Below are 142,906 nucleotides of genomic sequence, written 5' to 3'. Positions count from 1 at the left end.
TACAGAGAGCATTTGATTCTATGAGAGGGAATAGCAAAGGATTTGAACTTGACTGGGGGTCAGAGAAGGCTTCCCTGAAGAAGTGATGTTTGAATTGGGTGCTAACGAATGAGGATTAGTTAACTGGGTAAAGGGGCATGGGGTTGGAGAAGAGATAATTGGTGGAGGGAACAGTATGTGCAAAAGTCCTGAGGTAGGAAAGAACTTGGAGCATTTGGGGAACTGGAAGCAGGCTGGATTTGAACCATTATCTATCTGATGACCAAAGAAAGGGTCAGTGGAGCAGAGAGTAAGGAGGACCCAAGTTCACAAGGGACTGGAGAGTAAGGCAAAAGCCATAACAGGTAGGGCTTTGAAGGTCATGCTAAGGACTTAGGTCTTTATCCTATGAGCACTGACATTGTTTAAGCAGGAGGTTATATCATCTGACTTGTGTTTTGAAAAGACTGCTCTGTGTGCTATGTGGCAAATAGATTGAAAGATGTCACCAGTTGGGAGCAAGATGATGGTGGTAGTGGTGGAGAGATGTAGAGAAATGGACAGAAGTGAGAGATATTTAGGAGGTAAAATGGTCAGGAACTTGGCAGTAAATTGGGTCTTAGAGATAAGGGAGAAGGAGATATCAAGCATGACTCCAAGGTTGCATAACTGAATAAATGATTGTGGCAGCCAGGCAGGTACTCAGATCTCTCTTCAAGAGAATCTTCTACAAAGAACATAGTTAGCTGACAGCCTCCAGCCACTGCACCTTCAGATCCGCTGCAGTGTTCACACAAGGCCACGCGCTCTCTGGCTGCTCCCAGCTAAAGAATGAGCACAGTGGGGATACCAGAGCCAGGCCATTTCTGCCCAAGGCGGGACTCCTCTAATAGGGCTTCCCAGGTGTGGCCAACACTTTCTCAGACTGCTCTGAAGTCTGAGGCTCTTCCTACCTAATCCTCCTTCATTCCCTTTCCCCTTTCACAGGGGACAGACCTGCATCGTGGTCTGAGTCTCTCTCTGCCCACTCCTGCTCTCTCTCCTCTTTACCCTTCATGGGCATTTTCCCCAGTAAACTCTCACACGTTTAATTCCATCTTGGCGTCGGCTCTAGGAGGACCACACTGACATAATGATGCCCTTCACTGAGCTGGGGAATCTTGGGAAAGGACAAAATTTTGGAGGGCTTCCATTCTGCACATGTTGGGTGAGGTGTCAGGTGGGCAGGAAACCTCCATATCCACTTTCCCACTCATAAGATATGTCTGTGCTTTGCTACTAAACTGTCAACTGTGTCCTCTGTGTGACCTAGTGTCTGGTTCTGGTTTTCTTTGTAAAAAGGTGCTCGTTGCGTGGATAATCTCCTAACCTCAGTTTAGAACTCAATACTATAACTGTTTGCCTCTAGAAAAATATGACCTACCAATAACAAAAATATCCTTTAACTTTCTTGAGGAGGAAGCAAAGTCAAAAAATAGAAAGAGAGTGAGCAATTGTTCTTGAACAATCAAAGGTAAATAATTTTGCTGTAGGGGGCCCTGGTTCTCTGGGAAAAGGGAGTAGTCTTTTAAAGTGTTCCTGAAGGAAAAGACTTACATATTTGGCAACACAAATGGAAATCTCTGTGGGAAAAAGAAGCTAGCACTCCAAAAGGCACTCTCGCTCTGACGTCTGTCTCCCTGAGCAAGGTGCCCTTGGACAGCTGGGTGGCATGGGATGACCCGGTCATGGAGACTGCAGTGACCAGCAGCCTGAGTGAATCACCCGTGAGATGGCAGAGCTGTTCACCCTACTGCAGCAGGCTTGAAGACACATCATGACTCCTACGTGAGTATTTGAACACTGAGCTCTCTTCTAGGTTGAACATTTCCTTCACTAATCACAGATCCCAGACAGCCCGTACCCATCTCACAGTCAAGTATGGAGGCTGAAAGCAGGGGAGTTCACATGCTTTGTTACCAGGTCTTCAGAAAGCCCAGATACCGTTAGTGTGCTTGGACTGAAAGAGAAAGAAGTAGGTGTGGGCATCATGAAGTGTGTCTTCCTTGGGGCTCTGTCTCTCATTAAGAAATGAATGAGTAAAACTATTTGTTAAATTAAAAAAAAAAACTATCAAATGTAAAGTGAATGTACTACTTAAGTACCTTAGGGAGAGAAGACCTGTCTTTTCCCCCAAAGGTAGTCATAATTTCCCTCATGGAACCAACTGGAATGCGATAAGGACTAATTATTTGTAGAGTCAATAATGACATTAGGGAAGTCAAGAGGAATACCAATATTATTATTCTCAACACGAATTTGGTACTGCTAAGCACTTTATATGCATGATCTAATTTAATGCTTATAAAAACCCAGAGAGATGGTTCATCTGTTTTACAGATGAGGAAACTGAGTCTTAGAAAGGTTGAGTGATTTGCTCAAAGTTATAGAGCCAGTAAGTGGAGAAGCCTACTTTTGGACTACATAATCTATCTGTTCTGGGTCTGGGCACTTAGCCAATAAGTTGTAGTGCCTCCCAGGAAGAGGATGTGCTTGAGGCGAACCTTGAACATGGGTAGAATTGGGATAATCAGAGGGGTGATCATTGGGATAATCTTGATGAAGGAGGACAATGTATGGATGGAGGCAGGAGTGTCAAGGAGAAATATAAAACTGGAAGTATGTCATATAGGGAGTTGAAATGCATTAAAAATATGTGAAAGTATGGGAGGGGGTTGAAGGAGTTTAAAAAATACTGCAAAGTACACAGAAGAAAGTATTTCATCCTTGTTCTCATCTTGCGTATTTACGTTCAGTTTTATTTTTTAACTAAAAACCACTTCAAAATCTATACATGCTCATTATATGGAATACGAGCAGTATAAAAAGCACAACAATGAATGCTTTAAAAGTTCCCCCAAATCTTACCATCCAAAAATTATTACTATTAATACAAGGAAAATATTATTAGATACATTTTTCTCCTTGCATTTATAAAGAAAGATGGATGGATAAATAGGTGAAAAATGATATCTTGATGTAGTTTTCATTTGTATCTCTCTCTCTTCTACTTTTTGTGAGGAAGATTGGCCTTGAGCCAACATCTGCCAATACTCCTCTTTTTTTGCTGAGGAAGACTGGCCCTGGGCTAACATCCACGCCTATCTTCCTCTACTTTATATGGGAGGCCACCACAGCATGGCTTGACAAGCGGTGCATCAGTGCACGCCTGGGATCTGAACCAGCGAACCCTGGGCCGCTGCAGTGGCGCGCGCGCACTTAACCACTTGCGCCACCTGGCCGGCCCCTGTATCTCTCTTATTAGGAGTGAGGTACAGAATCTTCTCATATGTTTAAAAGTCATCTGTACTTCAATTTCTGTGTATTGTTTATATCTCTTGCTCAATTTTCTATTGAGGTTGTTGACTTTTTCTTATTTATTTGTAGATCTTTTTCTATTAGGTAAATTAGCTCTTCATTATATGAGTTGCAAATTGATTTATTAATTGGCTGGATTTTAATTTTAAATAGTTTCTTTCAAAAAGGATTCATAGGTACCTTATTGCTTGACTTTAATATTTAAGAATGTTTATTGCCATTATACTTGAACAATTCTTTTTAAAAATTAATTATTGTGGTAAAATATACATAACAAAATTTACCATTTTAACCATTTCTAGGTGTACAATTCAGAGCCATTAAGTACATTCAAATTGTTGTGCAGTCAACACCACCATCCGTCTATACAAAACTTTTTCATCATCTCAAACTGAAACTCTGTACCCATTAAACAATAACTCCCATTACCTCTTCCCCCCAGCCTGTGGTAATCATTATTCTGTTTTCTGTCTCTATTAATTTTATTATTCTAGGTACCTCATATAAATGAAATCACACAATATTTGTACTTTTGTGTCTGTCTCATTTCACTTAGCATAATGTTTTCAAGGTTAATAATGTTTTCATCCATGTTGTGGCATGTATCAGTTTCATTCCTTTTTAAGGCCTAGTAGTATTCCATTGTGTGTATATGCCACAGTTTGTTTATCCACTCATCCATTGATGGACAGTTGGGTTGTTTCCACCTTTTGACTATTGTAAATAATGTTGCTGTGAACATAGGTGTACAAATATCTGTTCTAGTTCCTGCTTTCAATTCATTTGAATATATACCTAGAAGTGGAATTGCTGAATCATATGGTAATTCTATGTTTAGAATTTTTTGAAGAACGACTACACTGTTTTCCACAGCAGCTGCATCATTACATTCCCACTAGCAATGCACAAGAGTTCTAATTTCTTCAGATCTTTGCCAATACCGGTTATATTCTGTTTTTATTTTTAATAACAGCCATTCTAATTGGTGTGAAGTGGTATCTTCTTGTGGTTTTGATTTGCATTTCCCTAATGATTAGTGATGTTAAGCATCTTTTCATGTGCTTATTGGCCATTTGTATATCTCCTTTGGAAAAATGTCTACTCAAGTCCTTTGCCCATTAAAAAAATTTCTTTTTAGTTGTTGAGCTGTAGGAGTTCTTTATATAGTTTGGATATTAACCCCTTATTAGATATATGATTTGCAAATATTTTCTTCCATTCTGTAGGTTGCCTTTTCACAAAGGATAGTGTCCTTTGATGCACAAAAGTTGTAATTTTCCCCCCAGTTTTATTGAGATATAATTGGCAGATAACAAAAGTTTTACATCTTGATGAAGACCAATTTATCTGGTTTTTTTCCTTTTGTTGCCTGTGTTTTTGGTGTCATATCCAAGAAATCATTGCTAAATCCAATGTCATGAAGCTTTCCTCCTATGTTTTCTTCTAAAAATTCTTAGGGTTTTAGCTCTTATGTTTAGATCTTTGATATATTTTGAGTTAATTTTTGCATATGGTCTAAGGTAAGGGTCCAACTTCATTCTTTTGCATGTAGATATCCAGTTTTCCAAGCACCATTGATGAAAAGACTATTCTTTCCCCCTTGAATGGTCTTGGCATCTTTTTTGAAATCATTTGACCATATGTGTGAAGGTTTATTTCTGGGCTCTCTATTCCATTTCATTGTTGTGTATGTCTGTCTTTCTGCCAGTACCACCTGTTTTGATTACTGTAGCTTTACTTCTTCCTTATCAACTTGGATACTGTTTATTTCTTTTTCTTGCCTAATTGCTACGGCTAGAACTTCCAGTACAATGTTGAATAGAAGTGGTGAGATGAATATCCTTGTTCTGTTACTGATCTTAGGGGGTGAGCTCTTAGTTTCATCACTGAGTATAATGCTAGCTGTGGGGTTTCATAGGGGCCATTTATCATGTTGAGGAAGTTCTATTTCTAGTTCGTTGAGTGTTTTGTCATGAAAGAGTGTTGGATATTGTCAAACAATTTTCTGCAACAATTGATATGATCATTTTTTAAAACCTTCATTCTATTAATGTGCTGCATTACATTCATTAATGTATGTACATTGAGCTACCCTTGTATTCTTAGGATAAATCTTACTTGGTCATGATATATAATCCTTTTAGTATGCTGCTGGATTTGGTTTGCTACTATTTTGTTGAGTATTTTGCATCTATATTCATAAGGGATATTGATCTATAGTTTCCTTTTTTTTTGATGTCTGTGTCTGGCTTATGCTGACATAGGGTAATGCTGGCCTCATAGAATGAGTTAGGAAGTATTTTCTCCTTTTTGGGGAAGAATTTGAGAAGGATTGTTAATTCTTTAAATTTCTGGTAGAATTCACCTTTTGGGTTTCTTTTCTTTGGGAGCTTTTTGATTATTAATGTAATCTCTTTATGAGTTATAAGTCTGTTCAGATTTTCTATTTCTTCTTGAGCAGCAGCAGAGAAGTCTTTTTCCTTAATCAGAATTGTCCCTCCACCTCCTTTGCTTTGTCCTTCATATTTCTTTGGGTCTCCTGGTTTCTAATTCTTATGGATATTAACTGAGTACTTCATCACTCACCAAATGTCCGTGTTATGCACACTTGTATGACTACAGGTTATGCACACTTTTCTCCCTAAGAGGAAATCCCTGGTCAGGATAACTTGGTCAGTCTTTCCAAAGTCATAGCTCTGATGGAAACAAGCCATATAAGTCTAGCAGGGCAGAGGGCTTGGAGTTTCAGATACTTAGCTCAGCCCCAGGAGCATTGACTTGGGCTATTGCCCCACCACAGGAAGAGCTCTAGGCATTCAGGTAATTATGATTTTTGCTTCCAGAAGGCCAGAAATGACTGGAATCAGTGGCATTGAGAATAAGAGAGAAAACGCAGAAACTGTTCATTCATGCAACAAGAGAAAAAGGGCAGGTAGGACCGTAATTCATATTCTGGAAACACTGTGAAGTCAGTTAATCAGGAACCCAGCACAGAACCAGGTTTGAGGAGAGTGGAGAAGCCAACGGTGTTAAAGAAGATGAGTTTCCTTCCTTCCCACCCGAGTTTGATGCTGCTTGTATTGTTATGCAACATGCCTTTTGAGTTATTTATCCACCACTGGAGCTTTTTACCTAGGTCTAGCCATACGTCCTAGCTCAAACTGCCTTGTGATACATTTCATATATATATATATAGATATAGACAGATATAGATTAGATATATATATATGTATACATATGTCTTGTGCACCATGTCCAATGCCCAATCCACTCAACCCCACCGCTTACTCCAGCCACTGTTGCTGTGACCAGTTCACACAGGCTTTGACCAGCTTCACTGAAGTGCAGGCTGACAGTGCTTCAGCTCGATCCTACAATGTATTACCTCTTGCTTCCCACCCAAGGAACAGAACCTGTTTGGAACACGTGCATGTGCAACCTGGAAATGTGGGGAGCTGACAATTGGGGGACTGCCTTTGATGAATGGGGAATGGGAGCCAATAGATAAATGTCTCCCCCTTTTCTCCATGGTGCAGATAGTTTTGAGATACATTTCATAACGCTCCTCAGAAGTTCTGGCTGAATGGAGCAGTGCCCTTGGCACTAGCCAACCTGATAATGCATCCTTGTATTGGGTATCCCTCCTTCCCTATTTCCTTCTTGTATCCTTTACTCCTGCTCTCTGGAATGTTTTTCCCAAAGAAACTACCTAACTGCACAGAAGCGCTGGTCTCAGGCTCTGCTTTCAAGGGAACCCAGGCTATGATACTTGTGCAAGAAGCCTGGCTCAGTCCACAGTCAATTAATAGTGAAGTTTCTAGCACACATGGATTAGATCTTAGCCTTAGAGACTAATCACAAACCACTGCTAGCATTAGCCCAAGCTGACGGTGAAAAGTCGGTGATGGTGTGGCATGGCTAACCAAATTGTAGAAATAAAGGTTGTGGGCAGTTGCTATTATTTAAAAAAATCATTTTATTTATTAAAACATCTTCATTTCCCAAGGCACTTCAGTAGCTTTCACAAAAATATGTTTTTTTAACCAGGTGAAACAAATGCTTTAGAAGTACCGTGGTAACATGATCAGAAAAGAGAAGACAATTACACTGAACACAAATTATCTCCCAACATTACACGACTGAAGTGAGCAACTCTGAAAGACTGTGAACACAATTTAACTTTCTTCTTTGTAATTTTTTACCATGATTAGGTATCACAAAGGAACACACACAATGACATCATTTTTGGCACCCAGAGAAGTGCTAGTGGCTAAGGCCAGTAAGGCCTTGCACAAGTGGCAACTGCAGACCATTGCCAGAGTGATTCTGGGTTGGGGGAAAAAAAAAAGACACAAACTAGGAGGCAAAGGAACCAGTCTTTCCTAAGTGTATTCTGAAGGGCAAATAAATTAAGGAGAAAAAGACAAAACAAACAAACAAAATCTATATTATAATTTTAAGAGAAGAGACAAGTTTTTTTGTCTCTCTTTCTCACTGATATACTTCCTTCAAACCATACAGCAGAAACCATAGTAGCTAGGAGGTTTGATTTACACAGCAGTGGAAAACAAGAATAGTAGATTCCATGATGCCTCTCTTATGGGCCTGGACAAGCCCAATGCTTTGAATAGATGTAAACAAGTCTACCCAGTAGTCATACTGAGTGTTTAAGAGCTCACATATCAATGCACTTGCCAGTGTTCTGTATCTGCTCAGTCTCCTCCCTATTAATGACCTTGAGAGGTTTCCCCAGACCTATGCTCTCCTGCCCTGGGGAAGCAACAATCCCAGCTAATATCCTCTGTAACTGAGAAAGTGTGAGAAATCGTACTCCCTGTGAAATTATTTCTTTTCCTCTAAAGTGCACCATTAGAGGGAAACCGGGAAAAGATTTAGGGAGGAGGGGATTAAATCTAGTTTTATCAGGGGACTCTTCGGGCAGTCTGAAATTAAAATGTAAATTTAGCAGATGCCTCTCATATTCTTCCAAATCCCAGTGGTTCTAGTGAACCACTAGGGATTCTAGTGAATAGAATCTAGTGAATAGTTAACTTCTTAGGAAGTGCCAAGTCCATCACTGTAATAGTTAGGACTTATACAAAGTTGTCTGTCGGTAGCCACAGTGGTTCTAGTGAATAGTTAACTTCTTAGGAAGTGCCAAGTCCATCACTGTAATAGTTAGGACTTATCCAAAGTTGTCTGTCGGTAGCCACAGTGTCCCTGGAGGGAAGGTGGTGTTCTAGGACGATATGCAGCCTCTGAGTCTGGGTGTCCATCCACGAGCAAGTCAAAGGGTCAAAAGAATGAACAGCAAAGACCTTTGCTCCTGCAGGACTCGGTGTCTGCCCAAGCCATTTCCGACAAGACAGTCTTTCCTCTTCACTTTCTCACTTACTGGAGGTTCTATTAGAAGGCTGTGCTTTTAAGGATTGCGGGGCTTTCTTCGTCATCTTTTAACATCCTTGTGTGGCTTGGGGTTTGCCTATATTTCATTCTATAAAAACAAGAAAAACAAATGTTAGTAACAAATCATAAAAAAGATGTCTACAAGTCTCAAAACAGACAAACAAAACCCAGAACTAAGGATATTTCACTAAGGGGAAAAAAAATCATAGGGCAGATTCTGCAAGATTTCTCCTAGTCTCTGCACTATCCTAGAGCTGCTGTTGCTATGGAGATGTGTATGGTGACATGGTGGTCTGGGTCAGACCAGAGAGGATCAACGGTAAGCACCTTGCCATTTCTAACCCTCTGATGGATAAACTAGTCCATGGTGTTTGAGACTTTGTGGGGAACTCTCTGCCAGGCCCAGACCCAGTGCGTCAACATTGTGGAGCAGGAGGCCTCCTTACCCTTTGACCCTTAGCATCTGGTCAATGGTGTCTGGGAGGGGGGTGCCGAAGCTCTCTGGGAGGAACAAGGTGAGAATGGCTGTCAGGATGGTCAGACTTCCCATGAGAATGTAGGGCAGGAAGCGGTCGTAGGCACCTAGGGCAAAGCACACAGAGTCCCAAGCCAGGGGTGCAGTTAGACTTGGTCTCCCTTCCTCCCTTTGTGCTCCAGGACTCTAAATGGGATCACCTGCCTTCTCAGCCTCAGCATCTCCCACAGACTAAGCTGTCAGATTGGAATCTGGCACCTAGACCGGTCTCAGAACCCAAAATTGGCACAGACATGCCCAGAGGTCCAGGAGTGCCTCCCGGTGCAGGGGAGGGGTACTGACGGGGAGGAGGGGCCGAGCCATGATTACTCTTCCTATTTCCCAATGTTGGATTTCCAAGGAACTTGAAGTAGCCCTCCAGGGACAGGAATAACTCCTCTGCCTCTCCAGATGTGTCACAATCCGCTCGATTTGCCTGCTTGAAGGCCAGATAAAAAGTTGTTTCTGCTTGTCAGATGTATGTAGCATGTTCACAAGCACTCTGGGTACTCTCAAGGTGGGTGCCACCCCTCCCCAAAGATGTGCTGGCCAGAAATGTGCAGGGGAACAGCAGCTGCCATGAGGAAATAATTTTGGGAAGAGAAAATTTGTGCCCTGTTACATAAAAGGGCACAAGGCAGATCCTTACACAGTACAAAACCACTGTGTAAAGGTCTCCAAGTTACAATCATTCTTAGATCCTCAGACCTCTTGAATGGACATCTTTCCCTTCATGTTTCTTTTAAACTCGGATTCCAAGGAGAAACTTCCCCAATTAAGTACATTGGCTCCCTAAACCACTCTGCAGTTTATCAGGATAAGGGAATTGATTTCTCTAATGGAAAGCCTGGGATGGCTAAAACAGAAATCTGTCTACTCTTCTCATCAACTTCTCGCTAGCATATAGGTCATTTTCCATTTACAAGTGAGTGCCTCCCCAACAGTGCACCTGGACCAGAACCTTCTCCAGGCATAGATCCAGTACTGGATGATCCCATTTGCTATGTGTGCTTGTTTTCCTGTTAACAAGCCATCCCCAGCACACATTAAAGCCAGTTAGTGCCTCCACCCATCTCTCCTGCGTGCCCTCGGCCCATGGGACTTACCGAGGTAAACGAAGTAGGGAGACAGGATGCTGCCCAGGCGGGAGGCTGTGGAGCTGACTCCCACGCCCATGTTTCTGACCACTGTGGGGTACAGCTCAGCTGTGTAGACGTAGACCATGGAAAAGGCAGCAGTGACTCCAAACTTGCCCACCATCACCAGGATTGTAGCCAAATAATACAAGTCTGGAGAGGCAAAGGGAAGAAACTAGGAGAAGGCACCAACCCAAAGTACACTGCTAATGAGAGTTCTGTTTCTTTTTTGCCTGAAACAAATATACTCTCTCCCCTTTTTTGGGGGGGCGGGGGGGGAGTCAGTTTCTATAACTTTCTGCTGTGAGATAAGGGGCTATAGCCAAGATGTCCCTCCAAGTTGATTACTGAGAAGAGCCGGGGACCTGCAGCTGTGTGAGGACATGCTCTTCTCCTCAGCCTAAAGACCACCAGAGTGAGCCCCTCAATAGCCCAAATAAACCTGCTTTCAAGTCTAGAAGTCGTTAATGACATGTCTGTCAAGGGGTCAGCTGGCACCCTAGAACCTCATGTTGTAGGCACTATGGAATTGACTAATGACTCATGGATGAATGGGGAGTTCAATTCTAACTCATTCATGCCTTCATTCTACTCAGACCTCCACAATTCACAGACAGCAGACCCTCAGAACTATCCTCTGATCTGTTCTGCTGCTGTGCCCGTGAGGAGACGCTGTGAGTGACCTGTGGGTTATCCTGAGCACTGGTGTGAACTTCTGCATACATTCCTGGGCTCCTCTGCCTGGCTACAGTGGGGGCTGTTCCTGTGCAGAGTGTGGCCAGCCTCAGGGGCCCACAAATGATCACCAGAGGCCCCCAAATCCATGGGTACACGGACAACTCTGGGTACCATGATGGTCATATGAAGATCCATAAACTGTTCTATGAATTGTCCAAAAGGGCTGCCTTCTACCCATGTGTGGGATACCAAGACAATTTTAAAGATAAAATCCTGTTAACGGCCTGTGAGACCTACTCTGTGACCTGGCCCCTCCCTTCTCCCTCTCTTCATCTCTTACCAGCTCTCTCTTTCTCCTCAAACATGCCAGGCTCATTCCCTCCTTAGGGTCTTTGCCTTTGCTGTTTCTTTGGCCTGAAATGCTCTTCTCCTAGACTTTTTCATGGCCTTCTCTATCATTTCATCTACATTTCTGCTCAACTGCCCCCTCTTCAGGGACACTGTCCATGACCACTATCTATAAACTAGCTCTCCACTGTCCTTTATCGTCATTATAAAAGGTAACACCATCTGTACTATATTAAGCATCTTATTTACTTGTTTGTCTTCTGTCTTCTCAATTAGCGTGTGAGCTCCAGGAGGGCCTGGGTCTGCCAGATTCGTTTACTTCTGCATCATTAGCCCCAAGCACAGTGCCGAGCCCACAGCAGGCACTCCATAGCTACTTGTTGAATAAATAAATGACTAAGACAGGGCCAGATTAAAAAGTAATAGGGCTGGCTCTCTTTCCTCCCCTTTATAGATGTTCTCCCCACTCCCCCAAAGCCCCAGGCCATGATCTGGTCCCAGGAGACAGTTGCTTTTGATTTTTTTGGCCAAGAATGCAGATATGCAGGTGAGCTGTGATGCTGTGATAGTATTCTCTTTCTTAACTGGGGGAGAGAGCCTGGTAGAGACTGAGTGACTCAACGAAGACCCCAGGCCGCAGATGCACATGGTCCCTACCTGGGGGCACCAGCTGCACGAAGAGAAGAACGCCACCGCCCAGGAAGAGGGCAGTGGCCATGGAATAGCGCCGGGGCAGATACCGTAGCAGCAGCCAGGCCAACACGTATGCTGGGACTTCAACCACTGCCGAAAGGAAGCAGTTCACATAGACGTCCCCATGCAAGTTAGGAGTATCAAGGGAAAGCCCGAAATAGCCCACGGATATGGTCAGCCTGAAAGAGAGTGCAGGGGAAAGCTGGAGAAGCAGCATCCACGTGCCTCCCAACCTGGACAACTTTTACAATACAATTATTGCAGAAAATCCAGAACCATCCTCACCAGGAGGGCAGCAGATTGAACCCTGAGTCTTACTTCTCAGAACAAACGATAACCTCCCCCAGCCCACGGTGAACTGTGGGCTGGAGCACTTTCAAAGCATTCCAGACATAAAGAGTCTCAGCAAAAAGGCTTATATAATTCAGATAGATTCACTTTGTTGGGGGGTGGGGGGGACTCCAACCTGCCTTTCAGCTTTAAAAATCCTAAGCTGAAGCACTCACAAAAGCCTACTTCCCTCCTCTCTGAACCTCCCCAAATCCAGCAATTGCAAAAGGAGCTGGGAAATGTGTAAGGAAGCAGGTATCAAGTGGGCTGTGATAGGATTGGAGGGATAAGATAAAATAAGGAACAATCATTAGGTCAAGCATTTGGAGAAAGCCCCTAGCAGACCCCCTGTGGCAACCAGCCAGGAAAAGGCTGGCCAGAGGCAGCTGACCCCAACCCCACTGTGCTCAGGGAGAGGAGAGGGAGCTCCTAATGGCGGGGACACATCGCCTCTCATCTGCATGCCCCCCAGTGTCCCTGGCCTGGACCCTGTCACCAGCAGGCATTCTCTCTATTGATGATCAACTCTCTTTGGCAAAATGGACCTTTATGGATTAGACTGTTTTTGACTCATCTGCGGGGGAAACCCAGGCTGGTACAATCAGGGGAAAAGGCATGTGCAGGAGTCCCTGGGAAATCCAGAGCAGGAGGTGCACCTGGGTGAACCACAGAATGGGTGACTCATCACAGGCTGGCAAGTCTGTGGTGCAGGCTGCACACTGGTCCTGTGTGAGGCCGACTCAGGGACAGTGCACTGCCCTGAGGGATCCTGGGCCATTCCTTGGAAATGGGTGATTCATAGTACCCCCCCCTGCCCCCCCCCCAGCAAAATGGTTGTCTGCCCCAAGGCTGGTTGACTCTAGTAGTAAGTACTCCAGGATGAAGTCTGCCTTCCTCACCCAGCAGCCTCAGGCAGTCACCTTAATCCCAAGGCTCTGGCAACTGAGCAAACACTATCCAGGCATTCAGATGTGTTCCCTCTCTGGTAACTCACAAATCCCTTCCTGATACACCTGCTGACATGCCTCGTTAGAAGGAACCTGACGAGAACAACTAGGTCACGGCCCTGCTTCCAGGACAGTGTCTGAACATCCCAGAGGGAGAAGGTCCTGCTTCCACATTTCCAGAAAGTACTTAGCAGACTCTGTAACCGAAAGGACATGGTATCTTCACTTAGATTCTTCTTAAAGGCCTCACTTGTCCTCCTCAGTCACTGGCTGAGGCACAGGGGACAGGAACAACTAAACTAGGACCCAAAGTGAGCAAGGATTGACCTCAGGACCTGGAGGGATCCCCAAAGATCCCATATGTCTTAAAAAAGCCCCCATGACAATTTTCATTCTCCTTTTCTAAGATTCCATTAAGTTAAGAATTGTGATATGGGGCCGGCCCCGTGGCGCAAGTGGTTAAGTGCACGCACTCTGCTGCAGGGGTCCAGGGTTTGCTGGCCCGGATCCCAGATGTGCACCGACGCACCACTTGGCAAGCCATGCTGTGGCGGCGTCCCATATAAAGTGGAGGAAGATGGGCCTGGATGTTAGCCCAGGGCCAGTCTTCCTCAGCAAAAAGAGGAGGATTGGCAGATGTTAGCTCAGGGTCGATCTTCCTCACCAAAAAAAAAAAAAAAAAGAATTGTGATGTACCCATTTCTTTCATTACAAGGCACATACTTTGCACTTTCGGATGACATAGGCTTTCACTTTTGGTCTGAGACATGTCTGCAAACGAGAGGGCTGACAGCCACTGCCAGAAGCTTTTTCTGGAAGCCTCAGATAGGTCTTGCTTACGCACCACAGAATTATAGACATGACGGTGACTATTCGGATATTCCGGGTTCGGAGCAGATCCAGAATGCTGTGGGACTGCTGCTTCTTGGCACTCAGGTCTTCTAGCTGCAGGAACGATATGACAAGGGTATGGGAGGGAGAGAAGATCAGAGAGTCAGAGATCCAATAACATACCCGAAACCCTAGCATCTTAACTTTCTGCATTTCCCAGTTGGGGAGTGCTTTGTGTTTGTTTCTTGAAAAGAAAAGTAAGTACAGTGACTGTATCTTGGGCTGCAGAAGGCTTCCCCAGGCCTTGTCCATAATAAATTATTGAACAAGAATGAGGAGGAAAAGTAGGTGACCAGTCCCTCAGGGGATGTAGCCAAGGCAGAGGTGCAAGCTGTCAACTCCCTCACGGCACCACTTTCAGCCTCTGTCAGTGGCCACATTCCAGGGAGGCCTCTGAGCATCCCTTCCCAAGGCTGGCTCCCTGCCCTCTGGGTCAGAGAGAGAAACTGGCTATGTAATTTACTGATGTGATATTTTAAAAGAATTAATGTTTTGAGTCCTCATACCATGTAGTTACTGGTCTACTTCCAAGGAAAAAAATTTCAGATAGAAAAACAGGAAAATTGACCTCAACTTCACCCAGAGTAACTTCCCATGAAATTCAGCACAGCCAAGGACATTAATAAACCACATGTCTAAACACACTGATGTTGCTTTCTTAAGCAGACCCAGCTTTGGAGTTTGTTTTTCCTGAGTTAATGGTTCAACAAAAGGTCAACTTTTGACTTAATGGATCCCCTGAAATAGCCTCATTTCCTCAAAGGTGCCAGTAGGGCTTATGGGTTCCCTCAGATTGACCCCTCCCTGAAAAGCCACCAAAGCTACCTCACTTAAAAGCCCTCCCAGCCATCTACTCCTGCCCTGACCCCTTCCAGTACGTGCTGGATGGGAGTTGTTGCTGGGCCACCACTTAACTGTGAGGCAGGCAGGGCCGGCAGTGGCCAGCGGCTTCTTTGCCTAGAGTGAGTAGTCTCTCTTTCCCAAGCCCAAGTCCGCATCTTGAGTCTCGAGCCTCTCTAACATGCCCTCCGCAAATACTTCAGCAGGACTGCTGGTGGCTGTTCTCACAGCCAGTCCCTTGTCTTCCTGTCAGATCAGAGACACAGTCCAGAACCCCAACAGCCAGCAATTACAACTTTTACCCTCTTCTCGTAGTCATGAGACTGAGGAAAACTGCCTGCTGCAGAGGCTGGAAGGAGAGGGAACAGGAAGGAGAAACAAGACCTAGGAATCAGGCAGAGCCAAGAAATTACTCATGGCTGTGAGAACAGGGTTTGAAGGGAGTGGTGGGCTAGGGGGAAGGGCAGATATCCAAAAGGACCTGGCTCCAAGATAATGCGCAACAACTAACCATCCGTGGGCAGAAGGAGAATGAACATTTCTAACTCCAAATCTATTTTTGCTTCATATTTTATGTAATGCATTATTTTTTTGAGAAACTACCTAAGATATAAGAAACAGTGATGCTCCAAAATGCCAACTTAATAAAAGGCCTGTTACTCATAAAGAGTGTTTATTATTAAAAGTAATGGTTAAACTATATAATTGCCTAGAAAAGAAGTATATGAAGTATGAAAACCTAAAATCCATGGGAAAGGTGAAGAGATTTAGGCAGCTGGCACCTTCTCCTCAACTTCTGAATTTTAGAATTTTTTTTATTGAGAGGAAGATCAGCACTGAGCTAACATCCATGTCAATCTTCCTCTGTTTGCTGAGGAAGACTGGCCCTGGGCTAACATCCAGGCCCATCTTCCTCCACTTTATGTGGGACGCCGCCACATCATGGCCTGACAAGCGGTGTGTCGGTGCGCGCCCAGGATCCGAACCCAGGCGCCAGCAGTGGAGTGCACGCACTTAACCCCTACATCATAGGGCCGCCGGCCCCTGAACTTCTGCATTACAACAGAGCCTGCCTTGGGGGCAGCTGCAGCTCAGGCAGCGAGAGGGCCGGGCCCCTGTGTGAAGGGAGGGCTTCAGGGCTGTGTGGTACTGCCCTAAAATCATGGTCACCAAGACCCTCCCACCAGCTTCCACGTAGTGTTTACCTCACTTGGGTCAAAGATGGTTGACGGTGCAACAATCCCATTGATTTTGGCAGCCCTGCGGATGATCACCTCTGCCTCTTCAAATCGTCCCTGAGAGATAAGCCATCGGGGGGACTCAGGGATGAACCTGGAAGTACAAGGAGCAATCTCACTGAGGCTTTCCTGCCCAATAGCTGCCCAGCAGACCACATGTAGCAAAGGTGGATATGGATTATGGGGTTTCAGACAAGAGCTAGGTTTGGGGAATGTTTGGTGTTTCTAAGCCAGAAGCAAAGAGATGGTCCATAGCACACCCAGGAATCATCTGAAGTGTGAGCTTTTGAGTACAATGAAGTATACAAAATTTGGAGGGGCCTGCCCACCACAATGGGATTCATCCACTGGCTGGCCGCCTCCAATTCTGAAGAGCAAGAGCGGTAGTGCCACCTGCTGGACGCCAAGGAGACAGGCACAAGATGGGCTCCTGAAGCCTGGCTTCTGCGGTGGGCTCCGCCCAGCCCAGACCCTGGCCCTGCTGTACTCTTCTGCCTGTCCTTGACATCCATAGAAGCTTCTGCACTGGCCTCTTGGCCTCTACTTTTTCCTAACTCCTCCACCCCTGATTCATCCAATTGACTTGTCAAACTCTCTACCTGTGTTTATCAAGGCACCTAGGTACTTTCAGACTTTGTGGATCTTACTTTCTACCTTACCAGGTAGCCCTTGCCCTTCAGTCATGACCAGGACCCATGATGTGCTCTGTATGCTCTCCAACTATGCTCTGAAATGCCCTCAGCTCCACGTGGGCCAGTGATCTCACCATTCCCACCTGCAAGAAGCGATTCCCCGTCTCAGCCCCTCTGCTGTGTTCCCTCTCTTGGTATGGAATGGCCTCCTCTGTGCCTTCCAACTCCTCTATCTTGGAGGCTGAGATGGATCCTGGCTTCCTCCATGCAGCCACCCTGAGGACTCTTACTTCCAGTGCTCTCCCTCTTCTCCCAGTGACCGCAGCACAAGGCCTAGGCAACACAGAGCCAGAACCAGGGGCTAAGCTGTCTTGTCCTGCGGTCTGATGACTTCCTGGAGGTCATGCTAGAGCCTATCATCCCACAGCTACTGCTTCTTCCTTTTCCTACACTCCAATCAACCCAGCACAGGGCTGAGAACAAGTCTGTTGATGTCTTGGGATTCTGTTATGTTTTGTTTTGTTTTTGGATTTTCGGAGTGTGGAGAAAAGATTCTGAAACAACTTGTAAATAATTTATACTTTCTGTCTCTGGGAGCCCAAATAGGGATTTGTGGGTTGCTGCTTCCCCCTAGTGAATGCCAGACAGAAGACATCCTGCCAGTGGGCTCCACTGGGCACAGGGCCACACTCACCACCAGAGTATGGCGCACAGCACCCCTGGCACCGTCAGCGCCAGCAGCAGCATCCGCCAGTCTCTGATGAAGTAAGCAAACAGTGGCAGCACCATGTAGCCAAATGCATAAAATATGCACACTCCTAACGTGGAGAATATAATACGAACTGACTTGCCAAGAATTTCTGTTCCTGTTCAAAACAAGGGAGGATTCATGTTAGCATTTTAATTTAGGTTCGTTGCTTGTTAATCTTCTATTGTATGATTTTCAATACCCAGACAAGAAAACAACCAGAATTATCTTTAAGTTTCCAAACCCAAGGGAGGGACAGGATTCTGAACCCAGTCCAGTCTGACCATCTGCTGGGGGTGCCTCATGGTGGCCTCTCAGGCCCCTCAGCCACAGTTCTCGCATGACAATTTCATCACTTCCTGATCACAAGCCAAAGATGCCACATTAGGCCCCCAAATTTAATCCTCACGTGAGGAAGAATTCATTAAAGGGGAAGCCATTACTGAGGCCGCACATGCTATTATCCTTTAAGGAAAAAATATTCTATTAGAAGTAAAAAGAAAGAAATAATTCTTTCAACAATACAACCCAAGGAACCCAAACACCAATAAGCTAAATTTAGATTCCTCCAAACAGTGAGACTGGCAACTTTTCAGTGAGAACAGGCCAAACCCCTGCAGTGTGTACTTTGAATTAAAACCCTGAAGGTCACGTGACTAAAGCCCATTCCTCTCAATTCATTCCTGCCAGTCAATTTCATTAGCCACAGTGTTTTGCAGAAGCAGCAGTTTTCTTCCTTGGTGAGCCTGCCAATCATGGCCCCAGCTCTTCATGTCATGCCTCTCTTTCTCCTTAGCTACCTCAGCCCTGGGCAGTGGCAGGCCCTTTTTTTAATGGATAATCTTCGGTGAGTTCTAGTAAAATGGCCATCAAGTACTAACGAGACCACGGTGCCACACCTCAGAGGCCAGAAAAGAACTGGAATTCAGCAATCAGGCTACTGTGCTGCTGGGGATCCAAGGCCGGGTACTTGGCGGGCTCAGTTTCCCTGCCTGCAAATTGAGTTCACTGAGAAGCCCTGGTAGGTGTTGCTAGAGACCACGTCCTCCTGAGGGACATCACAGCTGTTTCCAGAAGGTGGGTGGTGGGATGGTGGTGAAACACAGGATCAAGTACTCAACTCCAACTTGAAGGCCATACCCAGGACAAATGCTGCCACATAGTTGGAGATCTGGCCCATGCCTACAAGGACAAACAGCACGGTAAACATCTCGAAGTTCTTTGAGAAGACCTGCAGGAAGCTGAAGCCTGTCTGCATGCCCATGGTCACAAATAGCACGTTCTTCCGACCAAACCTGGGAAGGAAAGGAGAGTGACAGAGAACCAGCTGGGAGAAGGCGGCAGGAATGGGCTCCACCAAGAGGGACTTCCCACAGCCATTTAGGGAGGGGTCGAGGATCGTGCTGCCAGGGCACCCGGGGCAGGGACAGTCCCAGTCTCCCAGTCCCTATGTGGTTATTCCCCCTTCCCACTACCCAAGAGCAATATGCAGCCTGGGCACCAGGGTTGCCCAAAAGGCAGTACCAGAATTATGATAATAATTGCAAGGGATTGAAACACATTCATTATGCTTAAATCTATACATTCATAAAGTATCTTTAAAAAGAAACAGTTTACTTTGGAGGATGATGGAGAAATAATTCATTATAAATGAAAACTGGTAAATAAGGGTAAGAAACATTTATCTTGACTTTCCTATGTAAACTATGTGAACAGTAACCAATAATAGATGAGGGGAAGTTATCATTTTATAAAAGTATTCCAATTATTAAGTGGAAAAGAAATGATAAAATTGGAACATCACCATTTTACAACTGCTAGTGAATGAACAGATATGGGCATTATGTTTCAATGACTGCTAACGTCACAAGAAGAGACAATTGAACGTTGCGTGACTGCTGCAGTCTTGACAAAGGGTCTGAACCTGAATCTGATCACGTCTCTAGATCCAGCTGCCAATCTGCAAGAATGCAGAGAAAAGAGGAATGTGCTGAACTGCACCCTGAGTGTGCAATCAGCAAAGTCCAGACTGGGAAATTCTACAGGTGGAACAGCCCAGGGTTCTTCAAAAGATAAACTGTAAGGCAAAGAAAGGGATGGAGGGAGAATCCCTTACATTAAAGTAGACTAAAAGACATCTCCAATTTTCAAGTGGGCAAGACTAAAGTTTTGTTTAAGGATGCATATTTCAATGATAAAACTACAAAAAACCTACAAAGAAGTGATTATTATAAAAGTCAGGCTAGTGGTCACTTACGGGGGAGAGAGGCTTGGGATGGGACACACAGATGGGGCTTCCTGGTGGCCAGCAAAGTTCTATTTTTTTACTTGGTGGTAGTCACAAGGTTATTTCCCTGGAATAATTCATAAAGCCACACATTTGTTCCATGTTTTGTGTATCTGTGTTCATTTAAAAATTTTTTTAAATGTTGGTTTTTTTTTTTGGTTTTAAAGACAGTGCCACAAACAGGGAGGAACAAGTCAACCTAGTTCATTCGACCTAACAGATTCAGCTTGAGTCAGGGCTGGCTAACCCCTGTTTTCATTCAATGAATGTTTATTTGAACATCTATTATATACTATGCATCAGGGATATATCTGAATAAGAAAAGATGCTGTTTCTGCCCTTAAGGAGCTTATGGTCTATAGTTGGTGAGACAGATGGCAAACACATTTAATCAAATAACCACACTACTGAATGTATAGTTACACACTGCAACAATCACTGAGGGATCAGCACCCAGGTCCACAAGGGACACAACAAAGGAACATACCCTGGGCTGCGGGTAGGGATTAGGGACGTGGGCATTCAGGGAAGGACTCCCTAATGATGGGACACTGAGATGAGACCCAAAGGAAAAGTAGTTGTTGACAAGGGGGAGGAAGGGATAGGAGACCAACTTTAATCATATGATAACACCTCTTATTTAACAATTTCTGATTGGTGCTATCAAGGAAAGGGACAAGGAACCAGGTAATGTAAACCAGGGACTCTGACTTAGCCTGTATGGTCAAGGAAGGCCACGGGGGTGGGGTGGGGTGGGGTGGGGTGAAGAATGCTCCAGACTGTGAGAAGAGCACACACAACTGTGGCTGTAGGGGGCATGATGAGCATGAGGAGCCAGGTGGCTGGCATCAGCTGTTCAACAGAAGACTGCAGAGGTGGGCAGGAGCCAAACTCACAAGTCCTTGCAGCCATATTAGAGTCTGGTGCTTCTCCTCCCTGCCACAGGCTTTGTTTTTTGGTGCTACTGGCATCTAGTTGGTAGAGGCCAGAGATGTTCTAAGCATCCTAAAATACCCAAGATAGGCCCCTACAACAAATAATTCTCTGGCTCAAAATGTCAATAGTGGCAAGGTTGAGAAACCCTGGTCTAGAAGGAGACTCTGACGCCCCCTGCGTGGTTCTGTAACAAGAGCACCCTACATGCCAAGCAACGGCCAGTCCCTTACTACAGGCAGACAGGTGTGACCTCTACCCCGGCTTTCCCTTCTCAAGGGCTCCCTGGGATGGCAGGGAAGAGAAAGACCCAGAAACTCTTACATAGCACCAGTCCTTGGCAGTCCGGGGTCGGGGGCCAGAAACGCTCACTTTTCAACACTCACTTTTGTCAACAAAACATCAAACACACACATGCCTACAAAAACAGGAAATATCAGTCTACTTCTTCCCAGGGTTGTGCCTCTCTTGTAATTCACGCACATAAAAGTAACTCAATAATGACAGATAAAATGCTTTGATAATCCAGGATTATATTAATTGCTCTTGAATTTCAGGCTTATTCATACGCCAGAAAGAAGGCTAATAAACCTCTGTTCTATATAAAAAATGACTGTTAATATCCTAGGCAAGTTGAGGGCATGAATTTATTGCTCTTAGGTCATTTGTTTGGCTTAGGTTTTTGAACTGGCTTACTTGGAAGTAGTAATGAGATCAGAAACTCCATCCCACAGAGCCCTGGGCCTCCCATGGGGGTGCAGACAAGCTTGAGGGGTGGCGTTGGGAGCTGAAGGCAGGGGCTACAGTCAGAACAGCCACACTTTGAGCTATTTCATTTACTGGACTTAAACGATCCTACCTAAAAGAAATCTGCTGACAACATTTTTTTCAAAAGTTTGAAAAACACTGTACGTGCCCTTCTGAAGACTCAGGTAGTCCTCAACATATTCATTAATTTTGTTTTTTCTGCTTCCTTACAAGCAGATCTTTTGGAACTTAAACACTTTCCTCAGGTAATCATGGAGTTACATGGTAATCAGGTTCTTAGGCTAGCCCACAAAGATCTACGTAACCCATGACACAGTTGACCCAGAAAAATGCATTGAGTTTCAACTCTAAACTTGGTGTACCTCCGCCTTGTTCTTCACATCAAGGTAACTGCTCTGAGTCTCAGCTGCCACTCAACCCTGTGAGAGGAGATTTCCCACCATACCACTTGCAGGGCCTCTAAGCTCAGTCCTGGGCACTGCTTCTTCTCACTCTACACTCTCCCTAGGCAGTCTCATCCACATTCGGGGCTTTCATAAGGGTTCTATGAGCTGACAATTTCCAAACGTGTTTCTCCAACCCAAGTCTCTCATGGAGCACCATATCCATATATCCAACTCCATACTCAATTTCTCCACTTAGGAATCTCATAGTCTCCCCAAATTCAGAATGTTCAAATTGAACTCAACATCTTCTCCTACAAACACGGTCCTCTTCCAGAGTTCTTTGTCTTAGAGAAGGGTGTTGTCCTCTACCTGGTTGTGGAGGCCAGAAATCTTCCCCGGCTTACTTCCAACTTCAAACCCACAGCCAAGACTTGTTGGTTTTACCTCCTACTACTCCCCCCCATTTCTACCATCCTCAGCCTAGTCCAAGCCACCATCATTTGTGATAACCTCTAAATTGGTCTCTCCGCAGCCCCTCTTGCTTTCTTTCAATCCTTTCTCTACAAAGTTATCAAATAATCTCTTAAAAAATGCAAATCTGATTATGTCACACTCTTGCTTTAAAAAGCTCACAATAGCTCCCCACTGCTCTGTGACTAAAGCCCAAACGCCTAACTGTCATCTGCTAAGCCCGGCCTGCTCTTCTGCTCGGGCCTCTGCCTGCCTCACCACTTCATCTCTATACCTCTCTCCACACCTCCACCACAGAGGCCTTTTTTCCAGTTCCTGAAGTGTGCTATGCCTCTTCTTGAGTCTAGGCTTAAGTACATGCTGCTCTCTCTGCCCAGAATGCTCTTTCCTCTCTCCACTCCATTAGCTGGCTAATTTTTACTCATCTTTCAACTTCTCAGGGCAGCCTCGCCTGGCCCCCTCTGTCAAACTCTCTCTCAGCATCCTGTACTTCTCCTCTGTATCACATATCACCACAAAAGATAACAAGTACTTCCCTCAATTAGTTGTTTAATACATCTGCCTTGTTAGAAGGGAAGTTCTAGAAGAGCAGGGCCCTAGAACAATAGTCCACACAAAACAGAGGGTCAAGACTCTCTGGGCCCAATTCCTAGCTCTGCCACTTGCCAGCTGTGTGACTCTGGGCAAGTCATTTAACTCCTCCAGGTTTCATTTTCCCCATCTGTAAAATGAGAATAATACTTACTACTTCACAGGGTTATGAAGATTAAATTGTTATTATTATTATTATTTTTTAAAATTTGTACAGTGCTTATAAGAGTGTCTGGCACATATTAGGTTCTATGTGTTTGTTAAATAAATACAAGTAATCAACTGATGCCTTCAGCTAGATTAAGGATCTGGGGAAGCAAAGGCCTTTTCCCCAAGGGGCAAGTGTCTTAGGCTCATGTAGCATCGTCAATCAGTGGTCATGGCCTACTTAACTCTCTAATGCTCACTGGTGACTGTGTAGGAATTTATACTTTTTTTAAATCACTAGATGACGCTCAGGAAAAGAGAAATCTAGTGAGAAATGCATGTATTTCTCATGAGGAAAGACTTGTCAGGTAAAGACAATAATCCATAGATGCAAACATGCCAAAATATCACCCTGAGTTTGTGCCACAGGATGAAATGGCTTTGTTCTTAACGTAGGATGACATTCTCATCCTGAACTTCTCTCTTAGAGATCCCAACCAGCTGGGAGGATGGTGGGCCTTCTCTCCACTGGGTGACCCAGTGTGGCCAAGGCCACTCTTCTCCCCACGGGCTTCTCCATAGACCCTGAAGCTCAAGGAGATACAATATAATGGACTGCTCTGAGAACATCACGGAAACTATGGACCTTTCTCTAGAAAAATGCTCACATACAATCTGTAAAACTTTGCATATAATTTCCATCAAGAGTAGACGAACTTGAGATGACTTGAGTCAAAAGCCTTGGAATTACACAAATAACCTGCTTATGGGTCAAAACAACAAACTTCCTGCTTGTTGTGAAGTAAGCACCATAACCATAGACTTCTTAGCTAAGGGTTATCAGCCCTGTGGATACAGGAGTTCTGTCCATCATGCCACTACTGGCTAGTGAGATCTCCTCACCTTGCCAAGAGGGTGATGGTTTTGGTAATAGAGTGGCAGCCATCCATGGCACCGCCTAAAGATGTAGTGTGCTATGTACGTATACAGTTTACGTACGTGTGTGGTGTCTACCTCTTCCACACTCAGGGACATGAAAGAGTCACACTCACCCAGGAAAGCCAGCCAGGCTGGTGCAGGAGTGAATCCTGGCTATTTCCTGGTCAACTGGATCATGGATATACTCAGCTCAGGGTGTTGTGCTCAGCAAGAATTAGGGAGAGGAGGTTGTTGGCTCTCTTTACTTGGTATGGAGTCTATATTATAGATGTGGCTTCCCCTTCTTTTAAAACACAAGACCCTGGGCTGAGAGAACACTGCCATCTGAAGTCAAAGACCAGGAACGTACATGCTCCTAGCTCAGTGCTGGGGTGCCCTGAAGCTGCAGGAGATAAACACCCACCTTACCTGTCTGAAAGCTGTCCTGAAATGAAGGAGCCCACCAGCACACCCACGAAAAACAAGGAGATCGTGAGTGGGGCCTTCCAGTCATCCTCACACACCAGGTTCCACTGTAAGAGAAACAAAGGGATGTATCACTCACTTCTTTTTTTAAATGTTTTATATTTAGGCTTCTTGGAAAATGAAATCAGAACATCCTGCAACCCTGCAAGCTGTTACCTTACCGCATGGGTGTGTGAGCTCATTTAGGTAGACACCAGCTCATCTGGGCAGCAAGGCAGAGAGCAGGTTCCCCTCACAAGGAGAGTGGGCTCCTTCCCCATTCTGTTTTTCATAGCTCTCAGCTCTATTGTTTTGCTACTAATTTGAGAAGGGGAGACAGGCAGGTAGCAAGTACTCTGCCCATGTGCCAACCCAGAAGGCGAGGCCTCTCGTGGCCGCTTCTGAGAATTTGGGCAAAGCCCAGGGCTGTGGACGGGCAAGGCGCCCTTTCAGTGGGGTTCAGGCCACTGGCAGGAATGGCAGAGGAGTGGTTCTGAAGCAGAGCTCTGGGGCTCTAAGGGTTAAGGCATCCAGCAAGGGACTGTGGCCAGAGGGCCTGGGATGCACCATCTGGATCTGTTCCTTCAGCTCTGCTCAAGCCCCCACCGTGGGGCAATGACCCTTGGGTCCCTCTGGTGACATTTAGAGCTGGGATCCCTGATGCTGTGCCAACAATACTAGGCCCAATTATAGATAAGAGCTCTGATCTGGGAGTCAAGAAACTGGATTTTAGCTTCTAACTCTACTGTTAACCGGTTATCCAACCTCAGACAAGATTTTTCCCTGTCATTATGCCTTAATTTCCCCATTTGTAAAACAGTGGTTTGGGTAGGGAACAGGCTGCACTGCTTGAGTTTCCCAACACCCAGTGTGTAGTTCCATCTATAGTTACCGTGAAAAGAGTTCTGCGGGCATGGGGAAGCAGCTGAACACTCAGACATGAGGTTGCCCCAGCCTAACAAGGAGCCAAAAGAAGGAAGAAAAGCCAAAACAGGAAGTTTGATGGTTCCCAGAAAAACGTTTCCCAGAACAGAGAGATGGTGCTCAGTAGTAACCAAGAAGGCCACCCTCCAGGGAATTTAGACCCTTGCTTGCCTGGTACCAGGCTGCTGGCCTGCCCTCCATGGCATGAGGCTGCTGGCCTGCCCTGCTGGCTCCCCAGTAACAAACAGAGGCAGGGGGAGTATGAACAAAGCATCTCTTCCAGGCCAGTGACACAGGGAAAAACAAGTCTGCCTCTCTGCCCTTCTGGGCAGTGTGTGCACACAGCCTCCAGGCACCTCAGAGGGGTCAGAGGGCAGCCCTCAGGGTGGACATGAAGAACACCCCTGTCCTCCTGCCCCCGCAGCTGATAAGGATCACTCAGCCGCACAGGTGGCTCTCCACTCTGGAATAAGCCCGCACCTTGGATGGGCTGAGAACAGGGTGGTGATCCCCACTCCAAGGAAGAGTTGGGGGTCTCTAACTCCTAAGTCTAGAAGAAGTCCAGATTAGCAGGAGGCAAGAATATGGGAGAAACTGAGCTCAGGCTACAGCAGCCTTCCTACCTTCACAGCTTCAGTGGTGCCAGCACCCAGATACCATCTCTCTTTTAGGAGGGTGAGTGCTCCTAGGGTAGCCCTCATGGCTCCTAAAGTCAGCATGGGAGCAGCAGGGGAGTCAGAGCTGAGGGACTCAGTGATGGCATTCCGGCTTCTGGGCGTTAGGGTAGGGTGTTAGGCAGAGCTTCAGGGCTCTATAATATAGCTCTATAATGGCTATTGCTGCTCTTGAATACGATGGGATCTATTCCCAGCTAGCATGCATTACTTTCGTAACAACAGAGATGAAAAAAATGAATAAAGAGTTAGCAGCTGTATCTCAACAGGTCTCTCATGAGGGTTGGGCACTGACATAGCTGGGCTAGACCAGAAATCCATGGGGGGTCTACAGTGAGTTCTGGGAATGTAGCTCCCCTGCCCCCGTTAGTTCTCCTAATATAAGCCTCTAGAGAATTCTAGGCTGGCAAGGCTGGGTGCTACTTGAAACCAGGTCAGAGTATGCTCTGCAACTGTAATACTCATCTTGGGTCCCCAGAGCATCTCTCTGGCTCCCACTGCCTCACTCCTCCACTTGGTCCAGCCTGTCTTTATTCTGGGCAAGTGTATATCTCCCCTGCGTAATTAGGCTCTCTATCCACCACTGACAGTTCTTAACAATTCTCAGGGCCTGGCTCTGGGTCCTCCAAAAGCAAATATGGGTTAACACTTCCTTCCTACTGGCCACAGGGCCCTGTGAGTATGGTCAGGAAAGGTAATAGGTCTCAAAAAATGAAGACAAGGGCAGCCATGGACTAGATCTCACTCACCCAACCCATCCACTTTCCTGTCAACCACCAGATGGATGGCAGTGGGCTCCAGGACTTGGCCTGAATCCTCCTTAGGAAGAGAGGGATGAGAAGCCCACAGAGTCCAGGCTATGTACCCCAGGCTTGTTGTGTTTACAAAGCAATCTAGTGTTCCTATACTGAGCTCCTGGCTCCCCAGCCATGACTAAAGCAGCTACAGACCAGCTCACTGATGCCTCCACTTGGTACGTGGGATGGGCTATACTGGCTGACGATAACAGGTATCAATGTTAGAACTAAATATGTGGGTTTAAGATTCAGGTCATGAGTCTGGCATCATTATCCCTCAGCTAGGTGAGCTATGAAAGCAGGTACAACCTGAAAAACTCTGGGAGCAACTCTGGCAAGGGGCCTAGACTTGCCATCCTTCCTGGTCAGAAGGGTGCCTCTCTAGTGGTGATGGTTTCATGGAGATATATATATATACACACACACACACACACACGTATCCATCAAAGCTTTTCAAATTGCACACTTTAGTTATGTGCAGTTTATTTTGTGTCATTTATACCTCAATAAAGCTGTTAAAAATTTTTAAAGAGAGAGAATTGTGTCTTTTGTATGTAGTACGTAACTGGTGCTGCTTCTCAATCACAGGAAGTAGAAAGATGATGTGGCACTAAATGTTCTTACCTGCGAGTTGGCTGGAAAGGACAAGAGATAGGGTCTGTGCCCTTAGGGCAGGAGCTCTTCCCCGAGATGTACCTAGCCTGAGCACATCAACGGTCAAACAGACAGGTAAGCACAACCTGTTACTGAATGCCATGTATTCCTACACACGGTTCATCCTGTCTCCTGCTGCAATTATTGGCAGATCTTTGCCCCAAGGCTGTCAGGGCAAGGAGGAGAAGAAGTATTTGCTGCCATATCCTCTAAGATGCACGGCAGTGCCTTGCAGAAGAGAGGTTCAGCAGCTGTTGGGTACACAGGTGAGTGAGTGAGTAGATGAATGAAAGAGCTGTTAACCTTGAACACCACAGTATCCTAGGGGCTTGGTCCCCAGGCCTGGCTGCCCAAAGCCCAGATGAACCCTGAACTTCGATCTCTAGAACAGACAATTTTCTTCGCTTTCTCACCCCCTTCCCTGTGTCAACTGTCAGAACTTTGACCCAAGGTGTTGGTTCTCAGCTAGCTAGAGAGAGGCTTAACCTGACCACTCATAGCCAGATGGGTCTGCTATGACTACGCATGCACAGGGGCCCTCAGAGACCCAGCAAGTGGCTTCTCTGGCTTGCCGTAAGCTGCAAAGGCAGGGATGAGGGTCTGAGCTTCCCTTTAGTGCGAGAAGTCAATAAAGGCATAGCAGTGAGGCACAAGCTCCAGGTCCGTCTGGTCTCTCCACTCCAGAGTCAGCCTGGGCCCCATCTCCCAGGTTGATGTGGCTTGTCCTTCAGGCGGCCTCATGGATAACAGTGGGGGCTCTCCTATCTTCCAAGACTATCTATGTGTGAGATAAGGCTGATAGAAAAGCTAGTCCAGAGAAAGAAGCTTTCCAGAACAATAGGGAGTGAGTTAGAACTGCCAAGGGCTGAGGCAAGAAGCTTCTGGGAAGCAGAAACAGGCAGGGAACAAAGGGACGCAGAGGACTGCCAGGTCTTAGCTGAAGAGACCCCAACTCATGGGTGTCAGAAGAGCCAGGAATTTCTAAAGGAAACTTTCTGGCTGCAGGCTGGGCTATGGAGACACTAAAAAGCAGGTGGCCCCAGAAGCCTGAGAAATCACCCAGGTTTCCAAAGAAGGGGCCGCCTAGAAGCACATGGACCACCAACTGTTGCTGAAACATGGGAAAACAACCTCTTTCACCTTGTAGTGTCCTCTTCTTTCTGCCAACCCCAATGCCTTGTTGCAGATCTACAAGGGGAAGCCCCAGTCCATGGGGTGGGGGATTACATTTCCTTTAAAATATTTCAGTCAATGCTTTTTGACCACTTCCAAGTTTCCCTTCTATGAATTAAACTGTCCTTTTCTTCTTTAGTTCTCAAACTTTAGGGAAGATTTCTTACATTATCCGTTAATCCATTCAACAAAAGTTTTCCTGAGCACCCTCTCTATATCCAGCATCATGTCAGGATTTGAGGGAGATGCAAAGATGTAAATCCACCACAAAGTTTAGTACTGCATGTACATACTCTAACTTCATCGAAGAAAAAATCAAACAGGAGACCTGAGGTTTTCATCTTCTGTTGAAAAACATGAATAAGAATTCAATACCAGTGTACTTACAAACACCTCTATGTAAGATTTGGGACACAAGGCAGGCTTGGAGACATTTAGCAGGCATAGGACTAGCTGCAGTAGTCAGCAGACCAAGTCTAGGTTGAAAGAAAACAGGCCTTAGAATAATGGGGCCATCAGAATGTTAATGCAACAGCTTCCAACAGAGACTGTTCCGTCTGAGAGGAATAAGCAGCCTTGAATGTTTAAAGTCAAGCATTCCAACATCCCAAAACAAAGGGCTAAGTACCTATTAATCTTGCCTCCTGGCAAAGACTGACAACCTGTAAGTAGGTGAAAGGGCACACAGCTCTTACAAAACTGCTGAACCAGCTCAATAAATAGGCTAACTATAAAAAAGTAAAGGCTGACACTGGCAGCAACGAAGCTCAAGGACCCTTCTGGCACTGCCGGCCTTTGGCAGCTCATCAGTGCTACCACCACTCTCAGCCGAAGGCAGGATGGGGGCAGTGAAGCACAAGCGAAAGAGTACAGTAAGCCGAGGGACCCTAGGGGTCAAGGTAAAATCCAAAGAGATGCCATGAGCTTCTTCTGCCTTCACTGCCTCCCCCTTCTGTGAGCAGCCAGAAGCAGAATTTGCAGGGACTCCTGTGTCATGGAGTATGACTTCCCCTCTGTGGCCTTTGACTGCAACCTGAGGGCAGCCTCTGTTTTCATAGCTCTCGCTGGCTTCCAGGAGGGTGGCAGACTTGCTTGTGAGGCTAGGACCGAGGATTTGCGATGACTAAAAGTTTTGATTCTCCATGGACTCTTGGGCGACAAAGCACAGTCAGCTACCTCCATTGAGGGCCTCTTTTGTCAAGTAACAACGCCTCAGGACACTGGAATGATGTCACTAGCTGAGAGACGCCGGTGGGGCTCAGGTCACACTCGTACATAAATGCGGAGCGCAGGCACAGATGCTGGGGACATCAAATGTACAAACATACAAGGACACACACACACGTGAGTCTCTCGGGGCAGCTCTCAGACTCCCCTGAAGGGTGACAACCTTCACAGGGGCCTCAAGACCCCCTGGAAGTCCCTTTTAGGCTTCAGCTGGGTTTGATGCCACACCTGGACCTGTGCACCCTCCCTTTCAGCCCCCTTCCTGTGAACTCTGGCCTCCTGCCACGTTGATTCTTGCTCTTCCAACTTTGTATCTGGGCCTTCAGCTCACTATTCTGCTGAGCTGAACACCCCAGACTCACTGAGAGGCCTCCTCCTCCAGGAAGCCTTCCCTAATCTTCGAATCCCTGATCCTGACACTCGGTAAACCTGGGTGCGCTAGTGCCTATCAAGGAGGGCTCTTTTCACTGCACTGCTTGCTCAGTTCTGCTGCGACTCCAGGGTATTAAGAGTGCTAGCGTCTGAGTAAGATGCAAAGCACATCCGCAGGGATCCGTTAACATCAAGTCACACAACCAGCCCTAATGACTGCGGAGTCACCAGGGGACAGACAAAGCTACCCAAAAGGAAAATCCAAGCACCTGGGGAATGAGAAAGGTTTCCCTCTACTCCCCATGAACTAACGTTGTATGCTTTAACTAAATCTGGCCAACGACATTGCCTCAGATTACTCTAAAACATTCCAGGTCAACAAGTCACCCTGAACAGATCTTCAGCTGCACCGATCCTAAAAGGCTGACAACTGACCATGAGCAAAGGTAAATGATTCCCTGTAGGGCATGACCAGACTGTCATGGGTGGGTGGGGAAGGAGTAACTGGAGAAAGGAGCAAGAGACGGTTTTACACACATGATTCCTTTAACTTTAAAAATTCAGGAAAGAAGAGGAGTGTTTCCTCTCTCTCTGAACAGACAAGAGGCTACAGGAAAAAAGGATGACAGCTCCTTGCCCCAAGCTCTTGCTCTGCTCCTCAACACTCCCACCCTCATCTAGTGGAAGTCTTTGACCACTCAGGCCCTTAGAGCATCTACCAGAGGCTACTAGGGCCTTCTTGGCTCCCTCTCCAAGGTGGCCACAGGATAGGTGGCCAGCCTGACACCCCTGCTGTGAGGGGCATGATCAGGCTGGAAGTCACCTCGCAAAGTGTTCCCGAGCCACCTGGCTGGAGGATGCCCATCACCAGTGTGTAGTGTGATGGGGGAGAGGGAGTGACAACATCCAGCGCGCACCTTGGGGCAGGATGGAGTTAGCGCCCGAGCTCCAAGACTGCAAAGGTCCTCTCCATGACCCGGTCCTCGGCCCCGGCGCGGGACTGGTACCCACCTCGGTCACGATGGTGGACAGGTAGATGTCCTGGCTGAACTCCCAGCCATCCAGGCAGCTCTCCTGCTCCAGCTGCTCCAGGTCCACGTCGCGCCCCGGCTCCAGCCCGAGCGCCGAGAAGTTGGCGATCGTCTCGAGCCGGTAGCGGCGGCAGCTGTGCGGCACCTCGAGGCCGTCCTGCAGCCGCAGCGGGATACTGTGGTTGCGCCACGCGCTGCTCAGGTTCGCGGTGTCCGGCACCCGGCAGCGGTGCTCCGGGGCCGCCGTCAGGAACACGGCCGACAGGCCGTTGAAGCCGTTGGGGATGATGCTGGCGCTGAGCAGGAAGAAGATGAGGCGCTGGAAGGGCCCCCACTCGCCCAGGAAGGCGGTCACCTCGTCGTAGTCCCGCATGCCGCCCTCAGCTGTCAGAGGCTCGTGGCCGGGGGTCAGAGGACGCGGCGGCGCGCGGGGGCGGGGCGCGAAGGGCGTGTGCGCGTGCGCGCGGGCCCCTGCCGAGTGACCGAGCGAGGGAAGGACTGGAGGACGCCCGCCGACCGAGCAGCCTCGCGACCTCCTGCTGCCGCTCAACCGGCCTTACATAGGGCGCGAGGCCGGGGCGGGCTCTGGCCGAGCCGCGAGGCCCGCCCCGCCGGCCTGCAGTGCGGCGCGGACGGGGGCGGAGCTGGGGCCGCGCGTCATGGCGGGCGGGCGGGCTCGGGCCGCCGGGCGCACCTGGGGCCACGGCGGGGCCGCTTGCCCCGGGACCCGGCCTTGCCGGGCCCAGCGCGGAGGTTGCAGCCGAGGTAGCCCTGGCGTGGCTTGGGAAGGTGGCGAGACTCGTGGCCCCGGCGTCTGAGACCGAGCTCGCTGCCCCAGCGCGGAGCCGGGGGAGGGAACAGGACTGGTGGGCAAGCGGGAAGCGAGGCTCAAGTATTAAAAATACCGCCGCCTAACTTTTTGCGGAGGCCTGCAGGTGGACAGGGACTGGCCCAGGGTCTCACTGCTAGTTAGATGCCCTTGACAAGCCCATCCTTATAAGAGTGGCAGGGATTATTTTGTAACCGGAACCCGTTAACTACCCTAATGGAGAGGCTGAAAGCAATGATTTTTTTTTTTAAAGATTTTATTTATTTATTTCCCCCCCCCCAAAGCCCCAGTAGATAGTTGTATGTCGTAGCTGTATATCCTTCTAGTTGCTGTATGTGGGACACGGCCATGGCCGGAGAAGCAGTGCCTAGGTGGGCGCCCAGGATCCGAACCTGGGCCGCCAGCAGGGGAGCACGGCACTTAACCGCTAAGCCACTGGGCTGGCCCAAGAAAGCAGTGATTTTTGATTCTAGTCCAAATGCCCTTTCCATATTTTGGTCTCTAACAAGCCCTTTTGTTGTCGTTTAACTTGTTCAAACAAATGTAAAAATTTAACTTCAAGATTATTGACGATCCCAGCCTAGGATTAAATGTTCCCCTCAGATTAGTTATTTCTGCTCAGAGTTAGCTCAAGAGTTGACTGGGTTAAAAAAAAAAAAAAAAGCAACTAGGTGATTCTAAAGCTTCACTGTCCAATAGAATAAGTAGCTACATTTGTAATTTAAAATTTTCTATTTTAAAATAAAAATACAGCAAACAAAAATATAGGACACCCAGTTAAAATGTGAATTTCAGATAAACAATGAATAATTTTATAGTATTAAAATATATGCAGGGACATATGAAATTCAAATATAACTGGGCGTCCTGTATTTTATCTGGCAAGACTACATATTAAAAAAGAAAAAAGAAATGGGTGAAATTAATTTTAATAATATACTTAGTTAATCCCATATATCCAAATCATCATTTCATCATGTAATCAATATAGAAATTATTGAGATATTTTACATTCTTATATAAAGAATCATTGATCTTACATTTTTAAAATTTTCATACAAAATCTTAAGAATCGGTGTGTATTTTATAGCACATTTCAATGCAGATTAGCCACACTTTGAGCACACAGTAGCCACATGTAGCTGGTGGCTATGTTATTGGACAGCGCTGTTCTAAGGCCTTTAAGAATTAGGGCTGCTAAATTTAACATTGCATATTCCTTTTTATAATAATAGTGGCTTAGTGATAGAAAGATAACTAAATTGACATTTTTAAATGTAATCTGTTGGATAAACACTATTTGAGGGTGATTACATTCTAAATTGAAAATAAAAATAGAGAAGGGGAAGCTAACCTTGCCAGCATGTTTTACACAAGGAAATATAAACATTTCCATAGAGCATAGTAAATTTTTAAAAAATTAGGATAAAAATGTTAATACAGGTATTAGTCATTTTGTTTATACTTACTGTTTAATATTCCTGCTCCCTGAAGATGGCTGGCTATGCCTTCAGAAAGGTACTTAATCCTTTCTAACATTGTATCTCAAGTAACAGTCCTTTTCTGGAACTAGCTGAAAAGGAAAATCAAGCTTCTTGAAAATAAACTTGTTTCTCGTATTGATTCTTTCTTGTATTGAAAAAATTGTTTTAATATTTCAAAATAAATGAAAGCTTCTATGAGAAGAATGCTGACCTGTGTCCAGATCAAACAAGGTGAAAAAGTCTTATTTTAAGAAATATCAGTTGGGCATCAGATAACACTCCTGAAAGGGTTTGAATAGACTACTAAAGAAGTTGCAAATCTTTTTAATTTTTTTAAGTTTTATTGCGGTAACATTGGTTTATAATGTATAAATTTCAGGTGTACATCATTATACTTCTATAGAAGTTGTAGATCTTAAGAAGAAAACAAACCATTTGTCATAGATGGCTTGTCCATGTGCACAAGGCAAAGAGCAACCTGGGGCAGTGTCTTCCAGTTGTAGGTGAGGCATTGTTTACTATCTGAATGTTATTTAAATTGCACCATTTAAAAGAGTGCTTAGGGCTGGCCCCGTGGCTTGGCGGTGAAGTGCGCGTGCTCCGATGCTGGTGGCCCAGGGTTTGGATCCCGGGCGTGCACCGAGGCACCACTTCTCCGTCCATCCTGAGGCCGAGTCCCACATACAGCAACTAGAAGGATGTGCAGCTATGACATACAACTATCTACTGGGGCTTTGGGGGGAAAAAATAAATAAAATCTTTAAAAAAAAAAAGAGTGCTTGAACTCGGAATCTGGGAGAATCAGTTACCTGAGGCCCTTTAACCCTCAAGATTCTGAATTAGGATGTCCTTATTTTATAAATAAGAGAAAATAAAACTGATTTATATGGCAGATAGCAGATTCAGGGTTAGAATCCTAGATTTAAATGGGTTAAAATGCTAGCAGATGTGGTAGCTGGTATCCAAGATAGCGCCCAATGATCCCCGCCTCCGGTATTCACATCCTTGTGCAGGCCCCTCTCGCTCTGTACAGAGATTGGTCTATGTGACCAATAGCATATAGCAGAAGTGAAGTTTCATCACCTCAATGATTACATTTTAAAAGATTTCCATCTTGGATATTCTCCCTCTCTCTCTCTTTCTTTGGGGGAAGCAAGCTGCCATGTTGAAAGCAGCCCTTTGAGAGGCCCAGGTGGCAAGGAATGAAGACTCCTGCCAACAGCCAATCAGAAACTGAGGCCCTCTGACCATCACATGAGTGAACTTGTTAGCGGCAACTTAGCATCAGTGGAGTGTTTAAATGACTGCAGCCCCAGCCAACAGCTTAACTGCAGACAGACCTTAAGACCTTAAGACAGAACCACCCAGCTAAGTGGCTCCCAGATTCCTGACCCTCAGAAATTGTGAAAGTGTAAATGTTTATTGTTTTAAGCTGCTAAAAATTGGAGTAATTTGTTATGCAGCAATAAATAATACATATATTACTAAACATGTTGAATTAAAATATAGAAGAATAAACATCTATAACTCCTTGATTTATTTTACCTGTACTCAACAGAATAGAATTTTACAGATACTCTTTACAGTTACTTCCATCCTAAGAGACAGTATAGTGTATTGGTTAAGGGCATAGCCTCTGGATATAGTAGAAAGACTGCTATTCAACTGCTGACTCCTTCAAGTCCTAGCTTGTGAGCTTGGGCAAGTTTTGTTTTTTTTTTTTTGGCGAGGAAGATCAGCCCTGTGCTAACATCTGCCAATCCTCCTCTTTTTTTTTGCTGAGGAAGACTGGCCCTGGGCTAACATCCATGCCCACCTTCCTCCACTTTATGTGGGATGTTGCCACAGCATGGCTTGCCAAGCGGTGTGTCGGTGTGCGCCTGGGATCCGAACCAGCAAACCCCAGGCCACCGCAGCAGAGCGCACACATTTAACCGCTTGCGCCACCGGGCCGGCCCCTGGGCAAGTTTTTTAAAGCTTTCCAAGCCTCAATTTCCCAGATGGTCATGCTTAGCTCAGTGCCTAGCACACATTAAGTGTAAAATAAATATTAGCTATAATTATTAGTTGTATTTTGATTATTGATGCAAAGGAAGCACCTGAAGAACTGTGTTCTCCATAGATTTGGACATGTCTGTAGGTTATGTGGGCTGGAGCAGTCAGCACTTCCTGGCCTGAGGAAGGGGAAACCTCCAAAGAAAGAACTCCTCCTTTGGAAAAAGAGAGTAGAGGGTCCAGGCTGAGTCCAATATGATAGCTTCAGTGTCAGAGTGGGGGATGATTCAGAGGGTCTGTCCAGCCTCTACTGTTGATTCCCACAGATTGTGTACAGATTTTATGGAAAGGCACTTTGAGTAAAATCTGAAATAGCTAGTTTTGCCAAGATCTCTGTGAGACAATATTTGCCTTGGCCTCAGAACATCAGAGCATGACGCAAGACCGGAGGAACAGGAGTCTATCTACCTCATCAGACAACATCCCAAGTGCCATGTCATCACCCACGTGTATCAGCATTTCGGGCCCAGTGGAACAGCTGCAGCTGAGCTTGGCATAGCAGGACTTCAGTTGTCAGTGGGTATGCAGCACTTTTATGCTGTTCTCCAGGTGTCCACTGCAGACACATCTCAAAAAAAAATGACAGAGAAGTCTATACTTATGAGCCCAGCTGTGGTTGGAGTTTTAACTTTGAAGGAGATTGGGGCTGCACAAATAGTAGAGCCAGAGAAATCACATTGTACTGTTATATGATCCTGCATTTTAACCCCAGTCTATTTTGGTCTGGACAGATAGGTAACTAACCATGAAGAGAACAGGCCTTGAAACATTCTGCAGACTAGAAAAATTATATAATCAAATCCTTTGAACAATTTTTTTAATGACTTAGATGTCCATACTCTGAATGAGTGTAATTTCTAATGTGAAAACCCACAATTTGGCTTCCAGAGATATAGGACAGTTTTGAAATTCCAATAAATAATTATGCACTGCCACAAACTTGAGTGGCAGTAGGAATGTAAACTCATTCCCTTCAGGGTATTCCTACATAAAATGAGATGTGAAATACACTGCTTGCTTTTTAAAAACTAGTTATCACATTCTGGAATAGGTGGAAAAGACATTGGTGACGGCTAATGTTAGAAATACAAGTTTTCCCAAAAGGCTTTTTTTTTTGTATATATGTGACATAGAAGGAAAATTGGGTCATTAATATTATTTCTTCATTCATTCAACAAATATTTGAAATGGCCGTTATGTGCCCAAAAGTGTTCTGGGTTCTGGAAATTGAGGAAAGAAACAAGATACTTGTTCTCACTGAGCTCACATTTTAGTTGGGGGATGGTGAAGCTGACCATAACCTTGTGAAAATAAATATGAATTTCAAATAGTGGTAAGTGCCAAGAAGAGATAAAAGAGGATGATGGTATAAAGAGTGACAGTCAGTGAGTGGTTTCTTTAGATTGAATGGTGAGTGAATACTTTTCTGAGAAGGTGATATCTCAGCTGACATGCAAGGAATGAGAAGGAACCTGTCGTGTGAAGATCTGAGGAGGGAGTGTACCAAGCAGAGGAGCAGCAAGTGCAAAGGTTGTGAGGTAGGAGCATGTGCTTGGCGTGTTTGAGCAACAGAGGGAAGATCAGCGTAACTGGAACGTAGTGATCAAAGAGGATAGTCGTGGGACATAAGCTCCGAGATGTTGGCAGGAGGTCTGTTTATATATGGAAACCAGATCATCTAGAGCCTTGTAGACAGTGGCAAGGAGTTTGAATTTTATTCTAGGTACAATGAGAAACTACGAGTATTTTTAAGCAGAGAAAGGGTAAGGTGTGAGTTCTATCATAAAAAGAGCACTCTGGCTGCTCTGTGGAGAACTGACCATAGAAGACAAGAATGAAAACAGGGCGACTGGTTAGGAAGCTTTTGTAGCATCACAGGTAAGAGCATATGATGGCCTGAAGTAGACTAGTATCTGTGGAAGAGATAAAAGGAATGGGTGAATTCAGAATATATTTTGGAAGTGTCGGTGAGGAAAATCCCCTTTCTATCCTTTTTGTGTTCTTATGGCTGGACTAATAATAAAATTCACATAAGACCAGATCAATGGGAGAAAAACCCAGTTTAATACATATGTATCGGAGATCATAGAGTAACGATGCTCAGAGAGTGAATGAAGCAGGCAGTATATATATCTTTTATGCAAAGAAACAATAAATTTGTGAGGAATGACAGGACAAAGACACTTAGATTTAAGGTACCTAATTAGTGAGGAATTTAAGCAGAGTTTAGCCTTGAGGTAGTAAATTAGCACGGTTTGTTTATGCAGGCTTCTCAGCCCTGAATCCCCTAGCTCTCTGGTGATAAGGCTGCAGGGAGAGCACCTTTCATGTGGGAGATTTATTTCCTGCTTTCACGGGGAACAGAGACAGAAAGGTCAGAAAGCCCTCTTTGCTTCTCAAGTAACTGTAATTTCAAGTAATCAATATGCTATTGTAGGATATTTTAGGGTGGCCTGCCCTGGGCCCCAAGAGAAGCAAAAGGTAATATGACTTCCTACTGGATATGAGCATGAGGGAAATTAAGGATGACTCCTGGATTTTTGGCCTAAGCAACTTGGTGCCAGTTTTTGGAATGGGGAAATTGGGTGGGGTGGGAGTTTGGGAACTTAAGAGTTTTACTTTTAAAAAATTTTATTGTGGTAAAATACACATAACACAAAATTTATCATCTTAACCATTGTTTAAGTGTACAGTTCAGTGGCATTGAGTACATTCTCGTTGTACAACCAGCACCACATCCATCCCTAGAACTCTTTTCATCTCGCAAAACTGAAACTCTGTACCCATTAAACAATAACTCCCCATTCCCTCCTCCTCCCAGGCCCCAGCAACCACCCTTCTACTTTGTTTCTCTATGAATTTGACCACTCTAGCTTCCTCATATCATTGGAATCATACAGTATTTGTCCTTTTGTGACTGGCTTATTTCACTAACCATAAAGTCCTCAAGGTTCGTCTGTATAGCATGTGTCAGGTTCTTCTTCCTCTTTTTTTTTTTTAATTTTTTTTTTTAATTTATTTTTTCCCCCAAAGCCCCAGTAGATAGTTGTATGTCATAGCTGCACATCCTTCCAGTCACTGCATGTGGGACGCGGCCTCAGCATGGCTGGACAAGCGGTGCGTCGGTGCGCGCCCGGGATCCGAACCCAGGCCGCCAGCAGCGGAGCGCGCACTTAACCGCTAAGCCATGGGGCTGGCCCCTCTTCTTCCTTTTTAAGGCTGAATAATATTCCACTGTATATATTGATGAAAATAATAAGAATAATAAAACGTTTTCACATATTGAGGTATACGGAGAAGCCATTCTGGTTTAAACCTGATTCGGCCTAAAACATTTTTTCCCAGAGCAGTCTGACTTATGGCCCACCACACATGCATTGTACATCTGCTTTGAACATTATCCCAAAGCAAAGAATGCACTCTTTAAAGATAGGGATGCATGTCTCCCTTTCTCTGATGCTAATATCAGTACTTTTTGAAGATAAGCTTTTCTTCCAGGGTCAAGTACCTGCTGTGAACGTGCTAAACTGCAGCAAAACATCTCCTTGTGACTTTGAGGAAAAAAAATTGTATTCCTGTCATGCTTTATGTATGTTCTTTGTTCTTTGCACTTCTGGGCTACTCCTTAGTTTGGCTCAGATAAATCTCACCTATCTTTCTAATCTACAGATTTGTTATTGTTTATTTGCATCACCAGTATATACTACAGTTTGTTTTCCCATTCATCTGTCAATGGACACTTGGGTTGCTTCCATCTTTTGGCTATTGTGAATAATGTTGCTATGAACATGGGTGTATAAATCTCTCTTCAAGTCCCTGCTTTCAATTCTCTTGGGCATATACCCAGAAGTGGGACTGCTGGATCATATGGTAATTCTATTTTTAATTTTTTGAGGAACCACCATACTGTTTTTCCATAGAGACTACAGCAATTTACATTCCCACCAACAGTGCCCAAGGGTTCCAATTTCTCTGCATCTTCAACACTTGTTATTTTCTATTTGTTTTTTTTATAGTAGCCATCCTAATGGGTGTGAGGTGATATCTCATTGTGGTTTTGATTTGTATTTCCCTGATGATTAGCAATGTTGAGCATCATTTCATGTGCTTATTGGCCATTTGTATATTTTCTTTGGAGAGACATCTATTCAAGTCCTTTGTCCATTTTTAACTTGTTTGTTTTTTGTTGTTGTTGAGTTGTAGGAGTTCTTTATATATTCTAGATATTAACCTCTTATCAGATAAACAATTTTGAAATATTTTCTCCCATTCCGTTGGTTACCTTTTTACTCTGTTGATCGTGTCCTTTTATGCACAGAAGTTTTACGTTTTTTTTTTTTTTTGTGAGGAAGATCAGCCCTGAGCTAACATCCATGCTAATCCTCCTCTTTTTGCTGCGGAAGACCGGCTCTGAGCTAACATCGATTGCCAATCCTCCTCCTTCCCACCCCCCCCCCCGACAAAGCCCCAGTAGATAGTTGTATGTCATAGTTGCACATCCTTCTAGTTGCTGTATGTGGGACACGGCCTCAGCATGGCCGGAGAAGGGGTGAGTTGGTGTGCGCCCGGGATCTGAACCCAGGCCGCCAGTAGCGGAACGTGCGCACTTAACCGCTAAGCCACGGGCCTGGACCCAGGTTTTAAGTTTTGATGTAGTCCAATATATCTATTTTTCTTTTTTTTTTTTGCCTGTATGAGAGTTTTATGTTAAACATAAAAATTAAACTTATACTTAAATATATTAATATTTTCAACTATTTAAATATAAGTTTGGAGACAGCTGGATATGTGAGTCTGAAGGTCATAGGAGAGGTCAGAATGACATATAAATCAGGGACCTGTCCACATATGGATGGTATTTAAAGCTACAGGTCTGGACAAGATCACGCAAGAGAGAAAATACATAGAAACACACAGGTCTCCTTATGAGATACAGTCATATTGGAACAAGATTCCATAGGAAGATATCAGGAGGCTTTGACTGAACTAAATTTGGATAATATAAGTTATTGACGATCTTAATTTTCTGAGCTAGATGCCAGGTTAGGGTGGAAATTAGAAAGTCCTGGCCAAGTTTCAACCTCTCTCAATAATAATACTAACAATAACTCATGACATCATTTAGTCCTCACAACAGCTCTATGAGATAGGTATTTTTATTGTCCTCACTTTACAGAGAAACTGAAGAGAAGTTAAGTAATTTACCCAGTTGTTAAAGTTAGTATGTGGCAGGTCCAAATTAGAACACTGGTGGATCTGCCTCCAAGCTTACATTCTTAAATATTAATGCTACCTCTCATTATCCTGAAAAATGAAATCTAGCCCTCAGCCCTTACCAACTGACTGCATTCAGTCTCCTTAGGTTTCATATCACCTCAGTCACGTCTTTGTGGTGGTGAACAGTCCAAGAGAGATGGTGCTGATCCTGCCACTTTAGTTAGGCTGACCTGCAGTCTCTTCTTTTGAACGCTCTGGATCTTAACACTGTGCTAGGTTCTTATACACCCCAAATAAAGAAAAAGAAGGTAGATGGACATAGCATACTAGGACCAACAGAAGTTGTTGTTATTGTTTTTATTCCCTTTCCTCTTCAGTCTAGATACTACAGTCCTTTGCTTCGGTCAATCTCAGTTCCTCCATTGTCTTGTCATTCTGCTCACCTGTACTGCAAAGCCCCAAATCCAACCATTTGTGCATTTTAAGTTTTTAAGTTTTAAGTTTTAAGTTTTTAAGGTTTTAAGTTTTGATGTAGTCCAATATATCTATTTTTCTTTTTTTTTTTTGCCTGTATGAGAGTTTTATGTTAAACATAAAAATTAAACTTATACTTAAATATATTAATATTTTCAACTATTTAAATATAAGTTTGGAGACAGCTGGATATGTGAGTCTGAAGGTCATAGGAGAGGTCAGAATGACATATAAATCAGGGACCTGTCCACATATGGATGGTATTTAAAGCTACAGGTCTGGACAAGATCACGCAAGAGAGAAAATACATAGAAACACACAGGTCTCCTTATGAGATACAGTCATATTGGAACAAGATTCCATAGGAAGATATCAGGAGGCTTTGACTGAACTAAATTTGGATAATATAAGTTATTGACGATCTTAATTTTCTGAGCTAGATGCCAGGTTAGGGTGGAAATTAGAAAGTCCTGGCCAAGTTTCAACCTCTCTCAATAATAATACTAACAATAACTCATGACATCATTTAGTCCTCACAACAGCTCTATGAGATAGGTATTTTTATTGTCCTCACTTTACAGAGAAACTGAAGAGAAGTTAAGTAATTTACCCAGTTGTTAAAGTTAGTATGTGGCAGGTCCAAATTAGAACACTGGTGGATCTGCCTCCAAGCTTACATTCTTAAATATTAATGCTACCTCTCATTATCCTGAAAAATGAAATCTAGCCCTCAGCCCTTACCAACTGACTGCATTCAGTCTCCTTAGGTTTCATATCACCTCAGTCACGTCTTTGTGGTGGTGAACAGTCCAAGAGAGATGGTGCTGATCCTGCCACTTTAGTTAGGCTGACCTGCAGTCTCTTCTTTTGAACGCTCTGGATCTTAACACTGTGCTAGGTTCTTATACACCCCAAATAAAGAAAAAGAAGGTAGATGGACATAGCATACTAGGACCAACAGAAGTTGTTGTTATTGTTTTTATTCCCTTTCCTCTTCAGTCTAGATACTACAGTCCTTTGCTTCGGTCAATCTCAGTTCCTCCATTGTCTTGTCATTCTGCTCACCTGTACTGCAAAGCCCCAAATCCAACCATTTGTGCATTTCACTCCTACCTTGGCACACTGGAGAAGATTACACAACCATGTGAATTGTCTCTACAAATTTACATTTCCAATCCCAGCTGGACTCACTTGTCACTCTCCCAATCCACATGTTCCTCCAACCAACCAATGATCCCCCTTCTCTCTTGTATCTTAATTCAGCAGCTTGGAGAGAGAGTGAAGAGTAAAATGGTTTGACAAAACTTGGGCTTAGGTCTTGCAAGATAAGAAAAGAAAGAGGGTAGTGGCATGAGTGAATTAAGGGATCATGAGGTATAAACTGGAAGAGAAAGGAAATGATGTCAAGGTCAGAGCTGAAGGGTTGTGAGGAAAACAAAAGGTCCTGGAATGAGGTGGAGTTATTGTGTCTGATGACGCTGTCCAGGGCGTGTCCTTGGCAGGGAGGGACTGACGTACAGGTAAAGGTCCAGTACTGTGAGGCTGAGGTGTAGGATTACTCATCCGGCCAACCACAAAAGTCATCAGTGCCTCAGGCTGGTACTCCCTTTCCAGAGAGCTCACAGAATGTGGGTAAGCACCCGGACAAATTGTTGGTAACAGCAACCAGAAATACACAGCACAAAGCTCAAAGGAGGCATTTTATATATGTGAAGGTGAAGGAGTTATGGCAATGGGGAATGAGGAAAATGCTGAGATCTTACCTGGCTCTGAAGTTCATAGGAAGTGGAAAATGAACAGCCTCCATTTGAGAGACAGGACCACAAGGGAAGTGGAGCGCACAGGGGGAAGGCAGGTCTATGTCAAGGTGAGGACGTGGAGAGAGTGACCAGGGATATACTTGAAGGAGGAGAGTTGTCTGTCCCCAATGGAATGGGGGTTTCAGAGGACACAGTAGCACGGAAGGCAACAGTGGGAGGGTGAGATGGTAGGCTATGCAGGGACAGGGAGCACAGAGGGGAATTAGGATGAGAGTACTTGACAAGAAGGATTAAATTTGCAGTGTTGGAGGAAGAGGTCTCAAGGTTCTCAAAATCAGGTTTCAGACTTTTCTGTGCCAACACAGAGGCACTGGGTCATAGTTCAAATCCTCATAATTTTTACAACCCATTCAGCCGTCTGTTAAATATAACTTTGGTGATAAGGTAATTTGCCTCAACACAGCAAGTTTAGCTTGGTCTAAATCAGGGTAGAGGTGACTGCTGCTCAAGCAGAGTAAGAGGAGAGAGATGAAAATGCCCAGGTCTGGATGGGAAAAAATGACTTTGTCCTGGGTTTGTAATAGATGTTAGCTTAGGGCGAATCTTCCTCAGCACAAAAAAAAAAAAAAAGAAAAAAAAAGAACAGAAAACAATTGTTGGCAAGGATGTGGAGAAATTGGAATCCTTGTGCACCATTGGTGGGAATGTAAAATGATGTGCCATAGAGTCAGTGCCAGGTCGGGGCACTGGGCTAGTTGCTGAGGCCACAAAGGTAGGGGTTTATAAGCGGCTAGATTGAGCCAACTGAGAGCAAGAATTTTGCTTCCCAAAACTTTGCACTTAGTTGACACTCTTAAAAGTTTTTATTTTTTAACTTCTTTATAAAAGTCATATATGTTATTTGTGAAACATTTATAAAGTATGGAAAATTACAGAAAAGAAACTAAAACAGAAGTCATCTATAATCCCCCATCTAAACACACCTACTGTTAATACCTTGAAATACTTCCTTCTAGTTTTTTTTCATGCCTTTTAAACATAGGTTATTCATGTATGCATTCATTATTTGGTTAATACTATTGTATAGTGTTTTCTAATATTAGCATTATATCACAAGCATTTTATCATGTTACTAAAAATAATTCTTAAACACTGTTTTTAAGGGCTAAATAATATTCTTTCATAAGGATACACCATTATTTATTTAACTATTTCCGTACTTAGTATTTTTTTTTATTGTGGTAAAAAAAACACATAACATTAAATTTTACCATCTTAACCTTTTTTTTTTTTTTTTTGGTGAGGAAGATTGGCCCAGAGCTAACATCTTTTGCCAATCTTCCTCTTTTTGCAGAGGAAGATTAACCCTGAGCTAACATCTGTGCCTATCTTCCTCCCTTTTGTATGTGGGATGCCACCACAGCACAGCTTGATGAGCAGTGCGTAGGTCCGTGCCCAGGATCCAAACCCACAAACCCCAGGCTGCGGAAGCAGAGTGCATGAACTTAATCACTATGCCACCAGGCCGGCCCCACCATCTTAACCATTTTTAAGTGTACAGTTCAGTAGTATTAAGTATATTTACATTGTTGTACACAGATCTCCAGAACTTTTTCATCTTGCAAAACTGAAATCCACTAAACACTAATTCCCCCTCCTCTTCCTCCCACCCCCCACCTTTGGTAATCATCTGTCTACTTTCTGTTTCTATGATTTTGACTATTTTAGATACTTCATATGAATGGAATCATACAGTATTTGTCCTTTTCTGACCAGCTTATTTAGCTTAGCATGATGTCCTTGAGGTTCATCCATGTTATAACATGTGGTAGGATTTCCTTCTTTTTTTTTTTAAGGCTGAATACTATTCCATCATACGTATATACTACATTTTCTTATTGGTTCATCTGTTGATAGACACTTGGCTCACTTCTAGCTTTGGCTATTGTGAATAACGCTGTGATGAACATGGGTATGCAAATAGCTCTTTGAGATCCTACTGTGAATTATTTTGGATATATTCCCAGAAGTGGGATGGCTGGATCATATAGTAATTCTATTTTTAGTTTTTTGAGGAACCTCCATACTGTTTTCCATAGTGGCTGCACCATTTTACATCCCCACCAATAGTGCACAAGGATTCCAATTTCTCCACATCCTTGCCAACAATTGTTTTCTATTTTGTTTTTTGTAGTTGTTGGAAGATTCACCCTGAGCTAACATCTGTTGCCAATCTTCCTCTATTTTGTATGTGAGCTGCCATCACAGCATGGCCACTGATAGATGAGTGGTGTAGGTCTGCTCCTGGGAACTGAACCCAGGCTGCCAAAGCAGAGTGCGCCAAACTTAACCACTGGACCACCAAGGTCGGCCTGTGTTCTGTTCTTTTGATAGCAGCCATCCTAATGGGTGTGAGGTGGTATCTCACTTGGTTTTGATTTGCATTTCCCTAACGATTAGTGATGTTGAACATGGTTTCATATGCTTGCTGGCTATTTGTATATCTTCTTTGGAGAAATGTCTATTCAAATCCTTTGCCCATTTTTTAACCAGATTATTTATTTTTTGTTGTTGAGTTGTAGAAGTTCCTTTTACATTCTGGATATTAACCCTTTATCAGATATATGATTTGCAAATATTTTCTCTCATTCCATAGGTTACCTTTTTACTCTTTTTTTTCATTTGACACTCAGAAGTTTTTAAGTTTGATGTAGTCCCATTTGTCTATTTTTGCTTTTGTTGCCAATGCTTTTGGCGTCATATCCAAGAAATCATTGCCAAATTCAATGTCCTGAAGGTTTTCTTCTAGGAGTTTTATAGTTGTAGGTCTTACATTTAGATCTTTAATCTATTTTGGGTTAATTTTTTTTTTTAATTTTATTTATTTATTTTTTTCCCCCAAAGCCCCAGTAGATAGTTGTATGTCATAGCTGCATTTCCTTCTAGTTGCTGTATGTGGGACACGGCCTCAGCATGGCCGGAGAAGTGGTGCGTTGGCGCGCACCCGGGATCCGAACCCAGGCCGCCAGCAGCGGAGCGTGCGCACTTAACCGCTAAGCCACGGGGCTGGCCCATATTTTGGGTTAATTTTTGTATATGGTGTAAAGTATAGGTCCAGCTTCATTCTTGTGCATGTGAATATTCAGTTTTAACAGAACCATTTGTTGAAGAGACTGTCCTTTCCCCATTGCGTAGTCTTAGCACTCTTGTGGAAAATCATTTGACCATATATGTAAGGGTTTATTTCTGGGCTCTCTATTTTGTTCCATTGGTCTGTATATCTGTCTTTATGCCAGTTCCACACTTTTGTGATTACTGTTGCTCTGTAGTATTTTTTGAAACTAGAAGTGTGAGGCCTTCAACTCTGTTCTTCTTTTTCAAGATTGTTTTGGTTATTCAGGGTCCCTTGAGATTCCATATAAATTTTAGGATGATTTTTTTCCTAGTTCTGCAAAAATGCCATTGGGATTTTAATAGGAATTGCATTGAATCTGTAGATCGCTTTGGTTAATATGGACATTTTAATGATATTTGAGTCTTTCAATCCATGAGCATGGGATGTCTTTCCATTTATTTGTGTCTTCTTTGATTTCTTTTAGCAATGTTTTGTATTTTCAATGTAAAAGTCTTTCACCTCTTTTGTTAGCTAATATTTAGTTTTTTAAGATCGCAAATAATGCTGTGATAAACATCTATGTGCATAATTATTTCATATAACTGATTATTTCCTAGCTGTGGAGTTAATACATTAAAAAAAAAATCCAAGCATTTTAAGACTCTGGAAACATTTTGCCAAGTTGTTTTCCAGAAAAAATAAACCAATATACATTCTCACCAGAAGAATATGAGGCTGCATCTCATCATACTCTCATCAATATTGAATAATGTCATTTTGTAATCTTTGCTAATGTTAGTTGGAAAATGGTGTCACATTGTCACTTCAATTAGTATTCTTTTGATTACTTGTGAAGCAGAACACTTCTTTTGTATGTTTATTGGCCAATGTTTTCTTATTTGAAAACTAATAATTACTTTTTCCCATTTAACTATAATAACGATAATAATAATACATTCATTCATTTTTTCAACAAATATTTATTGAGCACTACTATGTGCCAAGCACTGTTCTAACTGTTGGGGATACAGAAGCACTCCTCATGGAATGTAAGCCCTATGAGGAAGGAGGACAATAAAGAAAATTAAGAGGTAAATTAGTTAGGATGTCAGAGTGTGATAAGGACTATGGAGAAAAATGAAGCAAGGACAGGTAAGTTAGGACAGAGAGAGAACAGGATGAAATTTAAGATAGTGTGGTCAGGTAAGGATTTATTAAGCAGGTGACAGTTGAGCAAAGAAAAAGTAAGTAAGGGAGCAAGGCATGCAGATACCTGGGAAGAGCATTCCCTGGAAGAGGGAACATGCAGAAGCATGTCTAGTATGTTCAAAGAAGAGCAAAGTCTGGGTAGCCTGAATGAAGAAAGCAATAGAGAGAGTAAGAGGAGACAAAGTCAGAGAACTAAAGGGTGGAGGCACATAGAGTAGGGCCCCATAAGTCGGGTGACTATATATAATTTACCATCCAAATTGTGACATTAGAATGAGAGGTGGAGGGGTTATTAATAATTACACTAGGCCAATAGATAGAAACTGTGATTGTCCTGGGAAAACTGGGACATGTGATCATCTGACTTATGCACTATTATAAAGACTGGCTTTTTAAAAATCTGACTGAGATGGAAAGCTATTGGAAGGTTTTGAGCAGAAGTGACATGATCTCATTTAGATAACTCAGACTGCTATGCTGAGAATAGACTGAAGGAGGGCAGGAGCAGAATTAAAGAGGAGGTACCAGTTAGGAAGCTAACAGAAGCCAGTCAAGAAACTAAATTCTAGGTATGGTGAAATTATGGCCAAAGACTTTATTGACAGATTGGATATGGGATATGAGAGAAAGAGCAATCGGAAAAATGGAGTTGCCTCTGACTGAGACAGGGAAGACTTCAGGAAGAGCAGATTTGGAGAGGAATCAAGAGCACATACTAAATTTGGACCTGTTAGGTTTGAGATACTCATTAGATTTCCAAGTGAGGATATTGAGTAGGCAGTTGGTGTGTGAGCCTGGAGTTAAGCTCTCTATGTATTTGGTAGTTGTTAATGTAGAGATGGTATTTAAAATCATGTGATTGGATTTTTCAAAAAAGGAAGAGGATCAAAGACTAAGTTCTGGACGTTCCAATGGTAAGCAGTAGAGGAGATGAGGAAGAACCAGCAAAGGAGACTGTGAAGGAGCAACCAAAAAAGTAAGAGGAAAACCAAGCAAATGTGGTGTCCTGGAAAGCATTTCAAAGAAAGAGAACTCAGTTTATCTGATGCCTTGAGAAGGCAGGTAAGATGAGGACTATGAATTGACCATTGAATTAAAAAACATGTAGATCATTGGGGACCTTGATAAAAGCTGTTCTGGTGCAGAGGTGGGGACTAAAGCTTAATTGCAGTGGATTCGAGAGAAAACTGGAAGTAGCAAGTATAGAACCATCTTTTGAGGAGTTTTGCTATAAAGGGACAAGGTGAAATGGGGCAGTAGTCAAAGGCAGAAGTGGAGTCAAGAGAGAGCCTTTTCATCATTGTAAAAATAACAGCATGTTTGCATGGTGAATGAGAAAGATTCGGTAGAAAAGGAAAAGACTGATGATGGGGGAGAGAGTTAGGAGAATTGCTGGAGCAATGTCCTTGAGTAGGTAAGGGGGCAGGGGCACCAAGTGCATAAGGACAGAGAGAGCTTGAGAGAGAGAGAGAGAGGACAAAGCCTGTGCTAGGAGCAGAGACAGTTTATCTCAAGTAACAGGAGAAAAGACAGATTGTGTGGGTACAGATGCAGTTAGGTTGGTGGATTACAGTGGTTAGAATCTGTGGAAGTTCTTTCCCATTACTTCTGTTTTTAGGTGAGATAGGAAGCAAAGACACAGCTGAGGGTGAGCACGGGGAGGAGATGTTGGAGTTCTGAAGAGAAAGGTCACTGAGGATAGAGAATGGAGCAGGGCAATGGAGCATGACTGTCAGTCAGCAACAAGGCTCTTCTGGAAATGGCTGATGATTAATTTAAAGTGAGACCAGTCAGCATATTTGCATATTTTTTTCCAGCTACATTTAGCTGTGCAGGTGAAGTTGGTTGAGGGTTGGATTTAACCAGCATTGTAGTTTGCCCCAAAGAGTAAGGCAGATTAAGAAAGGGGCAATGAAGTTGATTATAATAATTAACTATGGAATTTAGTGAGATGAGAGAGAGAAAACATCTAAGCCTGCCAGGCATTGGCTAAATATATGCATTATCTCATGTAATCCCCACAACCACCCCATGGAACTGCTATTAGCCTCTTTTTACAAATTAAGAAGCTGAGGTTTAGGATAACTATAACTTGCTCAAGGCCACATAGCTGATAAGTGACAGCCAGCATCAAGCCCAGGAACACTGGTCTCCAAAGGCTGTGCACTTAACCTTCTTGCTATCTGCTTTAACTTGAGTATTAGTGGTACTTTTAAAATCGATGCATAAACAGAAAGGACAACAACTGTCCAATTTATTTTTGTTAATATTTTTCCAACTTGTGTTAATTTTAAGATTTTTGATATACAGGACTTTTTGAAAATTTAGAGCAAAATCTATTTATTTTTACCTTTAATTTAATTCCCTATCTATTCTTAGATTTAATTTATTTGTTTAATTTTTTGTTTTGACTCTCTAATCCATTAAGAATTAATCTGATGTTTTATGGTGATGCTATATTTTTTTCAGTTTTTTCAATTTTTACCAGTTTTCCAGCTTATCAATTGTCCCAGCACTAGTTTTGAATAATTTATCATTTTCTTGATAATTTGCAATATACCTTTATCATATGTTACAATTTTATAAACATTTAGGTCTATTTTTGGGCTACCTGTCCCATTTCACTGATTTATCTTTCTCTGTTTTTTTAGATCTGTGAGGGAATATTTCACCTTACCACTCTTTTTTTTTCCCAAAAACTTTGTAGACAGTCTTATTGTTTCAAATGCCCTTTAGAATTCTTTTTTAAGTTCCTAAACTATTTTATTGAAATATTAATTTTAATTATGTTACAGTAGTAAATTAATTTGGTAAGAATGGCAGGTTCACAGTGTTCATTCTACCCATTCAGGAACATGGCATGTCTCCATTTAAGTCTTAAATGGAATAATTTCTTCACTTAGGTTTTATACATTTATTAAGATTATTTCTAGGTATTTTATGACTGTTATGAATGGATCCTGTTTTTTTCCAGTATATTTTCTAGGTGGTTATTTCTAGTACATAAAAGTTTGCTGATTTATGGAAACTTCTTATATACCTCCACATAAACTGAAGCTTTTAAATGAAAGAATTTTCAGTTAATTCTCTTGGATTTTAAAAATAAATAAAAAATATTATATGCTCCTCATAATATTGATAATTTTGTCTATTTTCTAAGGTTTTACTTCGTATTTATATTTTGTACTATGACTATAGTTACTAAAATGTACCCCAAAATGTTGAAAATAAAAGGTGCTAAATCATGTATCCATATAATTTCTGTTAATGGGATGCCTCTAGTGTTTCATTCTAACATGCAGTGTAATATTGGCTGTCAGTCTGAGATTGCTCCAGAAGCTGCCTTGTAGAACTAACTTTAAAAGTCGTTTTTAAAAATCAGGAATATATCTTGAATTTAATAAAATACTATTTTGACATGTATTGATCTACTTTGTCTTTGAACTACCAGAGAGATAATCATTTGTGTACTTATTGCCTCTTTATAAATAGATTTTTAAAAAAGTCATCTCTTACTACCACAAAATATAAAGCACCTGTACAAACAGTAATAAAAGTTAATTATCAATCCCTACTTTTTATATTTAGAAAAAGCTTTAAGAGCATTTAATATTTAGGTATTTAAAAATTCAGATGTCTATGTATCAAACATAACATTTTCACCAAGCTAGAGTTACAAAGTATTTTAATTAAAATGAATATTTATCAAATGCCTGTTACATGAAAGAAAGCACTATGCTAAGCAGCACTATGCAGGATAGAAAGATAAGCAAGAGAAAGTCCCTGGCAACAAGACAGGAGCCCAAGTGAATGAGGGTAACAAGTACACGAGAGCACAGAGGAGTGAACAGTCACTGTTGGTGGGAAGGAAGTTCAAGGAGAGCTTTTAGGGAAGCAGCATGACCCACTCGCTGAGAGACAGGCAGCCCAGTGCCCTGTGGGGTAGGTGGAAGGGTGATCCACACAGGCTTCGTCAATGGGGGAGAAAAAAGCGCTGGGTGGATGCAGCTGCACACCTGCATTCCCAACGACAAAGCATAAACTATTCTAAGATATTCTAGTGGATTTTAAAGTAACAATCAAAAAGTAGGATCAGTGTGTCAGTGCTTCAGATATAAAACACGTGTAAGAAATATGGCAATATAGAGAAAAATTTCTGAGTTAATCAGAAAAGTTAAAGATAAGGATCTTGAAATAATAAGGACAGTTGATCAAGATGTTATATCAAAGGTTCCTTTGAAAAATATTGAGATAGTGAAAATTTGCATTGGGGGATAGTTAGTTTTAGGAGATGATGCCACCAAGCAGCATCAAAAACCAGTGGCTGCCTATTCCTACAAGTGCACCATGGCACTGGATATGTTAAAGGGTCAGTAGCTTGTCACCGTGCTGCTCTCAGAGAAGCCACTTTCAGTGAAAGCATGTGCCCGGAGTCTCCAGGACTCACTTCTTGCTTTGTTAACATCTCAGCATGCCTAAACTATGGTGAGACACAGAGATGACATTTATTTTCTGAGCTTATGGTAACACGTTATCCCGTTAGCGGCTTTTATCTTTTACGCTGCTCATTCGTGGAACTGAGGTTCTGCTATTGCTGACTGGTTGGAGAGAATACAGCTGCATACCGTGCTTAGGAAGGTATGTATTGATGGAAAGAACTGTTTTAAAAGCTCTCCAGATTGTTGGCGTGGATAGCCTTCTTCCTGGGTGCTGACCCTTCTAGGCTGTGGGGCACAGAGACCATCTCTACCAATCTAACTGGTTTGTGCAGTTTTCCTGAGTCTCTGTTTACCAGCGAAATAAACAGTCTTAGGAAACAGAAGGCTTAGTCACATGCTCAAAGAGAGCACAACAAATGTGCACCATTCAATAGGCTGTGAGCTGTAGCTGTTGAAACTATAGCTAGGAACGGCCTTGGTTCCCCTCTTAAAGGCCAACAGGCCATGAGCCAGGCTACTTGATCTCTTGCTGCATTTCACTTGTGAAACACTATTAATATCTGCCATCAATTCCTCTCAAAGGAGCGTATAACATTTTCTGGATAGGAATACTGCATATAATCATTTGGTTACAGTGGCATATAAGTTCACTTCAAAAACTACTATAATTTTTAATGTGCTGTTTCAGTTATACACACACACACAGTTGTCACCTGATAATTGTGTTAATACAATGACATTCTTTTTCTTTGTATAATATTTATATGTTTGGAAATAAGTGTTAATCTTCATATGGATTTACCAATCTTTGACCAACACATTTTCAAAAAATCTTACAAACCCATTTCATCGAATTAATTAGCAAGGAGAACCCTCTAGAAATGGTTTGTTTTGAGAAATAAGGAGATTATCTGAAGAGCGGTCCAGAGTTTGCTCTATGACAAGCATTTCTCAACAGCAAGGTCTGTTTTAGTGTTAATCATTATAGTCAGTCCATTTCATCAGGAAAAGCTTTGGTTTCTTCACAGAGTCTTATGTATCTGTTTTTCAGTTACCCAAATGGGGTAGAAATTTTATCAGAATGAAGTTATTAGAACTTTGGGATTTTCTTCTTTGTCCACGGAATCTTTTGTTTTTTTCCCAGATCTGAACCTGAAAATAAGATAGGTGCTAAAGAAAACTAAATATTCAAGATTCTCTTCCTCAAAATGCCAAACTGACACTGAAAAACATTTCTCCAGTTAATGAACAAGTAATTATTTTAACTCTAATAAGAACCTCATGAGTCTAGAACTAGTATTTTATGATTTTGAATATTTGGAGCCATTTTCTTAATTAAATGTAAACAAAACCCAGAATTTACACTCTTTTACAGTTTCCCTGAGGAAAGGATAGAGGGGTAAGCATGAAGTTCTTGGCAAGTTAGAGTTGATATTGAAGTAATTATATCATTAGAAGAAAACAACTTATCAAAAATGGGCACCTTTTGCTGTTCATGTTCTGTCAGGGATCAGAATTCATTCACATATAGACTTATCTTTATCATTGCCGGGCACTAAAAACACATTATCTTATATAACCTCACAATAGCCACATGAATTACTCCCCTATAATAGATAGGAATACTGAGGTTTAGTGAAAATTAAGTAATTTGCCCAAATTTATGCAATAGTTCCGGGATTTGAAGCCAGGCAGTTTCACTCTAGAATCTAAACTTCCCCTACCATACCACTAATCTTTTAAATGTTTGCCAATATGTGATATAGAAAGATATTTGGTTTTTGTCCCCATTCCTGACAGAGTTCCTAAATCCATTGTAATTTCCTGAGTGATGGGGTAACAGGAGTGTCTTGTCTTTTATTCTCTTGAGGAGACTCTTGGCAGGGGCCCTACACAGCTGCAGATGGGGGCTGGTGACCAGAAAAGCCAAGCCTTGATTAGAAGCCTGGAACTTTCAGCCCCACCCCCCAACCTCCAGGGAGGGGAGAGGGGCTGGAGACTGAATTAATAACCGATCACGCCTATGTGATGAAACCTCCATAAAACCCCCTAAACAGTGGGGTTTGAAGAGCTTCTGAATTGGCAAACACATCCATGTGCCAGGATGGTGACGCTCCCCAACTCCACAGGGACAGAATCTCCTGCAATCTGGACTTTTCTGGACCTCACCCTGTATACCTCTTCATCTGGTTGTTCGTTTGTAACCTTTATAACAAACTGGTAATAGTAAGGAAAGTGTTTTCCTGAGTACTGTGAGTCGTTCTAGCAAATTACTGAACTTGAAGAGGGGTGTTGTGGAAACACCCGATTTTAAAGCCAAGTTGGACAGAAGTGTGGGGACCTGATACTTGAAACTGGCATCTGAAGTGAGGGCAGTCTTGTGGGACTGAGCCCTTAAACCTGTGGAGTCTGATGCAAACTCCAGGTAGTTAGTGTTAGAATTGAATTGAATTATAGGCTACTCAGTTGGTGTTAGAATTGGTTGGTGTCAGGAGGAAAAATCCTCATAAACTCATAGGCCAAAAAAATGATATTGAATTGTTTTATTTCGTATTTATTAATATGGATAAATATTTATTTTTCATGTATTTATCTGCCACTGAAATTTCCTTTTCCGTAAACTGCTTGTTCATGTCCTTTGTCAATTTTCCTACTGAGCTGTTTGTCTTTTTCTCATTAAATGCTAAGAGTTTCCTGTGTATTAGGTATGTTAATCCTGTGTCTATATTGTGTGTTGCAAATATTTCTCCCCTGGCTGGTTGACCTTTGTCTTTATTTATGGGTTCTTTTTTCCTGTGCCAACAATTCTAAAATTACATAATCAGATATATCAGTCTTTTCCATCATGGCTCTTTGCTTTTCATCTCATACTCAGGCATTCTGGAAGGTTATAAAAATATTTACGTTTTCTTCTGGTACATTTATGATTTTACATTTTTAGGCCTACGTTTTTAATCTTTCTGGAATTTGTCTTAATGTATTTTGAACTAGGATTCAAGTTTTTTATTTATCCAAAAAGGCTAGCTGAATGTTCTAACACCTTTTACCAAATAATCTAACTTTCCCCACTGATTCTGAATTGCTACTTTTTATCATGCACTGAATTCTCATATTTTCTTGAGTTTAATTCTGATTATTCTAATCATTGCATTGATTTCTATTCCTATAGTATTATTACACTGTTTTAATTACCATTCCCTAGTAATACGCTTTATTATCTGATAGAGCTAATCTCCACTTTTTCTTCTTCTTCAGAACCTTCCTAGCTATGCTTGCATGCTTATTCTTTCCAAGAAATTTTGGTTTCATTTTTTTTAAGTTTCACTTACCCTTTCACTTTCTGCATCTGCTCTAAGGTCTCTGGCAGAGCCATTCCAAAACTTTCAGGGAAAAAAAGGGTGATGATTCCGTTCAGGACAGTCAGGGTGCCCATGAGGATGTAGGGCAGAACTCTGTTGTAAGCACCTGTAAGGCATGAGGACATCAGTTAGACACAGGGATTCTCCATATGCTCTTGAGAAGCATTTTGTAAAGATAGCAAACAGTATTTGAAAGAAGTTTTAAATCTGAACATTTTCAGGAGAAATAAAGTATGCAAAAGATCACAGTTTCTTTTTGGCAGATGCCATTGCCTTTGGCAGATCATGTGCCTACTTGATTTTGAATTTTCCTAAGGTCTTTCATGTCAACTGGTATTTTTTAAGCTAGTACTTAATCATGTGTGACAGATGTTCCTTTGATAGAAATCTTGGCCTACCAAAGTTCTCCTCTTAAGGTGGAGGTAAGTGGAGATGGGTGACAGGAGGATATCAAGGGGAAAGAGGTTGACCAGGATGTTTCAGGGACTGGTACTGGCTCTTTTGACTGGTGTGATCTTTGCTTTTGCCCAAATCAGTAGGCTGTAGTGGAAAGCTAGGTTCACAGATCCACGAGACTTTTTAAAAAAAATCTAAGTAGGGCTGGCTCCGTGGCTTAGCGGTTAAGTGCGCACGCTCTGATGCTGGCGGCCCGGGGTTCGGATCCCGGGCACGCCCCAAGGCACCACTTCTCCGTCCAACCTGAGGCCGAGTCCCATGTACAGCAACTAGAAGGATGTGAACCTATGACATACAACTATCTACTGGGGCTTTGGGGGGAAAAAATGAATAAATAAAATCTTTAAAAAAAAAAATCTAATATTTCCGATGCAGTTTAAATCAATAAATGTCAGGCACTGTGAAAGCACCGTGCCTGGCTTTGGTTTCTTTTTGTAGCATTTATATGTCTTGGTTTTACATGTAATTGGAAGAACCACTCCACTTCTTCTTTATCTGGTGTTACTCACACAGTGTTACTGCACAAAATTGGGGTTCTCTTGCCCGATTCACATAAAAAAATTAATTATGGCATTAGCTCTTGGAAAAAGAAATCAGCTTTATTCTGTGAGATTGATCTGCAGGGAGACAGGGGGCATATGCCCTCAGATCTATCTCCCCAATTCAGTATTTGGGGCAAAATTTAAGAGGTTAGGGAGAATAGGATGGCATGTGGAAATGCTGGTGGGACAGGTTTTGATTGGTGGCCTTCAAGCATTTATGGTAAGGTTCTAAATGATGAGGTCTTATGATGAGGTTCTAAACATTTATGGTAAGGTGGGGAAGGAATTTTAACACCATATCTTCCTGAATGATGGACCCCTTGCTTTTGATAAGAGTCTGACTTTGAAGTTCCAGTCATGTCCCAGTCCTTTGGTTCCATGGTCATTTCAGGTCAAGATGTCTTCTTCTGTACATGCTCTGGCTACATGACTTTGCAAATTTTCTGAAAGACAATTTCTCAATTACTCTGTTTTTAAGATGGGGTCAGTTGAACTGGTCCTGGAGGGCCCGTGGTTACAAATCCCCCCTTTTTGTTGTCCATTCCTCATTCTTGAGAGATATAGGGCGATGACTGCTCTAGCTTCTTCCTGTTGATAAGGGGTGTAGGTTGTTCCATCTCACTGAACCAGTCTCTTAGTAAGAAGGTGATGGAAGTGGGCTCCCAAAGTTAGGCCTATATTCTGTAAGCAAGTAACTAGGTATTTAATAAGAAGCATTTCTAGAGAAACAAAAAGAAAAACAAGGTTAATGGTTGGAGCAAATCATAAACCAGTTTCTGAGCCCAGGGGGCAGCCAGTCAAAAGATTTCTAGATGGCAGGGTCAAAGCATCTTTTGCAGTCTGAAATGTCTCTGATGATGTCATCAAGTGTTCAGGTATCTTTCTGAGAGACATGAATCTCTCTTAAGTTTATATAAAGATGTCCAGCTTCAGTTTTCAGGGCTTCAAGAAAAAGGGTCATTTCAGTTCTCAATGATTCCAAATGAAAATGATAGAAAAAATTGAAAGTGTTAGTTTTGAGATTTATAGCCAGATATTTCAGGAGCCTAGAAGAATTCAGGATCCAGTCCAAGTTACAGATATACAACAAAAACCTCAAAGACAATGATCAGAACTAGAATCTAATATCCATGAATGTGTACTATAGTTTCTAATGAAACATAATTTTTCTCTCTAAAATCACCCTCATTTTACCAAAGATATCCAAATTAGGACTAATTGGCTGGCAAAATAAGTCTAGCTTCAATAAACTTGGTCCAATTATTTACATAAGTACAGCAAGAATAGCAATTGATCATATAGGCTCTTTTAAATTTGCTTTGCTGGAACTTTTCATAAGGAATCTCAAATTGAACTTTAAAGGCCTCTCGAGGCCAGGAAAACCAAGCCAAGGACTTGTCATCAGACTGCCTGCAATACCTATAGAATTGGGTGAATTCCTCTCTTTTCTTGAAGTTCCTCAAAACATCCTGAGGTTCTTTGCACCTGCTAGGGTAGTGACCTTCTTTACTCACCTGGTAAGGTTGCTGGGAACCTGTAAGCAAGGTACCAGGCCAAGATTTCCAAGTGGCTTTATTTCACGAAGTGAATCTTTGTTCTTCAAAAGCTGGCTGGTCATATCTGAAGCTATGCATGTCTTTCTCAAATATGACATTCCGGTCAAGGCCTTGGTAATATAACCAATATTTCCAATTGTGTCTTGCTATAAGGAGATCAGATTCTTATTGAACTTATGCAAATAACTATATTGCCATGAACATAAGAATGCTCACTCATCAAGAGTTTGCAAATTCTGGAGGGATCAGGTAGGGAGAAAAAGATAAATGTTTCAATTCTGCCTACAAAGGTATAATTTACCAAATTTCTGTAAGTCATAGTTAGCTTAAGAGAAAAGAGAAAAAAGTTTCCTTAAATCTGAAAAAACAAAACACTAAAAATCAGCAATATCTTAAACAAAAAGTCATAAAAATTATAATCATCCTCATCAATTCATTCAGTCCTGTGTAATCTATTCTGGATCTTAATCTTCTGTTAGCAGTTTTATGAGGCCATCAGTTTCTCCATTAGACTTCTGTAATTTCCTACCCAGCTCAGTTTTATAATCTGAAAGTTTATCAGAAACCTGTAATCTAGAGTAAGTGTCAAAGTCCTTTCCTTGAGTCTCTCTGAAGATGAAACATTTGCAAAAGCAGAGTAAAACAAAACTGTCTGTAAATGACAAAAGACTTAAAAATGGCAATTGACAAAGAAACTTGGTTATTTCTGTGACATACAACACTCTAAGATAACTAGAATTATAGCTGACAACCAGGACAGATCAGAATTTTAGGAATGTTATATAATTTTTAAAACACTTATATCAATAACATTTACCCACATAATGTTGTAAGTCCCTATGAAACAATGCTTAGTTATCCATTTAACCATGGTGACAATTAAAGATTTTCAGGTGAATGCAGAAAATTAAATAGCTATAAGAAAAACCTTAGCACCTGTGATTAAGGACCTGATAAAAATAATACAGGAAACTAATTTTGATAAAACATAAAATCCCTACCCTTCTGGTAGACTACTCAAAGAAAAATACCTTTCATAATCTCTTTATCAAGAACAGACTAAAAGTTTAAGAAAATTATCCTTTTAAGAGAAAGAAAACCAAATTTTAATTTTTGTACCAGCTTTCTTTTTATATTAAAACTTATTTATTTAATTAAATTAATTTTGATCTTAGCCAACTTGACCACGAGCAAAATTTTTTCCTCAGGGTTCCTCTTCAACAAATCTTCTATAACTTTCTTTTTACATTCTGAATTTGTACCATGCCTTCTTTCTTTCTCTAGGACAAATTTATCTTTCTTAACAAAGCAAATAAAAATATTTTCATTCTTTATACCTTCTTTACTGAAAGCATACCTTTTACTTTCCTTGACTACAAAGATGTTTTCCTTATTAATTTTTAGTAGCTTTAATCACATATATTAATTAGAATTCTCAACCCTTACTGACCTTTATTTTTAGTGAAAACTAAGAAGTGAGCAATTATGAACTGTCTTTTACATTAGCATTCTGTAGTTTGGCAAGTTTATAAACACTTTTCATAATTTCTAAAAACATGCTACTTCATAGTACAATTTTTAATAAAATACAAGACACATGTACTAATAGACCCAAACATCTTTTAGTTTCTCTGTAATAAGAAGCCAAAAGTAGATAAACTTAGACACATTTAGCAAGAAAGTTTCAGTATTTTATCTTATTTGAAAATGACCAAGATATTCAATGAATTTTTTATCATTTAATTTCTCCTAGAAAAACTTTGAAGTTTCAAGTTACCAAAGAGATTTTTGGATTTATTTTAAATACACATGCCATAACACATAATTATTGTTAAAAATTTCACCCAACACTTTTATCTTTTTCACATCTATTTAGTTTTCTCATTCCCAATAATTATTTAGATTGCCTAAAAAACTTCATGAGACATTAGGCAAAATTAGCTATCATTTTAAGTTATTATTTTTGCTAACCAGTTTTGTAACAGAGATAACATCAGCTTATTTGACCACTAAACATAGAGTAAAGTCTGTGTGTCTGCATCATATACAGTGCTGATAACTCTCAGGACATGTCCATTTTAATCAAACCAACAATCTTAAATAAGCTTTCATTTACCAAAGATTAATTTATGTCATGTTAACTTGAAAGACATTTGGGTTAATTTCTATTACATTTAGAAATAATTCATATAAGTGCTTACTTTAAGCCAATTGAATAGAGCTCTTTAGAAATTATACCATCCAGAGGTAAAATATCACATATATATAACATAGATATACACACACATACACAGAGTCTCCATAGCTATTGTTTTAAAATTACTTCCATGAATCAGGCACAGTAATATAAGGCTCACTAGTTTTGAAAGAATAACTGAATCCAAATTTTGTTTTAAGCTTTTTTACTATTTGTGGAAAAGACACCCAAGATGCTAGATTTTGGGCAAGGGTGCTCTTATGGCTGTTTTTTTTCCTTTTTCCCTTTTCTTTTCTTTAGTCTTAGGAATTGGTAATGGGCTAGATAGTTCTCAGAGAGTTTGCAAGCCTTTTGAGATAAGGGAAATGGGTGGAACCCAAACTGCCTCCAGAGCTTCATTTCCAGTCTTGCAAGGATTTTTTTTAAGGACAGTTGCTCTTCATTCCTTAGAAATTGGGTTGTAACTTAAATGACATTATAGGTTGATCTGCCTCTCCAACTGCATCATCCCTGATTTGCTTCTTTCCCTCTAGGTGCTTGTTTTATTTTTAACTTAGGGACAAAGGCCTGGAAAGAAAATTCCTATCAGGCTCTGAATATCAGCTTCCAGTTTGGCTGAATTTCTGATTTTAAGTTGTTAAATCCTTTCAAATATCTTGTCAGGTTTCAGCCAAGAAGAGCAGAAATTATACTTGGTAGTATTGAACAATTCCAGTAATCTTTAAGGTAGCAGTTTCCCAGAAAATCTCTGAGTCTCTTTAACTTTGGGAGGGGCTCATTTTAGGCCCTCCTTTGAAGGTAGAGTATGGGATGTCCATAAAGCTGTGACCTAATAGGCTTTTCTTTTAGGTACCTTTTATAACTTAATTTTCTATTAGCTTTTTGCAACAAAACTTTCAATAAGGTTATTTTGGAATTTTGAAGTTTTTACTTTTAAGTGTACTTTTAAATGATTTTACCTAATCAGAACGTTCCTTCTAATGGCCAATGAAATTCCTCTTAGGCTGATGGCAGTTTGGTATGACTTTTCGCCTCAAAAGGGAGTACAACCCACATTTCTGTCCGACCATCTTAGACCAGAAAATGGGGTGCAACTGCATTTTTGTCCAATCGTATTTTTGGGACCTCCACCTGACAAGTATTAAGCCAAGCCCTTAGGACACTAAACAAGCTTGTTAAGGTTCTGCAGTTCTTTGTAAACATTTATAGCTTCTAGAACATTTAGGTTTTGAATAATTGTGCTGGAAGGTGGCGCACTTGACTCTTTAAAGATTTCTTAGTTTCTTGGTTCAAAAGCTCAAAAGGAGCCCACAGTGGCCACTATAATTTTAAATTATCCTGGGTTATCTTGCCAGCTGTTTACAGTTATTTCCATTTTAGGGAGCTCTTTCCAAGGTGGCCACAACAAATAAGGTAATTTCTCAAGAGAGTTTGTTACAGTCATGGAGAAACTCAGTCCCCAAACAGACAATTTTAACAAATAAAATAGTCAAGCATAGACAAACATGAACAGACACAGAAATCCAATACTCTGGGACTCTAACCTAGGGTACTCTGGGATCCTACTCCAGAGTTTGGGACTCTAACCCAATCCGTTGAGTGCCCCAGCAGCTGAAACCCTCTTATCTTGTCTCTTTTGAACCCACTATTCTAGCCTTGGGACTTTAATCCACCAAAATCTCCCCAGTGGGGACTCTTAACCCACAATTCTATGAAATATTAGACAATTTTAGGCACAGGTGTGTTTTAACGAGGTCACTCACCCAAAAGGCGTTGGATCCTAGAGCTGTGTCTTCTCTCAAAAGGAAAAAGAGTGCCAAGGTGACCTGGGGCACCATGGCGGGAAATGGGAATCCACTCAGCCAAGCCTCCAAACAAAAATGTCTAGGCAGCCACTTAAAGCCAGTGAAAAGACCCCACACTCCACCAGGGGCTCCAGAGCCTTGGGTGAGTGGTTACAGGACCTTGTCCCTTTGTGGTCAACAAAATTTGTTACTGCACAAAATTGGAGTTCTCTTGACTGATGCACATTAAAAAACCAATTAATTATGGCATCAGCTTTTGAGAAAAGAAATCAGCTTTATTCTGTGAGATTAATCTGCAGGGATACAGGAGGCATGTGCCCTCAGATCTGTCTCTCTGATTAAGGATTTGGGGTGAAATTTAAGAGGTTAGGGAGAACAGGCTGGCATGTGGAAACACTGGCAGGACAGGTTTTGATTGGTGGGCTTCAAGCATTTATAGTAAGGTTCTAAACACTTATGGTAAGGTTGTAAATATTTATGATGAGGTTCTAAACATTTATGACAAGGTGGGGAAGGAATTTTAACACCAGATCTTCCTGAATGACGGACCCCTCACTTCTGATAAGAGTCTGACTTTAGGGGCCCGCCCCATGCCATAGCGGTTAAGTGCGCATGCTCTGCTGCTAGCAGCCTGGGTTCGGATCCCAGGCGCGCACCGATGCACCGCTTGTCAGGCCATGCTGTGGCGGCGTCCCATATAAAGTGGAGGAAGATAGGCGCAGATGTTAGCCCAGGGCCAATCTTCCTCAGCAAAAAGAGGAAGATTGGCATGGATGTTAGCTCAGGGCTGATCTTTCTCACCAAAAAAAAAAAAAGAGTCTGACTTTATGTCTCGGTCCTTTGGCTCCGTAGGGAGGAGAATCTTTAGTTCTATGGTCATTTAAGGTCAAGATTTCTTCTTCTGCACACGCTCTGGCTACATGATTTTGCAAATTTTCTGAAAAATAATTACTCTGTTGATAAGATGGGGTCAGTTGAACTGTCCTGGAGGGCCTGCAGTTACAACAGGAGAATAATAGATCCTCATCTTGCTTCCCTTCTGCATATGGAGATTACAGAGGAACAACACACCCAAGGATTTTATTTGACAAAGAACATTAATCTTGAAGCTTCTCTGAGGCCTCTGTGTCACTAGCAGCAATAGCTATTGTGGAATAGAAAACTCTGTCTCAGACTCCTCCATTATGTACCAATGGGCCACTATTAGACCATATGAGGATGGTTTGAAAGTACAGGGAAGAACAAGGGGAAATGACATCACTCTACATTAATAATGTGCTTTCTCCTGTGTTGTTCAGGGCAGCAGTGCAGAGTATGTTTAAGACAGGAAAATTTTTCTCTTTCTCTATAAGGATTTAGAGTGTACCTTTTCTGAGAATTCATATGTCTTTGGGGATATATATGGGTGTATGTGTTTGAACCAGTAGGTAACCAATGGATAACTCAGAAGACTAAGGAAGTGTGTCTACATCTCTCACCAGTAGAGTCCTTAATGAGGATTCGGCTTGGAGTGCCAGATCTTATACCCACTGAACATCCCACTGAAGCCCCTCTGTGATGTTATTCCAGATTGATAAATTTGATTAGATAAAAACTAAAATTTCCTGCATTGCAAAAATATCATAAAGTCACAATGTAAATGATAAACTAGGAAAAATATTTACAACATATATACAGAGGGCTAATTTCTTTCAATTACAAAGAGCTCTCACAAATCAAAAATGAAAAGTTGAATAAACCATTAGAAAGATGGGCAAAAGATATGAACAGTCAGGTCACTGAAAAATAAATAGAATGTCAATAAATATAAGAAAAAATGCTCAACCTAATTCATAATTAAAGAAATGGAAATGAAAGCAACAATTATATCCAGTTGTCACATAAGAGATTATCAATGATTAAAAAATCGGATAATCCCCATTGTTGGTGGGGATATAGGGAAACAGGCAGTCTCATATACTGATATCTATACTGTAAATTTTGCACAGTATTTAGAGTTCAATTTGGCAATATCTATGAAATTTTTAAGTTGCTCCAACAATTTTACTTCTAAGACTCTATCCATGAATCCAAATATACATAAACAAACTAATAAAGGGTGTAGAGAGTAGGAGAATGTTTATTGCAGTGTTATTTGTAATAACAAAAACCTGGGAATGGCTTAAATGTCCATCTGTTGAGCCCAGTTAAATAAATTATGTATGTACATACATTGGAAGACTATATACTAACTAGAAAGAAGGTAAAAGAACTATATATACCAATATGGAAAGCTATTCTGATACAATGTTAAGTTTTTAAAAAGCTGTAAAACAATATATATAATACAATTTTGTTTGTGTGTTTAAGAAAATATATATTTATGTTGTGCAAAATAAAATGTCTGAAGGGCTACTCACCAAACTGTTAAAATTAGTTACTTCTAGGGCTGTGATATGGGGAGCCGAGAGAGGAGAGGTGAACATGTACTTTTTCCAGTACTTCCTATGCTGTTTGAATTTTTCACAATGAAAAGCTATTACTTATATTTAAAAAAAGAACAAACTGATAAAATGCATCTCACCGAGGTAAACAAAGTAGGGAGCAATGATGCTGCCCACTCTGGAGGCCATGGATGTGACCCCCACAGCCATGTTCCTAATCAGCGTTGGGTAGAGCTCTGCAGTGAAGACATACAGCATGGAGAAAGCAGAGGTGATCCCGAATTTTCCTAACATCACCAGACCAATGGACAAGAAGTTGTAATCTGGAAAAGAGACCCAGTGTAAACTCAGGTGCTTCAAGAAGTGATACTTTCATAACTCAGTTGCTTTTAGTGTCCTTTTTGCTTGTAAGGGAATGTTTTTATAATATAAAGATATTCCCCAACTAACACTTTCTCTTCAAATGCCGTAAAAATCGGAGATGGACAAAGATGGAGAGTGAGGGGTTGCTTTGTGCTTTGCTCTACTGTTATTCTAGATCATTGATGCGCCCAGTGACCTTTGTCCATTTTTACTTGTTACAATAATTTCCTGGCAAGTTGTTAGCATGTTAATACAGTTAAGGTTAATCTTCAAAGAGAAGGATCAATCCTTTCTATCCTGTTTACTATTATTAAGAAATTATATTTCTATGTATAATACTACATCTCAACAATCTATTGAATTAACATTTTAATAATATGAGAAAATTAGACATAAGGGGAAAAGGGAAGCATTTGTCCCTTTGTGTGCTTTTTATTGACTTAAACATTACAGACCATAAAAATCACTGACTTTATACTGGAACTGGCATGTACTACCAACTCTAATACTTGAATATATACCTCAGGGAAAAGGTTTGAAAGTAGCAAGAAATGGGAATCAGGGTTGTGACTGAAAGAAAGAGGTTTAAGGGTTTAGGTGAATATTTCTACAAAGGGGATGACTGGGAGCATGACTCTTCCTCTTCAGGTAGTGATTTCCTATTCTCCAAGGCCGACTCTTCTGTTTGAAGGGAGTTGTTCTGAACACAGGAAACTACATAGTTAGCTATCATTTGTCTAACTGACTTATGAATGGCTTATGATGTAAAGGCCACATAAACAGGGAGCATGACTAATAATTAGCCTAGTCAAGATGTGAATCTTTCCTGGTAAGCTGTTAATGTTGGTTTACTTCTTACCTGCAGGCACCACTTGAAATAAGAGAAGCACACCTCCTCCCAAGAACAGTACTCCAGCTATGATAAAACGCCTGGGCAGGGTTCGCAGGAGCAGCCAGGCTGTAATGTAAGCTGGAACTTCAATCAAGGCAGAGAGGAAACAGTTCAGGTAGGCATCTCCATGTAAATTAGGAGTGTTGAGAGATAGAGCAAAGTAACCCACTGAGGTTAGCATCCTGAAAAACAAAAGAAAAAAAAAAGAATGACAGAAGGATGGCCTGAATCACTCTAAAATTTCATGATGGTCAAGAAATTGTCTAGATCTTGCTGTCTTACAAGTAGCGACTAGCCACATACGGCTATTTAAAAGTAAATAAATTAAAATTAAATAAAATTAAAAATTCAGTTGCTCAGTTGCACTAGCCACCCTTCAATTGCTTAATAGCCATATGTGCCTAGTGGCTACTATAATGGACAACACAGATATAAAACATTTTCATCACTGCAGAAAGTTTTATTGGAGAGCACTAGTGCAGATATGCCAATATGCAACAATACTTCTCCTAGTCTAGTGAATTTCAAATTTCGATATTTCCTGAACGGTTTGTATGTCCTCATTCCCTTACAGCTATTATTTGAAGAAAGAATGTCAGTCAGTGACCATAAAATCCACATTTCATTCTTACCAAAAAAAATAAAGATATATATTTAATACTGTGATCCACTTACAGTAAATTCTAATTGATTTAGTAAAACTCACTTTAGGGAAAAGAATGCAAGTCCTGTAATGCTTCAATGTCTCACAGAGTGCACACTGCCCATTCTGTCATTACGGTTAACATCCATGTAAAAGCCTCTCTGTGGAAAAACGAGTGCACTATGCAGACGCCCCTGCGTAGAAATTTGCTTATTATTAACAGGAGTGGAAAGCAGAGGATATCTGAAAAATGTTTTAAGGAACATTGTTGAATCTTTTTATACAGACTCTACTAGATTAGGTAGCACAAGGGCTAATCCAAAACAAAATGAAAAATGAAACTTTATTGCTCTAGGGATCTTAGTGATTTTCACATTTGGTAGTAAGAGCAGCTGACATAAACTGGTGACTAGTTTATTAGTGGCTCAGTCGTGCTACTGCTCAAGATTCGTGTGCATCAATGACATGTAAGAACAAAGGAGGTCTATAGCGAGGAAAGCCATGTGCCTAGGACACACTTGCTTAATTCAGAGGCATAAACTCTCTCATTGATTTCCTCTAATTGCAAAACAGGGTGGCCCTAAAAATAGACAAGCTGCAGTCTGAACCTACTAGTTCTGATTATCATTTTTTTTGTGCCACCATCATGGAGTAAGCATGTTCCTTTTTTCTTCTTCCTCATTTCCTGGCAGATACATTATTAAATATAGTCTACAAAGTGAATTAATTATTTTTATGCCTTAAAATCACTCGGTAGTTTGCTATTAGCAAGTGTAAAAAGCTTGTCAAAACTCCAATCCAAGCAGTGGGGATTCAGGTTATTCTAACCTCACTGATCAACTGCCAGTACAGCTTCAGGAGGCAGGAGCTGAATCAGCAGCTCGGCTTCAGGCACCAGGGACATCATTAGTCTTAATCTCAATAACTTTAGGACAGGAGAGACTCTTTCTCCATGGGCCACAGTACTGCAGACTTAACTATCGTTCCCATGAGATTTTTTTCAGTATCCAATTCCATGAGTTGAATTGACGCATTTCCAACTAACTCAGAATTCTGTAATTTTTATTTGTCTCAGGAAGACCCAGGCCTTGCCCTGATGTTCCCTTGAATTAAAGAAAATCAGTTGTATACTTATGTGCTGCATGTCGCATCTCCAGATCACTTATTACTTACCATAGCAGCAAAGACATAATGGTTATTGTGGCAATATTCCGAGTCCTAAACAGGTCCAGAATAAAAACTTTCTGCTGCTTCAGGGATGTTAGCTCCAGTAGCTAAAATAATGCAAATGACCATGAGATTAAGAGATAGTGAGGAAGTATCCTCAGCCTTGACAGCATGGGAAAAACTTATGCATGTAACTCTCACTTCACCTTGAATATGTTTAGAAGTCTAGAATTTGCAGGGAATAAGGGCATCTACACATATGATGCCTATTCTAACACTTTAAAATGTTTGTGACTCATTTTAGACAGAGACCTTTTAAATATATAACATTGGCTCCACTGTCTCTTTATATAAAACCTGACTGCTAACATAGCCTTTCCTGACTCATGGTCATCACTATGGGTGACCTTAATCACACTGAGCTATGATCCTTCGGGCCTGTTGAGTGGGTAGGGCCATATACCCCCAAACTGCCTTGAGGTCCATGTCTGCTTTTTATACTTTTCTTGTTGTTGTCTCAGTGTCAGAACAGACTTGGGTTAACTTGGGGACCTAGGGCAAGTTGCTATTTATCCTCTCTGAGGCTTAGTTTACTTCTCTGCAAAACAGGTACAATAACTGGGAGTTGCAAAGATTAAATGAGATCATACATATAAAGCTTAGCATAGTACTTGAACCATGGTAAATGCACAATGCATTTTAACTATTATTATTATTATCCCTGCACCATTGAGGAGGAGCCACCAGCTGTCAGGGGTTAGCGGCAATTTCATACTGCTGTCAATGGGCTTCCCTCCTTTACTTTTAATTTACTGAAGTTAACTTGCCATGCATTAGGAATCTAGATAACCATGCTTATTAGAATTGAAACTAGCAAGTTACAAGGCTCTGAGGTGAGGAATCTCTTTGGGATCAAGTACAAGGACTTTGCGGCCCTACAGTGTGTGTGCAATAAGAGGCTGAGGAAGCAGATTCTATTATGAAGGAAGTGGGAGTGCCAGACCTGCCTTTGTAGCAGGTGCTCCTCAGATATTAGTATCCTTACTAAGAATAATCAGACACCTCCTCACGCAGCTCACAGCCATACTACCTTTTTTCTTCTACACTATTTGGACTGTACAGCTCTAAAACATGCCCCCATCTCTATAACTCTATTATTATGACAAAGCAAAGCCCCGGCATAAACTAGTGGGAACTAGATGTCCTCCTGGAGGGTCTGGGAGTGGTGCCATGCACAGACAGGACCTGTGGATCGGGCCTGTGCTAACACTTGGTGCTTCCACAGGGCCCTAGTGAACATGCAGATTGCCAGGTCCCACCCTGGGCTTGCTGACTCTGAATCTTTCCTGGGGCCCAGTGACCTGGGAGTCTGTATTTTTAAAGCTCCTTGGATGACTGTGATAAGCAGCCAGGTTTGGAAACCTGAGGACAAGAACATTCTTGTATAGTGCTTGTCCCTGGGCTATGTGGAACCGCCAAAATGTCTTTGGACCAGGTACCACAAGCAGGTTGAAGGTGCTTCAGAAGGGAAGCCAGAGAAGCCCAAGACCAGTTTCCAAGATGATACTACTCTATATTTTTTCCTGTCCACGTTAATGCCACTGCCCAAACATGAGGTAAGAAAGCGCAGTTGTTAAGAGCATGCACTTTGGCACCAGAGAGACCTAGTGACACTTTTAGTTGTGTGATCTTGGGCAAATAACTTAACTTCTCTGTACCTCAGTTTCCTCTCCTGAAAAATGGGCCTACAGTAGTACCTACTAGCTAAGGCTAGCATGAGCATCAAGTGAGCTGAACGCTGTGGCTGGCATCTGGTAGGCTCTCCATTATCATTCTCAGCAGGCTGCATTTGCTGACACAGGACTCTGCAGATCCTCACAAAGAGGACCCTATTTGAGAGGTGAGCAGGGGAGATGACTGGGCCTTGGGAAAGAAGGAGCTCCCTTTCCCTCAGCGGGCTTGTCCAGGACAGGCTCCATGTGCTCATGGCAGGAAGGAACAAGGTGCTGTCAGAAGCATGTGTTTTGACACTGGACTTCATTCTTATTTGTCCATATCAATATATCTCTGATATGTTTTATGATTTCTTTCATCCACATAGGTCTAATCTCTGCTAGAAGGCTGTAAATTCCTCAAAGATAGGAATCAGACCACATATCCAATAAATATCAATAAACATCCAGAAAAGCCCCAAAATGCAGAAGTGTTAGATACTCCCAATGTTATTTTTGCATTCAGTTAAATTGACTAAGGCTGGGAATGGAATTCTTGATCTGAAGAGCAAAAGATTAAGAGATGTTTGTCCTGGCAGCCCTCTGAGAGCTTGGCTTCACAGCCACTGTAATTAATCCTCCAGCCATCGTCATGGTTTCTGCTTCTGTCAAAGGTCCCAGAGGCCAGGGATGGCGGAAGCCCTGGGGGTGGAGCACTGGCATACCCACCACCCTCCACACAGCCCTGCCTTCTAGGGTAGCCAGTAGTGCAGACTTGAGTGTGGGCTATGCATACTGTCGCTGCAGCCATGCTAGTCTTCTTGGGGTGTCCTGAGCAGTCCCCTACCCTTCTCCTAGCCAGGAATGCCCTACCCCAGGCTCCCCATTTATCGAAGTGTCCTCCCTGGTTTGGACCCACCTCTTCAGCCCCAAGTCACTTTGCTCTCTTTCTCTGCTGGCCCACAGTGTCCACTCCTTGGGTACATAGCTATTTCCTTTCTCAAGTTATCATTTATCTTTCATCGAATCCTCTTGACACTCTTAGTTACATTCTATGCTCCTTAAGCATAGGAACTGTGTCTAGTTTTTCTTGTTTTCTCTGGGAGCCGGCAAAGGGCATTGCCGAGAACACCACAAGTCCTCATGACTTTCAGGAAGTGCGGCTGCTCCACAGAACATCAGCTTTTCCTTGTGCCTCCAGGGGTGAATCCTCCAGCCTGTGCTCTCAGGTCTTAAGGTTCTAGACACAGCATAGCAAGACTAAAGACATGCACAGCTTCCTCAGCAGGCTTTGGTAAGATTCAAGGTACAGTGGGGGAACTCATGGGTGGAATACGTTTCAAACACATTTTTTCCACTTAATTTGGACATTCGAAAACCACCAGTAGGTAGCTGCATCAATGGTATGGAGCAATACCGATCAAGAGTTGGAGATAAACTTGCAAAAGGGAAGGGAACTAATATTTAATCAACACTTGCTCTATGCTAAGCAGTTTACATATATTATTTCACTTAATTCATACACAGCCCTTTGAGGTAGGTTTTGTCTCAGAACTTAATCATCATTGTGTCTCTAAGGCTTTGTACAGAGCCTGGTACAGAGTGGGCACTCAAAACATACTGAATTAAATTAAATGCCAGAAAATCAAGACTGCATAGCTGATCCCAAGAGGAGACATCCACAAATGCTTACCTCCACAGGATCAAAAACCACCCCTGGGGCCGCTACGTTGTTTATTTTTGCAGCTTTTTGGATGATGTCTTCAGCCTCTCTAAATCTTCTCTGGGATATCAGCCACCGGGGAGATTCAGGAATAAACCTAGAATTCATTTTTAATGGTTTATAATTTTTCACAATAGCAGTATTTGATACTATTAACTGTAAGTTGCTCCCAAATAATTTTTATTTGTAAAATTCTATTTTATCTTTTCAAAGACAATCAGGAGGGAGGTCTCATATGATTTCCATTAATTATAAGAATAAATAAAAACACCTTCAAGTTTCAAAGTTCTGATCAAATCACAAGACCAATCATCAGTTGTACTTGAAGCCAGGACCAGACCAGAAGGGGTAATATTAACCATGGATGTGTTTACCAGGGCAGCTGGAGACCATCCAAAACTTAATAGCCAGTGTGGCTCATAAAAGAAACACAGGCTAGTTTCTTTTCAAAGTGTCCATCCCTAGGAGGATTCCTGGTGCTTCAGCTGGTGATGCTCACAAATTTATTGGGTAAAGGATGGCCAGGGCATCTGTGCTCCTCGGGTTTTTCTTGTAGACAGAGGAGAAGGTGAGTGCACTGACACCCTCCTGTGGGCTATCTCTGTCAGTTTCAACAGACTCCCAGGTCAGTGAGTACTCAAAACAGTTTTTGGGAGACAGCCAACACTGTCTTTTTTTTTTTTTTTTTAATGTCTAGAAACTTAATTTTTGTGTATGTGTGTGTGTGAGGAAGATCAGCCCTGAGCTAACATCCATGCTAATTCTCCTCTTTTTGCTGAGGAAGACCGCCTCTGAGCTAACATCTATTGCCAATCCTCTTCCTTTTTCTCCCCAAAGCCCCAGTAGATAGTTGTATGTCATAGTTGCACATCCTTCTAGTTGCTGTATGTGGTACGTGGCCTCAGCATGGCCGGAGAAGCAGTGTGTCGGTGCGCGCCCGGGATCCAAACCCGGGCCGCCAGTAGCAGAGCGTGCGCACTTAACCGCCAAGCCATGGGGCCGGCCCCTTAATTTTTTAAAAATATGTTTATTTAGAAAATATATCTTCACTTCACTTGGCTTTCATTTTCTTTCTTTTTTTTTTTTTTTTTGTTGGTGAGAAAGATTGTTCCTGAGCTAACATCTGTGCCAATCTTCCTCTATTTTGTGTGTGGGATGCCACCACAGCATGGCTTGATGAGCGGTGTGTAGGTCCGTGCCTGGGATCCAAACCCGCTACCCACGGGCTGCCGAAGCAGAGCACACGAATTTAACCACTACGCCACGGAGCCACCCCCTTAATTTTTTTTTATTACATAATCTATTCACATTTTTAACTGATGCTCAAACACAGTTGACTTCTAGTCATTCCTAATTTTTCTATTTTTTCTACTTATACTTATTTTTATTATACCTATATTTATTTATATTTTCTATTCCTTCCTAATTTTTATTTCTCAGAATCTCTTAGCCATTCTTCTGCCAGCTCTTGTTTTCCTTACTTATTTATCAGTACTTAGTTATCCTAGAAAATAAATGACATGCAGAAGATACAGAGACCTCCTATAATTAAAGTGCCCCTCCAAAGCCTCAATAGGAATTATCTTAGAGCAAAACACAAAGAAATCAAATGGCCAACCCCAGCTCACCTCCCCAGTTTACTAACACATGGGTTGAAAAATGAACCCAGTTTGCATTTTTGGGAATATGCCCTTATTTGGTCCCTGTGGCAAGTGTGATGACATTAGGTCACTGACCTCCAGTAATTAGAGCTGTGCTGTCCACCAGAACTTTCTGCAGTGTTCTGTATCTGTGCTGTTCAACACAGTAGCCATCAACCACATGTGGCTACTATGGTTAGTGTGACTAATGTGACTGAGGAAATTTATTAACTATTAATTAATTTTAATTTAAATAGCTACATGTGGCTAGTGGCTACTGTATTAGTGCAGATTAGAGGTCTTACTACACAGCCACTGTATACTTCATGGGCACTCCTACTTCTGAGCAGTATCTTTCCCCAACTAGGTTGTTCTTAGAAGCAGGCTCTGAGGGCCATCATTGGCCTCAGGTTCCTTAGCTGGATACTGCAGTGCTTTCCCCATGTTGCATCTATGGGTTCCTTCCCCACCCCCTAGACATGTACTCCATTCATACTTGTGATCAATTACTGCTAAGCTTTTTAAAGAGAACTTGGAACATAAGAAATCCCCAAACCACTAGCAGTGGCTCTGAGTAGGTTCCCCTCCCAGTTCCAGCCCACTGTACTCAGGGCTGCTGCAGTTTCTACTTTTGAATTGCCATGGTTTTTTCGTGCATGAAGAATCAAGTCTAGCTGATCATTTCAAAAGTTAGTGGAATGCCAAATGAGATTGTACACTAGAGCCTCTCTGTAGATTTCATGCAAATTGAACAGGCGAAGGATGTTGCTGGAGAATCTGTATCACATACTGAGCAGGCAGCAGGGAGTACAGCAGCCTGAAGCATTCCCCACCTCATCCCAGCCCACCAGGACTGATCAGCATTGCTTCAGGAAATCCCACCCTCAAGGACAAGATGGTCAAAAGAAAAGCTATTTTGTTTTTATAGGAAAATGATAAGATTGTTGTTGTTAAACTTTCAGGACAAGCTCTCAGCTTGTTAGTGCTGGCCCTGGACTGCCCTCCATCTGGGGCAGTCCTATCCCTGGTACGGTGTGCCCACAGCCAGGAGCATTCACAGACCAGCCTGTGGGCAACAGAAGAAAGAATTCTCCTTAGGGCAAGAGTGAGGCAGCTCCTCATGGGATGGGCCTTCTCTGCTGGAAACTCAAGAGGCTGCCTATCAGAGCTGTTCCTTGTTGTGATATTTGGTCCTGAGACAGAGATCCAAGCCCCACAAATTAAAATCCCTACTAATCTCTTATGGTCAATCAGTGCCCTTCCATTTTTATTCTCTCTCTCTCTCTCTCTCTGATAGAATGATACAGCAATAAGTCGATTATAACTTATTTTAAAAGTACTGGTGTCTCATGCCAAAATGACTGGAGCCAGGGAACACAGATTATCAGAATCATTCATCTGAAGAGGCAGAAAATAAACTTTGAATAATCTTATCTTGTGTCTTGAGAGAACCTCTGGCCACCAACATCTTTTACAATAAATTCAGTTAGCAGGGGGTTGTGGAGAGAGGGATAGAGGGTGTGATGATGATAATGACGACAACTCTCATTCCAGAAACTTGCCCTGCTCTTGTAAATCTGGAGTGCTTTCCTTAGAGGCAGGGCTGTGTAGATAGTGGCCTGCCCTTACTTACCAGAAGCTTTCCTGACCCTCAGACTGGGTTCCAGAGGAAACCTCCAAGTCAGAATAGTATCTAACCTTAAACACACTGTCTCTCAAATTCCAAGGAAGTAAGAAAAAAAAGTCCTCTCTCCCCCTATGCATAGCCATGCTCAGAATTTACACTGGTAACCCATAGCAGTCTTAGAGGTCATAAAAAGACAGTAGCTTGGAGGGTCCAATCTGAGCCATCTGTTCCAATGAGGCCAAGATGTGCTACCTGTCAGCCTTTCTGGCTGTCTAACAGTTGCAGCAAGATGAAGGACCATCTAGGCAACTTCCTAGGCAGTGTCCAAAGGACAGGGTAGCCATGAGGGCTAGTCTAAACTGTGAGTTCCAAAAAATGATCAAAGAAACTTCCATTGTGTGTAAGCAGGTAGAGATCAGCAGTTCAGTAAAACCAGTCACTGCTAGCAGATTTGATTTTGATATCATGTAACCAAACCAAGAAGAATTAATGAGAAAGAGATAGAGCCAGGCCTGACAGTGGAAGAAATCTCCCTTACCCTTGCTTAAATATGAAAAACCAAAGACATGGGAAATCCCAAATAGAGGGCATGGCTGAGACTTAATTCTGTTATTCTTAATCTCTTCTCTCACCTGAAATCTCCCACGTAATCATGTTGGGTGAAACTGGGGCCAGTATCTCCAGGGTATCTAATGAGGCCAGTATCTTTGTTCCCCTTCTGATGTATCAAAATTGGGTTGGAGGGTTGTGGGAGGAGAGAGGAGAACATTTCTCCAACAACTCATTAAACAGAAGTAATTCTTGCACCCTTCCAGACAAAGCAGATACACAGGCAAACCTTAGGTGCTAATTATCATGTGATGGGGAAGCTTGAGGAAACTACATTAGTTGAATCCATAAGGAGAAAGATTTCCAAGAGAGAGAAAAGTGTCAAAAGAGCAGGGGGTAGAGTTAAAAACAACAAATCCCAATAGTACCATCTCTGCAAACCACCACCACGACCACCACTAGATAAGAGTGAGGAGAACCTAGGCAGGGACTGGATTTCCTGAGAACTGGGCTTTGTGGGACAGTGGAGAATCAAACCCCAGCACACAAGCCCACCCATAGCGCGGCAAACACTCTCTGGGCTTCAAGGCCCCGGGCTCAGCCAGCTCCAGTGAGATCATGCAAGCCACACTGGGGTCAGCGCCAGGCTCTCGGCTCCAGGCGTGCTGGCCTGCAGCAGGGGGCTGTCTGGGACCGAGCCACACTCACCACCACAGCGGGAAGCACAGCACCCCCGGCACCGTCAGCGCCAGCAGCAGCATCCGCCAGTCTCTGATGAAGTAAGCAAACAGTGGCAGCACCATGTAGCCAAGTGCAAAAAATGTGCACACTCCTAATGTAGAGAATATAATACGAACTGACTTGCCAAGAATTTCTGTTCCTGTTCAAAACAAGGGAGGAGTGTTAGCATTTTAAGTCACTTTAATATTTACTTTTTACATCAATACCTGGTAGTTAGAGTTCAAACATAACCACTTACAGAAGGGAAACGGTGTTCGCCTCATGGCCCAGAGCAAGAGTGGTCAGAGTGGAAGAAGGTGGGAAGTGATCCAAGACTTATCACCCAAAACTTATAGAAGCTTGAGTCTTCATGATATTTTAAAGGAGTCTTAGATTTATATTTCCAAAGGCCATCTCATGACATGGAAATAGCATGCCCAGCCCCAAGAGGTAATCTCTTCTGAGAATGCCACATTTCCAAAATAAGGGCCCTGGGGTGAGGAGCAGAGAGGGTGTTCCCGGAGAAGATGAGGGCTCGTCCGAGGGGCTATGTGGGATCACGGTGCATTTAGCCTTTCCCACAATTCTCCACTATAAATAAGATTGGCTTCTCAAGAAACAGTGGAGAGTTCACAGTTACTGAGTGGTGTTAGGACACCCTCAGCCACCCTTGGGCCCTAAGAAATGATAAATAGGATCCATCTGGTCTGGAGGAGCACAGAGCAGGCCCGCAGCGCCCAGGGCTGAGTTCCCCCGCAGCCACATTGTGCCCAGAGATCAGCCCCAGGCAGACACAGTCCATTCAGACCAAAGAAAGAAAAGAAGGAGCTGTTCTGCTGGCCTGGCAGGTGGCAGCTCTGGAGCTGGCACACACCCAAGGAACTCCGCAGAGCTTTCCTAGAACACCACAAAAGCCCAAGACTGGGCCCTGTTTTGGGAAGGACACGCAGGTGGCTGTAGGCTCCTGCCCTGTTCAGAACCACAGTGGATCACTTGGCATCAGTTCTTCCAAGGACGTTGCTTGCCCCTTGGAGCTCTTGGTTTCAGATGGGGGAGTCCAAGAACAAGCTCCTTCTGTTATCACAGGGCTCCTGGCCCTTTCCAGAGTCCACTCTTGGTCCTCTGCCCCAGTGGTGGAGATCTGGCCAATGGCAACAGCTCTGCCTTTTGTTTGAGATCTGCCCACTACAGAGAGGTAGCTCAGAAAATACAAAACAGACCATTTAAAGGTTGTTTAGACTTGGCTTTCAAGGAGATTTTCTCAATTGTGTGTAAGTGCCCTGAGCACAGGCTAAGGAATTAAGGGCTAATTCCAGAGAAACAATAAAATCAGTACTTTGGCTGGTTTCCCATTCTTACCAGCTACCTGTTCCTATCCCCATCCACTTCTTCACTTAGCATAACTGAGAGATGTGCCTCAGTGGTTCCCTCTTAAACAGTCATTTCTAAAAGCCAGACTAATAGAAATGACCAGTACTGTGTGCCTCTCGCATCCCAGCCTTCAGACAATAACCCTAACCACCCAAGGCATTTCTCAGCCTCTAAACTCATTTCTAAGGATAGGGCCTGACTTTTTTGAGGATCATGAAGTGTTATTTCCAGATCTTTTCTTACCTCATTAATGACCTTCCTACCACTCCATAGGAAGACTCACTATGCCATGGTTTCTAAACACTTTGGCTGTGATTATCATGAAATGGGAATGAATAGGGGGTGCTTTATTCCTAAGCAGAGATTCAGAAGTGAAGCAGCAGAGGATTGGAGTGTGGAAAAGAGAAAGTACACAGGACCAAGGAAGAATCTTGTAGAATCATGAGGCCAAGGGAGCTCCCTCATACTTCCATGACCCTGATAAGAGAAGAGAGAGAAGTTACACCACCGGATTCCTGGAAAATCTCCCTCTCTGAGCTTGGGTCTCAGACCAAAACAGAGTTGTTATAACTTTGCAGAGTACCCATGGGGGTGAAGGGGTTCAGAACAGGCCTCCCCAGGATGTGCCACTTTGGCATGTGGAATATTTTGAGCTAAAGATAATTGAGACCCTGCAGGCTCAAGAGAAACTTTTACTTCTCCCTTAAAGAATTTAAATTGGGGGTTCTGCCCATAATAAGAGTTATTACCAGAAATAAATTTTTATGAGCTATCTGTATGGCAGGGCAAATGTCTAATTACTGCATATCTGCTTTTCTTATTGTCCTGTGAATTACCCTCCTCCCCTCTGAAGCCTTAGGTCTCTATATTATTCCTTAGCTCAAGATGGTATATATACCTCATTTCACCTTTTTGTCTCTGAACTTCTCATGTATGTGGAGTTCCTGTATGTATGCAATTAAATTTGCTTTTCTTCTATTAATCTGTGTCAATTTTTAATTCTTAGACCAACCAGAAGAACCTAGAAGGGTAGAGGAAAATTTCTTCCTCCTCCATAGTTGGCATAGTCAGCAGGATAAACTTCCCTAGCTGGACTCTGCTCCCTCCAAGGCTGCTGCAGCTGAGAGATCCTGGGACATCTCACAAGCACCAGCAGAAAGTAAGAGTTCTTGCCCCATCAGACTCCTGGATCTCTGCCTACTGCAGAGTCTATTGGAAGAGAAAGTAGTAAGAGTCTTTTTTTCTCTTTCCTAAATTTAGATTAGCAGAAGAAAATATTTGTGAAACTAGTTTCTTGAACTTAAGCAACTCTGGGGAATTTGGTAGAGTATTCTTGGCTTTATTGATCCATTTCCTCCCAGAGATGGTTACTGTTTTTATTCCATTGTGTCAATTGTCATAAAAAGGAAATTCCATAGGCAAAGTTGGCTCACAGCTATTGCCGTATGGAAGGGTTTCCCTGTTTGAGCAAGCTCATGGTATAAGGTTTTTCCTTCCATCTTGTTATATGTCCTGAGAGCTTGGCTTTTTGACCAGTGAGAAAATTCTCTGGGCTCCACCAGTCCAGAAGGTGCATTTACCAGGGTGCATCTGGTGGCCAGTGGAATAGATTAGGGTTCTGAGTCTCTCTGTCTGGCCATGCCCACTATAGGAAAAACTATTTCTGTCCCCAGAAGACTCAGAACTCCTTCCTCTGGGTCCTTTGAACACCTGCAGCTGGACTTCATTCAACTGCTGCTTAGGGTGCATTATCAATATGTTCTTGTTATTGTATGTATGTTTTCTGGAAGGGTTAAAGCCCTCCTTTGCCACAAAGCTATGTCCTCACAGCAAAGAAAATAGTTAGAAAATGTGTTTCCCACTTGGGGGTATACCTTCCACAATCTCCAATGATCAAGGCACCCACTTCACTGGGAAAATCATATGAGCCTTAACGAAAACCTTGCACACTTATTGGAATGATCACTGTTCCTATCACCCTCAATCATCAAACAAAGTAGAGAGAACTAACGGAAAAACTGGATTCAAGCAGAACAAGATAATTACATAGGACTGAATGATAAATATGATTATAATTTTTATGACTTTTTGTCTGAAATATCATTGTTTTTTTAATCCTTTGTTTTCCATATATAAGGAATTTTTTTTCTCCTAAGCTAACTATGACTACAGCAATTGGTAAATTACACCTTTGTAAGCAGAATTGAAATACTTACCTTTTTCTCCCTACCTGAGCCCTCCAGAATTCAGAAATTTAGTGAGTATTCTTATTTTCATGGCAATATAGTTATTTGCACAAGTTCAATAAGAATCTGTTCTCCTTATAATGGGACACAATTGGAAACTGGTTATATTACCAAGGCTTTGACTGGAATGTCATATTTAAGAAAGAATGTGCATAGACTCAGATATGATCAGACAGCTTTAAGGAACCAAGATTGACTTTATAGAGCCAATAAAGCCACTTGGAAATATCAGCCTGGTATAGGGTATAGGGTATAAGCCTTGCTTATAGGGTTCCCAGCAGCCTTACCAGGTGAGTAAGGAAGGTCACTCTCTGGCAAGTGCAGGAACCTCAGGATATCTTGGGAATGTCGAAAAGAGAGAAATTCACCCAGATCTATAGGTATTGCAGTTGAATCTGATGGCAAGACCTTGTCTTGGTTTCCTGGCCTCAAGAAGCCTTTAAAAGTTCAGTGTCGGGGCCAGCCCCGTGGCATAGCAGTTAAGTGTGTGCGCTATGCTGCTGGCGGCCTGGGTTCGGATCCTGGGTGCACACCGAGGCACCGCTTGTCAGGCCATGCTGTGGTGGCATCCCATATAAAGTGGAGGAAGACGGGCACAGATGTTAGCCCAGGGCCAGTCTTCCTCAGCAAAAAAAAAAAAAAAAAAAAAAATTTCAGTGTGGAGATTCCTTATGAAAGTTTCCAGCAAGGCAGATTCAAAAGAGTCTATATGATCAATTACTATTCTTGCTGCACTTATAAAAATAACAGGCCAAGTTTCTTGAAACTAGACTTACTTTACAAATAAATTAGTTTTATTTTGATTATCTTTGATAGAAATGGGGGTGATTTTAGAGAAAAAAATTATGTTTCAATAGAAACTAGAATACAACTTGTAGATATTAGATTCTAGTGCTATTCATTGTCTTTTAAGGTATTGTTTACTACCAGGAAACTGGATCGGATCCTGAATTCTTCTAGTTTGCTCCAATATCTGGCTACAGCCCTCCAAACTAATGTATCCAATTTTCTCCCACATTTTGGCTTAGAATCACTGAAAACTAAAACTGCCCTTTTTTCCCCTGAATCCCTGCAAGCTTAAGTTGAACAACTTGATATAAATTTCATAGAAATCACCGCAACAGCTTACGTATGGACCATCTTTATACCTCTTGCTGTATGGACCACTCAGAAAGATCATAAGAGACATTCAAACTGCAAACTAGGAAAATCTGTCAGGTTGTCACTGCCTGCCCTCACTCCATCTGAAAATACCTCGAGCTGAACATCTAAAAATCTCAACTGACTGCCTGATTCAGAACTCAGAAACTGGGATTATAGTCTGCTCCAATAATTAACCATTGTTTTTCTTTCATTTCCATAGAAATGCCTCTTATTAAATACCTGATTGCTTTCACCATGGGCCTAACATTAGGAGCCCACCTGCATCACTGCCTCCTGAAACTGGACACAACTGTTTACTTGGACTGACCTATTCTTTAAACTGAGAGACTAGTTCCATGAGAGGGAGCAATCAACCAACTCAATTTCTGGAATGCAAAACTTCTCATGAAATTTCAGTTTTCCCTATGACAGGGCAAACCTCTAATTACTGAATATCTGCTTTTCTTCTTTTTTTTTTTTGTGAGGGAGATCAGCCCTGAGCTAACATCTGTGCTAATCCTCCCCTTTTTGCTGAGGAAGATCGGCTCTAAGCTAACATCTATTGCCAATCCTCCTCCTTTTATTCTTCCCCAAAGCCCCAGTAGATAGTTGTGTGTCACAGTTGCACATCCTTCTAGTTGCTGTATGTGGGACGTGGCCTCAGTATGGCTGGAGAAGCGGTGCGTTGGTGCACACCCGGGATCCGAACCTGGGCTGCCAGTAGCGGAGCGCGCACACTTAACCGCTAAGCCACCGGGCCGGCTGGATGTGCTTTTTTAATCGTCCTGTGAATTACCCTTCTTCCCTCTGAAGCCTCAGGCCCCTATCCCATTCTTTAGCTCAAGATGGCGTATACACCTCATTTTACCTTTTTGTCTCTGACCCTCTCGTGTATGTGGGGTTCCCGTAAGTATGCAATTAAATTTGATTTTCTTCTATTAATCTGTGTCAATTTAATTCTTAAACCAACCAGAAGAACCTAGAAGGGTAGGGGAAAATTTCTTCCTCCGCTACAGAGGACAGAAACTTTGTTAATCTACCTCTCTGCCTTTCTGTGGAGCAACATAGATGGCAAGAACCTGAATAGTTCCTTGTTAGCATGACTTCCTGTTCTCTGACTTTTAAATAATCATCCTTCCTTAAACATTATCATCATCATCATCATATTCATAGCTAGCATTTTTTTTGAGTAGGCACTTTGAGCCAGGTTCCAGACTGTTTACATACATTATCTCTTGGAATCTTCACAATAATTATATAAGAACTAACATTACTTCTATTTTCTATGAAATTAGCTGAAATGTAAAGAGTTGAAGCAAATTCCCTAAATTCACACATATGTTATAAGTGGGGGCAGCCAGGATTTAAGCCTGATCTGTTTGACCTATGGCTGCGTCTAGAAAAAGATCACCTTGGGGCAAAGACTTGGCCCTATCAAGCAGTCCTTCAACTGAGATTCTAGCGGAGACATGCGTGGGAGATAGATGAGGCCACACCTCCCTCTTAGAAGTGAGGATTTGCATTTTCCCTGCCTGGGCTGGTCTTTGAACCAAGTGGAGGGCAACCAGTCCCCTCTGAGGAACATTAGGAGAGGAGTCCTGATTCCTGTAGACCTTTCATGGTCTGGAGCTGCCATAAACTTTCCATGTGCTCAGCTGGCAGTGAGACAGGTGACAGTGGTGACTTCTGGCTCTGCTGACTGGGGACCCCTGTGCTGCCCTCCTCTACCCCCTAGGTTTTGGCTCCTAGGGCAAACCGCAGTTGGTATTGGTCTGGTTGGGCTTCTGAGTGTCTTTTGGGAGTGAAACTCTGACATCTAAGCCAAACGGATATATCCTGGCCAGGCATGTGTTCCCACTGCCTGTCATTACCACCTGAATCTGAGCACTCTCTCCAAGAGGGAGTGACGCAGAGAGAGCCAGGCTCACTTCCACATCCATCAGGGCCCTTCTATGGTAGTCAGCCCAGGAACCACTGGATCTATTCCACATGGAGGCAGGACCTGCCCCTCATGAATGACCAACAGAAGACTGCAGCAGACCCCAGCTCAAGAAACAAGACTGTGGGAGGCCGGCCTGGTGGCATAGCGATTAAGTGCGCATGCTCTGCTTTGGCAGCCCGTGGTTCACGGGTTCGGATCCCGGGCACACACCAACGCACCGCTTGTCAAGCCATGCTGTGGCGGCGTCCCATATAAAGTAGAGGAAGATGGGCACGGATGTTAGCCCAGGGCCAGTCTTCCTCAGGAAAAAGAGGAGGATTGGCAATGGATGTTAGCTCAGGGCTGATCTTCCTCACAAAAAAAAAACCCAAGACTGTGGTACAGTTGGCAGGATATACGGTAGGACCCAGGGGACCCTGGGCTGGGAGTGCCCTCCGTCAGGCATGTGCAGAAAGCCTGGGCTCTTTGATGCTAATTTGCTATTACAGTGACTTTGATAAGTCCTATTTCATGGACTTATTATTATGAGGACTGAGATAACGTATATAAAGTGCCTAGGAGAGTGTCTGGCATGTAGTAGGTGCTCAGGAATAGTTAATTCCTTTATCCTGGTCACACAGTTGAAATGTGCTAGATGTCGAGCGAATGATGGAAAATACAGTGCCTTTGACCAAGAAACCCAAAGAAAGACAGCAGAACCTCTCTTTGCTCCCTGGAAAATACTCAGAATTCTCTTCAAATTAACAGATGTTCCCCTGCACAGGGCTTCTTCTCTCCCCTCTATAAACCTTCACAGATCATTCTAGTCAAAAGTAACCTTTCCTATCTCTGCATATACCCAGAAAAGTTATCTGCCCCCTCCCCCCTCCCACTTTACCTGTGACCCATGTCTCCAGTAACAACCCCTTGGCTGCCTCTCCCAGCCAGATGTGAGCTCCCTGAGAACAGACAGGAGCGAGACCTTGCTCCTCCCTGGGTCCCCTCAGTTCTTCCCTCACGTGGTGCAGCGCAGACAAGCGGTGCCAGCAAATTTCTGCATCTTTTTTTATGCATTTATACCCTATCTCATCCCTTAAAGATTTTGAGGCAGCTTTATAATTTGAATACAGTAAAATAATGGTAACATTAAAGTAAAATACAAAGAAAAGTAAAAAGTTAGGCCTTGGAGAAAAGAACAAAAATATGCAGCTGATCACTTTGGAAAACAGTCTGGCAGTTCCTCAAACGGCTAGACGTAGAATTACCACGTGACTCAGCAATTCCACTCCTAGGTACATACCCAAGAGAACTGAAAACTATATCCATAAAAAACTTGTACTCAAATGTTCATAGCATCATTATTCATAATAGTCATAAAGTGGAAACAACCCAGATGTCTGTTGACTGATGAATGGATGAACAAGATGTGGTATACCCATACAACGGAATACTGATTCATGCCGCAACATGGATCAACCTTGAAAACAGTAAGTGAAGGAAGCCAGTCACAAAGGCCACATACTGTATGATCCCATTCATCTGAAATGTTCAGAATAGACTAATCCATACAGACAAAGTAGATTAGCTGCCAGGGTCTGGGGAAAGAGGGGAGTGGGGAGGGGATGCTCATGAGTACAGGGTTTCTTTTGGGGGTGATGAATATGTTCTGGAGTTAGAGTTGATGGCTGTACAACTTTGTGACTATACTAATAACCACTAAAGTATACATTTTTAAAAAGTGAGTATTATGGCATGAAAATTATATCTCAATTAAAAAATATGTGGCCGATAAAGGCTATATAATTGATAGTTAAATTTCAATTTTGCCTGAGCTTCCTGGTAGCCAAAGTTATAAATGAAGATGCCATCCATTAAGGAAGAACACATCTAGACAAGAGAGAAAGCAGAGCTTTAAACAGTCCAATATGTTGAAACAAATATTGCATAAGAGGTTGATGTTAGGAGTACTGGAAAAGTACTAAATTAATGGATCAGTCAAGACAGGAGGCAGTTAACTGTGCAAAATAAATTCAAGCAGCTTGTTAAGAGTTATAAAGGAGGATGCCGCTGGCATTTTACCCAGAAGGCTGTGGACAGGCTGAAGGCGTTATTTCTGGGAAACAGTGAGGAGGAGCTGGAGTGCGGGTAGGGTCAGTGTCCTTGGGCTTGAGTGGTCCTTTCCTCCTAAACCAGCATCGTCTGGCAGCGCCTTCATTTTCAGGTGTATCCACTTTATGTTTCTTCCTTCCTTCCCTTTTCTTGTCTCCTATGACTCTGGCAGGCTTTATAATTTTTAAAAAGCAGAGCAAGGAGAGGATCCATTTCTGCACTGCTTTGAGAGTGGGAGTAATTCAGCTTCCTGAATTAATGTGAAGACTTTTAAAACTGGAGACTATCATTGCTGAGTCTTGCCAACCCTTCTCTAGAGCCAGAGGGCAAAAGTGAAGGCCCAGACAGAACTTCTCAGCCCAGATCGAACTTCTCAGCCCAGATCCCAAGCTAAGTTTCTTTTAGTCACTATTTTAGCCCTGAAACACCAGAGAGCGCTGCTGTGCTGCGAGGGAAGCCAGCCGCTGCCACGCCCTTGCACTGTCCCTCTCACCCCCACCCCAGGCGCCAACGAGGGATTCTGGCTGCTCAGGGGGCAGGTTGGTGTTCAATGACACTCTTAAACGTTCAGACCTGAGAGCCCAACACAAAGAGTCTCATATCAGAACACAAAAGTCAGCAATTTCCCACAGAGCACAGTGGAGCAAACTACAGCCAGGGAGGTTCCCAGAGCATCCGACAACAGCACTGGACCCAGGCTGGCTGATGGGGAGCCCGCTGCACCCAATGTCCTGCTCACTGATGGCCGGCTTGATGCATCTAAGCTCTGACTGATCTTACATGATCTTACTTTCCCCCAGGCCCTCTCACTCTTCTCAGCATGGAGAGTAAGGAGGTGAGTAAGTTGTATTGTTAGGGCCAGCCGAGTGGGCCTTTCCTGCAGGAGGCCTGGGGTGGGTTCTCCTGGCCTCATCCACTCACACAGGGAGCCTCCACTGCCACTGGAAAGGCAGGTCTCCATCCTGGCCATTCAGCAGAACCTGGGGGATTCTACGCCTGGCACAGACCCCACCTGGCTCCCAATCCCAATGATAGGGCTTCTCTGGCTTCATCGTGACTCCCTGCCCTTCCATTTCAGATGGTCTTTTAGGTTCATAAAGGGGTCTGCTGGCCTTGGGCAGAGTCCTCTGTTTTGAGGAGGCCTCTTTAGCCTCTGGTACGGTGTCTGGCCCAAGCAGAGTCGCACGTTGGGCTTTTCAGGTATAGGGAGGGTCACCACAAGGAAGATGGATTCCAGGGGATTTAGAACATGACAACGATAGGCTTTGTTATGCCCAAGAGCCTTGTGTCCTTGGGGGCATTGGGCATTAGGAGATTGAAATTTTGTCCTAAATTCCTCTAATCTACAGTTTCCAGCACCACTAGCCTGAAGCTCTCTGTATCTTCTACGCAAATGACCTTTAAGAAAATTTTGCTCCCCTCCTTCCCTATGCGGGGAGGAGAGAGGCCCCCCTCCTGCTGGGAACTGCTGAGGAGGGTGCTCTCTGCTGGGACCATGTGGCTTCAGCATGCTCTCCCCTCCTCCTCTCTGTAGACACAGAGGCTGGGCCTGTGGCAAGGGCTCTTCACAAATGATTAAAGGAGTGGAATTTGAACAATTTCATCTTGGCAACTTGACAGAGGGTGTACACATCCTCAACCCAGAGAACACAGCATCTCCAAAGCCAATGAGTCATCTAGACTCTTAAAAGTGATCAGAATTATCTTATCAGATTCAGACTTTTGAGACAAGAAGAATCATTAGACCTAACATTAAAGGGGCACTATTAATAATTACACTGTGACAATAGGGATAAACCGGGACAGCCAACAAGGATATATTATCACATTAGCGATTATGGGCATTGGTAGCTATTGTTCCAGAGGTGTCCCTCATCTCCCCTTCTCCCACATGCTCAGAGAGAGCAGGCAGGCTCAGAGAGCAGTTGGGGACTCTCACCCCTGTGGAAGACCCTGATCAACCTGCCTGGAGCTCACCTCACTTCCTCCCAGGAAAAGCCAGTGAGGACCCTGGGGCCTCCTCATGACCTTTAGCTTGTGAGTCCCCCTCATGAAGTCTGATAGTCCAGAAGCAAGGCTGCTGTTAGGAGACAGGACTACTGCACACTGCTGATATGCTCTGGGGGTGGACTCTGACTCAGGGTGAGACCAGATCTGCCCAACGATTGTGGGCTGGCACTGAACTCCAGTCTGGCCCGTGCCTCCTCCACCTGTATACCGGCCACACCAACTACCCTAAGTCCCTCCATGGGCCATGCATAGCTTCCAGGAACACCCTTTTGCCCTGGCCAAGGCAGAAGTCTCGAGCTTTCACAGCTCAGATCAAAGACATCCCTAGGCTGTCCCTCCCCCCAAGACCTTCCCCTGTGCCTCTCCCAAGCCCTGTGCTCCTGAAATGTGTCTCAGTAATTGTGTGGCTAGTTCCCATCAGCTCCAGCTCGTATTCACCACCACATTTCAGGGCCCAGCACAGAGATAGCTCTAGGTGAGTGCCTGCCTTGCCCGTGACAAGATCAAACAACCTGTGGCTACAGCCCCCTCCCCAACACACATATATATGAGGCTGATCACGTTTTGGAAGCACAGACCATGGGTTGAGGTGCTTCCTTCTGTGCTAAGTAAGAGCACTCCCTGTGCCCCCCTCTTCCTTGGCCTCTCACAGGGTTGGAAGGAGAAGCCCTGGGGGTCAGAAGCCATTCCTACCTAGTATGAAGGCCACCACATAGTTGGAGATCTGGCCCATGCCAACGATGACGAATAACACAGTGAACATTTCCCAGTTGATGGAGAAAATCTGCAGGAAGCTGAAGCCAGTCTGCACAGCCATGGTTGCGAAAAGGGTGGTCTTCCTTCCAAACCTGTAGAGTACAGCACAGCACAAAACACGGCCTGTGCAGGTTGCAACAGCCCTGTAACCCAGGGCGTGCGGCAAGTCCTGAGGTCAGGCGTCACTGCAGATTTTGTGTTTTTCAGGGCTGTGACAGACTTTTCTTCCTGTCACATCCTCCCAGGTTCCCCTTTGGTGAGACCTCAGGCATCCATCTGCCCTGCAGAGACCTTTAGAGACTCTAAGCCTCCTTCGGAGGCATTGCATCTCAAAAGCACAGATCAGCTCATGCAAGGACCATGTGGAAATCTGCTCTTTAGAATGAGCCAAAATTAGAAGCTGCCACCACATTTCTGGAAAGTGGGTACAGTACAGATTACAGATACATCTAATATCAGCAACATGGGAATTCTGTAAATCCAGAACCGAGAATCCCTCTATGGCACTGGTCTTCAACCTTGGCTGCACTTGGAATCACCTGGAGAGCTTCAAAAAATATTGGTGTCAACACCCTGCCTCCCGAGATTCTTAATGTCTGGGATGCAGTTTGGGTATTGGAATTTAAAAAAATTTCCCAGGTGTCTAATGCACAGCCAAAATTGCGAACCACTGCTCTATGGAAGTGTAGCTTCCAGCAATGCCCATTAGCAACACTGTAGTTGGCTTAAGTCTTAATTTCACATTCTGATAGTGTCCAATGGGTAAAATGGAGCACAAGTGCAAGCAGAACAGTCTCCTACTCCACTTTGGAAACTCAGGTCTCAGGCTGTTGGGTTTGGGGTCCCATTGGGCTTTGTACCTGGGGAAGTATAGCCTCTCCTCTGGGAAGCCTTCCCCAACACTGCCATTGAGCACTCCCACCTTCCTGTTCGGGTCCCCACAGAACATTCAGGGGTCAGTGGGGCAACTCTTCCAGAGCTGTGATGCTGTCTCCTCCAGACTGTGAATTCCAAGAGGCCCAAAACCAGGCTAGATCAGCTCTGTGGCCCCAGTGCCCGGCCAGGGGCCCGACCCACTGCAGAGGTGGGTGCACAGTTAGCAACTGGGTGCTCATTCTTTGGCCCTGACTCTGACTGATGGCTGTTTGTGGACAGAGTAAGTGGTAACCGCAGTAGTGTCTTTTTTTGAGAGGTCTGATGATATAAGGACTCCACTTTCCAGTGGGTCCCAGCAAGGGGCTGAGGGCAGGGAGAAGAGGTAACACCACGGCTCTTCTCTATCACTGACTCGGTGGCCTGAGGGCCTCCCTTTCTCTGGATGGAAATACCCTGAGTTCAGTCCAACCCCAAGACAGACAAATGAATTGACAAGGTGCCCTATCCCCCCTATCCTCCCTCCCAGCATCCTTACCTGTCTGATAGCTGTCCACACAGGAAGGAGCCGAGAAGCACGCCTACGAAGAACAGGGAGGTGGTAAGGGGCGTCTTCCAGTCATTGTCACACACCAGACTCCACTGCCACGGAAGACAACATGAAGTGTGAGTCCAACCCTCCAGCAGGCCCAGCCCCAGCCCAGCTCAAAGAGAATATCAGCATGGCAGCCAGGCAGGCTCTCCTACTCTGTGCCAGGCTGTGACCTTTGTGCAAAGGGCATAGGTCTCACAGCCCTGAGGTTGACTCCTGACTCTATCATTTACTGGGGCAAGTCACTGTCCTCCCTGAGACTCACCTTCCTCTTCTGAAAGGGAGGGTGATGCTTACATCACATAGCAAGAATGGGGCAAAGCGGTATGAGGCAAAGGGGCATTTCTGCTTCAGAAGGCGTCCCACCATGGAGAGAAGGTGTTTGAAAGGTGTTTGCCCTGCAGGGCAGGACAGGGGGCATGGTCACTTGATCCAGGCATAAAGTTTCCTCTACTTTGTTGAAAAGTACAAGTGGTCCCAGGGGGTCTGTGATTATATTTTCTAAGTAGACTCCCAAAGAACCCTGTGCTCCTTTGTCCATTCATTGTATAGGTCATGCTTGGGGCCTAATCCAGGGCCCCGCTGTGCGGGGGTGGGGGTGGGGGTTAGCCACCCCTCTCCAGTGCTGTTTATCTTCCCTGTACACTCCTCCACCCAGCCTTCTCAGAAGTGTGGTCCCTCCCATTACCCAGGGCCTGTGGGCTGTTGTGGGCCTAACAAGTTCCTGCTGGTAAATCCATAAAATGAGTTTCATTTTCAGTTCCCAGCTCTTGACTTAGTCAATTCAGCAAAATCTCAAGGGAGGTTGTAAAAATTTCAAAGTGTGTTCAATGAATTTTCATTTATTTAAGAAATAAGCAGGTGCTAATAAGTATTTCAGGGCCGTGGGTCAGGGGTTGCTGTGTGTGAGAAGATGATTCAGTCTAGAAGACAGACCCCCCCCCCCCCCGTCTCCCACCCAGTGCCAGCTCCACTGGTGGTGCTGCTGCTTACATGACTTTCACAAAGCAATGCAGCTCTTAATCCTCACAATTACCCTGAAATAGATTTAACAATGAATTCACATATTTATATCACACCTCAATCTGCAGCAGAGAGGTGTTTATAAGGACACACATGAGAGAAAAGTGTAAAACAAAGAGCTAAGGGAATCGGGGCCAATAGAAAGCACAGGGGAGGAGAACTGTTGCAAAATAACCAAGCCAGGGGTAAGCTGGGGCCTGCTTGCCAGAGAGGGCTTGAAATCTGGCTTTGAGCATCCCAGCAGTTCAGCTCTTAGGATCACAGTATGCAAAGTGATAACTCATTCTGCGGAAGCACAGTGCTTCTGAGTACTGAGATCTGAGAGAAGTCTCTTCTGTATACTTCCTTCCACAAAGAGGTCACTCCGTGATGTCAAGGATGATGTTCTTGAGAACACCCCTGTCCTAGAGACAAAAGCAAGGTTTACGAGGCTGCCTCTCACCACGCCCACAAGGCTGGCCACAGGCGGGACATCCAAGCACGGCTCTGTCAAAGAAAAACAACGCGAGCTGGGAACTCGGCTCTCTACCCCTTAAGCACAATCCAAGGATAAATATGAGCCCATATCCAGAGGAGGTTGCTTCACCTGGGGGTCCCTGAACGGGCTTCAGGGGAAAGCACACAAACCCTCCAAACCTTTATGGCCAGATCCATGTGCCCCGCCAGCCCATGAGTTGGAAGGGGTAGACAGGACATGCACCTGAATTAATGGCTACCCACTTCCAAAAATCACTAGCTAAAGTGTCAGAAGAGAGCTTGGGATCTGCCCCAACACACAAAGAGATTAGTGATTGAGGTCCCAAAGCCTCATGACGTGCAGTGTGACCCATTTTGCAGAAGAGTAAACTGAGGCTCTGAGACGAGTTTGTCTGAAGTCATAGCAAGTAAATGGACATGCTAGATACCATCTCAGGCCTCAGAACTCAACCATGTCCAGCTTTGGACATGAACTCCAAAGGCCAGGCAAAAGGAGCTTATTAAATATCATCCCCTACACTTCTTAAGGAATGTGACACCAGGACTAGGGAGAGAAGGCCTCCACCACAGCCTTTAGCTTTGGACAAAGCCAAGAAAATCTCAAGCTTGGTAGGGGTATTAACGTGTCCAGTATCAACCATCACCATTCCATCTGCAGCGGAGCAGAAAAGCTCTTCCAAAGATAATTTGCTCTCCTTTGTGGTTTTTAAAATATTTTTCTTTCAGGACTTTGCCTTAGGGGAGGATAGATAGGACTTAGAGACAGAAAGGAAAGAGGAAGGCTGTCAGATGTGGAGCCAGGCATTTCATGAGTGAAGATAGTGGGCAGGATTGGCTATCTAATTTGCAAGCCCAGTGTAAACTAAAAACGCAGGACCCCTTGTTCAAAAATTATTCAAGAATTTCAAGATGTCAACACCGGAGCATTAAAACCAAGCGTGGGCCCTGTGTGATTGCACAGGTTGTATGCCCATGAAGCTGGTCCTGGTAGTGGGTCAAGCCTGGTCTCTTTGGGGAATGAAGCAGGAAAAGGAGTCCTGAATTGGGGTGCTGGGAAGAGTGAGGTGAGGGCCAGCTCCTCATCACTCTCCTACTGGAGGTCGTCCAGCCATGGCTCTAGGTCCCCCTTCCCTCCCTGAAGAGAGGCCAAGAAGCCCTGTCAGCATCATGCAACACAGGAGGAGGCCATGTGCACACAGTGGCCATGCAGGCTGCCATCTGCCTTGGGAGATCCTGCTCACATCCAGCAGGGGAAGGCAGCTGGATCTCACGGCTACCTGTGGTTGGCTCCAGGGCTAGGCCCTCTCTTGGGAAGTTACTGTGCCCAAAGAGTCTTCTTGGAAAGCTGCAGGGGCCTGGTAATGGGACAATAGGATCGGCAGACAATGTTCCAGCTGGGGCTCATGGGGTTGGAGTATAGTAAATCAGTAGCCAGCCTGAAGGGAGGCCTTTTTCTCCACAGGGCTATTCTTGGGGAGGCTGGGTCCTGCCTCCCTCCAGCCCCTTCGGGTTTGAGGAGTAAGTCTTAGAGCCCCACTCGGGAGCCCATCCTCAGCGTCTTAGACCAATGTTCCCTGACAGAGCAGAGTGAGCTCCATGTAGCTGGACCATCTAGCCTTCAGCTTTAAGAAAAAGCTTAAAGCCAGAAAAGCTTTTCTCTGCTTTAAGAAACAAAAACCCAGGTCACAAGGTAAAAGGGGATGGGAGGTCACTCTCGGCATACAAGGATGTGCCTCTCATCCCTCCCAACAGTAATAACAATAGGAGTGACAACTACAGTGTACTGGGTGCTGAGTGTGTACTGGGTGCTGAGCGTGTGCCTTGTAATATCTCCTGGGATCTCAAAGTCGCCATATGAAATGGGTAGTCTCTTTATCCCTATTTTACAAATCAGGAAATGAAGGCACAGAGCAATGAAGTGACCAGTCCAAATTCTAGTGGATTGATAAAAGGAATTGCTTAATCATTTATTCAGCCATCATTGAGCACCTGCTCTGGGCCAGACTCTGTGTGGGGCCACCTGGCACCTGCTCTGGGCCAGACTCAGATGTGGTCGCTGCCTCCACAAAGCCCGAGGTCAAGCACACTTTACGGGACAGGTCACGTGTGCACATGTGCATGCATGAGCCCAGCAGTCCTGGGCAGGGTGGGCTCTGTTCTGGGCCACTGTGCTCTTGCTCTCTGGCTAGAGAGGAAAAGAGGCCCCTTCTCATCCTCCTCCAGATGGACAGAGTTCTAAAATCTGAATTCATTCGTACAATCATTTTAGATAACTAATGCTTGCACAAGGCTAGGCACGTGGTGGATGTCTACAAATTGTTGATGATTGAACATTCAACAACTAGGAGTAATGGAAAATGAGTTTGGAAACTGTGTGGTATTACACACTGTCCTTTGAGATTCACCCTCAACCTTGAACTCTCCAAGTAGCCAAAGTCTAGCAGTTTTAGCCTTTCCCAAAGCCATAAAGGACCATAAATATAAGTGTACCCCTCTGACCTGCACAGAACTGAGAACTCCAGAAAGTGGCCCGATGTTGAGCAAAGAGCACAGGCTCTCTTGGGTTCTGCCATTTCTGGCTGTGTGACTTTGGGCCACTCATTCACCTCCATCAGCCTGCTTTTCATCTTCAAAGAGGTAACAATAATACTTCCTTCTGGGGTTGAGAGCCTTGGACGGGAAGTGTAAGTAGAGTGTCTGACACAGTGTCTGACAATCACAGGCCTCATTAAATGCGAGTTCCCTTTCTACTGACCTCATGCCTTCGTCCTAAGCAAAACAGTGACTTAGAACAAACAGCACGAATGAATAAGCAAAGCCGGTTACACTTAAACCTGACTAGACAAAAGAGATGCTTAGAAATAAAAACTTTCTATTCAATGATTAAAAACTAGAAAAGCTTTTACCACAAGGTATAAAACCCCTTTATAAATGGACTTCAATCTCAGAGATGACTGTGAATGAAAAATTAGCAATAATCCACTTAAGAATAAAAATGGATTTCTATTGTGTCCTCTTATAGTTATTTTTCATTCTGGCGAGAAAAATAGGAAGTAGTAGTCCATTAATAATAGAATATTCATCCACCCCAATTTCTTCTTTATAATTTAGTTATGACTTACAGCTGGAAATTCCTGACAAATGGGGGGGGACTGGATATTTAATTCTTTTTGTTTATAACAGCCTTATTGAGATATAATTTACATGCCATAAAATACACTCTTTTAATGTGTACAATTCAGTGGTTTTTAGTATATTCACAGCATTGTGCAATCATCAACACTACCTAATTTTAGAACATTTTCATCACCCCTGAAAGAAACCCCATACCCATTAGTAGTCACTTACCATTCTCTTCTCACAGCACCTCTCAACCACTAATATACTTTCTGTCTCTATGTATTTGCCTATTCTGGACATTTAATATAAGTGGAATTATACAATGTGTAGTCTTTTGTGACCAGCTTTTTTTACTTAGCATAATGTCTTCAAGGTTCATCCATGTTGTTGTAGCAAGTATCGATACTTCATTCCTTTTTATGGTTGAATAATATACCATTATAGGGGTATACCACATTTTACTTAGCATTCATCAGTTGACAGACATATGGGTTGTTTCCACTTTTTGGCTATTATGAATAAGGCTGCTACGAAATTTTGTGTACAAGATTTTGCCTGCACATATGTTTTCATTTCTCTTGGGTATACATGTAGGAGTGGAATTACTGAGGCATATGGTAAATCTATGCTTAATCTTTTGAGGAACTCCCAAACTGTTTTCTAAAGTGGCTGCACCATTTTACAATCTTAACAGCAATGAACAAGGGTTTCAATTTCTCCATATTCCTACCAACACTTGTTATTGTATGTCTTTTTAATTTTAACCATCCAAGTGGGTGTTAAGAAGTATCTCATTGTGGTTTTGATTTGCATTTCCCTAATGACTAATAATATTGAACATCTTTTGGGTTGAATCTGTAGATCAATTTGGGAAATGCTGCCATCTTAACTATATTAAGTCTTCTGTTTCATGAACAGTACAGGAGATATCTTTCCCTTTATTTAGGTCTTCTTTAATTTCTTTCAGTGATGTTTTGTAGTTTTCAGAGCATAATTTGTATATTTAAAAAAGTTTATTCCTGAAGAGCTTCCTTTAGTATTTCCTGTAAGGCAGCACTGCTAGCAAAAAATTCTCTCAGTTTTTTTTGTATCTGGGAATGTCTTTATTTCATTTTATTTTATTTTTGTGAGGAAGAATAGCCCTGAACTAACATCTGCTGCTAATTTTCCTCTTTTTTGCTGAGGAAGATTGGCCCTGGGCTAACATCCGTGCCCACCTTCCTCTACTTTACATGAGATGCCACCACACCACGGCTTGATAAGCAGTGCGTAGGTCCAAGCCCGGGATCCGAACCTGTGAACCCTGGGCCACCAAAGCAGAGCATGCAAACTTAACCACTACACTACCAGGCTGGCCCTTTATTTCATTTTTGAAAGATAGTTTTGCTAGATATAAGATTCTTGGTTGACATCTTTTTTCTTTTAGCACTTTGAATATCTTATCCCACTGCCTTCTGGCCTCCATTATTTCTGATGAGAAGTCAAATGTAAATCTTATTGAGGTTCCCGTGTATGTGACAAGTCATATTTTTCTTGCTGTTTCCAAAATTTTGCCTTTGTCTTTCAGCAGTTTACCATGACGTGTCTGTGTGTGGAACTCCTTTTGTTTCTTCTATTTGGAGCTCATTGAGCTTTTGAGCTGTGTAGATTAATGTTTTTCATCAAATTTGGAAAGTTTTCAGACATTATTTCTTTGATTATTTTTTCTGCTCCTTTCTCTCCCCTCCTTCTACTATTCCCATTATGCATATGTGGGTGTGCTTAACGGTGTTCCACATTTCTTTAAGGCCCTGTTCATTTTTCTTCATTCCTTTTTTCTCTCTGTTTTTTGGGTTGCATAATTTCTATTGCTCTATCTTCAAGTTTGCTCATTCTTTCTTCTGCCTGTTCAAATCTACTATTAAGGCTCTCTAGTGAATTTTCTATTTCAGTTACTATACATTACAACCCAAGAACTTCTATGTGATTCATCTTTATATAACTTTAACTTTTATCTCTTAATTGGTATTCTGTATTTGATGAGACATTGTCATCATACCTTCTTTTACTTTTTTAAGCATGGCTTCCTTTAGTTCTTCAAACATATTTACAATGGCTGCCTTGAAGTCTTTGTGAAATCTGACATCTGGGTCCTTTCAGGCAGTTTCTGTTGCTTGCTTTTTCCCCTGCATAAGAATCATATTTTCCTGTTTCTTTGCATGTCTTTTAATCTTTTGTTAAAAACTGGACATTTTAGGAAATATACTGTGCAAACTCTGAGCATTGCAACCCCCCACCTGAGGAGGCTTGTTTTTGTTTTTGTTTGGTTGTTTAGTGCCTTGGCTGGACTCTTAGTGAAGTCTATTTCCTCTGCTGTATGAAGCCTCTCATGTTGCTCTTCAGAGTGCACAGCCTTGGGCACACACACAGTCACCCCGTGATGACAACAGTTTTTGCAGGGGTCTCTTTGACTGTCTCTTTCCCTGATTCTTCTATTAAGCTGTCTGCCTTTGCCGATATCACACCCAGCTGTTAGGCTCCACTAATTGCTGGCTGATTGCTTTATTGTTTTCAACAATGCCCTGGGGCATAAATCATCCCACAGTCTAGTTCAATTAAATTCAAGCTGCTTTGCAGAAGTAGTTTTTGAGGCAAGCCGTTGAGGTTTGTTCTGACTCCAGGAGGGCTGCTCTGTACTGTCTCTTTTTCTGGTTCTCTCTGGTAAACTAGCTGCCCTGCAGGTTAGCTTGTTGTCTAACCTACAGGGAGCTTCCAGTCTCCTCTTAATTGTTTACCACCAAAATTTCCATTGTTTTCAAGAGCACTCTTAGGCTTCAACTTCTGCACACTCTATTTCAAATGAAGATATTTCCTGTGGGGATGGCTTCAGAGCTCTCTGTTATTATAGACTACTTCTCCCCCTGAGAAAAATCTCTGAGCCCCAGCTCCAGAGCTGGGGGCAGGGAAAGCAACCCTCAGAGTGACTTCCCTGCTTTATGAGTTGGATGCTAGATGGGAGTGGTAGCCTCTGTCTTCTTGGCTCACCTCTCCTGGCATGGAATCTCCACCCTACAAACAAGCTAGGACAAGGGCAACGAGGGCTCTAATATTCTCAGCGTGTGGAACCTGGGGTAGAGCTGCCACCATATGAGTAGGGGCTAAGTGGAGGATGGGATCCCCCAATCCCCTAGCTGAACTCACCAGGAATTAAGCCTCTGCAACTTGGAGCTCAGGGTATGGAACAGGGCTAAACCTTAGAATGTTCTCAGTATCTTTATTTCTTCATATTAGAGGCAAAGAAAAAGCAACCACAGGTGGAGAGGCCTCAGTGAAGAGTTCTGTGGTCATCAGAGGCTGAACCAAAGCAAAAGACTCAAGGAGTTTGAGTGGGATGGTGGGGATGGGAGGGGAGGGGCCTGAGGGAAGGAGAAGCGGCACTTAGGGACCTGGCTTTCCCCCTTGCATCCTGGCATTGGATCCACCACAGCTCTACCAGGCTCCACTCTAGGAACGTAAGCTAGATGCCAGCCACCTAGCACCAAGGAGACTCTCTGGAAGGTGCCACTGTGAACCTGCCCTCCAGTCCTGCAAACACAGAGCAGAAGCTGCCAGCCTTGGGTTGTCTGTGCCAATTGCTAGAGCATGTGAGTCAACCCGGCCTTTCCCCAGAGCCTTCATTCTCTCTGCACCATCTCTGCTCCAAATGGGAATCCTTGCCGTTCTTTTAAGCTCCAGATATATGCTTCAAACTACACCAAGGTTTCAGATAACAAGGCAGGCCTGCATTAGCCTTGAATATAAATCGAATTTCACAAGGGAGAAATTACAGTCCTTTCAGAGGCCTGAGGTACCTGCAGCTCCTCTGACCAGCCCTGCCACAGCCTTGTTTTTGTTAACATACCACCCTACCTTTTGGACTCTGTGTGAGGGTTCTGCTGCCTACTGGAGGGACGGACAAAGTCTGTATATCCAGCAACTTGGCAGGAGGTGTGGGTGAGGCAGCCGCTAAACAAAGGCACATTCTGAGATCCCGATGCTCATTGTCAGAGGAACACAGCTGAGAGGCAACAGGCAAACTGTCTGTGGTGAGGCAGCTGATAAACAAACAGGAAAGTATATTCAGGCCAAAGCTAGGGAAAGCCCCTGAGTCTCTTTTATTGGTTCTGTGGCAAGATCTTTCTGAAGCGTTGACTGGAAATAAAAGTCTCACTGGTGTTGGCTGGAGGCGGAGGTCCCCACACCTTATTCCCTTTGGAATCTGCCGGAGGGCAGGTCTGAGTATGAATTTGGTTAATATTCAGGCTGTCCTGATAGCCAAGCTGCCAGTCCTCACACTAGCCAGCAGTATCCCAGGGCAGCCTGCAGGCTTGATGGAAAGAAAACAGCCTAAACCTGCCTACTGCTGCAAGTCTTCACCTTTGCCAGAGCCCACCCAGGCCCCAGAGGAGGCACATCCCTATGAGCTGCTGCATGGAGTCCCATGTAGCAGCCGGCCAGATCCAGGCTCTGTCTCATCGTTCCCTCCTTTGCTGCTCCCAATGCCTCCCATAAGCACCCTGTGAGCAGAAGTTGAGGCCCCCATGTTCCTACCTCATATCTTTGGGCTGTGAGTAGAGAATCAGTGTGTCCTGCTGTCCATGTCTTGACCCCAAGTTCCAGGAAAGACAGCACAAGGCTAGTGCCTCCAGAGGTCCAGGACCTTTGCTGGAGGCTCTGTCATGCTTAAGGGCATAGCCACCAGCAACTCCACCCACAGGTTCCTAGAGGATGCAGCCAGCTGCAGGAGAGGATAGAAGTCTGTATGGTGGAAAAGCAGCCCTGCCTCAGGCCACTAGAGGCCTGCCACAGAAAGCTGGTCCTTACCAACAAGGCTCTCTCAGGGCCTCTGGAGCATGGGTCCTAGGAGAAGCAGTGTTCAGCTCAGAGGTGACTGCCTAGTTTTCCCAGCCCATGGACTAAAGGGGGTCAAGTCTACCTAATGATGTTCCATGGGAAAAGAGGACATGTTTGAGGCCAAGGCCAGCCCATGCTTAGACTCTGGCCAGGAGCCAGGTTCTCCCCTACTGCTTGCCCTGCTGATAAATCCAGGCCCCGTGGAGAGCAGGGCATTTGCTGCCCTTCTTGCTCCTGCAGTCTCAGGGCAGGAGGCCTCTGAGCTTGCTCATACATAGAGCCTTTGATCTGTGGGGGTCCATGGCTCTGAAGGGCTATATGGAGGGCCATGCCCATGGAGACTGGTCTCACTACTGCAGTAGGTCTCAGTGACAAGAACTCTATCATCAGACAGACTGTCTGGGATGCTTGGGGTCCCTTCCTTCCCCAACAGAAGCTTCAGTCCCAACCCACTGGGCCAGATCCCACCACTCCCTGCTCCTGTTCTTGTGCTGCCACCAATGGATAACTAGCTAAGAAGTGACTGGCAAGCCTGGCATCCCTAGGGGCAAACACAGGCTCCTCCAGCCCTGACTGTAGAGACAAATGAAGGACCTTACCCTGGATTTTTACATTCTTTGTCCTTAAAGTGAAAAACAACTTGGTTCAAACTGGAACAACTGGAGCAACAAAATAAATAAGGATAGTATTCGATTATAACTCAGGGAATAAAATAAATATGGATGAATCTATACTTATGTAAAGTAATAACTGCATACATAAATAAATGGGAGTGAAGGGGAAGCTCTTCTTTATAGAAGAATTCCAATTAATAAATTGAAAGGAATGTAGAAGGAATGTGGGAAATGCAAAGTCACCACTAGGCAAACACCACAGTGATGGCTGTTCCACTCAGGGTCTGGTGATGGATGCTAAAATCACGGGTAAAAATCAGAGGAAAAACGGGATATTTGTATAGTCTCAAAGTATCTTCCCCAAGATATTTATTAATTATGAAGGGAAAAGAATAGTAACTTTACAGTGGAGAAACCCAGCAGACATCAGCCTAACCAAGAGATCAAGGTTAACTTCACCATAATAAGCCATATTGACATCATGTACCACTGGTATGATGCCCTGAGGACACATCGCTTCTACAAGGATTCTTACTAATGAGTGCACAAACTCAATCTTAGCACAAGTGAAATCACACAAACCCAAATTTAAGGATTCATCAAAATAACTGATAGACTCATAAAAAGTGTCAACGTCATGAAAGATAAGGAAAGACTCAGGAACTGTTGCAGATTGGAGGAGACTAAGGAGACGTGATAACTAAATACAATGTGGGATTCTGGATTGGATCCGGAAACAGAAAAAGGACATTAGTGGCAAAACTGGCAAAATTCAAACAAGGTCTGTAGTTTAGTTAATAATATTGTAAGCAACGTTAATTTCCCGGTTTTGACAAATGAATTATGGTTATGTAAATTATTAACATTAGGGGAAGCTGGGTGAAGGGTATATGTGAAATCTCTGTACTATTTTCACAACTTTAAAGAATGTGATTCTTAGTAACTGCCCAGGTTGAAAAAATTGGACTTCACAAACAGCCCCTGAGGAAGGAAACTACCTTATACATGTATACACAGACAGATGCACTCATGCAAGTCCCAACTTAGACACCAGATTCCTGCCTCCTGGGATTCTACGAAAGGCATTTCCACAGCAGAACACACCATCTTTGGATTCCTGGCTGACCTGTTGTCCTTGTGGAGGTGTCAGTGTGTTGGTTCAGGTGTCCCAGAGGGTATGCCCACTGGGAGATCCCACACAGAGGTGTAAGGCAGAGACAACCTGAGGACAGTGCCTCTACCTGTATTGTGCCAGCCAGGATGCAGAGAACCTGCTCAGGGCCACTGGGCTTGACCCTGTGGGAAAGCTGGGGCCATTTCTCCTACTGGCACTGGCCAAGTCAGTGTGGGTTTGGACCTCTACCCTTTTCTCTGGGCCCTGGAACTTCCACCTTGGGGAAAGGGGCTCAGCCTCCAGCAAGTCTCATCACTCACTATACTGGCTTCAACCTAGACCTTAGGACAGCTCCCACAATGCCCACAGTGCCAAGCCAGAGGTGATGAAGTCCTGCCCTTACCTCTCCTCACCACCCATCTATGATGCCCATTTGGTGCTAGGGGATGTAGCACAGGCTCACGATCTCACTGAGTCCTCCCAACAACTCAGATAAGCTGGGCACTCTTATCACCCTCATTTTTTTTTTTCTGAGGAAGATTGGCCCTGAGCTAACATCTGTTGCCAATCTTCCTCTTTTTTTTTTCTTTTTTCTCCCCAAAGCCCCAATACATAGTTGTATATCCTAGTTGTAGGTCCTTCTAGTTCCTCTATGTGGGACACCACCTCAGCTTGGCTTGATGAGCAGTGAGTAGGTCCTCGCCCAGGATCTGAATGGGCGAATCCCGGGCCGCAGAAGCAGAATGCATGAACTTAACTGCTGCGCCACCAGGCCAGCCCCGTGATTCTCATTTTTAAAAACTGTAATAAAATATAAATAACATAAAATTTACTGTCTTAACGATTTTTAAGTGTACAGTTCAGTAGAGTCAAATATATTCACATTGTTGTAAAAACAATCTCTAGAACTCTTTTCATCTTGCAAAGCTAAACTCTAGACCCATTGAACATCTCCCCATTCCTCTCCCTACCCTCCCCATCTCCCACCCCACGGCCAGCCCCTGGCAACTACCATTCTGCTTTCTGTTTCCATGAGTTTGACTACTCTTTATATCTCATATAAATGAAATCATACAGTTTTTGTCTTTTTGTGACTGGCTTATTTCACTTAGCACCACGTCCTCAAGGTTCATCTGTGTTGTAGCATGTGTCAGAATTCCTTTCCTTTTCAAGGCTGAATAATATTCCATTGTATGTATAAATCACATTTTCTTTATTCATTCATTTTGTTGACGGACATTTGGGTTGCTTTCACTTTTTGGCTATTATGAATAATGCTGCTCTGAACAGGGGTGCACAAATATTTCTTTGAGACCCTGCTTTGAATTCTTTTGGATACATACTCAGAAGTGATATTGCTGGATCACACAGTAGTTCTATTTTTAATTTTTTGAGGAAATGCCACACTGTTTTTCATAGTGGCTGCACCAATTTACATTCCTAGCAACAGTGCACAAGGATTCCAATTTCTTCACTTCCTTGCCAACACTTGATATTTTCTGCATATTTGATAGTGGTCATTCTAGTGGGTATGAGGTGGTATCTCATCATGGTTTTGATTCACATTTCCTTAATGATCAGTGATGTCGAGCACCTTTTCATGTGCTTGTATCCCCTTTTAAAGATAAGGAAACTGAGGCCTTGAGCAGTGATGTAACCTGCTGAAGTCAGCCAAGTGGTTAGGGTTGGGGACAGAACTGGCCCTCCAGTCTGACTTCAGAACTCCTCCATGTGCCACCACCTCTCTGGGGACAGCCACCCCACCCTACTCACTCCAGTGCTTCTCCCCTCCTTCCTCCCAACCACCAATGCCCACTTGCCTTTTATTTTACTCTCACTACCCAAAAAGGAAGCAAAGAAGGGAAAGGCTGCTGAAAAACGCAAATCCTGGTGCATGCATATGAGTGTGTGATGATGTGCGTCCCCAGAGGTGCCCTCAGGCCCCTGTGAGCAGGGCCCAAAGGGGTAGCTGTGGACTTGGAGGCCAGCAGCTACCCACCCCTCACACCCTGAGGTGAATGAAACCAGTGAGGAAGAAGAAAGGGACAGGTCAACCCAGCTGTCAGAGAGGGCTGCAGCTAGTGGGGCCAGCTCTTCCAGGAATTGAGGTGGGGTGAGCTGACTCCCAGTCTTAGATGCCCCAGGACCAGGCTGTGGGCAGGAGGTAGGCAAGCACTAGGAGCCCCTGCTAAGGGATCAAAGCCAGAGAAGCACAGTCAGGGCCCAGGGTAGACATAGCGGTAATGCTGGTGGGATCCAGAGGTGGTCCATAAGCTGAGCCCACTTTCCACAGGTCCTATAGATTCTGCAGCCACCACTCCTGGCTGCCACCAGTCTCTTGCCAAGGCAACTCCCACAGCTTCCTCACTGGTCTTCTCACTTCTCATAGCAGCTAGAGTGAGCTCTAAAAACACAAATTGGGCCATGTGACTCCTTGCTTAGAACACTTACTATTTCCTCGCTGTCTTCACAATAAAGTCAGCTTCTTAACATGCCTACAATGCCCACTGTGAACTGGCCCTGTAGGCATTTCTAGCCTCACCTGCCATCCCCTGAGCTCCAGTCACCCTGATCTACAGGAATTCCATCCACAGAAGCTGCCATGTTCTTTGCTTGGATAAACCCTACTCATATTTCCAGACTCAGCTCAAATTTTATCACCTCTTCTTAGAGTATTTCCTCACTCTGTTATGCCCACAGAGAGGGTAATATATTTGCCCCAGGTCACACAGCAAGCCAGCCAGGATTTGAATTCAGGCTCCAGAACCCTATTACTAACTAAGGTTGATGTTAGCCCTCTCTGGAACACTGCCAGTATGCCTAATGGGCATCTGAGCTTTGAGGGCAGGCCCCATACCCCAGATGTCTACAGCTTAGTGCCCAGCATAAGGCCAGACATGGTGTGTGATGACTACCACATCGTGCTGAGGGAAGGGGAGTAAGGACCAGCAGAGGCCCACCCTCAAGTTTTTCTTGGGAGGAACAGAGAGCAGAGGAAGAGCTAGAAGCTGGGAAATCCTACCTGCCTGATCAACAGTAGGAAACCAGTCTGTGAGGATACCCCCCTCAGAAGGAGGTAGGCCCTGACCCACCATCTCCTGGCCCTTACCAGATGCGAAGCAGGAAATGCAGGGGGTGAAGTAGTATGTGCACGGCCTGACTCTTGAAACTTGGAAAATTTGCTACTGAAACCACTTAGGATGCTAAGGGGCTAATAGCATAAGCTGGAGCCCCTATCTACCACTGGGCCCTGTGCTCAGAGGCATCTCTGTGAGTCTGTCTCTTCTTGAGTACCTGAGGCTGGGGTTATGCCTCGCCTGGTTCCCTGCACTCAGCCAGCATCAAGAGGCCTCTGCTCCTTTTCAGAGAAATTGGAGCCTCAGGACAGGACTCCAAGCATCACCATAGGTGTACGGCAGAGCAGGAAACCCCCTGATGCTTCCAGAAGTCTGTGGCTAGGGAACAGACCAGACCTGCCCATGCCCTGCCCAGCAGCAAGGCTCTTCTCTGTGTCCGCACTTAGGCTCACCAGTGACTACCACACCCCTTCTCATGCCTGTGGCAGGAACATGACTCAGGCTGTACATCTGGGCAGCATCTAGGCTCTTGGGAAACAATTTCATTTGTTGTGAAACTGGCAAAGGAAAAGACAGTTGGTAACAGCGCTCCCTTCCGCATCCCCTCCATACTGGACAGAAATCATCAGGAGTGAGTCCTGCTCTCTTGGGCTGCACACTTGTGTTGGAAGCATAACCCAGTTAGTTGCGTGCCAGCCAGGTTTGACCGAGAGTGGGGGACACAGACCCAGGCACTGCCAGGAAGTCTCGAGGGGGACTGGCACAGATGGAGTATCGCTCACACACCTACCTCGGTCACGATGGTGGACAGGTAGATGTCCTGGCTGAACTCCCAGCCATCCAGGCAGCTCTCCTGCTCCAGCTGCTCCAGGTCCACGTCGCGCCCCGGCTCCAGCCCGAGCGCCGAGAAGTTGGCGATCGTCTCGAGCCGGTAGCGGCGGCAGCTGTGCGGCACCTCGAGGCCGTCCTGCAGCCGCAGCGGGATACTGTGGTTGCGCCACGCGCTGCTCAGGTTCGCGGTGTCCGGCACCCGGCAGCGGTGCTCCGGGGTGCCTGCCAGGAACACGATTGACATACCATTGAAGCCGTTGGGGATGATGCTGGCGCTGAGCATGAAAAAAATGAGGCGCTGGAAGAGCCCCCACTCGCCCAGGAAGGCAGTCACCTCGTCGTAGTCCCGCATGCTTCCCGCCACTGCTCTTAGCTTGCAACAAGCGATGACAAGAGCGTTCCTCGGACAGTGTCGCGCGGTTGAGGGCGTCCTCCCGAGAGTGTCAGAATGTTCTCGGAGACCAGGCAGGCTACGGGCAATTGTGTTGCACGGCCGGGGACCGTTCCCGGGAAACAGGCTGCAGGGGTTGGAACTTTCCCGTGGACGCAAAGCTGGAAGCCACCGTAGAAACTCGGGACCACACCTCCATCCCTCCTGGGGCAGGGGAAGGGAAAGCGGCCGGGCGGGCCGGGGTGGGGCTCCCTGGCCGGCTCGGCCTCTTGCTCCGCTCCTGCTGCCCCCTGCTACCTGGCTGTACACCGGGCAGGAGCTTGGAGCTGGGCAGTGCAGCCTGCGTGCGGGGGAGGAAGCTCCGCTCCCGCGCAGCCCGCGTCTCCCGCGCCCCCGAAGTGCTGAGCTCCCAGACCCGGGCCGCTGTGTTGGGCCCCACGAGGGGGAGCCGGCAAAAGGGAGGAGCCGAGGCCGGAGAGCAAGGTCTTTGAGAGGCTGGCCCTAGCCCTCTTTGCTGGTGTCGCTCCAGGTCTCGCCCGGGGCAGGGGTCTCTCCGCTGTCCCTTCCAACCCGAGTCTGAGTTCGGGTGGCCTCGGGCGGGGCGCAGCGCTGAGTTCGGGTGGCCTCGGGCGGGGCACAGCGCGTCAGTGGAGTTGGTGGTCCTGGAAGCCTCTGCGGGCGCAGGTTAACCGGAGCGCGCCCTCTCCTCTGGCACGCACGGCGCGCACGTGGCCGGCACCAGCTGACAGGGCGTTCCCTCCCCAGCGGTCCTAGGAGGGCTGGCTGGATTCAGTCTCCAGCCGGCGGCGCCCAGAGAAGCGTCTTCGGGACAGCCAGGAGCCTCACCTTGAAAAGGGGGAAACAAGCCCAGAGCCCGGAAGGGATAAGCAAGGTCACACTGCGTCAGAGACAGGCTCAGACGGAGGGAGGTGGGAGGCAGGGGCTACCGGGTGGTCCCAGAATCCTGCTGGGGCCTCTAGAGGAGACTACAACACGGAGCCCTGTCCTTTGTGAAGGCACTGTAATGGAGGCTCTGCTGTTACCACTCCTGGGTTCTGGTTTTGATCTCCTCAGTCTCCCCACGCTCTTCATCTGGGCTGGCTGCCAGAGCCTTCTGGGACAGGAGGAAGGAACCGCCTCCAGTCCAAGAACCGAGGGAGGGAGGAGGAGAAAGTCCAGTCTGGCACCCAGATCTGTCAGGGTAACCAGAGCAGGGACCACATTCTGCTCAGTGCCAAGGCCTACGTCCCCTCTGCCCCTGTGGGAGCCAGCCCGGGGTGCTGTCTGAGTCCTGGAGTTCAGGAGGGAGCCAGATGAGACTGGGAGGCTGAAGGATCCACCTCTGGAGATTTGGTACAAGTGTGCGTGCTTCTCTAGGCCCTGGTAAGGGGCTGAGGGACATTTCTGCCCCATTTTTTGTAGCCTCCGGTCTGACTCCTCTTCTTAGGCTGGCTTCCCACCGCCTTGGAACCTCAGTTTCCTTGTCTGTAATAAGATCATATGTCCTGATGTGCTGGGACAGGTCTGATTTAAGCCGACTAGTCCAGTGAAATTATTAATAGCACTTCCCTTTACTTTCGAAAGTATCCTTCTTTGAACAATATTTTATGTGGTCATTGTCTTACTTAGCATGGATTTGATCCTTCTCCCCTCCCCCAATAAAAAAGCAAAGCCTGAGATAAGAATTTATGTGGAGATAGTTTATTTTGAGGAGTGATCCCAGGGAAAGGAGTAAAGGATTAGGAAGAGTGAACAGGGAAGGAGGTAAGGCTGACCAAGATGGCATAATTGAGCTGGTCTTTGACAGTGACCAGGATCAATGATGGTGCTGTGCTGAGACATATTGGAGCCTGAGGCCAAAGGAAAAAGTTAGTAATACTGATCCTGTCTTTACTTAAAATTTTGATGTTTTGTTCATTGTGGATTTTCATATCGATTTTGATTTTTTAAAATATTATTTATCTTGATTATTGAATTTTTGGCACCCCCTTAAATTCTGCACCTGAGGCAAGGGCCTCACTTGTTTCACTTGCCTCAGCCTTTTCCCAGCCCTCGTTGCTATAGGTGACTGGGATTTGATCCCACTGGGACCTTCTAAAAAGCCATATAGACTGAGGAGCCATTTGTTTCCTAGTTCTGGCTCCATTGGTCAACTGCCCTGCACTTCCAGGTTGCACATGTGTGACAGCCAAACAGGTGCCACTCAAGTAAACTGTTTGCCATTGCCCATGAGTGTATGTAATTCCACAGCTCAAACTATTTTGCCCTCCATACAAAATGAATGCCCAAGTGCACTGCTCATAGTTAGACCCATTGGGAGAATTTCCTTTCACTATTGTCCTTTAGGGCCACTCCTAAGTGGGGCTGTGTTGCAGTAATAATCCATTTTTTGGCTACTATCAAGCTAAGTCATCTGTGAGTCAGGACTGAATATTTTTTTCTCCCTCTATCAGTTGGTTATAGAAAACCACCTCCATAAGACCAAAGGTTTGAGTTGAGGGAGAAGTGTCGGGATAGCTGAGGTAGGTGTCATAGGAGTCTGAGCCACCTATTCATTAACTTACATGAGTCCTATGGACCTGCTCAGTCCTGATCCTGCCTCTACCATTTCTATTTTTTTTTTTTTATAATTTTATTTATTTATTTATTTTTTCCCCCAAAGCCCCAGTAGATAGTTGTATGTCATAGCTGCACATCCTTCTAGTTGCTGTATGTGGGACGTGGCCTCAGCACTGCCAGAGAAGCAGTGAGTCGGTACGCGCCCGGGGTTCCGAACCCGGGCCACCAGCAGCGGAGCACACGCACTTAACCGCTAAGCCATGGGGCCGGCCCTACCGTTTCTATTATATGATGGATTGCTGATGTGCTGGCTTAATCTTATGACTTGATAGAATCTGACAATTCCCAGCTCATACTAGACATCTCTGGTTGCACAGAACCTTGCCAGGCATTCAGTTTTTACTGTGGCCAAATAGCTGCTTTTCAAAAGGCAAACAGATCTCTGCTGAAGAAGACATGACCTTGCTCTGGAACTCTAGAGATCTGTGCTGAAACTGTTTTATTAGGGCTTATCAGAGATACTACCCAGCATCCTTATCACCACGAACAACTCTAGCACCATTGATTCTGCTGGGTCATATGGATAATATCGCAGGGAACCTTGTACTATAATTGGACACATTGTAGTACTATAATTGGACACATTGGACACTCTTTTGCTCTGGGCTTCACTCAAAACTGGGAGCCTTCCAAGCATCCAATAAATAGAGTAGCATTTCAGATCAGAGTAGTATTTCCACCAAGCACTATGTCTTTTTATTAGCGGTGGAGGGTACAGGGTACAACAACTTACCTTTACTATACAGGGGATGAACTGGTATGCTCCAGACTACTGGATCCCTAATAACTTCACCAATGTGCCTCGAAATAATATGGGATAGAAGAAGTAAGTGAGGATATAAATGGAAAAAGATTGGCCATGATAGTAGTTCTAGAGGTTCATTTTACTAGTGTATCTCCTTTTATATACATTTAACTCATTCCACAACAAAAAGGCTTCACCAGTATGGAAGGCCCTGAATCTTCATACTTTTTGTTTTTGTTTTTGTTTTGCTGAGGAAGATTGTCCCTGAGCTAACATTTGTGCCAGTCTTCCTCTATTTGGTATGTGGGATGGCACCACAGCATGGCTTGACGAATGGTGTGTCTGCACCCAGGATCTGAACCTGTGAACCCTGGGCCGCGGAAACGGAGCATGCTAACTTAACCACTACACCACCCGGCCGGCCCCTGAATCTTCATACTTTTTTTGTGTGTGTGTGAGGAAGACTAGCCCTGAACTAACATTTGATGCCAATCCTCCTCTTTTTGCTGAGGAAAATTGGCTCTGGGCTAACATCCATGCCCATCTTCCTCTACTTTATATGGGACGGCGCCACATCGTGGCTTACAAGCAGTGCGTTGGTGCGCGCCCGGGATCTGAACTTGTGAACCCCGGGCTGCAGAAGCAGAGTGCGCGCACTTAACCGCTGCGCCACCGGGCTGACCCCTGAATCTTCAGACCTTTTATCTCCCATCTTCTGGCATGCATATGTCTTACTATGACGTCTAGAGTACTTGTTTATTCTTGCTCACTAGGTCAAATTAGCATTATGTCATCAATACTGTACCATAGTGGACCATCATGATATTCTATGAAATATCAAAAACAAAGTCATTAAATACTATAGTGTTACAGAAAGCAGAATTAACGTAGCCCAGGGGCAAGAAGGTGAAAATGTACTGCTGTTCATCCCACATAAAAACAAACAGCTTTTGATCCTCCTTACTGAAGGAAATTGAGAAGAAAAATCTTTGATGTTGGTGATAATCTCTGCAATTCCTCCCAGGATGTGGTTTTACATAAATTGGTCAAAAATGTGGGAGTGTTAGAGGCTTCCATTTGGCTCTTCCTACCATAATGGCTCTATTTAATAGGACAGGAAGTAGGGTACAGGGAGTAAATGTTAGGGTCTTGCCAGCTGCTTAGGTGTATCTATCCCAGTTACGCATTTAAGGACCAGGGAATTAGAGTGTGGATCTTTAGACTCATTAGACCTGCTTGCATGAGAACTCCCTTTACTACCTGCCTTTCTTGAGCCTCCAATCTAACTGGAGGACCATGATGGTGTTTCCCATCCTTTGGCATCAATGCCAGCTCATACTCTGAATCCAACAGCCCTTGAAAGGTCTGGGTAGTTCCCTTTCCCATGACTGGACTTACTCTGGTAAAAGGCCACTGCTATGGACTGAATTGTGTCTCTTCCAAATTCGTATGCTGAAGCCATAACCTCAATGTCGTGGTACTTGGAGATGGGGCCTTTGGGAAATAGTTTTAGATAAAATCATAAGGGTGGGGCCCTCCTGATGGGATTAGTGCCCTTATTAAAAGGGACATCAAAGAGCTCACAAGAAGGTGGCCATCTACAAGCCACGAAGAAGATTCTCACCAGGAACTGAATTGGCCAGCATTTTGATCTTGGACTTCCCAGCCTCCAGAATTGTGAGAAATAAATTTCTGTTGTTTAATCCACCCAGTGTGTGGTATTTTGTTATAGTAGCCTGAGCAGACTAGCCACAGATCCCTTGTGGGGAAAGATTGGGGAAATAATTATCGTATATACTTTCAGCAGTATAGGAGGATTTTTCCTTAAGGAGACTTGGTCTCCTTTTCAATCAATAGGCTCCAAGCCTGTGAACTGGCCTGGATCTGGGAAATTTATGAGGAAATACTATTTTCCATTGTGGCAACTGTCACAGCCTTCTGCTAACCAGATCCTGATTTGGGAGATGAGGTTATTATACAAGTTAAGTAACACCTGGTCATCCGCTCGTTTATTTAACTCCTAGGAACACCATGGTCTATTAGCCATCACCACAGACTCCATGAGTGGAAGCACTCTGGCTGCCACGTTAGTCTTGTAATTACATCTACCCTGCCTCTGTCGATTAAGTACCACCATCCAGCCTCTGCTATTCTAGAATCCTAGCATCCTCATTGACACTAGGGATCCTCACCTGTGCATTTTGTATTGCCTTAGTGAAGGGAGTGTCTTCTGGACTTGTCTTGGGAATGTAATCTGGTGATAGATTCTCTGGTCTTGCATGATAAATACCATCTAACATTCTCAATCTCCTGAGCCTTCTGACTCCTTTGATACTCTGTCAAGAAAGTTCTGGCATCTCCACCTCATTTCTGTAGACCATAATTGTATCCAAGCTTCAAAGAGCTATCCCAGAAGCATATGAAGATGGTTTTATGTACCTTTGCTTGGATATTAAACCCAGAATAATGAGAGAGTGCTCTCAGGTTAATAAATTCCCACGTTACCCCTGTTCCTACCAGAACATAGGCCTGTCATTTTTCCAATGTGCGTGCTATTTCCTTGTCGATCAGGGACTGAATTTCCCCACTTAGGCTGTGCTGAGAACTAACTCTAGTTATTGGTCTGGAGGCCATGAGGCGAGGTAGGGGAGGACCTTAAGGAGGATCAGCATCATCTTTGGAGCCACTTGCCTCTGGAGGAGTCTTGGCAGGGACTCCAGGCAAGGAGAGGCTGCTCTCTTATAGCAAGGGGAGGAGAGCTGCTGCTGCTGGCGTTGAAGGTTTAGGGGAATTTTCACATTAATCTACCCAAATGTCACTATTCTGTGTTCCAGAGTTCTACACATTTCCTATCAGGGCCATGACGTTGTCATAGGAGACCCAACAAAGCTGTGCATGCAGCCTTTTTTTTGTGTGTGGCTCTCCTACCCTTACAATTAAATCAATTAAATCCGAGGCTTGATTTCCAGCACAACCCATTATAACTCTGTGGCTGTAGGAGATGAGGGTCTCTTTAAAAGCTTCCATGGAGGGCTTCTGGCTTATACAGTGTGCCTTGAGTTTATAGTTGGCTGACCTGGGCCTATCATTTGCTTTTTTCAAGGCCTCTAAAGCACTTAACAAAAGCCAGTCAACTCCATGATCATTACAATCACCACTGTCTTCATACACTCTGGGTGCCATAACTGAAGGTTTCTCAATCTTTGCAGTCTTGAAGTTTTGGGCCAGATAATTCTTTGTTGTGGGGGGCTATGCTATGCATTTTAGGATGTTTAGCACAATCTCTGGCCTCTGCCTACTAGATGCCAGTAGCACTCCGCCTTAGTTGTGATAAAAGATGTCTCCAAACATTGCTAAATGTCCCCTGGTAGGGGGGTGTAAAATTGCCCCTTGTTAAAAAACACTGATACAAGCCAATGTTTCACTTTCTCCTTGCATCTCATTATAATCTACCATGGGTAAGAGCTCTGGTAAATGATGCTACTGCATTCCAGGGATTATTACCATCCTACTCACTAACAGTAATGGAGTCCTTAGCTCTGTTTGAAAGGTGAATGTTCAACTTCTAGAATCCCTTCCTTGCAAGTCTGCCTTCTAGACTGTCTTCTATTTGGGAGTGGATCTAAGGGAACAGGAGTAAAGACTGTGGAGAGTGAAACAGAGAAGAAAAGCAAATAAAAGGGTACAGCATAGGGTTGCTTACAGTTGTAGGAAACTGGGAGAATGTGTCTCAGAAATGTCTGTCTAAGGTTCAGAGGTAGACAACATTTATCCATAGGTTTCTATCCCTCACTGGTTCAAGCATGCCACATTGGTTGTTAACTCTCCTACACTTCCAGACGTACATGTGTGTGTTGAGCAGATTTCTGTATGTGTTCCATGCCTCAGTGTCAGAGGATTCCTGGAGCAGAAAGTGAGTGAGAAGTAAGCAGTGCCATTGATACTGGGACACCTCGGAGAAGCTGGTTGCCACATCAGTGGCTGGAGTAAACAGTAGGCCCGGAGGATCTGAAGCCATGAGCACAAGGAGTCATACTCAATCATCCTGCTCGTATGACTGGGGAGGTTACAGCCTGTGCTGCCCCTCACTGGGTGCTGCCCAGTAGCATGAGGAAGGCAGGATTCTGGCAACTTCATTTTTATGTTGAACTCCTACCTCTGCTCTTTCTGGCCAAGAGGGCTTAGAGTCAACAAATGCAGGCCGGTCAGCCATCTCCTGGCACCCAAATAATCTGATCCAGCCCAGATACTTGCCCATGTGAGCACTAAACCAGTGGTGGGGGAAGGCAGAGGGATGAGGTTGGAAAGGTTGGTAAAGGCTAGACCATGCTTGACCTTAAAAATTCTTAATTGTTACATGGCTTTAGATTTAATTCTGAGGCCAATAGAAGTCAGAGCAAAACCTGATGAGATTTGTGTTTTAGAAAGATCCCTCTGGTGGCCAAGTTGAGAATGCAAGGAAGGGAGCTAGGGTGGAAGCAGCAACACCAGGGAGGAGACTGTTGTAGGTATCCAAGAGGGTGATGGTGGTGGTGGCCAAGAAAGAGATGAATTCTAGAGCTGTTTAGGAGGTGGCAAGGACAGGTCTTGAAGACCAACTGGATGAGGGTATGATGGAAAGGAAGGGGGCAGGGAAGATGCCTAATTTGGGGGACTGAATGGATGGGTGGATGATGGTGTCTTTGTCTGAGATGGAAGCATAGGAAAAAGAGTAGGTTGGAGAGAAGATGATGAGGTGGGTTTGAAGTGTCTTTGGGACATCCAGGGAGAGACGTTCAGTCAGTCAGAGGTCTGAGCTGGAGATATATATTTGGGAGTCATGACTGCAGAGTTCTTGAGGCCTTGCACATAGACAAGGTCACCAGGAAGCAGAGCCAGTCGGGGTTCCTGGTGGCAAGCAGGCTCAGAGAATTGCTAGGAAACCTGGACAGCCAGCAGGGATAAGCAGAAATCTGCTTTGGAGGTAGCTCTGGGTGCTGAGAAGTAGGCAAACCAAAGTGGAGTCCTAGCAGGACAGTTTGCTTAAAATCGAGCCTGTAGAGGAAGAACCACCCTTTGGATGGGCTAGAGGGGCCTCTGGTCTCTGTCCTCCCAGACACATCCAGTGGGACTGGGTGAGACTACAAAAGGAGGGCAGGGACAGTTTGGAAGGGATCTAACCATTAAATAGCCCAAACAACCTCAGGCACTCTAGAGAATGAGTGTTTGGAGAGGAAAGCCAAAGCTGAGCCAGAGCCTTGAGGACGCTTCTGCCTCAGGGACAGGTAGCAGAGGGGACAGAAACACAGGCTGAGAAAGCACAGCATGAGAAAGCACAGTGCTGAGGGGTAAGAGACTGCCCCCACCCAGGAATCTCTGAGAGAAGAGGCAAGCTCCAGCAATCAGAGAGAGCCCTGGGGGCTGGAAGGGGGCCATCCCAGGCTCTCTCAGCAGCTCCAGGAACCACTGAGAAGCTGGTGAGAAGCCAGGACAGCCATTTAGCAGGGATCATGACCTGACCTCAGAAACAAGTCAAGCAGACCTAAGGGTGGGTTCATGCATGCCAGAGTTTATGATCAGGTGCTGTGGGCACCAGCCTTGTCTACACTCAGATCCAAAGCTTCAAGGGTCACCTTGACTGAGCCCAGCTTCCACCATTTCATGCCCCATGGAGGGTTGGGAGCCTAGTCCTGTGTGAGGAGTTGGTGAGTCTGTAGCCTGCACTCTGGGCTGTTCTGGGGACCTTGCCAAGCAGAGACAGGTTAGCTCTCTTCAGAAGAGGACTGGTCAGAGTCACCAGACCATTGGTGGGGCAGGCGATGTTCTCCAGGGAAGATGAGTACTTGCAGTTGTCCTGGGTGCCCTTGCCGTCAAGATTAGCTAGGCAGCATGTGACTTTGGCAAGTTTCTCAACCTTTCTGAGCTCATTCATGAAATGGGGATAATAACTGTTCTTTCTTTCGGGTTGACGTGAGGATTAAAGAAGACTAATATCAGTTCACTAAGGACTTGGAGACGAAGGCTCGGAACACATTAGCTCCTGTTATAGTTATTATTAACTTGCATCCCTTCCTCTGAGTCTGTGGCTGTGCTCTGGCTTCCCATGAAGATGTGGCTTTAGGCCAAGAATGCCCTGAAGAGCGGCCGAGTGTCCTACTGCTCCCTCTGTCGGTGAGGAAGCTGGTGTGTGGTGCGGTGCTTCAGTCTCTGAGCTTGGCTACTGGGTCTGACTGGGGAGACAGATCCACTCACAGGGCTGGTCAGTTGGGTTTATGAGCCCGCTTGGCTAGGGCCAACCCCAGACCCTGCAGGGACAAGTGAGGCCTCTGACAGCCTCTCCTGTGATTTCCAGCCTCTGCCTTCAACCACAAATGGTCCATGTCAGACAGGAGCAAAGACGAAATTTGGCTTCATTGGGGACCCAAATAGAGTTTGCCTCTCGTGGTAGAGGGGGCACAGGAGGACAGTCCTTGCTTTTTAGAGAGATCCCTTTACTACCTTCAATCCTTTTCAGACTTCTACCTCCTTTCAGAGGTGCTGAGGAATATTGTGTGGGAAAATAATCAACCAGGAAATTACCCAGAGTTGAGAAGAGCAAGTCAGAGGTTGGCCTGAGGACAAGAAGCTGTTACCCTGGGTAAGTATGAGCTGTCCAGGATGGAGCTGGAGTGCAGATAAGGTGGGCAGGGAGACCCAGAGTGGAGGAGGGGGCAGGGCACTCCCTAGGTGGGCAGGGGGACTCTTTAGGCCCATAGCCTGGTCATCAGTGCGGGTCACAACACCTCCCCCCACCCAGCTCAGCTGTTCATGGGCTGTGAGCCCAGAGCCGGGCTGCTGTGCCCCCTAGAGGGGCTAGGTCCTTGCCAGGAAGGGAGGGCTGGCCTGAAGCAGAATCCGATTTCTCCTACCTCACCCCTTTCCTTGGTTCTCAAGGAGGAAGGTGGGGGAACAAAGCTTGTCACCCAGAGAACTAGAAGGAAGGACTCAGTTTTCATTTCAAGCTCCTTAGAGGGTCAAGGAAGGCTGCAAGAGTCTGGAGGAGAGCATGATGAAGCTGAACTTACAGATCAGGGCTGTCAGCAGAGGTCAGCTACACCTCAGGGGGCCTTGTGGGATGGGATTGGGAGTTTAGACTTTGTCCCAAGAGCAATGGAGAGCCACAGAGGCTTTAATAGACAGGACTGACATAATCAGAATTGCATTTTAAAAAGCTCCCTTTGCTGTTGTGTGGAGAAAGGATTGAGGGCCAGACAGAGGCAGGAAGGCCAGGCAGAAGAAAGCGGGGGTCTGGACTGGGGCTGGAGCTGTGGAGGCAGGGGGAAGTGGGCTAGTTAGGGACTAGCTAGGGATGAATGCAGTCATGCCTACTAACTGGTCTCCCTGCTTCCACCTTTGCCCCTTGCAGTCTATTCTCTATACAGCAGCCAGAGTGATCCTGGTTAACACATTAAAGTCCAGGTCACACCACTCCTCTGGCTTCTCATCTCAGAGTAAAAGCCAAAGTCCTTCCTGTGGCTTACGAGGTCAGCATGGTCAGCCTTCCTGCCCCCACATCTCTCTGACCTCATCTACCGCTCAGAGCCACATCACTTACACTACTCCAGCCATTTCTTCACTGTTCTTAGAACTTAGCAGGCACATGCCTCCTCCTCCTGCCCTGTCCAGGGCTTTTGTGATTCCTGCTCCCTCTGCCTGGAAGGCAATTTCCCCAGATACCCACACAGATGCTCCCTTACCCTCAGGTCTCTGCTCAAATGTGAGGTCTTTCTTTCCTTACCTGTGAGGTCTTTCTAAATTCCTCACATGAAGGGATCATCTATTCTCTACTGTAATAGCCTATTTATTTCCTTTAGGGCACTGCTTGTAATCTGTACTATTTTATATGTTTGCTCAAAATGTTTTCTTGGTATGGAGTACCATGCATGGAACATACTAGATTCTTAGTCAATAATTAGTTGAATGAATGAGTTGAGGCTGAGGATGCAGGAGGGAGGCAGTTGCCTTCCAGGCTCTACTCCCCTTGAGGACTTAGGCATTTGCCAACAGAAACCAGGAAAGCAATGTGAGGAGGAAAGTGGGGAGGCAGGGAGGCCCAGTGTGTGTGTGTGTATGTGTGTGTGTGAGGGTGGGTGCTGGCCCTAGGGCTCCTGCACCTCTCTGTGCCTGGCCTGGGGTCTGGGCAGGATGGAGGCAGGTCTGGGCTAGGTTCTGACCAAGGAGATACCAGGTTGTGCCAGAAGCACCGGGCAGGAATTGAAGCGGTAGGGTGGAGGGCATGTGGATGGGAACTACTGACTCTGCTTGGGGACGGCAGGCAAAGCTTTGCTCTAGGGGAGGGGACAGTGGAGCTGTCCCTGTGTCCCTGTCCTGAAGAGTGAGTAGGAGTTTGCTGGATGGAGAAGAAAGAATAAAAGCATTTTGAGCTTGAGAGATCTGAGGGGTATGAAAAGGCAAGATGGCTCAGAGAATGGGGAACTGTCTAGTGTAGCAGAGGAAGTGATACGAAGTAGTCAGCAACCTGAGGTCAGAGAAGCTTTAAATGCTAGGCCTGCAATTGATAGATCAGGAACTCCATCTTGATGGTCCTGGGGGCCATGGAGGGGTCAATGAAGCAAGGGAGTGAGAGAATCTTCCAGCTGACTGAAATGGGTCCCAGAAATGCTTAGCAGGTGGAACCCCAGACACAGTGATGGGTAGGATGGGATGGTTGGGGTGAGGGTGTAGAGGATGCTGTCCAAGTCTCTGGTTTGAAGGCCCCTGAAGTGAGGACCTGAGAGAGGGGCGGGTTTGGGGATGATAATGAGTTTGGTCTGGGCGAGGCAGGCTAGGAGACTCTGAATTGGGGATTCTGAATCTGGTACCTCCTCTTGGAGAGAGACTCCGCTGTCCGCTATCTCAGGACTGGGACCCTGGGCCACAGAGACCTTGTCCATGGGGACCCTGTCTTAGACTTTCATGATCCCTCACATTTGGGCTCAGTCAGGGCCCTTGGGCAGAGAAGGCGGCTGGGGGACTGGGCAGAGACTGAGCCTTGAAGTAAGGAGAGGACAAATCAGCCTGGCAGCTCTGGGCACCACTCCTCTTAGCTCCTGTCCCTCCTAACCCCACTAGGATGCCTACCTAGGCAGGCACTGCTGTGGTTGCCACAGCCCTACAAGGGTGGAGCTGTTGGTCTTGGGGGAGCCGATGGTGCCAAGGCGGCTCAAAGATTCCTCAGTTTGCGTGGGTAGTCCTTGTGGGGGGAGGGGGTGATGGTGTGTCCCTGGATTAAAGCGAGCACCCGCAGCTGGCGGATCTGCAGCGGCGGGTGGGAGTGGGGGAGCCGAGTCTCTGCCGGTATGAGTACGGGAGAGGGGTGGGGGCTTTTGCCGGTGGTTCTGGTATTTTTCCACCCGCTCCTGCACCTAGTGGCTTCCCTGGCTGCCCGTCATCCTCTCTGCTCCCGCCTATGACCGGGTGGGGCCAGAACCTTGTCTGCCGGCGAGGCTGGGTGGGGAAGGCAGGGCAGACTCTTCCACTGAGGTGGGTGCGGCCGCTGGGGGCGGGAGAGAGGGAGAGAGGGAGAGAGGGAGAGGGAGAGGGAGAGGGAGAGGGAGAGGGAGAGAGAGAGAGGGAGTGTGTGTGTGTGTGTGTGTGTGTGTGTGTGTGTGTGTGTGTGTGGTTGCCCGTGCGGCCCCGCGGCGGGTGCACTCCGTCCGCTCCAGGCCTTGCTGCTCACCGTCTGACCCCTCGCGGAACAGAAGGGGACAAGGGCCCGGCGGGGCCCGGGGTCACCCGCAGAACCAGGGCCCAGGACTCCAGCCCCCTCTTCTCGCCTCACTTCTCAGGGGGCACCTGCCCGCTGCCCTGGCCTGTGTTCCCTCAGGGAGGGGAGGGGGCGGCAGGAAGGAATCCCTAGGAACAAATTAAAGCAGGAACACAAGATCAGGAGAACATGGAAATAAAAACGCACAAGAATTCGCAACAAACACCTGAATAAACGCAGAGTAAGCACAGATCACAGTATTCTCTGGGAGGAAAGGACTCTACCCTAGCTCTCAAGCGAGTCTGTAGATTCAGGGCAACCCAAGTGAGGGTTCACAAAGATTTTCTGTTTTTCCAGAGCCTTACATATGCAGTCTAAACCTCTGACAATTGGAGATGTAGGAGGATAGCCTTGACAGGTTTGTTAATGAAGAACAAGCTGGAGAGACAGGGATATTAAACTCTAAAAGGGTACTAATTAAATAAATGTGATTTGTCACGAGAATAGGAAAATAGATCAGTGGAATAGAGTCCAGTAACAAAGATTCTTACAAAAATACGAAAAGTTTCTACCTATCATTAAGAAGTTAAATATACCAAAAAATGAGTGAAGGGTTTAGGGCAATTCACACAGGAACTCTGGGAGGGAGAAGGCCATTCACTCAGTGCCCATCAGCAAACACAATAAATACCCGTTGGATGAATGCTCATCAGTGGTAACCACAGAAATGCAAATTAAAGCAACTCCATATCGCATTTTACTTCTCAGATTGGCAAAATGAAAATTGACAACACCTTGTGTTGGCAAGAGCTCAAGGAAATGGGTACTGTCGTGTGCTGATGGTGCGAGTGTTAATAAGTCTTTCGTGGTTTTTGATAGCACAAAACTGAAAATAGCACAAACGTACATTACTCGGTGCTCACTAAATAAACGAAGCTGCTTCCTGTCCGGAGCAAGCTAACGAGAGGGTAGATCCACGTGACCTGGAGTTCAAGGACGTGTCGTCCGGTGTGAACAGCCACAATTCACCAACTCTGATACCACCCATATTTTTAAAAAGTGTGAGTCTGTACCGGCGTGTGCAACCGATCGGTGAAAGGCTCCAGGCAGACCCATCACGCTGTGGCCACGGGGCCTCCGAGGGGTGGAGTTTACTCCTCGGCTTTGGAGATAGCAGCATCGTGGAGGGTGCGGCCCTAGGCAAGTGTTCTTTCTAAAATCTTCCTTCTCTCTCCAGCTCTCTCTCTCCCCCCTCTCCTCTCCCCTTCTCCCTCTCACACACGCATGCAGTGTGCCCCTTGGTGGGGAGAGAGGGGAAGGGGAAAGAAAATACGGTTGCGGAAAGAATAAAGTGGGCAGGTGAGAAAGGGCGGGGAGAGAGAGGAAGAAACCCGAAGAGAAAATGCCAAGAATGCCAAGAGGCGTATACCCCCCACAGCGTCCGGCGGTCTCCCTTAGTCCTATTCCCCTGTGGGGCAGTCCCTCTTGCGGCTGCTAGGGGCCACCTGAACTCGTGCTCACCTTCCTGTCTGTGCTCACCTTTGCCACACCTTTGCACACACAATGCCTCACCTTGTAGAGTTCTTCCCTCCTCATCCCTTAGTTCTCAGCTGACACCTTCTCTGACTCCACCTAGGTCAGATCCATTGGCGAGACGTCGCTTTAGAGCACCCCAGACCTTGCCTGTTAATAGAACTGCCCTTGTGATTCATGTCTGCCATCCACCCCAGCTGCGGCCTCTTTGAGGACAGCACAGCACCTGTCTTGCTCACCATTGTACTCAGTGCCTAGGACATGCTTGGCACCTGAACAGATGTAGCACTCAGGAGCCACAGCCTGCGCTGGAGAAAGGCAGACCAGGGCGCTGACAAAGTCGAGGCAGAGCACAGGGAGTTTATTAGAGAGGCAGGGGACAAACACATATTTACACAGGCCGCGCGGGCACATGAAAAGCAGAGGAGAGCACTGGAGGTTCCGGGGGTGGCTCAGACGAGTTCCACCTTGGCATTGGGGTACACTGCCACCACGTCGTAGCCCTCGGGCGGCTTGACGCGCGCCTTGGCATGGCTCTCGCAATAGAGCCGCTCGTCCAGAAAGAAGTAACCGCGCTGCTTCAGGTTCAGGCCGCAGTCGCTGCACATGAAGCACTCGGGATGGTAGAGCTTGTCCCGTGCCTTGACGATGGTGCCCCTGATGGGGAGACCAGGAGAGGACAGCGTCGGGAGACTGACAGATTCTCGAGCGCGCCCCCATCCTGGGCCTCGATGGGGGCCTCGGGCGAGGTCAGGGGAGAGCTGGGGTCAGGGTGGGGAAGGCAGGGGCGGGTACTCACACGATGCCGTGGCCGCAGCGCGTGCACTCGGGCAGCCCCTGCAGGCCGCTCAGTGGAGCGCCCAACTTGCTGGGCGTGGGCTTGAGGTTCCGGGGGCCGCCAGGCCCGGGCCGCTCCCCTGTAAGCCGGAGCGCGGGTGGCATGAGCCGGGTGCGGAGGTCAGAAAAGGGAAAAACTTCACTTCTGCGGAGTGTGGGGCTGGGCCCTGCTTCCCGGGCTACTGGTACAGAGACTAGGGAGGGGCTTTAGAGGACATGAGGCAAGGGGCTGCAACAGGGGTGAAGTGGGAATCAGAACGTACGGGTGCAGTGAGGGGTGTGGGACTGAGCGGAGGAGACAGGGGGAGGGGCAAGACGTGGGGTCGCAAAGGCGAGGCCACGGGGCAGGGCGGGCAGTCCAGGCACTTCAAGGAGTGGGAAGGCAGGTGGGGTAAGGTGGTGGGAGTCTTACCGCCCTCGCCAGCCTCTAGCATGCCCTGCAAGTAGCGGAAGGAGCCTGACTGCTTGGGCTCTGCAGCCGTGGGCTCAGCTGGCTCCCGTAGCATCCTGTACACCTCTGAGCCTAGGTCGACTCCGCAGTCGCGGCTCCGCGAAAGGCCTCTGGCTAGGTCAGTGCTGGGCGAAAGAGATGCATGAAGAGACAGGGTTGCAGTACCAGCCTTCACTCTGTCAGCTCAGGGGTCTGGTGAGGTTTCATGGGTCAGAATGCAACCAGCTGAGACCCAAGGATCAAGTGTCAGGGGTCAGGATGGGACCTGGTGAGATTTGAGGGATCAGGGTGTGGCTTCAAAGGCCATGTTTCTGTACTACCTGAGGGGTGGTGACACTTGCAGGGTGCTCATCTGGGCCAGTAAGGCAGCCTCACTGCTATTGCCATTGTGAGGGACTGGGAGGCGAGGTGGCTGTCCATAAGGAGATCCCAGGCCTGGCCTGCCATCTTCTGGCCCAATCCCGGTGGCTGAGGACCGCCTGCTGGTCGTTGGACTGCCATCCTACAAGAGAGAGGGGCCTGAGGCACTGGGAGACCCAAAGAGGTAGGGCCTCTGGCCATTCCTTGTACACCCCACCCCTACCCTGCTATGCCAGGCCTTCCTGGATGTTGGCTGGCTACCCCTGCTCTGGCATCTCTGGGCTGTGGTGCCCAGCCAGGGAGGGGTCAATGGGGGAAGGGCTGAGCTTCGGGCCTGCTTCAGCCCCTGCAGAAATGAGAAATGCCTGTGGAAAGTCACACAAAAACCTGAGTGCCTGAGACTCAACCTTGGCTCATGAGCCCTGTAATGGTTCTGACCACCAGTGCCCATGAGGGATGGTTTTGGGGCAGGACCATCCCAAGAAGCCTTTTAAGGCCAGCATGCCTGGAGCAGAGTGTGTGGCTTCCTTGCAGAGGTGGTCCTGATGCCAAGTCTTCCTGCCTGCCAGAACTGTACTGGGTACTGGATGGCTCCATGGATGGGAACACAAAAAGGAACTCCTGTCCTGCAGCCAGGAAGGGTTATCAATCATTGTGTGCCCAAGGCCCTTTGGTGGGGGTAGACTGAGGTTCAAGGTGCCACTGTGAGGTCACCCCCCTCCAGGCCTGTACCTTGCCCCCATTTCCTGCTTCCCAGGCCAAAATGGGTAGCCTTCTATAGGCACAGCAGATGAGGGGCAGAGGCTGGGCCAGGGCTCAAGGCTTCCTACCCCACTACCCCATGGCCAGCCTGATGCCCATGGCTGAAACATTTGGAGAAGTGCCCCGAACATATCTCATTGGCCCATGAGAAGGTAGTATCTCTGTGGGTGTGGGTCTGAATGGGAACTGGGGATCTTTGTCCCTGCAGAGTCCAGAGCCATGCTGCCCCTAGCTTGCAGGCACATACAGGCATGCTCACAGCAATGTGGAACATAAGCATGCACACTCCCACAAAAGGCTTTTACAGACATACACATGCATGAAAACAACACATGCACCATCCAGTCCACCTACACACACCTAATTACACATACACGGTTACATATACTCAAAGCCAGTGCTGGTCACCCTGGGGATGACCATGGTGGCCTCCATGGCTGGGATGAGGTTGGTGGCCAGAGCAGCCTGACTTTAGGATGGGGCTCAAGAGTCCAGGCCATGAAGGTGTGTGTCAGCCTCAGCCTCGGAGCTGACATATAAATTTCCCCTCCGCTCTACAGTGTGGACAGGGAGACTAGGTGGGGAGGAAAGGACATCTTCCCTAGAGGGAAAGAGCCTGGCTTGGACTCAGGCAGCCTCCAGCACTGGGGCACAGTCAAGCCTGCAGGGCTTTTCCCCGACTGCCACTGCTTTCTGCAGCCTCTGAGCTGGGTGGGAGCTTGGGGAATGGGTGGATGGGAGCTGAGTCGGGGTGGCACTCCCACTTCCCCTACCCCAAAAGACAAAAGAGAGGGTCTCTCACTGCCCAGGTGGGCCCCTACCAATGAGGCAACAGCAGCAGGAAAACCGCCATCCCCACTGCGTCCAACAAAAGCCCCTGAAAAGCCAGAGCACTCTTGCACATACGTCTGCAGGGCAGGCAGGCAGGCAGGCAAGGCTGGCCTGGCCTCTAATGGGGACCAGATGGGCCATGGGCTGTGGGGGCAGGGCTGGGCCTGGTACAGAGAAGGCTTCAACAGGAAGGAGAAGTCAGAGTGACCTAAGGAAGGAAGCCCTCACTCACCCCCACCCCGCAGGGTGTGGGAGTCTATTGCAGAGCCCCTCCCACACTGCCCCTCCCATGGCCACCCATGCAGCAGCCTCTCTAGCTCTGAACTCAGTGGTTAGGACACACATGGTAACCTCAGTCTTGGTTTGAATCCCAGCTCTATCACTCACTAATTAAGCACGTCATTTCACCTCTCTGAACCTCAGTTTCTCTATCTGTGAAATGGGGAATGTGATGGTCTCTATATCATAAGTTCCTTGTGGGGATAAAATGAGACAGCTGCATACAAAGCACTTAGCATAGTGCCTGGCACATAGCAAATGCTTGTTGGATGAATGGCTGTCATGGACATTCCTGGATTTCCCCTCTCTGTGTGATGGTGCACCTGGTACCATGTGCTCCCCCTCTCTCTGAGTACCCACCAGCTGCTGACTTGGGTTAGTCGGCAGAATGTGGGTAACTGCCTGCTTGCTCATCAGCTTCCACGTGACTGTGGTCAGAATCTGGGACATTCAACTTGGATGGAGATGGGTGCTGAGTCCAGATGAGCACTGGCACCTCCCAGAGGCCAAGCTCCAGCTCTCTGCTGGTCTGGAGAGGACAGGCTGGGTGTGCAAGGGCTGCTTGCTCCACCTGGCTTGCCTTAACCCATCACCTGCTTCTCAGCTTAAATGCCACCCTCTCCAGATAACCTTTCCTTAGCACCATCCTTCTTCCACCCTGGGCTGGGCCAAGTGCCTCCTGTGTTGCCACGTGAGGCCTGAGAAGGAGGGTGTCCTATGACCCTACATGGAAGGTGGGCCTGTCCCATCCCACTTAGGGGTGGGTGCCAGGGTACCTTGTGTTGGTTTTAGGGTCAACTGTGGTTTTATTCCTTCTCTGATGGCTCCAGCTGGGCCTAGCCCCCACCCCCTGTAGGGAGAGGGTGGGAGTGGTGTGGGGACAATGGGCCCTGTGTCTGTGTTACTGAGGACACAGCCCTGCAGGGGCTGGGTGGGGGTGTTTCTGTCACCACCCATGGAGCTCATGACCTTTTAAGTACAAAAGGAGGGCAGCAGCTGAGGGGCTGCCCTGTTGCTTGTGGAAAATCCCTCCGCCTCCAGCCTGAGCCACTGGCAGCCTGGTCCTTGAGGAGGTCAGTGAGGGAAAGTGTGGGGGCATGGGGAGCTGCTTTCCAGCCCCCTAGGCCTACTGGCCTTGAGCCTATCCTAGAGGACTGAACAGAGCTGAGCTTCAAGTTCCAAAGCTCAGGCCCCCTTGTCCTATCCATCCTGGCACTCACACATGAGAGCTGGGCCTCACACAGGAGCTGGGGGCCTGCAGTATGCTGCTCCCTTCTGCCTGGCCCATGTCAAGCCTGGCGGATGTGTCTATGCCACCTCCCCCAACACCCTGCCCCTGCTCCCATGGTCCTTGGGTCCAAGGGAGTACCAGAGCAAGCTTCAGAGACACAGTTGTGGCCATAAGTCTCTGCAAAAACAGCTGAGGTCCTAGATAGAGGAAATCGATAGCCTCTCTGTGGCCCTGCCCCATCACCTCATCCCTTGCCTATGCCCTCCCACCCCCTGGGACTTTTCTCCGAAGCTATGGTGTACAATCTTACCTCTGGGCCTTTGTATGTGCTTCCCAGCACACTTCCTCTCTCCATGCCCCTCTGCCTGCCTTATTCTTCGTAGGCCTTCAGGTCTTGCCTTTGATACCCTCTCCTCCAGGTAGCCCTCTCTGACCTCTTGGTTGGGTCATATGCCTACTCTGGACTCCTTTGGCCCCTGGCTTCCACCATCCCAGAACTGCTAAGTGCCTCTCCCCTTCCAGAACAGGCACTCCCTGGCACGTTGTAAGCATTTGGCCTCAAGGATGCCAGCAAAGGCTAAGTAGGGAACAAATGTCAGAGCAAGATGGGGATTGGGAAGATGGTGAGGGAGAGGCCATAGCATATCCTTCCCTCTGGTACAGCAAAGCCTCCATGGTGAGAGTGGACACAAGCAGGCCCGGGAGGCCATGGCCCCACATGCTGGGTCCCATGATTCTGGCTCAATCACAGACTAGTACAGTCTCCACCTAGCCCAAATCCTATGGCCCAGAGATGTAGAGCTGGCTCTCAATACCTCAGTCTTGCCCACTTGGCTACCCCACAAACCCATGGCAAAACGAGGCTCTAGAGCAGCCTGGCCCCCCTCACTCTCCTGGAAGATAGCACCATAACCGTGACTCCTGTCGTACACAGAAAGGTGACTGAGCAGACAGGTCTGCAGCCTGAGGTCTGCTAGGTGCAATCACAGGATGGCCAGGAGAAAACTTTGGCCTTGGATAGAGCAAGGAAGTGCCTTATATTCTAAGATGAGCCCTGTGGCCTGAGGCTGGCTCTGGCCAAGTGGGTACCCAAGGCTAGGATGAGACCGAAGAGTGCCCCATAGCCTGAGGTCACTCCACAGCCTGAAGTTGCCCCCCAGCCCACCCCCAAGCCTGGTGACTTCCTCCTGGTCTGGTATCACTGGGCCCTAGAGTGAACTCAAATGGGTGTGTGGAAGCCCTGAGCCAAGGCCTGGCCCACTCCTTGCCCACCACAGGCACCTTTGTCCCAGAATCCAGAACTGCCTGTAGTACAGACAGAGCCCCCAGCAGGTGCCCACCACCTGGGAAGCATGGGATGGGGCATGGGCATGCTTCAGTCTCTGGCCTGGGCATCTGAGAGCCATGGTGAGGACATCTAGTGCAGTTAAACCTGTGGACCAGGCCCAGCCCCTCTGTCCTGGGCTCCCCCCTGCCCAGCCCCCCTAACATGACAGTGTCTGTACATACCTGGGCCTCGGGGTCAATGTGGATCCTGTGTGCCTGAGCCCTGCTGTCCTCTGGGGCACTAAGCCAGCTCCTGCCTTCAGGCCTGTGGGAAGAATTAGGATGGTCAGATATGTCTGCTTACTATGCCCACTATGCCTGGGAACCAGGACCTAGAGGGGCTGGGCTCTGAGCCCAGAGTCACCTAGGACCAGGCCTGGCACCCTGCACCAAGAAGGACACCACCACAGTGGTTTCCCCTGCATTAGAATGGTAGCTGCTATGGCAAGGAGACATAACTCTAGATCTGCCACCAGCCTGCAGTGGGGCTATGTGTCCCTCCCCCACCAGCTCCTCCATTCCTCTCTGGTCTGGTTCCTAGAGAGGATGCAGCAGAAGCCTTGCAGCTTTCTCACTCTTCCACCTTCTCTGTGGCCTGCGGAAGCTCAGCAAAAAGAGGGCCAGCTCACGGCAGGGCAAGCCAGGCCTCACACACTGATCAGCTAGGAGCTCATCTACTCATCCCTCTTCTATTCACAGCCTCTGGCTGGGTCTGGGGGTTAGGGATCCATGGGCTCTGGGGAAAGTGGAATGGAGGCTCTGAAGGGTGCGCCTCCCCTCCTGCTGCTGCCGGCAGAGTCATCACCAGTGTCTGCCCAGCCCAGATGGGAAACAGGCCATTAGGAAATTCCTGCTTCGCCATAGAAACCAAAATCCAAACACCACTCAGGAGGGAGAAAAACATCATAAACCTGCCATAAGCAGGACAGGCGTGGCCGAGAGGCTACAGGCCTGGGGCCCAGGCCTGCCACTCAGTAGCCCTGTGAGAGGGCAGACCAAGAGGGTGCTGGACCCTGGACCAGCAGGGGGCTGTGAAGTGAGGCTGGTTAGACCAAAGTGGAATAATGTCCCTACTTCACCCCAAAAGGCCTCCTAGGACTTCTTTTTTTTTTTTTTTTGTGAGGAAGATCAGCCCTGTGCTAACATCTGCCAATCCTCCTCTTTTTTTGCTGAGGAAGACTGGCCCTGGGCTAACATCTGTGCCCATCTTCCTCCACTTTATATGGGACGCCGCGACAGCATGGCTTGCCAAGCAGTGTGTCGGTGTGCGCCCGGGATCCAAATCAGCGAACCCTGGGCTGCCGCAGCAGAGCGCGAGCACTTAACCACTTGCGCCACCAGGCCGGCCCTAGGACTTCTTGAGGTCTCGCCACTGGGCCAGCAGCTCAACCCTGCCTCTCTCTCCTACTCACCGGAGGGTTTTAACAATCTGTCTACACCTGTAGTCTACACTCACTCTGCGTTTCCTCACCTTTGCCCATTCCTTGCCCCCCTGCAGGCTACCTCTCTCCTCCATAGCCTTCGGAGGCCTGTGGCATCAAGACTCTGCTGCCCCAGTACAGCACCACCCCCACTGGCATCTGGCTCCAGCCCCCTCAGCCAGGCTCACAAGTGACTGCCCTAACTCACAGCTCTAACTGTGGCCTCCCCCAACTCGGAACTCCGCTGGGATAAACCTAGGACATCTCGTGTGGCTATTTGGCCTTATACTTACAGAAGTTCTGCCCAGGAGAGAAGTACAAGCCTGAGGTGTGAAGGCACAAAGCACCCAGAGCCATGAGGGTGGCCCAAGACATCAGATCAGAATGAAGGGCTTATTAATGTGTCAACCTCCATCCCCAGGCCTCCACTTCAAACTAGGCAGGTGGCTCCATCTGCTATCTTTAAGCAAAATGACAATCAAAGGTTGGGCAGTGCAAAAGCATCTTGTACCACACATAATAATGACAGAGACCCCATCAGAGGCCTCAGGGTTGGAGCTGATGCCGGGAAGGTCCTGGACCTACAAAACATGCCCAGAGAATGTAGGTTATCTTGGATTGCTGGATACCTGGCTTTGAGTTTCAGACAAAATAAGCATAGCAGGGAAGCTGGGCCTTTACTTCACTTTTTATCCTATGGAGAAGTCTGTTGAGGATTAGAGCCCTCTCTACACAAGAGGACAGGTAGGGAAGCTGGTCTAGGTAGAGATCTGGGGTTGTGGACAGAGAGTAGCTCACTCCAGCCAGCTCACCAGGCTGATCCTCCACAGAGGCCATGCCGGGGTGGGGGTGGGGGGTCTTTGGGGCCCAGGTATAGGTCCTGGCATAGTAGGCAGGATGAAGAACAGGGTCAGAGGCCTTGCAGGTGAGAAGGTACCCAGGAGGAGAGATGCTGGCCCAGAGGGTCAACGTAGCCCCCATATCTTCATCCCCCAGAATCTCCCTGTGTGAGAAGGGACAGGGGGCTGGAGGACAGGACCTCAGGTTTTCACCCTGACTAAGCAGACCTGGTATGTCATCATCACTCAACTGCCACATCACAAGACAATCCCCACATCACAAGACAATCCCTATTTTAGAGTTGAGGAAGCTAAGGGCTCTGAGATTAAATCACTTGGGAGGACAACACAGTTCTCAACTGTAGAGCTGGGAGTGGAACCCAGATCTGTGACAGTAGAGAATGTGCTCTCACCTGCTCCAGGGCCAGGCAGCATTTGAGGGCTGAAACACCCAGAGTGGAACAGGTCAGTGGACCCCTGACTCCATCATGCCTGGCTTGGAACAAATGACCAGGGAAGGAAGGAAGGAAGAGGGACCTCCACCCTGCCCCCACCCCGCCACCCTCCCCTGACATCATCCCCTCTGGGAACCTCCCGACTCAGGCCCCTTGTGAGTCTCCCCTGGCCCCTGCCCCACTACCACCAGGGCTTCCCTTGTTTAGACATGCAGAGTCAAGGCCAGAGGTGAGTCAGGGTCCAGGAACCCAGCCAAGTGGGGTAGCCTCACAGGCCACTCATGGGCACAGCAGTGCTGACGTTTCCCCCAGCCAGCATCTACTCAGTCTGGGAGAGGGTGATGAATGTGATCCTGCTTTATGGAGAAGGAAACCGAGGATCATCGAGGTCATCTAGTGTTCCTAAGATCCCACAGAGTCTGGATGAGGACCAGCTCTACTGAACTCCCAGGCCAGGGCCTCCTCACTGTGGGCCAGGTGGAATGTACAAAGCCCTGGACTTGCAGCTGGGCCCACTCAGTGCCGAGAGCACAGTCAGGAGGCCTGACCCCAACCTGGATCTGGACCAGACACAAATGGGCGCTACTTCAGAACCCTTCTACCACATTTAATGGCTCTGAGCCATTGGATCACCCCCCGCCCTGCTAGCTTTAAGGCATGGTCAGCCGTCTGGTGGTTTGAGGAGGCTTCACCTACACATATCCACAGGGGGTCATGGAAAGTCCCTGTTAGCAGTGAATGTGGCAGAGCTGAACAGTTATGTCTGACTTCACTGGGTCAAGACAACACAGGGGGCGGGGAGATCCCACTTAGCCAGGACCTGGCCAGCTGCCATCAGGACTGAACAATGACCCAGGGCCTGAGCAAGGCTAGGCATGCCCCAGATGGACTTCTATCCTAGACCATCTACAGAGCACAGGGCTTGGTGACCCCCAATCCTCCCCTTCATCATGGGCTGTATAACATTACACAGTCCATGGCATCCAGATTTAACCAGGGCAGAGGCAAGGGCCATGGTGGGGACAGCTGAGGCAGGGGAGCAGGGGGGCTGGTAGGAGTGGGCAGCAGCCAAGTAGAAGGAGTGGAGTCTTTGGGAGTGAGAGAGACCTGAGGTCAAATTTTGCTTTCCACTCCCTCACTGTGTGACTTTAAGCACCCTCTAACCTTTCTGAGCCTCAGTTGTCTCATCTGTAAAGTGGGGACTATATTAAGTTTTACCTTATCAAGTCAGTTTGAGAGTTAAAAGAGGTGTTGGACAAGAAAATTCTTTGAAATGGTCATCAAGCTGGTCATCAGGGGTGGGGAAAGGACTGAAGTCACTCCCCCGGATGCTACCCCAGGTCTTATTTCAGCCCTAATTTTGGGCTGCCTACCCCTGGCCATAAATCACCCAACACACTTCCAGCCCTGAGTTAGAAGAGGGTTTCTTCCCTTCTGAAGCCCATCTCCAAACAGTGCCTGGCAGGGCCCATGAAAGCACTACTCCTTAGGAGTGGGGTGCCAGAGAGATGAGGCAGAGAGGTTGTGTGAGGCCCAGCTCACCCAGGATGCTGGCCACCCATAACTTCTCCTCCCCTTAATTCCCCCTCATCGTCCTGGCCCAGCCTGCTCTACGCGTACCTGCTCACGGAGAGCGTGAGGTGGTCGTGGCAGCCCTTGATGCGGTTCTGCGCCTCCAGGTGTGTCATGAGCTCTGTGCTCTCACCATTGATGGCCTGGATCAGGTCTCCAGGGCACAGAGCAGCCAGTGCGGCCTTGCTGCCAGCATGGACCTGTGGGTGGACAAGCCAGATGGCTGGGCATTGGTCATTGTGTGGCCTTCCTGAAGGCTCTGCTCTAGACCCCCTCCAGCCTCAGAACCTGGCCAGTGCGGCCCTGCTGCCAACGTGACCTGTGGGTGGGCAAGCCAAGAGACTGGCTGAGCCCCCATGTGGCCTTGCTGCAGCCTACGCTCTACACACTCCGACTCCAGCACCTGGAGGCCTGGTGGGATGTGAGGGCATATGAGAGGGGCTTCATCTGGGCTGGGACAAGTGGGATGTCACTCTTGCAGTCTGCATATGTGCCCAAGGACACGGAAGGGACACACAGGGACACATGTGCTTCCAGATACAAAGCATGGACATGTCACAAATACCCTACAAAGACATTGCCCCACCCAGCCAGACTGCATAGCAGCCCTTTGACCTGACATTCAAACCCTTAGTGACCTTGTCTCTCTACCTGTTTCCCCTCATCCCCACCCCTCACATTCACCTCCACCCACCCACACTCTATCCAGACCATCTGAATGTCCAGGGGGTACTCATGGGCACCAGATAATCTCTCACCTCCATGCTTCTGCATATAATGTTCCATCTACCTGGGACATTCTTTCCTTTCACCCCAAACCCTAATTACCAGTTTACTCCTCGTCATCCTTCAGGCCTCAGCAGAGATGCCATTTCCCCTATGAGCCTCTCCTCTGGGCTCTCACAGCACCCGGTGCACCCTCTTTATCGCTCTGCTCCCCTAACATTGTTAGTGCCTCATTCTGGGTCTGTGTCATCACCTCCCCAGGCAAGTCCAAGGCCATCTACTTCTAGCTACCAGCCTGCACTCCTGGGTCACAATTTCACCTGCACTTCCTCTGGAGGACAGGCACTCAGGCCACCCCAGTGCCATTACTGACCCCAGAGGCTCAAGCAATGTCCAAATCTGGAGACTCTTACAATGCTGGTCCCCCGATGAGGGCCCCATGAGGTTGGGGATAGACTTGCAGGGCAGCCTGAGTAAGCAGCCCAGGGGAATTCAGGCAACAGGGCACCTTTCAACCTGTCACCAGTTCCAGCACAGCCTTTGGAAATAGACTTTAGGTATCCTCATTCTTACCCAGCCTCTCCAGCAGTGCCCAGCTGTGGCTCAAGAGCTGCCAGTGACCTTGTTCCTATTGGTGGGGGTGGGGGCTCCTGGAAGCCTGGCCAGGCTCAGTTTAGCCAGTTCTCTGTAGCGAGTGGACAAAGCTGAGGTGCTGGCAGCTCCTTGGCTGGAGTCCTGGTGTGGGCACTGCCTTAGCTGACCTGCCCTGAAATAGGCTGCCTCAAGGAATGTTCTTCTGGAGCATGACACCCTCAGCCAACCAGCCCACCACTACTGTTCACTTGTAGGGCCTGGGCACCTGCACAGGCCTGTCCTCCTGCGGGGCGGGGGGGAACCCACTTGGCACCATCCCACCCTCCCCTCAAGGCCCTGCTGCAGACCCCCTTTCCTTCATGGATACCTGCTCTGTGACAAGGCCTGGGCTCAGCACTTCACCCATAAGTAGCTCATGGCAACCTCTCAACCACCTGGCAAGACAGAGGCTGTTCTCATCCCTATTTACAAAGGAAGAAAGAGAGGCTTGGGAGAAGGGACGCCTTGCCCCACTCCCCATGCGGGAGAGGAGTCTTCTTCTTCAGGGGGGTGGCTAGCTGCAGGATGACTCAGCCAGCACAAGGGGTGCATTCAGGCCCCTGTGGGTGGAGGAAGTTCTCGAAAGCAGGGGTGGCTGGGACTCTGCCAGCTCTGCTAGCCTGGGGAGTTCTGGTCAGAGGAGGCATGAGGCCAGGAAACCGTGACTCTCTCAACTGTCTTTACATGCATTATTGTACTAATCCTCAAGGCAAGCCCATTTCCTAGATGAGGAAACCAAGGTCCAGAGAAGTACAGAAAGAACTCAGTTGATAAAGGGCAGAGTTAGGATTTCAATCCAGGCCAATCAGTTCCAAGTCCTACACTTTTAACCACTGTGTGTTTTTCTGGCATAAGGGAGTGAGGGGAGAGAGTGTCACAGGTAGGAGGATCAGCACGTATATTGGCTCATCTGGGAGAGAGAGTAAAAGCAGGCTCCTGAGCCCATTAGTGAAGAGAGAGTGCTAGAGATGAAGTCAGAGAAGAAGCAAGGACCCAGACCTGTGGGCCTGGTAGGCCCAGGTGAGAAGCTGGCATTTCTCCTGGGTGGTTGGGAACCATGGAGCATTCTAAGCAGGGAAGTCACAGGACAGAGTTGACTTCAGGCCAATCCCTCCGGCTGCTGAGTGCAGGATAAACAGACAGAAGGAAGGGAGAGGGGAACAGTGAGGTCAGCTGGGAGGCTGGGGTATGAACCAGCTCCCTCACCTGTAGCAGCTACATTCCCAGCCCCCGCTCCGCTCCACCCACCCACACTGTGTGGGCCAGGAACCACAGAGTCAGGCGCCATATCATCCCGTACAGTCACAGCAAGTTCCAGACAGGCCTGGATTCCTGTCCCTGCTCTGCTTCTCTGGATACATTACCTTAGCCTCTCTGAGCCTCAGTGTCTCCATCTATAATGTGAGGCCAGGGAGAGTTCCTACTTCTAAGGGCTGTTGTGAGGACTACCTGAGACAATCAGGGCAAATGCCCCCACAAGGGGTGGTGCTCATTCCAGGCACTGGTTGCTGGGGAGCTGGTACCAACACTCTTTAGGGTGGGGCCCGGAACGCTGCAGATGCTCAGCCAAGGCCAGCAATCACAATAGTTTGTGGGGAAGGAGCCCTGGACAATTGTGGGGAAGGAAGCCCTGAGCTTCATGGGCCAAAGTTGCAAGGCCCTAGCTCTGCCAGGCAGCCAGCCTCCTCCCTGTCTGAGTGTGGCTGTCCCCACTGGGTGGGGGAAGTCCTGGAAGTGGGAGGAGATTGGGTCTTGAGCCCCCTTGGTGAGGACACTCACATATTGTCAGTAACCGTAGACCTGCCTTTGAGGGGCAAGCTGTGGCCTGTGCCTCCCCAGTCCCATAAATCTCCCCAGATCCCAACCAAATCCAGGCTCAGCCACCCTGGCTCCTCGGGCCTGAGCTGCAGCCGCGTGACTTTGGGGGACAAAAGGGGTTCTTCCTGGCAAACCCTCTCCCAGCCTGCCTGCCTGCCAGGGGCCTGCATTGCGATCAGCTCCAAACAAGGCCGCCGCTGCTGCTGCTGTGACGTGTAGAGGCCTTTCCTTGGCGGACAGGCAGCCGCGTGGGCAACAGATGTCTCTGCTCCCTGCCGCCTGCGGCCGTCAGCCCAGCCGCCGCCACTGAGCCTGTCAGCGGCCTCACGCCCAGGGTGCCTGGCCCGCCGGCTGGCCTAGCACCCCCACCAGCCCGCCCCGGTAGACACATAGCGTGACACACACAGGCAGACACAGACGCTCACACACACACACACACACACACACACACACCCAGCAGGGATCCCTCGGGGAAGTGGGAGATGAAAGGCTGCCGGATGTGTTGAAGGCCCACCTCACTCAGCCCCAGGGACCTGGTGGCTGTGGGGTGAGGGCAGATGTGGGAAGCTTCCCAGGACAGCTGGGCCTGCCTGTCACCCTGGCCCCCAGAAAGGGATTCCATGATTCCATGCTCCACTGGGTGCCCACCTCCTTCCAAAAACTGGAAAGAAGTCCCTGAACGCCCAGCCTGCTTTGTCCAGCCCCCATGGTGAGAGGTGATGGTAGGGTGGGGGAAGGTGGTTCTCAGTTTCCCTGACACAGGCCCCGGAAGACCAGAGCAGTCTGTGTGGGGGCAAGGGATGGCCCTCAGATGGCCCCAGGACCCCTCCTCTCTTCCCTCCAAACTGGGGCTCCCCAGTGGCAGGGCCTGTTGTCTCCTCTTCTGTTCCCTAGGCTGGGACCCCCAGGGGTAGAGTCTGAGTCTCCTCTTCTGGACCCCAAGGCTGGGCCAGGATCCTGGGCACCCCCTCTGACAAGGCCTGAGTCCTCTCCTCTGCTCCTCTGTTCTCCTCAAATTAGCCACCGCCCAGGGTTTTGCCCCCTCCTCCTCCACTGTCCTAAGCCTGGCGCAGTGCATGGTCCTGGAACCTTGAGGAACTGGGCTGAGGCTATCCTGGCCTCTGGCCTTGTGTTGCCTTGTGGGGTTGGGTCTCACACCTCACAGTCAAGTCTTCCCTTCCCCTGGAAGCCAAAAATTCCTTTTAGTCACTTCCCCTTAGGACGACAGAAGTCATGGATGAGAGACCGACCAAAACCAGAGTGGGGAAGTGGATGGATCTCTTTTCAGATTCAGAGAGGACCTCAGACCTCCCTGGGGTCACCCAGCTCTGCTGGCAGGGACCCTCGATAGGGGACGGTGGCTCTCAGTCATTTTGCCCCAAATCTTCAGGCGGGTTCAGTCTAAGCGGTGTTTCTGGTGTTTCCGGTGTTTTTCTCTGTAGATCTGTCTATACTCCTGGCCCATGACTGCAGTCCTTCCCTGGCCTGCAGTGACTCCCCCAAAATGAGGCCAGCAGGGAGGCTGGTGTGTGAATTCTTGGGGGGACCCTCTAAGAGATAGGGCAGGCCCAGTGGGAGGTAGAAGAGGGGGATGGGGCGGCGTTCCCCTGCCTGGAAGCCTCCTCTACAGCCTGTGGGGTCACCTAGCCAAGCCTTGGCCTTCGAGCCTCAGGGACGTCGGGGATCCCAGTCCCGGGTGGACCGCGAGGACCGGGGTCTCAGATCCAGGACCTCCCCGCCGCCCCGTGGCCGCCGGACTCACCCGCGAGATGGTAAGGGGTGCGCTGAAGTCCCGGCCACCCACCAGGCGGAAGCCCCAGGGCGAAGGGCCGCGCAGGGTCACGGAGTGGGGCATCGCGGGCCGGAGCCACAGCCGGAGCCTGAGCCCTGAGCCGGACACTGAGGAGCCGCCGCCGCCGCCGCCGCCGCCGCCGCCGCCGCCGCCGCCGCCGCCGCCGCCGCCGCCGCCGCCTGGACGCCGCGCCCCGCCCCCGGCCGCCCGCCCCCGTACCCCCCTCCGCCAGGCCCCCGCCCCTGCGCCCCGCGCGCCTGGATTGGCCCCGCGGCTGGCCCGACCCTCCCACTTCGGGGGGCTCTGAGGACCCGCCCCTCAGCCCCCGTCGCCTGCAGCCTGGCACCCCCGCCGGGTTCTCGGAGACCCCGGGACTGGGACGGCCCCGACGGCCCGGATCCTGCCCGGCCTCCGCTCTGCGGCCGCGGACCCGAGCTGGGCTGCGGAAGCTCAGGCATAGGCCCTTTGAAGTCGCTTGTACGGGCGGCGCCGCAGCCGGGGGAGGGATGGGGGGCGCGGTACAGATGGGGGATGGGGCCGCCTTGCTCAGAAACCTCCTCAAGGACCTGGCGGCAAACCTGCGGCCCCACCCGGCCCCACTCCTCGGTGCGAGGAGTCCTGTGAACAGCGAGCATTGAGGGGGAGCGCTGGGCCTGAGCAGGCCTGGGCCAGGCACACAGACCCAGAAAGACAGCAGGCAGCACCAAGTATGGGGGTAGGAACAGAAAGGTACCCAACCTCGTTCTGGGAGGCCAGGAAAGCTGTCTGGAAGAGGTGACCCTTGATTGAGTCTAGAAACAAGGTGCCTTGTCTTGTCCTTCCAGGTGTCACTGCTTCTCCAGGACACTCAGGCCTTGTCCGGCTGCCCTCTCCTCCCAGGCCATCTCCCTGTCTGCACAGCCGCCTCCCTTCCTCCTTTGCAAGGAGAGTGTTTCCCCAGGCTCCCTGGAAAAGCAGCAGCTAGGGTGGCTGTGCCAGGTAGAGGGAGTAAAGTACCTGAGGGGAGTGGAATTGTGGAGCCCTCACTTGGAGCCTTTCCTGGTCTTCTCTCCACTCTCAACCATTGTCCTCCAGGAACATCCTTGAACAGCCTTCACAGGTACCATGGCTTGGCCAGGGCCCTGCATACCACCCTCTGGCTCTCCTGGACACTCCGCGTTTGGCTACATCAGGGCAGCACTGTTTGCTTCTCCAGACTCTGAGGAAGCCCCAAATTTAGCCATTCTTGACAACCCTGTGTGCCCTCTTGGCCAAGTTCTGATGAGGGCCCTGCCCTCACGAGGCTAACAAGGTATGAGGTGCGATGTGTCCACAGAGTCTCTAACACTCCTAAAGAGGAGCGCTGCTTGAGAGGCACAAACCGAGGGTAGTCCAAGGAAGGGGAGTACCCCTCAGGGTGGAACATGGATGCCTCTCTGGGAGGCAAAGTGCTGCTATCTTTTCAGCTGGAAGAGAAACATGAGTGGTGTGTGTGGCGGTGGCGTGTATGTGGGAGAGGTGTCCATATCCATGGAGTGCCAGCCATTGGGCTTTCAATATGGAGGAGGTTTCTGCTCAGCCCCGTACAAACAGGCCCCACATGGACAGAGTGGAAGGCCCAGCAGGAGAGTTGGGCTTTGGATGGTCTCTCAGAGGCCCTTAGGCCAGAGGCTCCCCAGGCCCCTAAGACTCAGGCTCCCCGCCGAGTGACATAGAGAGTGAGGGCAACCATCACCTATCTCTGAGTGTCCAAAGGTTAGGTGCATAGCATGGCTGGAGGGTCAGAGATGCCTCATCTGGACTCCAGGAGCCACAGTGAAAGTAAATGATGCAGAGCTTTGCTGGGGGGAGGGGGCCTCAAGAGTGTGGAAGCTCCTACCCGAGGCATTCCTTAGTGGATTCCTGAAACTCTTCCTTAGACATTGCTTCCTTCTCCCAACTTACACACCCCCAGGGACTGCCAAAATCCCCTCGCCACCCCCAATCCTGAAATCCCTTCATTGCCTTCCTGTTTACATCCGTTTGGGGGGAGCATATCACCCCCTTCCAGAAGTGGTCCTCCTGAATATGACTTTCCTAGCCCTTCAGCATCTGGGCAGTGTAATCTATCTCTGAAGTTTCCCTCACAGGGTTGAGGATGGAGGTGGGGTGGGGAGTGGCTCCTCTAGAATCTGATACATAAACTTTCCCATTTCATTGTGCAGTTTCTGGGGCAGTTCCAGGGTCCGTGCCAGTCATGCCGCACAGTGGGTCCTTGATGACATCCCTGACTTGAGAGGACATCAGAGGTCCACTCTGACAGTGCCCTCCCACAGGACACAGGCCTGGGCTGGGCTGTGTTCCTGGAGACTAGGGGAAGCCTATCTTAGGGGCCACACTGTGGGCTCACTCCTGAAGTACCCTGTGTCCCGGACAGCAGGTCCAGGACAAGCTGCTTCCAACTGGTCCCCAATACTTCCTCCAGGAAGCCCTCAGAATATCCTTTTCACTTTTAATAGCCTCGTTTCTGAGGGATTGCTGTGTTGCTGAATCCCTATCATGCTGGAGCACCAAGTCACAGGGCAGGTGCAGAGTCTGGGAGTCCTCTCCAAGGTGGGGATGGATGGTGGCTGGGTCATGCTTCACCTTTGCCCTGGTGGCCTTCACTTGCTCACTGCACACCCCACCAGGCATCTATGCTGCTGGGTATAACCAGATTGCTCATTTCATGCATTCTTTATTCATTCAAAAAATATGTATTGAGTTCTTTCCATATGCCACGGCCTACGCCTGCCCAGGGCTGGGGTCAGGCATCCATGGGGGCAGGGACTATGTCTATCTTATTTATTTATGTTTTCCCAGCACTCAGCAGAGAGTCTGGCACACAGAGGATGTTCAAAAACACTTGCTATTAACAACATTGTCACTGTTATGGGAATTATTATCTCAGCTCACCCTTTGGCCATGGCCCAGAGAGAGGCAGGAAGGGCATGAGGAGGCCTAGGAGGGGGAAGATTTCTGCTCCTGCTGCCTTGGAGGCCACACCCAGTGGCCTTGTCCTTCAGGGGAGACCCAAGTGGATCAGGGCACTATGCCCAGGCCCTCTGTGTACAGCCAAGTCTGTCCAAGGTCAGGAGAAACCACAGTACTTTTTCCTCAATGGGCTGGCAGGCTCCAGCAGGAACAGATGCCCCTGGGAGATGCCCTTGGGGCTGAGCCTGGGGTGAGGGGGAGGGAAGGGCTGGAACACGAACAACCTCAGGCTGAGGGTGAGGCCAACCCATGTTACTGCCCAGAGGTGGAAGCAGCCCTGGGTTGGGGGTGGAGTGAAGTTGAAGCAGTAGCCCTTGAGGATACCTTCCTGTGAGGTGCTAGGGACCAGCCAGAGAGCTCAGACCCTGACTGGCCCCACCCTGGCACAGTGGCCACAGGTTTCTGGGTGGAGCCTGCCCCATTCAAGCTCAGCTCCTCAGGGCCAATACATCCCTCCTTGAAGGCCCAGCTCTCCCCACCAAGCCAATAGCTTGGATTCCAACGGGATCTGAATCCTTGATGGGGTGTTCCGTCTTCATGGGATGCGTCGCCCACAGTACTGACCACTCCAGGGCTCCAGACGGCAGCCAAAGAAGAACCTGATAAACACTCATTTCAGTGTGGCCTGCCTGATCCTGCTCCAGGTGCCACGGCCTTTGGGCACCCAGGTGTCTGCCCTCCAAGAGGCCTGCTGATCAAGGCTAGGAGACTGTGAGTCTACAGGATGAAGAAATCTGTGGCAGGGCTGGAGTGGGGGAGGGCTGTGCAGGCCTCTTCAGGGCTAGAACTTGGCCCTGCAGGGAGAGGGAGCCAAGGCAGGCCCTAGGCAGGGTTTGAGTTGCTCTGAAAGGAGTGGAGGCAGCCAGGGGCATGGGCACCAGGCAACATCCAAAAGAAAGGTCTGGGATGGCATTGCCTATGAGGCGGGTTGAGGGTTGATGTCCCCTACATGCCTGGGACAACAGGACTCACTGAAGGAGGCAACAAAGCTGGCCTTTGAGGTGTGCTTGGCGCAGCAAAACACAAGGGCAGGGTGTGCCTCTGACAAAGGGAGTTTCCCACCTCTGGTTTTGTGCCATTCGATCCCTTAACAAACACTGAGTGCCTGCCGTGTGTCTAGCCTAGCCGTGATCAACTAGACTTGGAGGTGTGGTGGGGACTCCCCACACTGCCGTGGCTCCTTTGGGGGCTGAGAAGCTAGAGGCTCTAGAGAGAGCCAGTCTCTGAGAGTCCAAACAGGGACCAAGCTGATTCTGACAATTGGAACCTAGTTCCTGGCCCTGAGCCAGATTCCAGGGCATACAGAAAAGCAGAACCAATTCTCGTCAGGAAACTGAGCCTTGGGGAGGGTGAGTGACCACCCCAAGCTCACATAGCTTCTAAGCAGTTGGTCTGGGGTTTAGACCCTGTGTTGGTGACTTTATGCCATGCCCCTTGCACCAAGGACTAGAGGTGTCTCAGTCATGCCTGCAATCCCCAACAGCACCCCTGTCAGACCTGCTTTGTCTCGTTTTTCACAGGGAAAACCCTTCTGCTCTGGGACTCGACAAAGGGCCTGCCAGGCAGCAGGGCAGGGGCAGGTTTACCCAGCTGGGCCCAGGAGGGCTGGCCCTGAGGCCTGGGAGTGGAGGGTGTTGGGAGGAGTGGCATGTCACACAAGCGGGGAGGTAGCAGATGGGTGGGAGAGCCAGAGGCAGCTTCAGCCCAGCCCAGGCAGGGAAGTGACAGAACAGGCTGTCTGAGGTGGCGATGAGGCCCATGTGATTGAATGTTGTGCAACTGGGGCCTCAAGGAGGCAGCTTACAAAGGCACCATGATCTTGCTCCTGCCTCAAGGATACCTTCATCCTTACCCTCCCTCCCACTTCTCATTCAGGCCAGAGGGTGTAGGCAGCCTTCCCTGGATCACTCAGCCTCCCCTAGTACCAAATACCTCAATTCTACCTGTAGCCCCAAAATAGAAGCCCAACCCAAGAGTTCTCAGGTTTCCAGCTTCCCTTGACAGTTTAAGACTTCTATCATCCAGCCATGCTAGTCCCTGTGCAGAGAAGATGCCTCCTTTTACAATCAGCTCCTCCAGGTGGTGCAGCAGAAGGATGGGGGAGCAACTGGGCTATGTGCTCATTCTGTGCCCTGGACACTCTTGCCCTGGCCTGACCATCGCCATGCTCTGGCACAAGCAGAGGTGCAGGACCCTTTCCTTCTCAGCCCAGGGAGAGTGAGGGATGACAAAGAGGAAACCAGCATGGGATGCAGCACAGAGATCTAGTTCCTGGGGCTCCTCAGACACACACCACCATTCATCTGTCACTTGGGACTTGCTGCCTGGGCCTGGACCCCTGGCACAGCTTAGCCCTGCCCCAGTCCAAACACCCACAGACACTCACATTCAGCAGTGACCTGGCCAGGGCACTCTGGTCTCTTGGCTGAGGACCTTCCTTCTCTTCCTGACCGTTAGAGCTGACATCCAGGGCCACTCAGAGAGCTAGAGAGGCCCAGGCCACTTCCATATTTCTTGGCTCTCTATAAAATAAAAATGGAAGAAATTGTGAAAATAATGTTTTAAGAATTATGGCATATGTTATTTATGCTTTGTTCATTTATTCAACAAATATTTTTGAGAGCCTCCTATGTGTCAGGCACTATTTTAGGCCTAAGTATTGAACAATTAAATGTTTGTAGCACACATACAAAATGTATAGCCTCATCTGGAGATAACTTCAAAGATTTAAGTTCCTGGCTTCCTGGCCCTTCTCCTCAGGATGGACCTCCACAGCCCCCACCCTCCATGATTTTCTCACTAGTATAGATTAGGCCTCTGTCCCCTGCTCCCAAGGGGGCATGGAGACCATGATGAGATTGGTGGAGGCAGTGAAGGCTTCCTCAGGAGTCCAGCTAACATAGGCCTGTCTCCAGCCTGTCCTCCCAGCCCTGTCCTTCCTATCTCTTGTGGCTGTCCTCTCCCCTGCAGCACCAGTTCCTTTGGTCACTGATTGGTCTTGGTGAAGTGCTCTGCCCAATAGTGCCCAGCACTGCCCAGTGGTGCCTCTTGTGGCTGAGTCACAGGCTGGCAGGGACTGTTCAGGCTGACCTCACCTCCGGGCCTGGCCATGGGACACCCCAGCTGTGGCCGCCTGGTGTGAGCCTGGCTTCCCGTGTTGCTGGGAGACTGGGGCAGAGCCATGCCACCAGAGTCCAGCTGTTGCCAGCTGGCCCTGGGGTCTGGGAATCCAGGTGCAGGGGGCCATGGGGATTAGAGCAAGAAGAGCCAGATCCAGTATGAAGCTGGGCTGAGGCTGCTTCAGGACCATGGGGAAAATGGGCTGGAGCAGGACCCATGAGTCAGCCTCATGTCTGGGTGGCTGTTTTCCTGGCTCCCAAGAATCTTCAAAAATCCTTTCCCATTTACTTTCCCTCCCAAGGCTAGGTCCATAGCTGTGCAGACCCAGGCTTCCACTGGGGATTGGAAGGCAGAGCCCTCAGTGGTGGGGGCTGAACTCCTCACACCCTGCATCTCTCATACCCACCCACAATGGTGAGAGCATACATGTGACTTTAGCTGCCACTGAGAGGACGCCTGATCAGATTGTTTGCTGCCTATGAGATCACTGTATTTGTGGGAAGGTAGACTTGCTATGGAACAGGGGTGATGTGCCTTTCCCACACAAGAAGCTAGGATTGTTCCAAGAGAATGTATAATGAGAACTTCCATGGGCTCAGAGTTAAACAAGAACTGTCTCATGCCAGGGAAGAGGAAGGGAAAATGGTGGGTCTGGACTAGAGATGCACTGAGTGTTGGAATGGGCCCTGCCCAAAACTCTGGGACCAGCAGGCCCTGAGAAGTAGCTGTGTCTAGAATTAAGACAAGCTGAACACAGAGAGCTGTGACATTGGGCATTCAAGCATGAAGCTTTGTTGGCCCAGAGGAGGAGCACAAGCATTCTCCCTCAGAGAACCATGGTGTTCCAGAGCCAGAGACAGATGGAGAGCTTCCATGTCCTTGTGAAGATCTATTTATTATCCTAACATCAAGACAGCCCCTGAAAAGAAAAGGGTAGGGACTGGCTCGGTGGCATAGTGGGTTAAGTTTGCGTGCTCTGCTTTGGCGGCCCGGGGTTCACGGATTAGGATCCAGGGCACAGAGCCATGCACCACTTGTCAAGCCATGCTGTGGTGGCATCCCATATAAAGTAGAGGAAGATGGGCATGGATGTTAGCCCAGGGCCAATCTTCTTCAGCGAAAAAGAGGAGGACTGGCAACAGATGTTAGCGTAGGGCTAATCTTCCTCCCAAAAAAAAAAAGAAAGAAAGAAAATGGTAGATCCATCTAATTTGTGAATATAACAAATGGCTTCCATAGTGTGTTAAAATAGTTACCAACTTGGGGATTTTTCTAGGATTACAAGCTTGATGTAACATTATAAAATCTGTTTATTAATAGGTTAAAAGGAAAAAAGGAACCCTGTGATCATCTCAGAAGGCGTTTGATAGAATTCACCAGCCATTCACAGTAAAAAGTTGGAAAACACGAAGAGAAGGAAATGTTCTTAATATTTTAAAGAGCATGTATTGGAAACCAAAAGCCAATATTGGACTTAACACTCTAAAATTCTCGTTAATGTCAGCATCTAAACAATGTCCCTTTCACTACCATTGTGCAGGGTTGCTCTAGCGGTCCTGACTAGGACAAAAGCTGAAAAAAAGAAATAATAGAAAAGTAAAAGAAATAAGTAATAAATAACAGAAAGAGTCAAAATGATCATTATTAGCAGATTGCACCTCATAAAATCCAGAAGAATCACTTGGAAAATTATTATGACTTGTAGGGGGATCCAGTTAGATGGAGCAGCCTAAGATAAGTTCATACATGTATATAGTTTTAATAGCTTTTTTTTAAATAATTTTTTTGATTGATTTATTTTTTTTCCCCCAAAGCCCCAGTAGATAGTTGTATGTCACAGCTGCACATCCTTCTAGTTGCTGTATGTGGGACACAGCCTCAGCATGGCTGGAGAAGCAGTGCGTCGGTGTGCGTCCGGGATCCGAACCCAGGTCACTAGTAGCGGAGCGCGAGCACTTAAGCCATGAGGCCGGTCCAGTTTTAATAGCTTTTAAAAGTGTTAAGTCACGACTAATTAGAAAATGGAATGAAAACGATTTACCCTTCACAATAACAGTGACACATGAAAAATATCTAGAAACTCAGGGCACAAGGAGGGCATATAAACTTTGCTCTAAGATAGACATAAAAGAAGACAAAATAAGTAGAGCATATGTCATGTTCCTGGAGAACTCAATATTTTAAATTTATTAACTGATAAATTCAATGCAATTCCAATCAAAATTCATTTGGGTGGGGGGAACTGGCAAGATGATTCTAAGGATCAACAGAAAGAGTAAATAAGGAAGAAAAAGCAAAAATTGGATTAAAAGACTAATAAGGTGGTGAGATTTTCCCTATTGTCATCAAAGTATGCAATAATGTTAAAGAAATTGTGTAGCGGCAGCATAGGAAAAGACAATATATCACTGAAACAAAAGAGAGTTCATAGCATGTGATAAAGGAAACATCTTAGTTCAGAGGATAAAGAGTAGTTTATACCATAAATCATGTTGAGGCCATTTATTATCTATACAAAAAAGTATGGTTATGATCCTATATACTGTATACTTCTCCACACTATGAGATGAATTCCAAATTGATTCATGATCTATATGTTTCAGTTTTTCCAATGTGAGTGTTTTCTTAAACTATTCATATACTTAAACTCAAAAAAGGGCTGGTAGAAAATATGTATAAATACTTTTGTAATAAACATATTTTTCATCAGGATAAATACTTTGAACGTGTTTTTCTGTTATAGATAAAGAATATCAGAGAAATACATTGTAAACTGTTGATAGTTGTTAT

The 142,906-nt window shown here is 46.3% G+C and overlaps 3 protein-coding genes across 6 annotated transcripts; all 3 read right to left on the bottom strand.

The window, feature by feature from the left end:
• Nucleotides 1-8,488: 8,488 nt before the first annotated feature.
• On the bottom strand, nt 8,489-32,085 carry LOC131404961 (organic cation/carnitine transporter 2). Of its 2 annotated transcripts, XM_058540208.1 has the most exons (10): nt 31,536-32,085; nt 24,668-24,771; nt 18,878-19,032; nt 17,684-17,855; nt 16,325-16,451; nt 14,233-14,333; nt 12,076-12,290; nt 10,363-10,545; nt 9,189-9,324; nt 8,489-8,830 (listed from the first exon to the last, which is right to left on the bottom strand). In XM_058540208.1, the coding sequence occupies exons 1-10, from the start codon at nt 31,926-31,928 to the stop codon at nt 8,743-8,745; spliced, it is 1,674 nt and encodes a 557-aa protein (XP_058396191.1). In that variant the 5' UTR covers nt 31,929-32,085; the 3' UTR covers nt 8,489-8,742. The 2 variants fall into 2 exon arrangements, with proteins under 2 accessions (XP_058396191.1, XP_058396200.1); XM_058540217.1 differs by lacking the exon at nt 9,189-9,324 and having other exon boundaries at nt 8,758-8,830.
• A 13,173-nt stretch (nt 32,086-45,258) lies between these two features.
• SLC22A4 (solute carrier family 22 member 4) lies at nt 45,259-104,035 on the bottom strand. Of its 2 annotated transcripts, XM_058540184.1 has the most exons (10): nt 103,620-104,035; nt 88,479-88,582; nt 87,005-87,159; nt 75,500-75,671; nt 70,946-71,072; nt 67,547-67,647; nt 65,698-65,912; nt 64,616-64,798; nt 55,467-55,602; nt 45,259-53,289 (listed from the first exon to the last, which is right to left on the bottom strand). In XM_058540184.1, exons 1-10 carry the CDS (start codon nt 104,010-104,012, stop codon nt 53,214-53,216), a joined length of 1,662 nt encoding a protein of 553 aa, XP_058396167.1. In that variant the 5' UTR covers nt 104,013-104,035; the 3' UTR covers nt 45,259-53,213. The 2 variants fall into 2 exon arrangements, with proteins under 2 accessions (XP_058396167.1, XP_058396177.1); XM_058540194.1 differs by lacking the exons at nt 75,500-75,671; nt 87,005-87,159.
• Nucleotides 104,036-119,012: 14,977 nt separating this feature from the next.
• Nucleotides 119,013-134,132, bottom strand: PDLIM4 (PDZ and LIM domain 4). 2 transcript variants are annotated; one of them, XM_058540166.1, is made up of 7 exons: nt 133,976-134,131; nt 129,085-129,236; nt 124,933-125,014; nt 120,281-120,462; nt 119,922-120,085; nt 119,472-119,589; nt 119,013-119,329 (listed from the first exon to the last, which is right to left on the bottom strand). In XM_058540166.1, the coding sequence occupies exons 1-7, from the start codon at nt 134,066-134,068 to the stop codon at nt 119,125-119,127; spliced, it is 996 nt and encodes a 331-aa protein (XP_058396149.1). In that variant the 5' UTR covers nt 134,069-134,131; the 3' UTR covers nt 119,013-119,124. The 2 variants fall into 2 exon arrangements, with proteins under 2 accessions (XP_058396149.1, XP_058396154.1); XM_058540171.1 differs by lacking the exon at nt 119,472-119,589 and having other exon boundaries at nt 119,259-119,329; nt 133,976-134,132.
• Nucleotides 134,133-142,906: the final 8,774 nt, after the last annotated feature.

This window comes from Diceros bicornis, chromosome 1 (genome assembly GCF_020826845.1).
Source record: "Diceros bicornis minor isolate mBicDic1 chromosome 1, mDicBic1.mat.cur, whole genome shotgun sequence".
NCBI classification, from domain to species: Eukaryota; Metazoa; Chordata; class Mammalia; order Perissodactyla; family Rhinocerotidae; genus Diceros; species Diceros bicornis.
This window is presented reverse-complemented; position numbering and strand designations above follow the sequence as displayed.

Bases quoted from the DNA above. Each gene is read 5' to 3' on its own strand.
- LOC131404961 (XM_058540208.1), bottom strand. From the start codon at position 31,928: ATGCGGGACTACGACGAGGTGACCGCCTTCCTGGGCGAGTGGGGGCCC. The intron at 19,033-24,667 runs GTAAGGTGGGTG...TTTCCTTCCCAG, and splicing joins TCAGGACAGCTTTCAGACAG to GTTTGGTCGGAAGAACGTGC. The intron at 10,546-12,075 runs GTAGGGACCATG...TTGCCTCTCCAG, and splicing joins CGTGCAGCTGGTGCCCCCAG to ACTTGTATTATTTGGCTACA.
- SLC22A4 (XM_058540184.1), bottom strand. From the start codon at position 104,012: ATGCGGGACTACGACGAGGTGACTGCCTTCCTGGGCGAGTGGGGGCTC. The intron at 71,073-75,499 runs GTGAGTGTGGCT...AATGAATTCTAG, and splicing joins CTGTGCTTCCCGCTGTGGTG to GTTTATTCCTGAATCTCCCC. The intron at 53,290-55,466 runs GTAAGTGAAACT...TCTTATTTTCAG, and splicing joins CAGATGCAGAAAGTGAAAGG to GTTCAGATCTGGGAAAAAAA.
- PDLIM4 (XM_058540166.1), bottom strand. From the start codon at position 134,068: ATGCCCCACTCCGTGACCCTGCGCGGCCCTTCGCCCTGGGGCTTCCGC. The intron at 120,463-124,932 runs GTATGTACAGAC...TCTCTCTTGTAG, and splicing joins ACATTGACCCCGAGGCCCAG to GATGGCAGTCCAACGACCAG. The intron at 119,330-119,471 runs GTGAGTACCCGC...TCTCCCCATCAG, and splicing joins CGCTGCGGCCACGGCATCGT to GGGCACCATCGTCAAGGCAC.